This window comes from Protomyctophum bolini, assembly GCF_963924005.1.
Source record: "Protomyctophum bolini genome assembly, chromosome: 5".
NCBI lineage: Eukaryota > Metazoa > Chordata > Actinopteri > Myctophiformes > Myctophidae > Protomyctophum > Protomyctophum bolini.
In genome coordinates, this window is record NC_137866.1 from 29,696,231 (window position 1) to 29,840,409 (window position 144,179).

The following is a 144,179-nucleotide window of genomic DNA, read 5'->3' on the forward strand; positions in this document are numbered from 1 at the left end:
CATGGTGGCGTTGACCAATCAAGAGATAACGTCCATGTTACAACCGTGACGCGTTACATCCAAGGCGGCTCTCCCCTACCAGGTATAACCGTTTATTCTTAAATTACACAATTCGACTCAAGCTCAGAAGTGACTCATCGAGACGCAAACGGTCGTCACTCCTCCGATATGTTACATTTATCTCCGTCCTTTTGTACAGTCGTATAAATATAGATCGTATTCAATAAACAAAAAAGAATAATTGTGTGAGGTATCTTTCTGTACGTCGTGTGATCATGTTGTTTTAAGGGAACTTTGGTCTCGTTTTTTTTACACAAAACATCGATCAACACCGAGAGTCTTTAACCCCCCCCCCCCCCCCCCCCCCCCATAGCAGATCTACGCGCTGTGACACGTTGTGGGCTTGTAGATCGGCTATTTTCAGCAAGTGTCATTACGAACGGCATCAAGGCCTGCCAAAATACATTTTAGTCGACTAAATAATTTACTCGACTAAAATCTTATGATATTTAGTAGAGTAAAATTAGACTAACACTAAAACATTCTAGGTGACTGAAATGTGACTAAACTAAGTGAAAACTATTCAAGAGGCTATGACTAAAACTAAAATCTGCTGCCAAAAACAACACTGACCAAAGATACAGTCTACCATTCATTGTCAATGGAAGCCAGCGACACGATGATGCATGATGATGATGCATGATGATGATGATACATCCGAATGTTTGTATAGAGTAGTTGCTGCAAAAGCTACAAAAAGTTGAGCTGGATTCAACTTCAGCCACAAAGATACACATCTGCTGTGCAGCTTTGAATCTTTTGCTTGAGGCAGTGTGAACGCAGCATGGCGGACTAAGTGTTCATACATACTGTGAGTTCCTCTCTCTTAAGCCCCATTCACACCAATGACTGGAACCAGTGGCGTGCACAGATGGACACGAGGGGGTGCTAGAGCACCTGCCCTTTGCACTCTGGACAGCAATTTGCCATTTTGAGAAAGAAAAATAATTTATATTATATTTTGTACAGTGTACACTGTACAGTATGTGGACCATGCGGTGACATTGATCAATTCTTGATAAAAAAAAAGCTTCTAAATTAGTTCTAATATATTATTTATGCCCCAAAATCTATAAATCTCACACTATTAAGGCAACCGGCCGGTTCCACACGCTGCACAAGGTGCCCCCTTTTTTTCCAATGCCCCACAACCACTGGAAACTAAAGGCTTATTCATAGCATATATTTCGGTGACCAACTAACTACAACATGACGTCACTGAGCTGCAGTGAAGAGCAAACCACCGCCCTTCCCTTTTTTTACTCACCACCGCTCAACGTTATTTCAGCTCCGGTGGTCACCTCACCACCGGAGCGGTGGTCACCTCACCACCGAAAATCCAGACTATGAATGAGCCTTAAATAAAAAACAAATGGACAGCTTTCCACACCCATCCAGGCACAGAGCAGCGACCGACCGCCTTCCCTTCCCACAGTCACTAAAGTCATCAACAACAATAGCCCATAACTGGACGACGGTGACTGACACCGTTTGCATAGCACTTCTGGAAACCTCATATATTCAGATTCAAAGATAGCAAAAAAATAGCAGATCTACAAGCTCCCAACTCTTGTATATCACAATGCTTGTATATTGGTTTTGAATACTTCGTGATGCAGTGATCAAGTGGGGCATTAATTTACAACAACAAAAAACACTAAAAGACTATGGAGATTTGTGGTTTCTGCCTTGACAGCGACAATATTGTAGATGCTTCATCTTGAAATCATCTTCTCGCCCTATTGTTGTAGGTATGTGGGTAACGGAACAAGACCTGTGCTGTGTGTGCATTTGTGCGTTCGTTTGTGTCACACTCACGAGAGAGAGAGAGAGCGAGAGAGAGAGAGAGAATATACCACCGTTTGTCCAACGATACAACATGTGGCATTCATTCTTTGGTGTGACTGTGTCTCGGAGTAGCTCTCGTACATAAACATGATGATCATTCTGCCCAAAAGTCGATACGTAGGTCTTCTTTCCCCTCTTCGTTATCGTTTGGTCGTTTACATCTGTGCGCGCAAGAGTTCCAAGGCAGACATTGGTTGAACTTTCGACAGCTTCTGCGGCGTGTTGCTTGCGAGTCGACCGAGCCCCCCCCCCCCCACACCCCGGTTGTGCTGCACAATAATCAAACAAAGACACCTATATGTGATGTCATTTGAGCAAGAATGGTGCAGCACTAGTTGGCTGTCCAATTAATTTTACTCTTTACTCTTGTGTTTTTGCTACAAGAGATACTTTAAGAGAGGTTTTTAAATCGAGCGCTTTGATGTTGTCTGTTTAAAGCCACAGTAGTTATGGCTCCAGGTGACACATTGTAAACGTATAACGTTCAGCAACTACAGACTATAAAGACAATACATATTTTCAATCGTGTGATAATCGTGATCATCTCAATTCTTGTGGAGGAAAATCGAGATTCACATTTGAGCAAGAAGAATGGTCGTGCAGCACTACTCACTAGAGTAATTGGCGTGGTCGACCGGTCAGATGGTGTCTTGGCGTGGTCGACCGGTCAGATGGTGTCTTGGCGTGGTCGACCGGTCAGATGGCGTCTTGGTGTGGTCGACCGGTCAGATGGCGTCTTGGCGTGATCGACCGGTCAGATGGTGTCTTGGCGTGGTCGACCGGTCAGATGGCGTCTTGGCGTGATCGACCGGTCAGATGGCGTCTTGGCGTGATCGACCGGTCAGATGGCGTCTTGGCGTGATCGACCGGTCAGATGGCGTGGACGTTGTTGTGGGTCTTGCGTGTCTTGGCGGAGTCGATGTCGACGCGGCGTGCCTCGGCGAAGGCCAGGAAGGTGCAGAGACCCAGCAGGTTGACCACGGTGATGAGGGCGAACACCGACGCCCAGGAGCCCGTGGTCTCGATCAGGTAGCCCGAGAAGTACACCATGAGGACCCCTAAACACACGAGAGGGAACAACAAAGACAGCGCATATGCAAATAAGTGAAAACACGGCCTGCCGCCGCCTCCCACAAGACCTAGTAGTGATCTTTTCTCTCCCTTATTCATATTCATCCGATGACGACCTCTGCTACGACTCCATGATGCAACATGTACGGCTCACGGGACACACAGCGTGACTGACAGGAGACGCTATACAGCCAGTGGCGTTTCCAGGAATTACATTTTGGGGCAGGCAAGATGTGTTAATTGTCGTCGTCCCCCCACGCACAATCGGTAGCACTAAAGGTTTTCAAAGAGATACCTGCCAGACGAGTAGGATACAAAGGCTGAAAGGCTGCATTTGCATTCGAATGGGTGATTGAGGGTCACGCTTGTTCTCATGGCTTGTTTTGGTCCTCAGTGTATGGATTTTGGCCCAGGCAGAAATGGATTTGGTCAGGCGGACGCCTGTCCTCGCCTTATTGTAGATACGCACGCCTCTGGCTACAAGCTCACGGAGCAAGGACTTTCTTTGGTGCTATATCCCCTTTGCACTGAAGTGTTTGACTGTACTCTGTTGTACTCTGTCCAATAAGCTAACTGTCAATCAATCAATGATGAATGAATGATTTCACTCCGCGGATCACGAAAAGGGGCCAAAAAAACAAACCACGCTTTCAGAACTTGAGCTGCCTGGTGGTGAAACATTGATCACAGATGTTTTGGTTCTTCTTCACAATACTCACCCGAGAACGCCCCGCAGGTATTCATGACGCCTGCGGGAGGAGGAGGGAGGAAAGCACAGGACAGGACATTTCAGTTTGTTGTGCTTGATGAAGGCTGGAACATTCTAAACCAGGGGTGGGCAACTTTGACGATGGATATTTCCATAAACACTCCAGAGGGGCCACATTGCATATAATGTTGTAGCAAAAATAGCCGATCTAATAGCTCAAAACGCGCCGATTGCAGATCGGCTATTTTTACTATATTTGAATTGAAATCCGGAATTATTTTGTAGCAATTTTTTTAATTTAATTTCAAATGCATTTACCAGTAGTTATACTTATGTTACGTTTATGAACTTACAGTAAATATAAATACATTGGACATAAAAAAATTCAATAACATTTGAATACAAATCATTAAGCTACTAATATAGACTGAAGTAATTCAAGCGGGTCATGTCATATATATACATATATGTCAGTATATTCTGATATTAACCTAAGGGCCACATTAAGTGAAGGTGGGGGCTGCATGTGGCCCCCGGGCCGCCAGTTGCCCATGTGTGATTTTTCAAAATCTTTTCATACCAAGGCCCATTATTTTTTGGGCATCTGCACCACGGACCACCATTTGATGAAATTTAGCCTCTCAGACCCAAAACTAAAGAATATGTTGTTTGTTGTTGGATAAGATTTTGTCCACAATTCCATGCTGCATTGATGTGGTGGTACCATTATGAGAGAACTGACAGGTTTAAAATAACAATTCTTCTACATTCTCTAATTATTGTGTAGACTTCTTGTAAATTAAGTAATGCAGATGTTTAACAATAATGTAACTGTTGAGAGCGTAACATGAACCAAATGGACCGGTAATGGTCCATTTGGTTTCATTTCACACTCAAGTGTTATACGGGTCCATTTGGTTACCAACTCTCCATCATCCACCTGGAACTCCTCAAGGACCACTGGTTGAAAACCACTGAGCTAAACTAAGAGAAACTTTAAATCTAATTGTTCTGTGAGGAGCTTAATAATATAATCTAGTGTAGTAAGAAACAAAATCAAGATACAAAAAAAAAATCTAAATTTCTTTCTATTTTGTGAGCATCCTTTTTTTTTAAGAACAATATGTTTATAGTTTTTAAGCTAAATTGACGAGACAGACATTTACACAATCTTTATATTATACACAGAAAGATAATAACCAGACAGACCAGAGACCTAACAGAAAATAAATGTTTAAACATACCAAACAGCGCTCCAGCGCAGGAGGGAGCCAAGTCCTGGACATTCACAGACACCCCACTGTCAAAGAGACACACAGCAGTTAGTTTGAATTTTATATCATTTACACAACGCTCACAACGCTCACAACGCGTCGCGCTGTGGCGCGTTGTGAGCTTGTAGAACGGCTATTTTCAGCAAGTGTAAAAACAGTCATTACGACGGCGTCAAGGCCCGCCAAAATGCATTTTAGTCGACGAAATCAACTGTAGATTTAGTAGACTAAAATCCTATGATATTTAGTCGACTAAAACTAGACTAACACTAAGACATTCCAGGTGACTAAAATGTGACTAAAACTAAATGAAAACTATTCAAGAGACTGATGACTAAAACTAAAATAAAAAATTGCTGCCAAAAACAACACTGGTTTGTACATCTTAGGGCCATGGCATGTGGTCTATACTTTAAATCACAACTTAAAACATTTGTATATTCACAAGCCTTTGAATCCCGACATGATCTTCCTTTCAGATTACTTTGTTCTATTTGCCTGAATTTTACTGTATTGTATTGTATTGTATTGTATTGTACCTTGTTTTTAAATGTGCTATATAATCACTAGCATGTCTGAGAGGTCATTTTGACTGTTTTTCTTATAGTATATTATCTTTGCCCATGAAGCTTTCAGAATGTTCCCCTTCCATGACCATCATCAGCCATTACCATTCTATCATCTCAGACATTTTCTGAAACATTTTGTAAATGTGAATTTAAGCACATGCCACTTCTCATTTTACTTCAGTCATGCTAGTGTTAAAATAACATACCTGTGGCTGAAGGTGGTGAAGCCCATGGTGGCCGAAACGAAGGCCACAGCCCAGGGGAACGTGTGTGTCCCACACAGGAGGAGAGTGAAGATACTGGACACTCCCATGGAGAAGAACTGATGGATGGACACACATCATCATGATCATTTTACCACCGCTGTCCAGATCATGGATTTCACAATACCCCAAATTTCACTTTCACTATACATCTGGTGTCATTTTAAGGTCTACCCTTCTCTCTCTCTCCCTCTTTCCTGTCCATCTTCACATGAAACTATCAATGAAGGCAAAATCCAACATACCTGCATCAACTTCCTCACAGAGGCTGTGTCAAATCCTGGTGGGATATATGAGAGAGAGAGAGAGAGAGAGAGAGAGAGAGAGAGAATGAATACCGCAAGTTACATTAAGCAAGAACAAAAAGCATGGCAATACATCACATACAGTACATAAATTAAAAAGTAGTTATCGTGAAACATGCGTAAGCTAAGGACATAACAGTGGAATTTCTATACAATGATACACTATATATAATATACGATACCATATACATATACTATAACGTGCTATAACTACATAAAAAGCAATTCTAGTGCTGTCTACGTAATAAGAATAGAACAGCAATCTTTCTACTTAACCAATGCAGGGGTTTACTAATGTCTCAACAGCAGAGGGTGCTGTTGCTTTTCCTTTTCAGCAGTGAGCTTACTGGAACATCTATTTTCAGCTGATGTTCCTCCCAGAATAGACGCGGGGTTCACAATGTTAAAAAAGTTTCCTTTCCTTATACCTTGGCTGGTGGTCGGACATAGAGGATGTAGACATCAGTGTTGTTTTTGGCAGCACATTTAGAATGTTTCCGTGTTAGTCTAGTTTTAGTCGACTAAATCTACAGTTGATTTAGTCGACTAAATTGTATTTCGGTGGGCCTTGATGCCGTCGTAATGACTGATTTTACACTTGCTGCAAATAGCCGATCTACAAGCTCTGCGACGCGTTGTGAGCTTGTAGATCGTCTATTTTCAGCATGAAACCAAGTGTAAAATGACTTACACTAGATCTCTTGTCCACTAGTCCCTTCCTATCATTTTAGTCTAGTTTTTATTTGTCGACGAAATTGTCAGTATATTTAGTCTTAGTTTTAGTCATCATAGCTTAAGTTTTCATTTAAGTTTCATTTAAGTTTCCATCCAGTTTGTCAGTGGGACATTTTTCGTCTTAGTTTTAGTCAACGAGATCAACACTGGTGGACACTGGACGTTACCTTGGCTGATGAGGTGGTCGGACAGACAGCCACTGAACAGAGAGGATGGGATGGCCACCAGCCAGGGAATGACGTTGAACACCCAGCCCTGGAGGAGGAGGAGGAGAGAACATTGTCAGGCTCGCCGTCAGATCTACAAGCTCAAAACGTGTCACATCGGGACGCATTTTGAAGTTGTAGATCGGCTATATTTTTTGCCGTGAACGTCTTGACGTCTTCTGGTCCTTTGCCCCTCATCTATAGACGTTAGTTTTTTTTAAATATTTATTGATTACGTTTCCTAACCCTGTTCTGCATCACTCCGGTTGCCGTTCGACGGAAATAAACAGGAAAAAAAGGTTAGAAGTTTAAATATGGAGGAATTTGGCAAAAGAAAGTGTGACTGATACTCTTTTTTGACCCGACTTTGGGAACCACTGCCCTAGGGGACGACAGTGGAGTGAAGTTACCTTGGCGTCGGGGAAAGTGTCCTTGAAGAAGGTTGGCAGCCACGACAGCAGTGTGAAGAACGTGCTCGCTGTGCACAGGTGTGTAATGATCACTGCACTGGACGAGAGAGAGAGAGAGAGAGCGAGAGCATGTATACCTCACACTTTTATTTCTACATAAAAATGACATCACTACTATGCATTATGCTGCGTTCACACATGGCAGATGCAAAAGATGCAAAGCTGCACCGTGCAGCTTTGCATCTGTATTTGTATTTGTAGCTGTTGTCTACAAGAGACAGATTTGCTTCGTACCGGAGTTAATAGCACAGAAAGAGGGTATGCGCATGCATAAAGTGAATGGCAAAACGAGTGGCAAAGTGAGTTTAATAATGTTTACGGTCATTTAATGCAATCAGATAGGACCAGAAAGTAGTTTTTTGCCACTCAGTGGGCATTGATGCATAACTTCCAGGTATGATGATGATGTCACTCGCATACTCTATTGACAAAAGTTCCAGAGCTTAAATGGACATCGAATATGAAATAAAAGCTTAAACATAGCTGTGAGTTATAAGAACAGAGCCAGCTGTGTTCAAATGGTTTGACATTTCTCTGGGGGTTTTAAACTTGGTTTTAAACTTGGGTTTTAAACTTGTCCTATAAGCTGTATACGTTAACAGTTTTTCAATGCCTAGCAAGCTGTGAGCTTGTAGATTGGCTATTTTCAGCAAGTGTAAAAACAGTCATTATGACGGCATCAAGGCCCGCCAAAACACATTTTAGTCGACTAAATCACCTGTAGATTTAGTCGACTAAAATCTCATGACATTTAGTCGACTAAAACTAGACTAACACTAAAACATTCCAGGTGACTAAGATGTGACTAAAAACTGAGTGAAAACTATTCAAAGGGGCATGACTAAAACTAAAATATAAATGTGCTGCCAAAAACAACTGTCTGTTTACCCTGCTGTTTGTTGACTAGACTAGAGAGTTAATACTTACTCTCACACTTGAGTCACCCTGGGCGAGAGTGTGTGACTGTGAAGCACAGCCATAGAGTGACAAGCTGGAGTTGGAAATTGTTGAGTTGGAGTGTTAAGGATGACCTGAACGTCGAACTAACCGTTACGTAATTCTCCTTTCTTTATAAGGCTACACCCAGCCAGAATCACCTTGTCGGAAAATAAACTTGCAAAGGTAACTCAATTCTAAATCTACCTCCTTAACTTCACGACTTGGTTCAAATCCTTAATTAGTCAAAACAGACCAGACTTCCCTGTCAGACTCCCAGCTTCAATCTACTCTGGTGTGAAGTATGAATGGAGGCTGAAGGTAAAGGGTGACCTATGAAACCACAGAGAGGAGCGTGATCCAAACAGGCCAGATAATTGCACACCACGTCGTCACACGCAACGACCATACGCTTCTATAAATAACCCCCCTAACGCCATAGGGAGCGTCTGAGAGGAGATTAATGAAGTCATTCTGAGACACAACACAGGCCTGCTGTTCAAAAAGTGTCTGATGCAAATTAATAGCTGCTTCTATTTATAGACGGAAGGAAGGCGCATCATTTACCTCCAGCAGCCAGGGAGGCAGAGATCAGATTTTCAACTTGTCTCTCAGTCAGTCAGTCAGTCAGTCAGTCAGCCAGCCAGTCAGTCAGTCAGCCAGCCAGCCAGCAAGTCAATCAGTCAGTCTGCCAGCCAGTCAGCCAGCCAGCCTACCTGCCTGCCTGCCAGCCAGCCAGCCAGCCAGCCAGCCATCCATCCAGCAGCCTCGGAAACCCAGACATTTCAGTCCACTTCAATTCAGCATACAGTAGCGCAAACGTCGCTCACTCTCTGCTGATTTCTGATCGTCTGCACCTTTGTTAAATTGATGCACACACGCACCCGTACACACACACTCCTCTTTCTCGTCGCTCTAATTAATTAGTCTCAAGTCACGCAGCTGTGTGTATTTTCTCCCAGCGGATCCTGCCGGGAGCTGCCTACGCCATGAAAAAGCATAGGTGAGTTCCAGTCTAGTCAATCAGTGGCCGTGCGTGTTTGGGTTTTTCAAACAGGTTATATTGGGTTCTAAACAGACTGTATTGGTTTCAAACAGGTATTATTGGGTTCTAAACAGGCTGCATTGGGTTTTCAAACTCACTACACAGCAGGCTGCTTGAAGAGGCGCAGCCAGTGTCTCTTGGACAGCTTGGACTGAGGCCCGCTGCTCCCCAGAGACTCCAGGGTAATGATGGGCCCTGGAAGAAGCAGAGAAAGACCCAAATAAGAGAGATTATAACGGGTCGCAATCTCAATCTCAATTCTAGCCGTGGACGGTTCAAACCAGCACCACTCCACACCTAATCAAAACAAAAAAAATCAGCTGCTCTGTTTTCCCAAACTCGGTGGCTAGGCTAGCTAGTTTCTTGGGACATTTGTGGTCGTAGTGACTATATCATTAAAAAAATATGTTTTTTCAGCGATTTTCTTAGTTTTTTCTTAACTGTTGTATAATTGGTACTCGAGGGTGTGGTTTAACGTGATTATTGCCACTTCAAACCACACCCTCTCGTGTAATATTGCTGAATTAGACGAACTACATATATTCAGATGGGGGTCGGCGGCCAAATACAGATAATTCTGGGGCTCCATTATTATAATTATTGAGCACCACTGACACAGAAACATAGGTTTTGTTTTTTTTTAGAAAACTTTCAGGATTTAGAAGACATTTTGTAGAATCTAGTGTCAGGTCTAAAATGTGTGTAATTACCTTCCCCTTTGAGCAGATACTTCCACATACAGTGAGCCCACAGCACCGACAGAACTCCAGACACGTAGAACACACTCTCCCAGCCGTACAGGTCCAACATGAGAGAGCCAGCCCCGCCGATCACTAGTGTTCTGAGGAGGGAGGGAGGGAGGGAGGGGGAGAGGGAGAGGGAGAGGGAGAGGGAGAGAGAGAGAGAGAGAAAACACGAGGTTTAAAACCCATTGTATTTGGCAGCCGACCCCCCATCTGAGAATATGTAGTTCCAGTACAGGTGACAACTCACCCCAGGTAGGATCCACTGCCCACGGTGCTCATGAGGAAGCCTCTCTCGCTCTCCACCACCTTCTGAGAGCACAGACTGGCCAGGGACGGGTAGTGGACTCCTATAGACCAGAAGAGACACAGAGTTAGAACAGGGACGGGTGGTGGACTCCTATAGACCAGACCAGACCATAGACTGTAAAAAATATGGACAAAGCGTTCCGCGGGTCTAACGTGAACGTAAAATGAAGCCCGTCTCTATGTGTCAGTCCTTGCCATGGAGGCAGCCATCTTTCTATATCCGGGCCCAGGCCCAGCTGGCCCATTGCCTGGCCCAGACAACGAGGCGGGACTTCCCCCCTTCTTCTTCGTTGGTTTTTATTTTGACTCGAGTGGGTGGGGGATCCCGTTCATAGACTGTAACGGTAGCCACGCCCCTCAGAACATGCGCGACTTTATGGTCATTTTTTTTATACATGGGACCATAATTTTCCAAAAAGAATATTATGACATTAGAAATGAGACTTTAAACTAGTGACTGGAAGCAAAAAGTATTCATGACCATGTTTATTAAGGTAATACAGTCTAGGTGAAGTTGGGCCCAAATACATGGACTTCTATGGGGCTATGGGTTTTTCTGGGTCCAGTGATAGCGCCACAACAGGCCATTATATGAACTTTCATTTCCTTAGTGGCTTCACAAAATATCTGTCTGACTGCCCCCCTGGACCAGACACAGAGTTAGTACAGGGATGGGTAGTGGACTCCTATAGACCAGACCAGACACAGAGTTAGTACAGGGACGGGTAGTGGACTCCTAGACCAGACCAGACACAGAGTTAGTACAGGGACGGGTAGTGGACTCCTATAGACCAGACCAGACACAGAGTTAGTACAGGGACGGGTAGTGGACTCCTATAGACCAGAAGAGACACAGAGTTAGTACAGGGACGGGTATAGTGCAGTGGTTAGTGGTTACCACACTTTTTCATGTCAAGGACCCCCAATTGTTTTAGCAAAAGGCCTATGCACACCTCAGAAGGCTAGTGACAGGTGCGTAGGGCAATAGAAAATACATTAAAAAGGGTATCTTTGAAAAACAAAGAAGAGGTCCCGCACACTGTCAAAAACGTTCTCTTAAAAAGAGCACGAAAACAGCATGGTTGTTTTTCACCACCTGTGCGCAACCTAACACAAACACACACGCACATATGAACTGTATATATGATGATTTTGGGTGTGCCAGTAGTCTGCCTTTCTATATCTAATGGTCTCACCTTGCAGCAGACCCATGAGGAACCGTTCTATGTCTAATGGTCTCACCTTGCAGCAGGCCCATGAGGAACCTTTCTATGTCTAATGGTCTCACCTTGCAGCAGGCCCATGAGGAACCGTTCTATGTCTAATGGTCTCACCTTGCAGCAGGCCCATGAGGAACCTTTATATGTCTAATGGTCTCACCTTGCAGCAGGCCCATGAGGAACCGGGACAGCGTCATGGAGAAGATGGGCTGGGAGCAGAAGTGTGCTAGGACGGGGGTGAAGGCCGTCATCGCCCCCCAGGCCGCGGCGGACAGCAGGAGCACCTTCTCCCCTCCCACCCTGGATGATTGAGGACGACAGCAACAGTTAATGTTGACGGCAACTTAGTTTTCACCCGCTTCAAATGTCATCAACCGATAAGATACAGATAAAGATTGTATTGTCCATTAAATTGACATAAAATGGGCCCAGACGGTTGAGCTAACCGTCTGGGCACCGAGGCTGCCAAACCAGCCAGACGGCGTGCCGCGGATTCGACTCCCGAGCCTGACAGCCTCTGCCGCGTGTCACTCCCCATCTCTCTCCCCCTTTCCTGTCCGACTACTGTTCCCCATCAATAAAGGCATAAAAACCCCCAAAACAAAACTTAAAAAATAAAAATAAATTACATAAAATGGAAATTTGTCTTTGGCACACCGGCAGTCAAAAAGATAAAACATTACATAAAATACACAGATGCATTCAAATACTATAAAAAATACATTCACATAAACACAGCAAAGGTGATCATGAACAGTGGGGGTTAGATAAACTATTTAAACATCTTATTTAAAATGTCCACAGCCTTCTTTTTAGCTAATTTTGCCCTAAGCCTCCTGCCCGATGACGAGTCAAATTCAGTGCGAAGAGGGTGGGTAAAATCATTGTAAATCTGAATTGCTTTAATCACCAGGAGGTTACTTATCAAGACGACGCAATCGACCTACCTGCACCGCTGGCTGCCATTAGGAAACGACCTACTACATGTATACTGGAGCCTGCCGGCTGCCATTAGGAAACGACCTACTGCATGTATACTGGAGCCTGCCGGCTGCCATTAGGAAACGACCTACTACATGTATACTGGAGCCTGCCGGCTGCCATTAGGAAACGACCTACTACATGTATACTGGAGCCTGCCGGCTGCCATTAGGAAACGACCTACTGCATGTATACTGGAGCCTGCCGGCTGCCATTAGGAAACGACCTACTGCATGTATACTGGAGCCTACCGGCTGCCATTAGGAAACGACCTACTACATGAATACTGGAGCCTGCCGGCTGCCATTAGGAAACGACCTACTACATGAATACTGGAGCCTGCCGGCTGCCATTAGGAAACGACCTACTACATGAATACTGGAGCCTGCCGGCTGCCATTAGGAAACGACCTACTACATGAATACTGGAGCCTGCCGGCTGCCATTAGGAAACGACCTACTACATGAATACTGGAGCCTGCCGGCTGCCATTAGGAAACGACCTACTACATGAATACTGGAGCCTGCCGGCTGCCATTAGGAAACGACCTACTACATGTATACTGGAGCCTGCCGGCTGCCATTAGGAAACGACCTACTGCATGTATACTGGAGCCTGCCGGCTGCCATTAGGAAACGACCTACTACATGAATACTGGAGCCTGCCGGCTGCCATTAGGAAACGACCTACTGCATGTATACTGGAGCCTGCCGGCTGCCATTAGGAAACGACCTACTGCATGTATACTGGAGCCTGCCGGCTGCCATTAGGAAACGACCTACTGCATGTATACTGGAGCCTGCCGGCTGCCATTAGGAAACGACCTACTACATGAATACTGGAGCCTGCCGGCTGCCATTAGGAAACGACCTACTACATGAATACTGGAGCCTGCCGGCTGCCATTAGGAAACGACCTACTACATGAATACTGGAGCCTACCGGCTGCCATTAGGAAACGACCTACTACATGAATACTGGAGCCTGCCGGCTGCCATTAGGAAACGACCTACTGCATGTATACTGGAGCCTACCGGCTGCCATTAGGAAACGACCTACTACATGTATACTGGAGCCTGCCGGCTGCCATTAGGAAATGCAGAAGTGAAACTGTTGCCACCGAAGATAAAACATCAGGAAACTGACTTACGTGGCCGGTTAAGACTGATATGAGGTTAGGGGACTTACGTGGCCGGTTAAGACTCATATGAGGTTAGGGGACTTACGTGGCCGGTTAAGACTGAGGGGGGGACTTACGTATTTGTAATACAATAAATCATTGTCTTCGTGTAAGTTCCCGTTGTGAACCAACCAGTGGACAAGGGGCCTCTGTGGGAAAGGGGTTGTATTGAGGGTGATTCAGAATTGACGGTGTTCCCCATAGATCTATACTTGGCCCCCCATCTCTTTCCCCTCCATTCCAAAGCTCACAGTACATCCTGTTGTTGTTGAGCTGGTAGTATTATGGTCTGCTTTCTGACAAATGTTGGCCTCACAAACATGGGCAACTGGCGCCCATCCCTGCCTTAGATGCCCGCAATAGCCAGTTAGAGTTCACGTTGTCAAAATGAGACATGCTTTGTATTTTTTCCCTTGAAATGTCCATTCAGACCAAAGTACTGAATATTCAACCTGTTCTGTTGTATGTTATTATTGTCATGCATGTTTCTACACCATACTGTCCAGTGGCCATGCAGTGTTGATTTTGTCGACTAAAACTAAAATGTTCGTCTACTACCTTTTTCCACTGACGAAAACTAAATGGAAACTACATGAAAACTAAGCTATGATGACTAAAAGTAAGACTAAATATACTGACAATTTCATCCTCAAATAAAAACTAGACTAACATCTTAGTGAGGGACTAGTGGACAAGAGATCCAGTTATAAGTCATTTTTAACACGTGGTTGAAAATAGTCACAACGCGTAGCGAGCTTCATGTACATCTGCTATAGTTTAGTTGAATAAATCACCTGTAGATTTAGTCAACTAAAAGCTTATGACATTTAGTAGACTACAACTAAACATTCCAGGTGACTAAAATGAGACTAAAACTAAGTGAAAACTATTCACGAGACTATGACTAAAACTAAATCGAAATGTGCTGCCAAAAACAACACTGGTTGTGAGCTTGTATAGCTGCTGTTTTGGCCCAATGTTTGCCTATTATGACATGCCAAAGAGGAATAGGGACACTAGATGAGACTAAATGACACATTCTAAATTCATATTTAGTACTCTGTTTGCAAAAAAAAATCTATTTAAAAGGCTGTGATGACGCTGATGACAATGGATCACCCATGGGACATCTGGACAACATGCTAACATAACAAACACATCCAGCCCTCCTTAGATTAGGATATCTTATTACTTGTATTGTACTTTCTTATTTACATTAGATTAGGATATCTTATTACTTTGCATGTAAAATAGAACTGAACAAACAAAGCTGAGTGGTGACACACAAGGTATAGCACTCTTACCAAGCCATTAACAAGCAGGCAGCATTGTGCAAGCACGATCAATGACCATGTCAAACAAACCAGAAGATTGCTGACTACAAAACAATACTACAACTTGACGTAGCGATATCATCCGCTCCCGACCGGTTCATGAACCCGAAATGGACTGGTGCCCAGGCTAATAATTATGGAACCAAATGGACCATTACATGTCTGTAACTCTGAGTGTACAAATGGAACCAAATGGACCCTTACTTGCCTGCAACTCTAAGAGTGTACAAATGGAACCAAATGAACCCTTACATGTATGTAACTGAGAGTGTACAAATGGAACCAAATGGACCCTTACATGTCTTGTCTGTAACTCTTATATTCTACAAATGTCTTTCTAAATCACGACAGTTTTCAGAAAAACCTTATGTTTCTATATCATTGGTGCTCAAACTATTGCATGTCAAGGACCCCCAAAATTATATGTAATTGGCCGTGACCCCATTTGAAAATATGATGTTCCAGGGACCTCCCAGAAGGAAAGATTTTAGTTAAAAACTTTTGCTGGGGAAAGAACATATATTCAAAGATTTGCGCCACATTTTCACGATTTAAAAAAAATAGCTAAAGCGTAAAAAGAATGGTCAAAGTGGTTAAAAGCTATAAGGTGACACTGAGGCGACCTCATGTCTAAAAGGGGTTAATACATAGATCACTGTCTTGACGCTGAGCCTTTAACGTGGTATTCTTGAGACTGTTGTGTTGGTTTTTTTAGCACACGATGCATTTTTCCCCTGCCTTGTAACTTAAAGGAGAATTCCATGCTAGAAGGCTTTCTTACGTTTATTTGTAGTTGTAACGTCCCCACCAAAGAGGTCCAGGTGTTATTTTGTGCAAAAGTGCTTTATTGGCTATTTCCCCTATTATAAGCCCTCAATGGGGGTTGGGTTTTTTGTGCTAATTTGCTTATTTCCATCTAAATAAGTAGTAAAGTGTTCCACTTGGGATACTATTTACATTATGAAGAGAGTATATATATACATTGATTTTTGAGCGATGGAAATAAGCGAATTAGCACCCCAATGCCCCATTCAATTCAATGCAAATCAATGCAATTCACTGAGGGCTTATGGTAGGGGAAATAGACAATAATGCGCTTTTGCACAAAATAACAACTGGACCTCTTTGGTGGGGACGTAACCAACTACAAATACAGGTAAGAAACCCTTCTAGTATGAAATTCTCCTTTAACTTACTTGTAATTTGGTATTGTTGACCATACAGTTATGAACCTTGATTCGTACAGATGCTGGTAGCCTAGCTATGGAATGGGGGTGTGGTGTCTTTAAGAGCTGATGAATCCACAGGGAGCAGCATGGGTGGATTGATACTGCACTGTGGTTGGTTGATTAGACAGCCAGGGGGTGGAGTCTGTAGACTATATTAGGGGGCCAGCAGCTCAGTTCAGTGCTCAGTTCCACTGCTGTAGAGAAAGGCTGTGACACTTTTTTAAACCTCTGATGTTACGTTGTTGTTTGAGTTGCTTTAGTCGCCAAATGTTTACAATTTATGTTATCACAGGCCTGGATGTCTGAAGGTTGTCTAAGGACCGAAAGCTTGATATTCCAAAAAAAGGAAAATAAAAATATACGATTTTTGCATAGTTTTGAGTGTGCGGAGCCTGCCTTTATACTCCTTTGTGACTCCAGCACCTCACCCAAGCTCACCTTTTTCACTTCATCCAGGCCTGATTTAAATTAAAACGTGTTTTTTCTTTTTCTTCCTGCAACAAGCCTGCCCCCCTGGTCCATTTCCTGACATTTTTAAAGGGTGTTTGGCTGACACTGAAGCCGATCCAGAAATCCCCACTTGGTAACAATGATGATGGAGCCGATTCTGGTTCATCCCTGTTGGTTCCGGTTTCCTCCAGTTCCAGGCTGGAAGTGGAAGGTTATTTCCCCCCATAAGAAAGGCAAGATGCCACAAGGCGGAGTCCACAGTGCAGTTCACCGGTGGACATCTTGCAACAGAAGCAGTCAACTTTTCTGGTACGTTCTATCATGGTAGCTGGTGATTAATCTGCTCAAACAAGTATATACTCCTAACCCATTTAGACCTGAGGATGATCCTAGTTCTCTGAAATACCAATGTTTCTATGTCAGTGGTGCTTAAACTATTCCATGTCAAGGACCCCGAACAATATGTAATTGGCCGCCGACCCCCATCTGAAAATATGTAGTTCCAGGGAACCTCCCAGAAGCAAAGATTTGAGTTCAAAACGTTCACTCTGAAATAATATATATTCAAAGATTTGCACTACTTGCATAATGCATCAAACACCAAAAGGGTTTCCAGTCCAGAATGGGTTAAAACACCAAAAGGGGTTCCCTTAAAGAACTCCATGTAAGTTGTGTGAAGTCCATTTTGTTTGTCCCTTACCTGTCAGCAACGTAGCCCCCCAGGACCTGGTGAAGCAGTGTTTGTCCCTTACCTGTCAGCAACGTAGCCCCCCAGGACCTGGTGAAGCAGTGTTTGTCTCTTACCTGTCAGTGACGTAGCCCCCCAGGACCTGGTGAAGCAGTGTTTGTCCCTTACCTGTCAGTGACGTAGCCCCCCAGGACCTGGTGAAGCAGTGTTTGTCCCTTACCTGTCAGTGACGTAGCCCCCCAGGACCTGGTGAAGCAGTGTTTGTCCCTTACCTGTCAGTGACGTAGCCCCCCAGGACCTGGTGAAACAGTGTTTGTCCCTTACCTGTCAGTGACGTAGCCCCCCAGGACCTGGTGAAGTAGTGTTTGTCCCTTACCTGTCAGCGACGTAGCCCCCCAGGACCTGGTGAAGTAGTGTTTGTCCCTTACCTGTCAGCGAAGTAGCCCCCAGGACCTGGTGAAGCAGTGTTTGTCTCTTACCTGTCAGCGACGTAGCCCCCCAGGACCTGGTGAAGCAGTGTTTGTCCCTTACCTGTCAGCGACGTAGCCCCCCAGGACCTGTGTAAAGCAGTAGCCCCAGAAGAAGCTGCCCAGCACCATGCCTTGCTCCCTCTTGGTCCAGTTGAACTGCTGTGCCATGCTGACGGCGCAGATGGGCATGGCCACGCGGGCACAGTACAGCAGACAGGTGCCCAGCAGCAGCACGGCCGTCCAGATCCGAGCCACGGGTCTACAGCACACCACAGTCACGTTAAATTGATCATTAATGTTATTACAAGTAAGATGAACACAGCTTGTAAATTGCAATAACAACAATTAGAATAAATTACATACTTTTTTTCTTTCTTTCTGCAGCACACCTAGCCGCAATTTGCAACTCTAGATTTGTTTTTATAATGGATGAATCTAGAGTTGCAATACCCACCATTGACTCCCCACTCATCCAATTTGCTTTTGCGATCTGCTTGTATTAAACCAACGTTAAACACAACATTGCAGCTCTAGGCCAAGCTTGAATTATCCTCTTTCAATCTGCCGAGCTTTTATTTCCTCAAAAAAACACTGTAGACATATGTTATGAGCTACTTTCTGTCAAGAAATTCTCTGCAAGTGTGTGTTGTGTGTGCGTGTGTGCGTGTGTGTGTGTGTGTGTGTGTGTGTGTGTGTGTGTGTGTGTGTGTGTGTGTGTGTGTGTGATCAACTGATCATGGTGAACCTGAACTTTTTCCTTGGCATTCATATGACACTTTGATGTATTTCTCTCATTACTAACCAGTAAAGACATGCCAGCTAAATTGAGTTGAGACATTCCGCATTGATCAGTTTAAGACTCCAAACGTTCAGGCGCCAGGCGATGTAACCGCTGGGAAATGGTGCTACTTTCACTACTTCTACTTAAACGTAAACGTTGCAATAACGCTATGTGAAAATGCTCTGTTACAAGTATCATGTATTCAGGCAAACACCATTTTAAAGGACCAAAGTAAAGTACATTTAAAGTTTAATTTGGAACTATAGCCCATAGGCGCACACACTTTGCGGCAACTCTCCTACTCTACACTCTGGTTAGGATTTGAGGTAGGCACTAGGCTCTGAGATGTAGTGTAGTAGAATCATAAAGCATTGAAATGGCCATATATACTCAAGCAAAGTGAAACCTCAGAATTATGCTAGGCTATATATACTTGAATAAAAGCTTGAGTAATAGGCCAGTGTTTCCAAAATGTTTTCATGTCAAGGACAAATTGACACTAATTAGCCCGCAGGCCCCCATTTTGAAGAGATAATGCCAGGGACCCCCATAAGAGATGATTCTCAACCATTTTAATTTCAACGACCCCATGCAGTTTGACATGCATTAGTCTACGGACCCCCATTTAATGGCATTTCTATCTCTGCGACCCTCAATTTATATTGTGAAATCAATGTTAATTTAACTCTGCGTGTACAAATGGAACCGAATGGACCCGTTAGGGTCTGTTTGGTTCCATGTTTACACTCAGAGTTACAGACCCATAAGGGTCCATTTGGATTAGACTATAGAGATATACAGCTATGCATTCCACCGCAACAGTTCAATTTCAGATCACCAAAGTTACGGAATATGCTGTATTTCACCAACTGTTTTAACATTAAGCCAAGTTTGATCGATTGATTGACATTTTTATTTCACAGTATGTAGAATGGATATGTTTCTTTTCCCTTTGTACCTCCTTACATGATTTATTTTTATAATAGTTTATTTCTAATTTGTACGTCTCTGTATATGTTCTGATGAATTGAAAAGGGTGGACCCTGTTGTAAACAAGTATTACACCATAAAGCATCGTCCAAAGGTAACAGTTTTTGTGTTGAGCTGTGCTTGAAATGTACCTACCGTATATAGGTATACATTCTGCATACTGTTAATAAATACTTAAATCAATCAATACAGCAGGGTCCTCCATTTTCAATTAATCAGAACATTTAAAAGACATGAAAATATGCACACTTCTATGGAAAAAAAACAGGAAATCATCAAAAGAAGGTTAAAGACAAAAATGGGGAAGTATGGGAAGGGAAAGGGTGTGGGGGACTCTCTAAAGTTGAAACAAAGTATCAGCAATAACACTTCCTGTACAGTAGGCTATGTCTGTCATGATGACGTTACAATAGTCAATGTTTACACCATAGGGTTTAAACACATAATTACTGTGAAGTGTAAATAGATGACGTGTTTGGGATAGCTATAGCTATATCGGCTAAAATAAATATTTGACAGAGAGAGAGCGCGATCGAGAGAGAGTCAGCCAGTCTTCAATTAAAAGTAAACTAGCCTTAAACACTATAACTGAAGTAAAATGAGACACAAGTAGCGTGTGCTTAAATTCATATTTAGAAAGATGTCAAAAATGCCTGGGGTGAGAATGGTGATGGATGATGCGGTCATGGAAGGGGAACATTCTGAAAGCTTCATGGGCAAAGATAATCAACTTCGAAATCTTAAAAAAAAACTGTCAAAATGACCTCCTATAGTAACAACATTATGGACTAGCTATAACATAAAACAAAGATGTTTAATAATGCCAACCTGGGCCAGGTGGTGTTCTGCTCGGTCCACTTCTTGTTCGGACATCCAGAAGGGGGTCCGGGGACCTTGCTCTTATTGATCTTATTGTCCGGGGGTCCGTGGAGGTTCTCATTGTGACAGACCAGGTCGGGACTATAGGAGTTCTTTCCATGTTTTTGAAGAATTGCCATTCAACGTCGTTGAGGTTTTTAAGCAGTCGTACTTTCACCCCCACCTTTCTCTCCTATAGTCCTATAGATATAATAAGGCTTTTTATATAAACCTAGAGTTGTTATTCACAACAGTCTCTGTGGCTGATCGGATGTCTTCGGTCGATGAAAAATAAAGTGAACCAGCGCCGTGTCGTTTCGAAACACAAACCCCCTGTTTCTTAACGTTGCTCAGACCGCAGCGAAAACACGGCAGCAAACACAACATCTTCTGTTTTCGGATGATGCTGATCTTGGATCCATTAAACCGTTAAAAAAACCCGTTGGGGGTGAAATAAACGTAAACGGAGGGGGGGGAAGGAAAGGGGAACCGATCCGAAACGACGCTAATATCGTCCAGATCAGAGCAGACTAGTGGCTCAGAGAGAGGGCTGTGTGTGTGTTTTCCTGATGCTCTCAGAGGAGGAGTAATCCACGTGTCAGTTCTCCTCTCAGACAGACACCATGCATGCAGTTCTTCTGACCAGCGATAGAGGACGCTTCAGGACCAGGACACACTCGCAGTCTCACACACAGACAAGATCGTCAGGAAGTCAACACAAAACTATAGTAGTGACTTATTTTTTTTATGAAGTCATCATCAATGGCTTTAAAATACTACTACTAATAATGACTTAATAAACCGCAGTTATCTTTATCAGAAGAACGCCGGAAACCCAGGCGTTTTTTTATTGAATGTAGGCAGTAGCCGCCAGGCACATGATCATTATGATGATGACTGTGCAATCTGTATCTTGTATTATTATTCCTTATTCTTATTATGGGTGTGCAGGATAGATAGGATGCAGTGACTCTGTCTTCCCTATATCGGATTACACAACACTGTCTGTCAGACAGAGAGAGAGAGAGAGAGATAACATATCATCATTGCTTCACTGACTGTATAAGTAGTAGCTCTCTCTCTCTCTCTCTCTCTCTCTCTCTCTCTCTCTGTCTCTCTCTCTCCCCTCCTGCTCTTGGCTTAATTGGCATATCAGGCACGTGCACACATAGACATCAAAGGGGGCTACAGCCCCTGCCCTTTTACCCATCTGAATGCAGCATTTACCATGGTGGAAGAAATGCAATAATGCCACTCCTTCCAGCTTTTTTTCTGAAGACTCCTGAACTTGAGCACAGCATTTTGCATTGAACACTTTTTCTAAATCCATGTCGTTACACTGCATCTACTCCAGTAGATAAAGAGTGCATGGTTGCGCCCCATGGTGTGCAGCGACGCGTTGAGAGCTTGTAGATCAGCTATGTTCGCTATTTTTGTCCAAAAGTGCCCTCTTACGGGATTTTGCCCTTCCCCGGCCCCAGGGCCAGGCTGCCTGACACGGTGGTGGTCCCCTGGACCCCTGCTGTACTGCTAAGGTGTTGCTGCTGCTGCTGTTTGTTTGTCCTTTTGTCAAAACTCCTGGCTGAGGTCAATTGCACCCAAAAAACCCTTATCCCAAACCCAATGTTGAAATCAATTTTGTCCCTGACTTTACTGTCCCCGCTGATACAAATCCACCTGTAAATGTCCCCTGATTATTTCTCTGTCTAGCCAAATTACTTCAGAAAGTATGCTACCATATATTTTTGATAGGAAATCTGGCCTACACAAGAATAAGTCACTGTTTTACTTGCACACTTGGAACGATGCAAGTTGGAAATGCATGCCCCACCCAGTTATTATGTCTGTGTCCCTTTATGCCCATATATGGAGTTCTTTGTCAGCCATTCCCAAATATGGAGTCTATGCAGATGTCAGAACATCATTGTGATGTCAGAACATTCATTCCCATATATGGATTATTTGTCAGGCATGCCCAAATATGGAGCCTATGCAGATGTCATAATTGTGAATGTGATGTCAGAACAGGCCTCCTAGCTGTTGGGCTTGGGCTAAATTCGGCCATAGCCACTTGCCCAAATGTAGTGACCTCATCGCATGTGTGGACTGCTATGGCCGTTTTTAGCTGAAGGAGTGTTTTTCGTGCAAAAACATGCTTGCAATTGATTCGGAATCATGAATAACCGCTAGTTTGACATGCTACTTAAAAAGCATAATTTGAATTTGAAATTGTTGCCTTTATATAGGTTTTCAATGGTACCCCGGCCCAACTTTCAACCCCTGAATTTACCATGATCCATAATTTAATTAACTTTTAATGTTATTTGGATCATATAAAAAACCTTGAACGATTACTATTTATATTTATTTTGTGTCAAATCTTAGATGTAATGGCCTGCCCTATAGTCTGCTTGCAACCACACCAATAAATACCACAGACAAAAATATGATTTGCCAGTTTTTGAAAATCATTTTTATTGCAAAATAATCAGTAAAGCACATCAAATCTTTCCCCAAAAAGAGCTACTTATTCCATTACACGTAAATAAAACCATCTGTATTGTAACTGTCCTCGTCCCATAGCCTGTAAATAAACCATCTGTATAGTGCCCTCCATCGTCCCATAGCCGGTGTGGTGTCTGTATTCACATCTTGTTTCACCATATTATTATTAACAGTATGAATCGTTCACAACGTAAACTGAAATGCTGAACGTTTCTTCATAAAAATGTAGATTTTTATGGCAGTGCACATTGAGACGGACAAAACGAAAACAAAGCCGGACAGCAAAGCTCTATTGACGATATGCACACGGCTGCCATCTTGTCAGCAAGGTGCTAACTAGGTGCAACTTCCCAGACAGCCCATTCATCTAATAAGAAAAGTCCTATTTAATTCTATTAAATGACGTCAAACTCACCAACATTGCAGCTGTCCGGAAAAGCTTGAATTATCGTCTTACTATCTGCACTGTTTGTTTCATTAAAGTGTCAAGAGTTTGGAAGCACTTGTTATCAGTAAAGCAACCTCCTGCATTATGTGCAAATTTTAAACGGGTGGTACACATGGGCTGTTGAGTGATAGTCAACGAGCACTTCCAAACTCCAGCACTTAGAAAAATAATCATCTGCAAGGAATTTCTTGACGGGGAGTAGCTCATAACATGTCTACAGTGGATTTGTATTAAACAAACACATTGCAGATAAGAGGATAATTCAAGCTTTCTCTACAGCTGCAATGTTGGTGAGTTTGACGTTATGTAATACAATTAGATAGGACTAGGCATGTAACGATATATCGTATATTGATATTATATCCCGACGATATGTATCGATTTATTCAAAATGAATATCTATTTTCAAAAAAGGGGGGCTAGTGTGTGATATGAAATGTGAGCTGTAATCATATTCACGTGCCTTTGGAGAGAAATGAGACAGACTCCATGCAGTCACTTTCAGTATTAGAGGCCTGCAGAGGGGAGCTGTATGTGTCTGTGACACAGGTGATGGTCGTTATTGATGCTCATTAATACATCAAGGAAGGCAATTATGTTTCTGCACTGTCAAATAGGTCTACATCTATCCTAAGATGCCATCAAAGAAAATAAATGTTAACTCGAGCTAGGTTTAAACTTGAAAGCATGTTTACAGTTGTTACACAGAAATTAAGTAATTTTACATGAAAAGTAATGCTACTTTTGCAATGTAGTTAAATACAAATTGTGAAAAAAGCATGGGGGGGGGAAGATAAATCATTAAAAAATATATATATATCGTGAAAAATCGCAGCGTGAACCTCATATCGTGACACGTATCGTGAGTTGAGTGTATCGTTACATGCCTAGATAGGACTGTTCTGGTTGGATGAATGGGCTGTCTATGGGAAGTTGCACCTAGCTGGCAGGATGGCAGCGGTGTGCATACCATCAATAAGTGTACACCAGTGGTTCTCAACCAGTGGTCCTTGAGGGGGTTCCAGGTGGTCCCTATGCAGTGAAACGATGGAGAGTTGGAAACCAAATGGACCCTTATAGATATTTAACTCTTGAGAGAGCGTAACATTCATTTTACACTCTCAAGAGTTGCATTATTGTTAAACATCTGCATTACTTAATTTAGTCTACACAATTAAGAATGTAGAAGAAATTTTATTTTTGATCAACGTTGTGCCTGTTATCTCTCCTATCGGTACCAACATCAATGCAGCATGAAATTGAGGACAAAATCTCATCCGACGACAACAAAATATTCTAAGATCTTGGGCTAAATGTCATCCAATGGTGGTCCGTAGCTCAAATGTCGAATAAATAGACCTCGATAAGAAAAGGGTTGAACGCCACTGGTGTACAAGGTAAAACTCCTCGGCGTTCGGTCGTTAGTGTACAGATATACTCTAGAGCGTGTACAAATACCAGTCATTTGTACAGATATACTCTCGAGCGTGTACAAATACCAGTAATTTGTACAGATATACTAGTCTCGAGTGTGTACAGATACCAGTAATTTGTGCACGCTGTCGAGCGAAGCGGTTTTAACACTCCGGGGGTTTTACGGCGCACGCAAGCTACATAAAAGTGAGAGCCTAATTTAGGCCTTATTCACAGCTTCCCATGTCTACTTTCCCTGCCAAGTGGACAAGAAAAAATGTATAGTGTGACTGAAATATGCAAAAGAGTAACATTTTCTTTTTTAATCCTAATATAAGCCCAGCCCCAAACCACACCAAAGGGTCGGTTCGGGCCAAAACGGTTTATACGGTCAACTACACCAATGCAACAACTCATTGAGTTGTAATAAGTTGCATTGGTGTAGTTGACCTTAAAAACCGTTTTGTCCCGACCCGACCCTTTGGTGTGGTTTGGGCTTTAAAAGGTGGTGTACAGTATCATTTGTTTTGTTTTTTAAAACGTTGTTTGTTAAAAGGTTAAGGGCTCCATTTTCGTCCCCGCTAAACCCCTTATCCCTAAACTTCTTTGCCATTTTTGTACCATTTTGAAAAACATTTTTGAATAGTTCAATAGCCAATCTACATTGACACGTTGTGAGCTTGTAAACTGGCCATTTTAACTGTTAAATTATTTTTTTGCAAAATAGTAAAAAAGGCAAAGAAGTTTAGGGATAAGGGGTTTAGCGGTGACAAAAATAGAGCTCTATATACTGATAGTAATCACTGCCGTTTGTTCAGTAACAGTGGTCTCCATCTCTTTACAACCACAAATATATGATCAACTCGTGTTCCACTTCTGACCGCTCATTCATCATGTTTCATTACATCCGATTTCAAATCTGTATTATGAAAATGCATTTTTTGTTTACTGAAGAGCTGGGGAGAGTCCTACTGCGTTTAGTACCGAACAAACAAACTCAAAAGCGATGATTACTAAGGGAATATAGAATTAGTATTTAACACTTATTTAACAAAATTATACCAACAATACATCACCTTTAAACGTTAAACTGTATCGTAATAAACATAAAACAAATGTCTCACTCAAAAATGTATAATAATAATCCCAATGTTTTGTATATGGTTGTCTTTGTTTCAGGGCCGGAGTTTGAACATATTTTGAAGGGTGGGTGAACAATCCGTTTTGCACATTCTCTACGTTATCAAAGAAAAAAGCAACCCTTACCAAAAAAAGAAAAGGTTGTAAATAATGTTATGAGTCTGTGTAGATAAATGAAGAAGTGTGTCCCATGCCTGCTCTGTGCAGTGGTTCTCAAAGTGGGGTTCGGGAGGGGCGTTCCATGGGGGTCCCCCAGCTAAATGAGTTAATAGAGCATCACAATCATCACTTAGTTTATGCATTTACACCGTTGGCTGTTCCAAAAAAACAGCAGATCTACAAGCTCACAGAGCGTCACTTGGTGCCGCGCTGCAAGCTTGTACATCTGCTACTTTGGGGGAAAATGTTGATTGGGGGGGGGGGGCTGGCTGGCACACAACCTTTTCAGAGGGGGGGGGTCCCACGGCCAATATCAATTAGGGTGGTCCTTGACGTCGTGGAGAAAAGTTTTGAGAACCAATGCCGTGGCAGCAGATATCGTAGCCCCACTCCTTGTCTGTTCACTTGGGGTCCTCGATGGTCCCTTTGCTGAGGTCGGTCATTTTGGGGTACTTGACCTTCTTCTGGTCCAGCTCGTTCTGCGCCCACAGCAGCAGCTTCAGCAGCTTGGCCAGCTTGGGGGTGGACTCCCTGTTCTCGTAGTCCAGCACCGACTGGTTCACCTCACTCCACACCTGAGGAGGACCACACAGGCCAAAATACATTTAGACCTGAGGACCATTACAAAAATGTGGCCAAATTTGACTGAGGGACTACCATTGGATTATTTTTTTATTTCCTTTTTTTTTCATGTCATGTGAAAGCATGGAATTATAGCTTCAAATTGACATATTGGTTGTTCAGTTTGACCCACCAGTTTTGGAGACATGGCTTATAGAGTAATTAATGTCTTGCAGAAAACAGCGAGTTGAGAAAACAGGCTTGAAAGGTTCACTTCTGTGGTCTCTTACATTAGACCTAGCTACATGTTTAAGCATTTATTTCATATTTACAGATTTCAGCTCTGACATTTATTTCAGACATGTTCCTGTTAGTATGTGAAGAGTCTGCCTGTGATATTAACTCATTTTGGATTTAAATAAATCAGTTTCTCTCCTCTCTTGAACAGTTGGAGTCTTGCCGCCATGACTGTCTCTGTATCAAAAAGAGTCGCATATCACAATCCGTCGTTCTATGGTGTCCGGCTCCTTCCAGAGGACATTAACCAATTTAGACCTGAGGACGATTCTTAAAAAATGTCTTCTAAATCCTTTTCTGAAAAATCCATGTTTCTATGTCAGTGGTACTCAACCTTTCATGTCAAGGGCCCCCAGAATTATCTGTATTTGGCCGCAGACCCCGATCTGACAATATGTTGTTCCAGGGACCTCCCAGAAGCAAAGATTTGAGTTAAAAATGTTCGCTCTGAAAGAATATATAATCAAAGATTTGCGACACATTTTCACAAATTTTAAAAAATAGCAGACCAACAAATTCATAGCGCGGCACTCGGTGCCACGCTATGAGCTTGTAGATCTGCTATTTTTCAACAGCTAAAGCATAACAATGCTTAAAACACCAAAAGGGGTTCCCGCCCCAAAATGTGTTAAACAAACCTTCTGTCTCTGCATCATGTTGAGCAGGTCTCCGAACGGTGAGTCCTCGGGGTTGTCGAAGGCCAGCAGCGCCAGCGTCCTCTCCATCTCCGTCAGACACTCGCGGCTCTCTTCACCCTGCTCCGCCAGCTGCGACTGGGCGAACTCCAGCGCCGCCTCCGTCTCACGAAGGCGAATCAGCTCGATCAGGTGCTGTTGCTGTTGGACCGTGGTGGGAATGAACGTTGAGGGTATTTGTACCTAGGCCAGGGCATTAAGCAACTAGTCGACTATTCAACTAGTCGACCTTGTTGGTACTTTTTGACTATTTTGACTAGTTGATAAAAATAACTAGTCAACTAGTAAAAATTAGTGAATGTCCTACTTTACTCCAGTAATTCCAAATTCCATTACTTTTACTTCACTACGTCTCGGATCAAAATATTGCACTTTCACTCACATTGAAAATGTTAGTTACTTTGTAGATTTAGATGATTATTACAAAACATACAGCAACCACTTCAGCTCTATATACTGTAGATTTCGGGCCATTTAAAAATAGCCGATCTACAGCCCGGACAGCTGGTGTAGCTGTCTGGGCACCTGATAGGCTGGCAATCCTGCCTGACAGAGTGTTTATGAATAAAATAAATACCTTTGTTTTTGCCTTTATTGATAGGGTACAGTAATTAGACAGGAAAGGGGGAGAGAGATGGGGGGGAAGACATGCTGCAAAGGTCGACGGGCTCAGGGCTCAAACCCGCGACACGCAGCCAGGCTGGATTACCGGCCTAGGTGCCTGGCCAGCTCAGCCACGGCCCAGGCCAATAAATACTTTTTTTTTTGCTGGGAGAGAGAAGGCCTCCTGCCGTGAGTTACCTGCAGGTGGAAGTAGAGATAGCGGTTGGTGTCCAGCAGCTCGGGGTGCAGGCTGTTGATGAGGGCGATGGCCTCCTGGATCTGACCCTTCAGGATCATCTCTCGGATCTTTATCCTCTCGTCCAGGGAGTCCAGGTCCACGCTGGGCTCGATGCCCGACTCCATGCAGAACTTCTCCGCTGCTTCCTTGAAGCCCTCTGTTTTTTTTTTTATAAAATGAAATTAAAGCCGTCGTTAAGCCATTTCGACCTTGAGGACGATTCTACAAAATGTCTTCTGAATCTTGACAGTTTTCAAACTATTCTCAAACTATTTCATGTCAAAGACCCCCAAAAATATATCCAATATATCTGAAAATATGTTGTTCCAGGGACCCCCCAGAAGCAAAGATTTGAGTTAAAAACATTTGCACTGACATTTGTGGCACAAACATGTGTGCCTTAATTTCACAACTGGACTAGTATGATATTAAATAAACTTTACATTCATCTACATTTAATTTGTGTACTCATCTAGTTGTGAAAACAGGAAAAGAGTATATACTGTAGGCTATTTCTTGGCTAATTGAATATTTTATTAACAGGCTTTGGGCCAAGCCCCTATAGGGCAATATAGGCTTGTTTCTGGTCCTCTGTATAATATCAAAGTCGGTCAGAATCGGTATCGGCAGATATGACCGTGCAAATAATCTGAGATTTATTGAGTCCTACTACTTCAACGACGTACAGTACTGAGTACAGTATTGCATCCCAGGAGGACCCCCGGAGCGTGAGACGATTGCGTCCTTTCCTCAATTTAGTGATAAGGACGCAGGATGCAGGCTCTTTGCGTCACTGCATCAGGAGACCACAATGGAAACAAATCCCAGGACTTTTGTGCGTTATCCTTTTCACATAAAAGTCGTGCTGTGCCGTTTAAATTTAAGAAAACAATCATTCAGTCAATCAATCACTGCACCTGTCACCAAGTAGTTCATGATGAGCCGGTTCATGTCCGCTCTCTGGATGTGGACATTGTTCAGCTTGTCCATCCACTCCTCCCTGGTTATGTCCTCCGGCTTGTCCGCATAACTCATTCTGGAGGTGTCCTGTGGACAGACAGACAGACAGACATAACTCATTCTGGAGGTGTCCTGTGGACAGACAGACAGACATAACTCATTCTGGAGGTGTCCTGTGGACAGACAGACAGACATAACTCATTCTGGAGGTGTCCTGTGGACAGACAGACAGACATAACTCATCCTGGAGGTGTCCTGTGGACAGACATAACTCATTCTGGAGGTGTCCTGTGGACACTGGACAGACAGACATAACTCATTCTGGAGGTGTCCTGTGGACATACAAACATAACTCATTCTGGAGGTGCCCTGTGGACGGACAGACAGATAATACTCATTCTGGAGGTGTCCTAGTGCAGTGGTTCTTAAACTTTTTTCATGTCAAGGACCCCCAAATTGACACTAATTAGCCCGCAGATCTTCCTTTGAAAACATATGCCAAGGACCCCCCATAAGAGAAGATCGTTACGGCTCTAGCAGTGATTCTCAACCCGTTTAATTTCAAGGACCCCCAGGTTTGGCATGCATTAGTCATTTAATGGCATTTCTATCTCTGGGACCCCCAATTTATATTGTAAAAATCAATGTTAATTTAACAGTGTACAAATGTACAAACTATCATTTAGCTGGGGACCCTGTGTATAAAGATAATTCAAGGATTCTGTTGTTGTTGGTGCGTTTAATGTAATTTAATACAATCAGATCTGACTTTATTTGGATCATTGGGCTGGGCTGGTGTTGCAACTCTAGATTCAACCCATTATAAAAACATCTAGTGTAGTAGTGTTGCAAATTGTGGCTAGTGTACAACATGCGTGTGTAATCGGACAGATAATGCTACACGTTACTGATGACAAATGGAACATGTAATATTTCAGTTGACAGTGTGTGAGGGCAGATGTGTTATTAATCATAATATATCAGCGGCTCATGGTGAATTCTGAGCAACTGATCGATGTAAAGAATATTTGCCTGGGGAATCTGGATGCTTGGTACTTTGGAGAGATCACTTGACTAGCAAGTATATGCTGCGTTTTGATGACTTCATGTTGGTACTTTGGAGAGATCACTTGACTAGCAAGTATATGCTGCGTTTTGATGACTTCATGTTGGTACTTTGGAGAGATCACTTGACTAGCAAGTATATGCTGCGTTTTGATGACTTCATGTTGGTACTTTGGAGAGATCACTTGACTAGCAAGTATATGCTGCGTTTTGATGACTTCATATTGGTACTTTTCAGAGATCACTTGACTAGCAAGTATATGCTGCGTTTTGATGACTTCATATTGGTACTTTGGAGAGATCACTTGACTAGCAAGTATATGCTGCGTCAAAAGCACATGTCGTCAAAGCACAATCTAGTGTTGCAAATTGCGGCTAGTGTAAAACATGCGTTTGTAATCGGAGTCGGACAGATAATTCTACATGTTACTGATGACAAACATGTAATATTTCAGTTGACGGTGTGTGAGGGCAGATGTGTTATTAATCATATTAATTATAATTAATAATATATAGTGTGATGAATGATGAGACCTTTTATCTGCTTGACCCAGTAGTACAGTACACATACACATTGATACGGTCAGTGACCAGCATCGACTACTTTATCAGACAGGCAGACTGTCTGTCTCGGTGTACAACACGATTATACGAGATGCACGGCCTGTTCCTAATCCTATCCATTCTGTTCTTGTCTCATATCTTATGAACACGACACTGCCCAATACACTGTGTGTGTGTGTGTGTGTGTGTGTGTGTGTGTGTGTGTGTGTGTGTGTGTGTGTGTGTGTGTGTGTGTGTGTGTGTGTGTGAACTTGTGTGACAGTGACACAGACGCCTGGGTGTCTGGATGTCATCTAGTTGAAACATCACTCGTCATTATCGCCCTTAGTTTTGTCACCCGAAATCACAACATATTATACTCTCCAAAGACCCTTATTCACTTGAAATTGGGTTTAAATATGGCAAAAAATAGATTATCTACAAGCTTACAGTATGTGTTGCAATTATGTGACACATTGTGAGCTTGTAGATCTGCTACTTTAGACAATTTCAGAGCGCACAGAACAGGACATGCACAAACAAACACCTACACTACAGAACGCAAGCGCTCAAAGACTGCAAACCAAGCATGTCTAACTGATTTAAAAAAGGCATTTACTTACTTCTATACTGATAACAAATGTATAACAATGCAGTGACATAACAACACACCCAGAACAGAAACTCAACTATTTAGAAGACAATGACAAGACGAGGACCCTGATACAAAGATGATTGGACTGTGACTGGACGACCCAATAAAGCATTACACTTGTTTACAAGAGGGTCCACGTTGTTCAAATCATCAAAACATTTAGAGACGAACAAAAGCCAAAAAAAAAACAGAACAGGAATTCATCATAAAGGAGGTAAAAAAGGGAAAGGAAACATATACAGTGAGAAGGGGAAAGGGGTGGGTGGGTTAGTTTACTCATCAGAAACGCAGCGTTTTGGTTGACACACACACACACACACACACACACACACACACACACACACACACAGTGTTATTAATTATTATAACATGATGATGATGATGGGTCATTTCAACAACACACACACACACACACACACACACACACAAACCGGAACTTCAGTGCTGCTGCTGTTGTGTGTGTGTGTGTGTGTGTGTGTGTGTGGCCTTCAGATAAAAACACAACAGTGCAGCCTGCTCTTTCCTGACCAAAACAAAGACTGCTAACATTACCTTCCACCTCTCCTATTAGACGCTATTTACATTAAACACACACACTCTTGGACGTTTAGTGAACACATATTAACGTCTGTTAACGTGTGTGTTTGTTAAATAGTTTAATTACGGTTACCTGATATTTAAATGTCTTCTTTTCTGTTGCTCCTCAACAGTTAGCTGGTTAGCTAAAGCTAGCACTGAGAGAGAACACACACATACAGGGAGATCTCGCGTTATCTCGGACAACATGGCCGAGCGAGATTTCGTTTTTTGTGGCTCCTTCCGAGTCGATTGGTCGAAAACCCCGGCGTGAAAACCCCGGCACGACCCGGTGTCTTGCGTCACCATGGTTTCTATTGGCTGTGGCCCCAGTGTTCACATCCGGTCTAGGGCCCGCCTACTGACTGATTTCCAGTCTGTTTCCAGTTTATAACGTAGCTTTCATTTAATGTATGGTTTTACATGATTATATTCATTTTACCCTTTACATATTCCATAAAAGAAAAGGAGGAGTTGGAAGACAAATCTCACCTGCCACACAAAACGCAAAACTAAAAACAAAACAAAGATGAGAGAAGGAAAGAAAAATGAAATGTATCCCTCTAATAATTCATATTTCATAGATATGTGGTTTTGACTATACATGACATTTCCCACACTTTATACAGGTTTATATTTAATCACACATTAATTAAGCCTTCATAGACATGAGCTATTCTGGTTTTGCTCTGTGTGTGTGTGGTGTGTGTGTGTGTGTGTGTGTGTGTGTGTGCGTGTGTGTGTGTGTGTGTGTGTGTGTGTGTGTGTGCTCGTGCTCTCTGTGTGTGCACAGTTCACACACACACACACACACACACACACACACACACACACACACAAGTTGAACATTATTAGCTCAACTTACTTCAACTTCTTACTTCTGGTTCTTCATCAGATTCAGAGAGGCAGGCCAGCCAGGCCAACATGGCATTCCTCCTCTGCCTTCTCCACCTCATCCTGGCTCTCTCTTCAAGGATCTTCTGCCTCAGTGTGGCAGCCTCCTAGCTGTTCGGCCTCTAAATACAGCATGGCCACGGCAGCCACCACAACACGACGTTTATGCGGCTCCATGTTTGTTCGTCCACAGGTTGGTCCAAATTAATTAATAACCAGTAAGACGCGCAAACGCGGGAAGCGAACGCAGCTCGTACATATTTGGTTTTTTTTAAGATTTATTTTTAAGTTTATTTTTAAGTTATTTTTAAGCCATAACCAAGGAGTCCCCAAAGCAGCTATACGTCCAAATATGGAGTGTGTTGCATTAATCACAAACAAATCACTCAGCTCCATATATGGGCACAAAGGGGGGACACACGGACACACGCACAGACATGATCTGCTAGGTCTCATAGTAAGTGCTCACTGGATTCGCAATAATCAGTGAATCATCATCATGACTGTTCATGTATGTTTGTTTACACATGATGCAGCACTTGGGAAGAACTGACTTCTTGGTTGATCTGTTTGTTGTTCAACGGTCTTTTGTCGTCCTCGTGTGGGCAAAACGAGTAAATACAAGATGCCCACAATAATAATGTGTTATTAACTGCTTTTTAGATTGCTTATACGTTTGTCTTGGTTTTTATGTGTAAATGTAAACCGTATATATTTTTACTATATTAATGGCAACTTGGAAAGTATTTCCTACAACTTTAAGTCCAAAAACCTGAACTAACCCTTTTAATCATGTATTTGTTATAATATTAATCGAAATCTACAAAGTAACTAAAAAGTGTTCAAATAAATGTAGTGGAATAAAAGTACAATATTTAGATCTGAGTGAGATGCAGTGGAGTTGAATTAAAAGCAGTATAGAAATTGTAAATACTCAAGTAAAGTATACAAATACCTCAAAATGGTATACTTTCCACCCCTGGCATGGCAGTACTCAGTGGGTTAAAGCCAGGTGCTGTCCTGCAGTGTTGTTTTTGGCAGCACATTTCTATTTGAGTTTTAGTCTTTGGAATGAAACTTACATTTGTTTTACTCTTATTTTAGTCACCTGAAATGTTTTGAGTCTAGTTTTAGTCGACTAAATATACGATTTTAGTTGACTAAATCTGCAGTTCATTTAGTCGACTGAAATGTATTTTGGTGGGCCTTGATGCCGTCATAATGACAGATTTTACACTTGCTGAAAATAGCAGATCTACAAGCTCACAACGCATCCCAGCGTGAAAGTCCTTTCCTAACATTTTAGTTTAGTTTTTATTTGTTGACAAAATTGTCAATATATTTAGTCTTATAGTTTTAGTCATGGCTTAGTTTAACTTTTCATTTAGTTTTCATCAGTGAAAAATGGTAGTTAATTAAATAAATAAAAATTGTCATAGTATTAGTCGACGAAATCAACACAGCTGCTGTCCTGAATGCATAGGCGATTTTAAGGGGGGTTCCCAGGGGGCAAGTGCCCCCCTGGTGGCCAAAGAAAAAAGTTATTGTCAATTGTAACTTCATACTCATTTATACGCATTTATATTTTTCATTCCATTCATGCTTTGTAATGAACAGTTTTGCAACATTACATGATTGACATTGACATGACTCCACATGCTGATTGGCTATAGTGTGCTCCAAAATGACTAAATAAATCATAGTGTCTAGAAAAATACGTACTTGTCTTCCATATTTAGTTGTTTTATATTCTATAACTTAGCCATTGAGTTCTCACAGATGTATACCCAGATATTGTAGGCTAAAATCGCCTATATGCCTGAATGCCATGGCCCCGTGACATGACGTGACCACACACACACACAGACATTTATAGCAGGCCAGGTATATAAATAGACATGTTTGGGAGCTGGAGAGCTACACGTTGGATCTCTAGTATACCGTTTGGAGGAACTCTGAAGGCACACGTACCGTACGGCTAGCCCACTGACTGACCCCAAGAAGGTAAACACTAAACACCCAAAATTAAGTCCAAATTAAAAAGCCTGTACAGAGAAAATAGAGGTGAACCGTGTTGTGTTGTGCACGAATAACTCGTTCTTCTATTCAGAGCGGCAGAAATATGTGAGAACTTTGTTTTGTATACTTTTGATAAATGAATGGTTAGTAGTGGGCTGTTGTTGTGAATTTCACTATACTCATGTACACTTTGTACAACACACACCAACACATCCCATTTAGGACTAAGACCAAATTCTACATGAATGTCTTCTAAATCATGACAGTTTTCAGAAAAACCTCATCAGTGGTTCTCAAAGTTGTTTTCACGTCAAAGACCCCAAAAACTATTATGTATTTGGCCGCCGACCCCCATCTGAAAATATATTGTTCCAGTGACCCACAGAAGCAAAGATTTTAGTTAAAAAAGCTTTAGCTGCACTTTGCAGTCAAGTATAACATAATGCACACCATCCTGAATGGGTTTAAAAGGTGCAGCAAGTAATATTTGTTTGCTAATAAGTGTAAAATAGCTCTATATTCTGTTTGCGTAGTAGAGCATTGGACCCTTATAAACCAAATGGACCCTTGCAAGTCCATTTGGTTTCAATTTACACTCTCAAGAGTTACATTTTTGTTAAACATCTGCATTGTTTTAAAAAAAAGTCTTCACATTTAGAGAATGTAAAATTATTGTTATTTCGATCTACGTTTTGCCTCTTAACTCTCCTAATGGCACCAACCAATCTGAGAGCCTATAAGGGCTATCTTGCCTTACCCCTTATCCCTAAACTTATTTGCCATTTCTTCACTATTTTGAAAAAGAAAAAAAAAACAATTCAAAATATTTCAAATAGCCGATCTACAATTGATTGGTAATTGTAACTATTCAAAAATGTCGATCTACATCAACACGTTGTGAGCTTGTAGATCGGCTATTTGAACTATTCAAAAATGTTTTGGTTTTTTTTCAAAAAAGGGGGGTTTAGCACTGACGGAAATAACAAATGGGGCCCTAAATCTCGTCAAATGGTGGAAAATGGCAAATAAATAATGGGCCTTAATATGAAAAATGTTGATAATCACTGAATTGAATGTGATGGAACAAAGATGTGAGCAGGCGAAAGAGGTACTGTGACACTAGAAGCTGGTGTGTGTGTGTGTGTGTGTGTGTGTGTGTGTGTGTGTGTGTGTGTGTGTGTGTGTGTGTGTGTGTGTGTGTGTGTGTGTGTGTGTGTGTGTGTGTGTGTGTGTGTGTGCGTGTGCGTGTGCGTGTGTGTGTGCGTGTGCGTGTGTGCGTGTGCCCGTGCCCCAGACCTCCAGATGAACACAGAAACGGGGGAGAATGTATTTTCTCAGTCGGAGGACTCAGAGGACGAGGATGAAGCCACACAGTACATCATCGAGCAGAGTCTCATTCAGTATCGCAAACTCAAAGGTTTGAACCCCAGGTGAACTTCCTCTTTAATGATGAAACAAACTCAGAGGTTTTCATTGTTGTTTTTGGCAGAAAAGTTCTATTTTAACTTCATTTAGTTTTAGTCATATTTTAGTTACCCGGAATGTTAGTCTAGTTTTAGTTGACTAAATGTCATAAAATTTTAGTCGACTAAATCTGCAGTTGATTTAGTCGACTGAAATGTGTTTTGGCGGGCCTTGATGCCGTCATAATGGCTCATTTTACACTTGTTGAAAATAGCCGATCTACAAGCTCTGCGACGCGTTGTGAGCTTGTAGATCGTCTATTTTCAGCATGCAACCAAGTGTAAAATGACTTGTACTGGATCTCTTGTCCACTAGTCCCTTCCTATCATTTTTAGTCTAGTTTTTTATCTGTTGACGAAATTGTCAATACATTTAGTTTTAGTTTTAGTCATCATAGGTAGCTTAGTTTTCATTTAGTTTCCGTTTAGTTTTCGTCAGTGAAAAAAGGTAGTCGACGAACATTTTTCGTCTTGGTTTTAGTCGACAAAAACAACACTGGAGGTTTGAACGCCAGGTGAACTTCTGCTTCTGACTAAGCTTGAGCTTGTAGATCTGCTATTAAAAAGAAATACCGGTAAACATTTCAAACTCCCCCCCATATGTATAATGTTTTATTTACAGTAAATAAATTATTGATTATCTTTTATAATGGATTAAATCGATGAGTTCAGTGGTTCTCAACTAGTGGTGCTTAAATGAGAGAGAGTTTGTATCCAAATTCGTATAGATCTTGAACTCTTGCAAGCGTAAAATGATTAATTTTACACTCTCAAGAGTTACATTATTATATCTGCATTACGTTTGCCTGTTATCTCTCCTAATGGTACCAACATCAATACAGTATGGAACAAAATGGACAAAATCTTATCCAATGACACCAAAATATTCTTTAGTTCCGGGTCTGAGGGGCTAAAACTCATCGAATGGTGGTCCGTGTCTCAAATGCTCAATAAACAATGGACCTTGATGTGAAAATAGTTAAAAACCACTGAATTAAATTGATTAGTCCAATGTACTCTTTCACGCCTAATGCTCAATGCTACGTTTTTATTTATTACACTTTTTTTGAGGGGCGCCAGCCCCTGCTATATTTTGCTATTAGTGTAGATTTCCGTCCTACACAAACCTAAATTCCCATTGACAAGATTTTGCATCATATGTTATGTCATGATGATGTACGATGACAAGAGCGCCCCTCACTTCACATGGGTGTGATTTTCTTCCTTCTCCACAGCGATCTCTTGGTCAGTGAAGATCCCGATGAGATTTTCACCTCCATTAAAGAAGGTGAGTGGAAGGCATTATTTTCACCTCCATTAAAGAAGGTGAGTGGAAGGCATTATTTTCACCTCCATTAAAGAAGGTGAGTGGAAGACATTGTTTTCACCTCCATTAAGGAAGGTGAGTGGAAGACATTATTTTCACCTCCATTAAGGAAGGTGAGTGGAAGACATTCTCTGTCCGTTTTCCCAGTTCAATAAAAACAGTTTAATCTGTCTTTCTGGGAATTATCACACGACTCTCCTCTCCTATCCTCGCATCATCATCCCCACCAGTGGTCGACAGGAACAGGAATGTACTCGAGTATGTTGTTAACTTAAGCCATTTAGACCGCTAACCCCTACATAACTACACCTTTCAATTTGGGAACCCCTATGCAAAGTTTCTGGTCAGAAGGTTTTAGAATCGGCCTCAGGTCTAGATGCCTTCAAACGAGAGTTCTGTGAGTGCTGGTGTTTTCTCTTTTAGAGATTTTTCTGTCATGTTACTTACCCGACTGCACAACCGGTACAACTTCTCAGAGAGTTTGAGACTATTTGATTTGAAGCTGTGCGGGTCAAAGGCAAGTACTCCTGTTACCTCAAGTACTGTATATGGTCTTGCATTGCCAGGCTGTTTTCTCTCGCAGTGTTCAACTGCTTCCGTCAAACAGTCTGGAGCAACGGAAGCTCTGATCATGAGTCAAAACGCTTCCGTCATACAGTCTGGAGAAACGGAAGCTCTGATCATGAGTCAAAACGCTTCCGTCATACAGCCTGGAGAAACAGAAGCTCTGATCATGAGTCAAAACGCTTCCGTCATACAGACTGGAGCAACGGAAGCTCTGATCATGAGTAAAATATAAATTCTTCCATCATACAGCCTGGAGCAACGGAAGCTCTGATCATGAGTAAAATATAAATGCTTCCATCATACAGCCTGGAGCAACGGAAGCTCTGATCATGAGTAAAATATAAATTCTTCCATCATACAGTCTGGAGCAACGGAAGCTCTGATCATGAGTAAAATATAAATTCTTCCATCATACAGTCTGGAGCAACGGAAGCTCTGATCATGAGTAAAATATAAATTCTTCCATCATACAGCCTGGAGCAACGGAAGCTCTGATCATGAGTAAAATATAAATGCTTCCATCATACAGCCTGGAGCAACGGAAGCTCTGATCATGAGTAAAATATAAATGCTTCCATCATACAGCCTGGAGCAACGGAAGCTCTGATCATGAGTAAAATATAAATGCTTCCATCATACAGCCTGGAGCAACGGAAGCTCTGATCATGAGTAAAATATAAATTCTTCCATCATACAGCCTGGAGCAACGGAAGCTCTGATCATGAGTAAAATATAAATGCTTCCATCATACAGCCTGGAGCAACGGAAGCTCTGATCATGAGTAAAATATAAATGCTTCCATCATACAGCCTGGAGCAACGGAAGCTCTGATCATGAGTAAAATATAAATGCTTCCATCATACAGTCTGGAGCAACGGAAGCTCTGATCATGAGTATAAAGCGGAAGTGGAGCCTCCTCCCCACTTCCGTTTCGTCTTTACAATCACGGAAATCTAACCTATATAAATAGAAATCATCTAAGCATATAATGTGGGGAAAAAAGCTCTAAAGATATTTTTAAATATATTTTTAGATTACTCAGATTTCAGGAGGTGTAGTTCCAGACTCTATATAACATTCAGGAGGTGTAGTTCCAGACCTCAAGTACAACTTTGTACTTGAGCAACTTTTACCAACAGTAAAGTAGTTGTGTAATATTTGACTGGGAGTGTGACTCTAGTGTAATGTGCCCGCTGCTGCCCCCTATAGGTGACGAGGATGCTCTGAACAGACTGCTGGTGCATCCCGAGACTCTGTCCAGGGTGGACGAGAGAGGCTGGATCCCACTGCACGAGGCTGCAGTCCAGAAGCACAGGAACATCTTGGAGGTTATCTTCTCAGGTATTAAGATCTCTGTACAGCATGGGTTGTTTTTGTCGACTTAAACTAAGACGAAAATTGTCCGTCGACCATTTTCCACTGACGAAAACTAAATGGAAACTAAGCTATGCTGACTAAAACTAAGACTAAATATATTGACAATTTCGTTGACGAATATAAACTAGACTAAAATGTTAGGAAGGGACTAGTGGAGAAGAGATCCAGTATAAGTCATTTTACACTTGGTTGCATGCTGAAAATAGCTGTTCTACAAGCTCACAGCGTTGTGAGCTTGTAGATCGGCTATTTTCAGCAAGTGTAAGTCATTAAGACGGCATCAAGGCCCGCCAAAATACATTGTAGATTTAGTTGACTAAAACTATATAGACTAACACTAAAACATTCCAGGTGACTAAAATGTGACTAAAACTAATTTTAAACTATTCAAGAGACTATGACTAAAACTAAAATTGTCTCCTCCTTAGACATAGAAACATGGGTTTGTCAGGATTTAGAAGGCATTTGTAGAATCGTCCTCAGGTCTAAATGGGTTAATGTGTCTCTACTCTCTACTAGCGTCCACGGTGGGTGCAGTGCAGTGTCGCAGCCTGAAGGGGGAGACACCACTCTTCCTGGCGGTGCTCCACGGCCTCAGACACAACGCTACGTTCCTGCTGCAGAACGGAGCCGACCCAGACCTCCACAACGACGAGCACGACTCCCCCCTAGTGGCAGGTTGGTGAACAGCAGGACTCCCCCCTAGTGGCAGGTTGGTGAACAGCAGGACTCCCCCCTAGTGGCAGGTTGTTGAACAGCAGGACTCCCCCCCTAGTGGCAGGTTGGTGAACAGCAGGACTCCCCCCTAGTGGCAGGTTGGTGAACAGCAGGACTCCCCCCCCCTTGTGGCAGGTTGGTGAACAGCAGGACTCCCCCCCCCCCCCCCCCCCCCCCCCCTTGTGGCAGGTTGGTGAGCAGCAGGACTCCCCCCTAGTGGCAGGTTGGTGAACAGCAGGACTCCCCCCTAGTGGCAGGTTGGTGAACAGCAGGACCCCCCCCCCTAGTGGCAGGTTGGTGAACAGCAGGACTCCTCCCCTAGTGGCAGGTTGGTGAACAGCAGGACTCCCCCCTAGTGGCAGGTTGGTGAACAGCAGGACTCCTCCCCTAGTGGCAGGTTGGTGAACAGCAGGACTCCCCCCTAGTGGCAGGTTTGTGAACAGCAGGACTCCTCCCCTAGTGGCAGGTTGTTGAACAGCAGGACTCCCCCCTAGTGGCAGGTTGTTGAACAGCAGGACTCCTCCCCTAGTGGCAGGTTGTTGACTTACACAGAATGCTATGTTTGCATTTCAATACATATTATGGAAAAAATATGTCATTCATGTGTGTGGGTGCTCTCTCTCTCTCTCTCTCTCTCTCCCCAGCCATCCTAAATGACCAGTATGACCTGGCCACTCTGCTGCTGCGCTACCGTGCAGCAGTGGACCAGAGGGGACCCCTGGAGCGTACTGCCCTGCATGAGGCAGCGTTCCTGGGCCTGGACAACTTCGTCTACCTGCTCCTGGAGGCCGGCGCCGACCCCGACGCCCGGGACTCCCGCAGGAAGACGCCGCTGGCACTGGCGGCGCAGAACGGACATCTGAATGTGGTGGAGACCCTGTTACAGAAAGGTTCTGTCTGTCTGTCTGTCTGTCTGTCTGTCTGTCTGTCTGAGGGGTTGGCCTCTCCTTCTGCACCATACTCCTTGCTGTTCGCGCATGAGTGTTGTTGTTCACTTCCATGTTTACGGCTCAGAAAGAATGCCTCGTATCTGCTTATCTAGGGAGCTCTCCGTGGTTTTGACCAGATGGATATACTAAGCTCTTCATTTCTGACTTCAACATGCCTCTCGTTCAAAATATGAACGCGAGGGATTATCCAGCCACTTTATCCTAATAGCGAGGTAAGAAAGCAACATTATGTCTCCCGGTTTTTGTACGGAACGGAAGAGTAAAGGCTGCCATATCTACGCGGCACCCCGAGCTGCTATTTTGAAAGAAATCCCAGTGCTGATTGTGTTAAGGACTGGAACCTTATAACATTTAACCATTGTTTTAAACTTTAACCGTTGAAAAACATTAATTTTTTAAATTGTGAAATTGTGTGCAAATCTTTGAATATATATTCTTCCACTGCAAACGTTTTTAACTCAAATATTTGCATCTGGAACAACATATTGTCAGATGGGGGTCGGCGGGCGAATACAGATAATGCTGTGGGTCCTTGACATGAACTAGTTTGAGAACCACTGACATAGAAACATGAGGTTTTTCATAAAAGTGTCAGGATTTAGAAGACATTTTGTAGAATCTGGTGTCAGTCCCTAAATGGATAATATATATCTCTGCTGTCTGGAAGAAACCACATAACTCCAAAATGTTCATTTTTCAGAAAAAGAAAAAAATAGACCATACAGCTCAAGTGCTTTTCAATACTTTTCATTGTTTAGTTTTTTTGGAGTTTTTTTGGAGTTAGCTGGTTTGGCAGATAGTTTGAGGATCCAATGGAGTTAGGATGTTTTTACCAAAGCACTTTTTTAATACTTCCCATTGGTTCAATATATATATTTTTTTAACCAACACACATTTAGACTCGTGGACACTTCGACACAACTCTGGGGGAGCCCACAGGGATCGAACTGCATGCGGACTGGTTTAACACTGGGGTGTAGGGGTGCACGATTATGAAATTATGACCGATATCTGATCTCCAATTATTTGCAGGTTCATATCTGCCGATACCTATTCTGACCGATTCCGGTATCACAGGTCCTGGGCCTGGTGAGAGCAGGAGTGGACCTGGTGAGACGGACAGGAGTCAACCCACAGAGCCTAGTCCTTATGGGGCCCGGACAGGAGTCAACCCACAGAGCCTAGTCCTTATGGGGCCCGGACAGGAGTCAACCCACAGAGCCTAGTCCTTATGGGGCCCGGACAGGAGTCAACCCACAGAGCCTAGTCCTTCCACGCGCCAGAATCTGGTTTTCCCAGTCCTGGTAGAGTAGTTCCGGAGCAACGGATTGTGTGGCCCTTGTTTTTTCCCTAATGGGACTGATTGAGGGTAGCTACTGGGACGTAAGTCGGGACTTGATCACCCTGGCTGGGTCACTTGAGTGAGGGGTATGATGTTCGAGAGACATGAAACCCCGATGACCTGGGATACATCTCGATAGAGTGCATTTCTAGTTCTATATTGCCGTTCCCTGTGTAGGAGCCAGCGTATCGTGTGTGTATTTATTATCGTTCCCTGTGTAGGAGCCAGCATATCGTGTGTTTATTTATTATCGTTCCCTGTGTAGGAGCCAGCGTATCGTGTGTGTATGTATTATCGTTCCCTGTGTAGGAGCCAGCGTATCGTGTGTGTATTTATTATCGTTCCCTGTGTAGGAGCCAGCATATCGTGTGTTTATTTATTATCGTTCCCTGTGTAGGAGCCAGCGTATCGTGTGTGTATTTATTATCGTTCCCTGTGTAGGAGCCAGCGTATCGTGTGTTTATGTATTATCGTTCCCTGTGTAGGAGCCAGCGTATCGTGTGTGTATTTATTATCGTTCCCTGTGTAGGAGCCAGCGTATCGTGTGTGTATTTATTATCGTTCCCTGTGTAGGAGCCAGCGTATCGTGTGTGTATTTATTATCGTTCCCTGTGTAGGAGCCAGCGTATCGTGTGTGTATTTATTATCGTTCCCTGTGTAGGAGCCAGCGTATCGTGTGTGTATTTATTATCGTTCCCTGTGTAGGAGCCAGCGTATCGTGTGTGTATTTATTATCGTTCCCTGTGTAGGAGCCAGCGTATCGTGTGTGTATTTATTATCGTTCCCTGTGTAGGAGCCAGCGTATCGTGTGTGTATTTATTATCGTTCCCTGTGTAGGAGCCAGCGTATCGTGTGTGTATTTATTATCGTTCCCTGTGTAGGAGCCAGCGTATCGTGTGTGTATTTATTATCGTTCCCTGTGTAGGAGCCAGCGTATCGTGTGTGTATTTATTATCGTTCCCTGTGTAGGAGCCAGCGTATCGTGTGTGTATTTATTATCGTTCCCTGTGTAGGAGCCAGCGTATCGTGTGTGTATTTATTATCGTTCCCTGTGTAGGAGCCAGCGTATCGTGTGTGTATTTATTATCGTTCCCTGTGTAGGAGCCAGCGTATCGTGCCAGTCGGAGGAGGAGGAGCACAGCGGCAGCGTCCTGTTCGAGGCCGCTCTGTCAGGAAACCCGGACATCATTGCCGCTCTCCTGGAGCACGGGGCCGACGCCAACACTGCCATCTACGGCGGGCACCTGCCCATCCACCGCCTGGCGTACCACGGGCACATACTGTGAGCAATGAATGTAATAAATGTATGAGTAAAAAGTACAATATTTGCCTCTGAGATGTAATGGAGTAGAAGTATAAAGTATAAACAATATTGGTACAGTGTACATTGAAATTGTACATATACGTACAGTACTTGAGTATACATGAGTACAGTACTTGAGAGTAAATGTAATGTAATACCCAGAGCCCTGGAGCATGTGATCCCAGTGTAACTGCAGTGTACTCACTACTCCCCAGAGCCCTGGAGCATGTGATCCCAGTGTAACTGTAGTGTACTCACTACTCCCCAGAGCCCTGGAGCATGTGATCCCAGTGTAACTGTAGTGTACTCACTACTCCCCAGAGCCCTGGAGCATGTTATCCCAGTGTAACTGCAGTGTACTCACTACTCCCCAGAGCCCTGGAGCATGTTATCCCAGTGTAACTGCAGTGTACTCACTACTCCCCAGAGCCCTGGAGCATGTTATCCCAGTGTAACTGCAGTGTACTCACTACTCCCCAGAGCCCTGGAGCATGTGATCCCAGTGAGAGTAATTTACAATTTACAATTTAGGCATTTAGCAGACGCTCTTAATCCAGAGCGACTTACATTAAACAAGAACAAAAAAGCATGGGAATACATCACATAAAAACATTTATCATGAAACATGCGTAAGCTAAGAAAGTAACAGTGGAATATCTATATAATGAAACTATACATATAAACTATACATCTATACTACTATGCTATATGTACTATGACGTGCTATGACTACATACAATGCACTTATGCTGTCTACATAACATGCTATAGGGCCATGATGGAGTCTGAAAAGGTGGGTTTTCAGAGTAAATGCAGTGTACTCACTACTCCCCAGAGCCCTGGAGCATTTGATCCCAGTGACACAGGCGGAGGCGGTGAAGCAGAGCGGGATGAGCCCGCTGCACTCGGCCGCGGCCGGAGGCCACGCCCACTGCCTGGAGCTCCTCCTCCAGGCCGGGTACGACCCCAACTTCATGCTCCACCCCCGGATACGACGCAACTACGACGACGATCGCAGGTCAGTGGTTGCCATGGAGACGATGACGGTACTATGACGTCTTTAATGTCTGTTCCCACGAACCAAGTGACGGAACGGACAGGCAGACCGGCAGATACAGAGATCTCCATGTGGGACACAGACAGATAGTTAAAACGGGTGCTATTATTAGGTTCCCAAGTTGCATCGTTCTCAAGTAGGCTAATGGCCGATGGGCACGTACAGGTCTAGTATTCTATCTAAATGAGATGCATGGTGAAGTCAGAACATCGGCGTTATGATCAATCTGCACGGAGGCAGCGTAGTTTCAGAGTAAATAAGGTTTGTCGGCCCGTAAACCAGGAAGTGAATGGCTGCGCACGCAGCAAATCGGGTCCGGGACGGGCTGAGCAAGGCATTGCCAAAGCAATGGGCGCTATAAAAAAAAACAATTCTGCAGGAGCGTTTTATATCGAATCGATAAACAAACCTTAAGACGTGTCCACAGTCAAGTCCCAGGCACCCCACGGTTTTATTAGATAGAACGTGTATGTACGTCCTAGGCATCATAAGTGTTAAAATAGCCGATCTACAAGCTCATAGTGTACCTCACAGCTGTACTGGGACACATGCACTGACTCACAGTTGCTTTCCACCACTCCAGGTCTGCTCTCTACTTCGCCGTGTCCAACAATGACATGCAGTGTACGCGCCTGCTGTTGAAGGCTGGAGCCATGGTGAACCAGGACCCCATTAACTGTCTACAGGTAAGAACTAGGACCCCGTTAACTGTCTACAGGTAAGAACCAGGACCCCATTAACTGTCTGCAGGTAGGTCGATTGGTCGGTCAGTCAAAGTACACCCCCTGGACATGACACTGAGGCCCCTTTTCCACCAACTGGTTCCTTTTCCACCTAAATAACTTTGGTTCTAGAACTTTGGTTCCATTCTTTATTTTGTATGATGGTTTATTTTTGAGGTGGTCACCAGACTATACCTGGTTGTCACATAGTCTATTCCTATGAGTCACTATAACTAAAAATACATTGCATGGATGCACCTGGGACGTATCCTCAGTGATGTATCCTGAGGTCAACGGGGTTTCGGGTCTTCCAACATCATACCCCTCACTTAGGCGACTGGAGCGTGCCATCTTGAACTGTGCACACACCCACGCCCGTTCTATCTGTTGCTTTCAATCGCCTTTATCTCCATTTCCTGCTTCCAGGTGGCACTTTTGGTCAAGTTTATTCCACGGCAGATTGCCGATACTGTGATGGTCACGGTTAGTCGTTCTCATCGTCCAGCGAGAGATCAACATCCGATCGAGACAACAGACACACACTATTGTGTCAACATAACATCCGGTCACGGCATTTTCGCCCTCCAAAATAAGGGCTGAACGGGGGAAAATCCTGGCAATATATATGGTCTGGGGTTTTCTGGCTCAAACAAGTGCCCTGATTTGCCTGTGAATCCCATATATGACATAACAACTTGCCAGCAGATGTCACTGTTGAGGCCTGTTTGCCTGTTTTCATTGCAGCTGAAAGGGGTTCAGAACACACAGAGAAAACCCCAGACCACAGAAAATCCACTGAATGTTAAAAGTTAAGGTTGTGTGGGTGTAATTGAGGTCATGAATCCTAAAAGAAAAACGAAAAATGGTGCAACCACTCCAAGGAACAGCAATGTCCGTGTTCACCTATGTGTTGGTTCACCTATGTGAAGTTAATGAGCACCAGTATGAGGAATACCAGTAGGGGCGCTGTTGTGCCAGAAACAGAGAGAGAGACAGTGCTGCACTGTTGCCTGCTAATGAGAGAGAGAGAGAGAGAAAGAGAGAGAGAGAGAGAGAGAGAGAGAGAGAGAGAGAGAGGGGGGAGTTGCACCACTCAGTTCACACAGGTGTGATTTTTAACATTCAGTGGCTCTTCTGTGGTCTGGAGTTTTGCTGGCAAATCCCATTGACATACAGTATATCGTTGCTGTCGGGAGGAAACCTCATAACTCCATTTTTGAGGTTTTATATTTTTGGGCATAAATTAGTGCTACCTTTTATGTGTTGTTTCGAAAATATTGAACCAATGGAAAGTAGTAAAAAGTGCTTTGGACAAAACCTCTTAACTCCATTGGACCCTCTGCTAAAGCAACTAACTCCACCACGTGTCTCCCTCTCATGTAAGTAATTGACAATATATAAAGTTACAACACCAACTTTGATGAGGTATTGCTTTGTTTTAAAAAATATAAGGTTTTCTTAATTTCCTGAAAATGTTACATTTTGGAGTTACAGTATGAGGTTTCCTCCCGACAGCAGAGATATGGGATTTGCAGGCTGTGACATCACAAACAGCAGGAAAATCTGAGCACTTGTTTGAGCCAGAAAACCCCAGACCACAGAAAATATATACTGAATGTTAAAAGTTTGTTGCGTGTATGAGATCAGAAAACCTAAACAAAATAAGAAAACGTAATTAATCGTGGCGGGTCAATTAGGGTTGTTATTACAAGCTCACAAGGAGTCAGACAGACTATGCACCCACTGCACACTAAACGAAGTGGAAACCGAGCTACACTTCCTAACCATCTGTCCATTGTACCAAGACATCAGAGACACATACTTCCCACAGATTACAACCACACACAGAGATTTTGAAAACATGACCAATGACAAAAAACTCCCATATCTGCTGGGCGAAGTACAACAATGTGCAAACACAGCAGCAAGATTTGTGAGTTGCTGTGATAGGAGAAGGATATCAAATGGAACACAACCACCCTAAAGACTAATCATTGTGTATATTCCTGCACTATACCTGCATCGAGTGATCTTGGTACACAGAAGTTGATCTATTGAAGATTCTGACCTTCAAAGTACATCATTTTTGTTCTGATTGTATTGTTGTATTGTTCTTTCTGCTTTGGCAATGTAAACGTATGTTTTCTCATGCCAATAAAGCCCTTTGAATTGAATTGAATTGAATTGAATTGCTTGTCATTGGTCTAGGTGGCTCTGCGGCAGGGCAACTATGAGCTGGTCAACACCCTGCTTAAGTCCGGCGCCAACGTCAACTACTACTCTCGCGTGAACACCACACACTTCCCGTCGGCGCTGCAGTACGCTCTGAGAGACGAGGTGATGCTCCGGATCATCCTGAACAACGGCTTCGACGCGAGACGCTGCTTCGACTGTCCCTACGGAGACGGAGCCCACCGCCACCACGGGACTTTGACCGCCACCGCCGGCGTCATCACAGACATGGTGGTGAGTTGGTATAGGGTCGCGACTCAAAATCACACCCGGGTTGAGATGCAGTGTTGTTTTTGTCAGGAAATTTAGATTTTTAGTTTAGTCTTAGTCACATTTTAGTCATCTGAAACTTTAGTGTGTTAATGTTAAGTCGTACCTCTGGTAGGGTTTATCAATTGTCTGGGGCCATTGTCACTTTTTAGTCGACTGAAATGTGTAAAAAGTGTAAAATGATTTGTGTCTTACTTATACTGGATCTCTTGTCCACTAGTCCCTTGCAAACATTTTAGTCTAGTTTTTGTTTGTTGACGAAATTGTCAATATATTTAGTCTTACTTTTAGTCATCATAGCTTAGCTTTCATGTACTTTCCATTTAGTTTTCGTCAGTGAAAAAGGATAGTTGATGAACATTTTTCGTCATAGTTTTAGTCGACGAAATCAACACTGGTTGTGGTTATAACCACGCCCCACTTCTATTCTGTGTAGCCTGGGTTCCAGCCTGAATCGCTGCGTTCCACGGATCTGAAAATGTCACTGCGCTACTCAGTCATTGTGCCTCTCTCACTCTGAATGGGGCACAATGTTTCAGCCGTGACATTACATTTTTGCTTTAATCCATGTCTCTGTTTCCCTGTTAGTTCTGTGAGGTCAAAGATGCAAAAATCACAGGCTATTTGTCACTGTCTGTTGCTCACATAAAGCGTGCGTCCGTAGTGACGTTATTGTCACTGCAGCTACAGTAGTAGCTTTGGCTTTGCGTCTGGAAATTGCATCAGCTTCAATTTGCAGATTTGTAACTTTTGCAGCAGACACACACGTCGGATGCATCTTCACATCGCTGGCTTCCATTGACAATGAATGGTAGACTGTATCTTTGTATCCTCATGTTGCTGGCTTTCATTGACATTGAATGGTAGACTGTATCTTTGTACGTTCATGTTGCAGGCTTCCATTGACATTGAATGGTAGGCTGTATCTTTGTATCTCCATGTGGCTGGCTTCCATTGACATTGAATGGTAGACTGTATCTTTGTACGTTTAGTGTCGCAGGCTTCCATTGACAATGAATGGTGGACTGTATCTTTGCATCTGTTTCCCTGTGTAGTTCTGTGAGGTGATCACGGTGTCCTGGCTCAAGCACCTGTCTGCTCAGGTGGTTCGCATCATGCTGGACTACACTGACCACGTCACCTTCTGCTCCAAGCTGCAGGATGCTCTGCAGGAGCAGAAACAGTGGGAGGACATCTGTCACATCCAGAGTGAGTGAGTGTGAGAGAGAGAGAGAGAGAGAGAGAGAGAGAGAGAGAGAGAGAGAGAGAGAGAGAGAGAGAGAGAGAGAGAGACATTTGTCACATCCAGAGTGAGTGAGTGTGTGAGAGAGAGAGAGAGAGAGAGACATTTGTCACATCCAGAGTGAGTGAGTGAGAGAGAGAGAGAGAGAGAGAGAGAGAGAGAGAGAGAGACATTTGTCACATCCAGACTACTTCCAGAGTGAGTGAGAGAGTTACATCTGTCACATCCTGAGTGAGTGAGTGAGTGAGAGAGAGAGAGAGAGAGAGAGAGAGAGAGAGAGACATTTGTCACATCCAGAGTGAGAGAGAGACATCTGTCACATATAGAGTGAGAGAGAGACATCTGTCACATCCAGAGTGAGTGAGCGAGAGACATCTGAGAGAGAGAGAGAGAGACATTCAGAGTGAGAGAGAACATCAGTCACATCCAGAGAGAGAGAGAGAGAGAGAGAGAGAGAGCTGTCACATCCAGAGAGAGAGAGAGAGAGAGAGCTGTCACATTCAGAGTGAGAGAGGGAGAAAGACCTGTCACATTCAGAGTGAGAGAGAGAGAAAGACCTGTCACATTCAGAGTGAGAGAGAGACATATGTCACATTCAGAGTGTGAGAGAGAGAGAGAGAGAGAGAGAGAGATTTGTTTCACATATCATTTAATGTGGATGGATAGTCATTATTACTCTTAGTTTTTAAGTGGTGCAAACCACTTCAACATCCAGCTTACAGCTCCGTGTACCGTGGTTGGTACGTACGTACGTACGTACGTACAATGAGCATGAGTGGTGTGCGCATGCGTGCGCGTGCGCGTGCACACCCGCACCCGTGTGTGTAGTGCCATGCATGTGCGCGTGCACCACTGGTGCCTGTGAGGCTGCGCACGCAGCACAGAAACAGCAACATGTTGTTGCTAGCGTCAATGCTAGCGAGCTAAAATACAGCCATCCTTGCTCTAGAAAGCACCAATATTTCCATCTAGACCACCGGATTATCAGCAAAGACCTCCGAAAATCGCGCTAATTGACCAAACCACGGAGAGCTCCGTAGATTAGAATTTATTCAGCTTTTAGTCTGCCTGTATAATGGGAGGTGGACGGCAGCGCGTCCATAATAAAGCTAATCTAACGGAGCAGAGAGAGAGAGAGAGAGAGAGAGAGAGAGAGAGAGAGAGAGAGAGAGAGAGAGAGAGAGAGAGAGAGAGAGAGAGAGAGAGAGAGAGAGGGGGGAATTGCACCACTTGATTCACACAGGTGTGATTTTTGTTTTATGTTGGGCTTACTGTTTGTATTCTTTTTTTGCATCTCTCTTTGTTTATTCAGTTGTTGCTAGTCATGGCTCTCAGTTCCCACCTGATGTTGTATGGGAGTTCAGACTGATCCAGACCGTACTGAATAACTGCTAGCTTACATAAGGTCTTCAGGCTAGGACTCAAGTCTAGGACATACAGGTCATCAGCTGTTTCTGTTCCTCCAAAGAGGAAGACATGATCTCCCACCATGCAACAGCACATGCTAGCCGTCGGACATGGTCCTTTCCCCTTGTGCTCAACCTTCTTCCAGGAGAAGCTCTCTGGGTTGAATTTCCACACATCATTGAGGTTTCCTTTGCCTAAACCACCAAATATGTACAGCTCTCCATTGTAGGTAAAGGCGGAATGAAAGCAGCGACCTTCTGGTAGCAGATGTGTAGAAGGCGTGCTCAGCCAATGGTTGGTCTCTGTGTCAAACACTCTGATGGTGGTGTTGTACTGACCCATCTCACAGCCCCCAAATACAAACATCTTTGTCCCGATGATGGTAGCAGAGTGATGTGATGCAGCAGGTCGTGGAGTTCCTCTGGTGTTGATTAAAGACCAGACCATCGTGTTGGTGGCCAACTTGTAGGTGTCATTAGTCCATCCATTCAGCTGGGTGTGTCCTCCATGTATAAACATGACCTTCCCCAAGACACAGGCTGAGTGGGAGCTCTTTGCATCTGGAACATTCCCAGAAACCTGTGGTTTGAACCATGTGTGGGCGTCCACATCAAATGCATAAAGCACGCTGTAGAACTCATATGTATTATGGATACATATACATACCCCTCCCCAGAAGTAGATGACATCTTCAACCAGCACAGCTGTGTGGCGGTAGCACGAGGATGGAACCTTGAGGTGAGGTTCTCCTCTTCCAGCGGTCACTGGGGTCAACTTCCTCCAGAGTAAAGTCAGTGTGTTGAAGACCTGCACACCAATCTGATCCTCGTTCTCATCACTCTTCTCTCCAAAGTAGTACAGCTCGTGTCTCACCGCTACAGAAGCATGACTACCTTCCTTTGGTGATCCGTTCTGATGCAACGTCCAGGAAAACATGTTTTAACAAACAACAGTTAATGGTGAGTTGAAGTAAACCTGTTGGTTTCCTGCTCTGTAGAAGAATAAAGAGCTAAAGAGCCAAAGAAAAGCAGATCCAAATAAGTACGCATCTAGATTTTAGAGCTGTCTTGAAGATAACAGTCTTGAGGAGATTACGTGATGAAGAGTTGAGTCTTGCTTTGGATACAGGATGTGTTTGGAGATGATTTACATCTGTTCTTTGGGAGCGTTGATTTAACGTGACTCTCTCTGAGGCTGTAGTGCTTTTTATAATGATGGACACAAGTGATGACGTCATCCTGTTGAGCTATATATCCATATGCCCTCCCTGTCTGCCGTGCCCAAATATGGGCTAAATGGTGCATTTATATAGCGCCTTTATCCAAGGCACTTTACATATGTTGTGCATTACATTCACGCAGACATTCACACCGATGACAGAGGAAACCATGTAAGGCACCAACCTGCACATCAGGAGCAATTAGGGGTTCAGAGTCTTTCTCAAGGACACTTTGACACTAACTCTGGCTGAGCCCGGGGTATGAACTGGGAACCTCATGGTTCCCATTCGGCCACTCTACCCCTGAGCCGCCCTCAGAGGTCAGAGTCACCTCGGGTCACCTGATGATGACCCCAGGGACAGTCGGTCGGTGAGGGTGGTTGTCCAGGAACACATTGTAGTGCTGTTCGCTAACATACGAGTCACGGTGACAGCGGTTGTCCAGGAACACATTGTAGTGCTGTTCGCTAACATACGAGTCACGGTGACGGCGGTTGTCCAGGAACACATTGTAGCGCTGTTCGCTATTGTATAGTGCTTTACAAACACAACACAAAGGGCATGCTTTGTCTATCATTTCAGTTCGTTATTATTATTTTTTTCAAAATGCAGTTTCAGTTGGTTATCGTTTTATTTATTTTTATTGTAGTTTTAATCTAGTTCAGTTAACGCAAATGTGTTTTAAATTTTAGTTTTCGTTATTTCATTAGTTTTAGTTCAAATAACCTTGGACTCGACGCTCACGATCTTGCCTTTCTTTCAGGAAACACACGCAGCCTGAAGCACCTGTGTCGCCTGCAGATCCGACAGCACCTGAACCGGCTGCGGCTGAGAGCACCCATGTTCATCAACTACCTCCCTCTGCCCCCCACATTGAAAGATTACCTACGATACAGAGAGTACGATTTATACAGCCGGGGGATAGTCAGCCCATAGCAACTACCTCCCTCTGCCCCCCAGCCTGTAGCAAAGATTACCTATGATTAGGGTTGAACCCGATCGGATCGGGAGATTGGAAAACGGTTCCGATCACATGATTTCAAAAGATTGGAGTCAGGGACAAAAGATCTGATTTTTTATTGTCTAATGTAAATCTCAAAGTTGATGTCAAAACAGTTGTGTTTATGCTAGTTGTTTTCCTTCTGGTCCCAGTCAGAGATCATCAAACAAAGACTAGTCACACTCAGAGGCGTGAAAGACACCTATGATGAAAACAAAGGAAACAAAGGATTCCATGTTTTCATAGAAATCATAAAATCGTGACTTAGACTGTTATTCGTCTCAACTGCTCAATTGAAAGGCAACACAACAGACTACACTAGAGTGACATACATTAGGATATTTGCTATTGTGATATGGCATAAGTGTTATATAAAAATATAAAGATTGGATCGGGAAAGATCGGTATCGCTATGTCTCAAAATCGGAATCGGATCAGGACCAAAACAATGTGAACAGGACCTACGATACATCCCTTCCTACAATACAAAGAATCCGATTTATACAGCTGGGGGATATCTACGATATCTACAGCAGAGGTAGCCTGGAACAGACCTCTATGCTTTATATGTCATAGGCAGCTCCTGGCAGGATCCGCCGGCATAAACGCGCACGCGTGCGTCAATTGAATAAGGCTGCATACCATCAGTAATTAGCAGATAGAAAGAGACCGATCGGAAATCAGGGCCGATCACGCCATTTTCAAATGATCAGAATCGGATGGGGAGCCAAAGAAATCGTGATCGGGATGCAATTACAACAAAAAAACTTTATCTGGAAGCGCTTTAAACAGGCACGTGTGCCGTGTATAAACCTTCACATGGTTTACATTGTTTAGAAATCCATGTCATCTCCACAAGCTAAAGAGAGCTGGGTTGCACCCCGAAAATAGCTGATCTACAAGCTCTGTGTAACGACATGGATTTCTAAACAAATTTGTTCAACGCAAAATACTGTGTTCAAGTTCAGGAGACTTCGGGGGAAAAAAAGCAATTCTTCTGAATGCTGCCTCCCGGCATGGCATGGAAAGGAGAGCTCACAGCGCGATGAGTTGTGAGCTTGTAGTTCTGCTATTTTCGCAATTTTTTTTCCAAAGGTGTCCTATTAAGGGGTTTCAGCCCCTGCCCCTAGCTCTAACACTCTCTGCACGTCCCTGGACTAGACGCACAGCTAGGGTGACCAGATCCAAACTGTTCATTTGAGGGACAGAAGTATTGCTTGTCTGGGACAAGTGGGACGGGACGGGGGTTAGCCACTTTTCACTTAAAGGACCACTTCACCACTTTTCAACCTATCTTCATATACTAGGTCCTCACTAATAATCATGAAAAAATTGTGTAATTTTTTTCTACTTGGTCTGTGTCTCATAGGAGGGCTGTGGGCAGTTCAGAAACCGTCTTCCAGTGACATCATCGATGGGGAATAATAAGCTAATAGAAACTGCAGGCTTTCTAGTCCTGAAAAGTTGCAATGCGAAAATGGAAGCCATCACAATAATGAAAATCCAAACATTTTTGTAAAACAATCTTGTTTAAAAAAATGATCTGCCTAATGATGATGTCACTGGAAGACGGTTTCTAAACTGCCCACAGCCCTCCTATGAGACACAGACTGAAGAAATCGTGCCATTTTATCATGATTATTAGTGAGGACCTATTATATGAAGATAGGTTGAAAAGTGGTGAAGTGGTCCTTTAAATGTCTTGATGTTGTATTGAACTGATATAGGCCTATAATTTTGTTATTAATTAAACCCCTCTGGCGTCTCACATTTTGTTTTAACCCATTCTGGGCGGGAACCCATATTGGTATCTTACCCCCTCAGGCCGGGAACCCATATTTGGGTTCTGTACAGTATTCAAAAATGTAATTTTTTTGATGCTGCTATATAAATATTTGAAGTTTTTCAGAAACCTTAGTTCAGGATTTAGAGGCGTTTTTAGAATCGGCCTTAGGCCTAAATGGGTTCAAATGCATGGTCAACTTTGTACTTGGAGCCTAAAGGGATTATTTCTCATGTTATTTCTAACACGCTTCAAAACACGACTTGCAGGAAGACATAATTTGAGAAAGTTAGCTAACTATTTCGGGGACTAACTATATATAATGTGGGACAGGGTCTCAATTTGAATACTGATGCCTGCCAGTCACAATGTGGGACAGCCAGGGTCTCAATTTGAATACTGATGTCTGCCAGTCACAATGTGGAACAGGGTCTCAATTTGAACACTGCTGATGCCCGTCAGTCACAATGCAGGACAGGGTCTCAATTTGAATACTGACGCCTGCCAGTCACAATGTGGGACAGGGTCTCAATTTGAATACTGACGCCTGCCAGTCACAATGTGGGACAGGGTCTCAATTTGAATACTGATGTCTGCCAGTCACAATGTCAGACAGGGTCTCAATTTGAATACTGACGCCTGCCAGTCACAATGTGGGACAGGGTCTCAATTTGAATACTGACGCCTGCCAGTCACAATGTCAGACAGGGTCTCAATTTCAATACTGATGTCTGCCATTTGTGGGACGCCTAAAACGTCTTGGAAATGAGGGACTGTCCCTGTCACCCTGCACACAGCCTTTGCGCAAAATTCATTTTCAGTTCAAGGAAGAGCAATTTGGAACAATCTATATCCACTAACATAAGAGAGTGTCCTCCTTTTTATATATTTTAACGTCCAACTATAAAGGGATGTGATGAAAACAAACCCCCAAACAATGAGCAGACAATATTATTGGAACTGGAATTGGATAAAAAACTAAGAATAAAAATAATGGTAATATCCCAACCTGTTTTTGGATACTCTTCACTTTCGACTCTGCTGCATTTCTATAGGAAGGGAAAAGGTACATTATGATTTATGAACTAACCACTGTGATATTTGTGGAACTTTCAGGATTGATTATTTTTGAAAATGTGTACATTTTAATACAGCAATGCATTCATGTAATTAAAAAAAAGTCTTTGTTTTCTAAAATGTGAAAAAGAATAAATGTTTGCTGTGGAAAACAATGGAAAGTTTACATGAATTGAACATGCATGCACGGTACATCATTACTAAACCTAAATTGTCCCTTTGTCTTGTTTCTGCTCAAAATGGCTGGCAATCCACAGGCTTAATGAATTGATTGATTGATTGATTGATTGATTGATTGACTACTTTCGCCCCCTCAGACTTGGTCTTGACTTGGACTTGCTTTATTTAGGTGGACTCGACTACAACACTATAATATCACACAATGTGCTGGAAGACAGTATATACAAATATTTTAAAATACATTGAATGAGGTAGATCACATTGTATTCTGGCGACGGCCAGATTCCCGGAAACGCTTGCCCCAGCCGCATTCTGCCACGTGGGTGGAGCTTCATTTCCATCCACCAGCTGTCTAAAAACCTGGAAATGACGCAAAAGACAGCTTCCTTTGGCTGCGCATGGAAGTTCAAGTGTGCCCAGGCTGCCTGTCAGCCTCTTGTGTTAGCGGACACGGGGAGCACTGACCTTTGCAACCACTATTATTGGCAAGTAGACTATTTCCTACAGTTTTGCTTTGCCACTTTTCAACTTCATATAATTGGTCCTCAGACTCCTCACTAATGTCCATGGTAAAATAACACACATTTTGTGTCTCATAGGAGGACAGTGCAGTTCAGAAACCCATTCACCTCATCAATGGTTTTTTTTTCTTTTGGCTTTTTCCTTTATTTTATATTTTTTATGGAGGGACAGACAGTAGGCTGACAGGAAATGGGGAGAAAGATGCGTGACATGCAGTAAAGGCCAGAGGTACACTGCCAGACTGGATTACCAGCCAAGGTGCCTGGACCGCTGAGCCACGGCCCAGGCCGACCTCATCGATTTGTTTAACCAGTATTTATATTTATATTTTAATTATCATGAGAATGATGGCTTCCATTTTCGCAATGCAACATTTGGAGTTGTACCACTACCAATACCATTTTCTTCAGTCCGAGTATTTAATATTTAGTACTCGCTGATACCGAGTATCAATATGAGTAGGCCTACTTTTTTACTTATTATAACCCCTTTTTCTCCAATTTAATTGTCTTGCCTACACTTGATTGTAGATCGGCTGTTTTTGGCGACTTGCCCGGGTGTTACAATGGTGCCGTGACCACCTGTGGGTGGAGGTCAAAAGGGGGGTTTGGTGTTAATTGGCCCTGGTTTGGGCCTTAGATGTTTTATTGTGCAAAATTGATCAGCATTATTATCAGGATCAGTGAATCAATCAATCATGATGATGTGTGATTGATCATTGATTTATTTTCTGGCCGTGGTGGGAGAAGATCTCAGATTTGTTTTTAAGTACCACAATTTAGAAATGTAGCAGAAGTGGCTGACAAACTCAGTTTGATTGCCTAAAAGCCTAACTTCTCCCCCAAATCAGAGGGAATTCCCTGTGGCTTAGTGGTTAAGATGTTGGTTTTCCACTCGGGAGGCCCAGGTTCAAATCCTGGGTTTGCATATAGTGGGGCTTGTGAAAAACCTGTGTGAGGTCAAAAGGGAGGTGAGTGTGTCACAAACTCCTCAAGGCCTGAAAGTCCAATATCTCCCCCGAGTCACAGGGAATGATACTCTGACCCGAGTACCAAAACACTAGGCTCTGAAGAAAAACAATTGTGCTAGGGACCCAAATACCATGATTTTTGGAAGATCCACAAGCTCACGAGTCACATCGTGTTGCGTTGTGAGCTTGTAGATCTGCTATTTTCATTTACTATTCAGCTGATGAATAGTAAATACAATACAATCCAATATAAATATGAAAATTGCTCATTAAGTGTGGAGTGACTTATTTTGGGCTTGTTTTCACTTTTCATAGACCTGGTCGCTTATTTCTGTCGCAAAGCTCTGGCAACACCAGTCCCACACCACCACCACCAGGCTAATCGAATACAGGTCAAGTGGACACCTTGGCAGTGGGGCACCTCAGTGTAAAACAGCAAATTTCTTTTGAATATTTTTCATTCAGTTGTAGTCACATTTCAGTCACCTGGCATGTTTTAGTGTTAGTCTAGTTTTAGTCGACTAAATATCATAAGTCGACTAAAATGTATTTTGGCGGGCCTTGATGCCGTCGTAATGATTTTACACTTGCTGAAAATAGCCGATCTACAAGCTCACGACCCGTTAACTTGTAAGCTTGTAGATTGGCTATTTTAAGTGTAAAATGTCTTATACCGGTATACTGGATCTCTTGTCCACTAGTGCCTTGTTTAGTCTAGTTTTTAATATTTGTTGACGAAATTGTCAATATATTTTGTCCTAGTTTTAGTCACCATAGCTTCGTTTTCCTTTAGTTTCCATTTAGTTTTCGTCAGTGAAAAAAGGCAGTCGACGGACATTTTTTGTCATAGTATTAGTCGACGAAATCAATACTGGTGTAAAATAAAAAAATTACACAAAATGGTTTTAACTTTTAAGTGTATGTATGAATGAATGGATGGATGGATGGATGGATGGATGAATGAATGAATGAATGAATGAATGAATGAATGAATGAATGAATGAATGAATGAATGAATGAACGAACGAATGGATGGATGGATGGATGGATGGATGGATGAATCCCCACCCACCCCTTTTCTCCCCTCACTGTATATGTTTCTTTTCCCTTTTTGCCTACTTTATGATGAATTCCTGTTCTGTTCCTTGGCTATATGTACGTCTCTAAATGTTTTGATGAATTGAACAAGGTGGACCCTCTTCTAAACAAGTGTAATGCTTTATGGTGTCGTCCACTCACAGTTAACAGTCTTTGCATTGAGTTGTGCATTGAAATGTACTGTGATTCTGCAAAATGTTAATACATATTTCAATCAATCAATCAATCAATCAATCAATCAATCAATCAATCAATCAATCAATCAATCAATCAGGATGCCCAGATCTGTCCAAGATATTGGTACCCAGTGCCCACTAACTTGACCTGGCTGTTACAATACCCAATAACCACCACTAGGTGTCGCTGATTTCCCTCCTTGTCTGTAAACAGAGAGTGACGGCAGCGTTTTGCAGTGGTGGTGGTGGAAGAAGAAAAAAAAAAACTGTCCGTCCGGGCTGTCTCTACGTCATTATTCACAATGGCGGAGGTTGGGTGAGGAGCTCGAGCTCTATTAGCAGCAACAGTACAGTGTGTGTGGAGCACAGCACAGCTAGCCTAGCAGCGGCACCTCAATAATAATAAGACTCTTTAGACAGGAGCAAAGAAACAACAATATTATAAATAAAGCCCCGAAGGGTGGTGGTAGGGTGGTCGTGTGTTCTTCTCCCCCGAAACATGGCCCTGAATCCCGGCGGCGGCGAGGGGAAGAAGAGCCACCGGGAGCCAGTGGAGGAGGAGGAGGAGGAGTGTGGTGGTACCGAGGCGGCGGACAGCAGCAGGGCCGCGTCGGCCAGCAGCAACAGCAACCAAAATGGCGACCAGCAGCAGGCTAGCGGTGGTGGAGGAGGAGGATGCGGGGAAGACACGTTAATGTCCGAGCAAGGAGGAGACCCTGACCGGCGGAGGAAGGAGGGCCAGGGCCCGGGCCAGCGGGAGCAGGGCCTCCACCAGGCGGCGGAGAGAGAGTCAGTCCCCCCGCCGGGCCGGAGCTCCATGAGCCCGGCGACGGCGGGCAGTGGCCACGGCCACGGCAGGCCGCCGGGAGAGGAGCTCCCTCTGCCGCGGAGAAGCTCGTTCCAGATCCCCAGGAAGACTAAAGGGGGGAAAGGTGTGCTTGTTGTCGTGGGGCGTTAATATATGTGGATTTTGCTTGTTGTTGTTGTTTTTTAGACTTTAGATTAAGATGTATTTTTGTTGATCGATTTTGACGTGGAGAATGTCAATGTCCCCAAATCGATCAAATAAATATACACCCCAAGACAGTCATGTTAATCTGAGGCTAGTTGTTGCTGCCACCACACTTTGGGTTTAGCTTATTTTGAGAGACACATAAACACACACACAGCCTTTCATTTTAGCCTTGGATAAAGATGCATTTTTGATCGATTTTGACATTTTAAAATGTAAAAAACGTATCAAATATACACCTGGGAGAGTCTTAAATCGAAGGCTATAGCTGTTGTACTTTTGGCTTTTACGGCTTTCTTTGAAGACAGACCTGCCTTTCATAATGCTGCATGTAGCCAAGTTAGCTCCCACCTTTTTCCCCTTCTTTTTTTCTCTTCCATAGCTAGTCAGCCCCTGTTGCTGTGTATGTGTGCGCGCGTGTGTGTAAGTGTGTGTGTTTTATAATATACACACACACACACACACACACACACACACACACACACACACACACACACACACACACACACGTACGTTTACTTAATATTAGCATGAATACTAGGTTGGTAACATAATCCTTTTGACACACGCACTCTTCTTAGCTAGCGTGCCTGCCTGGCTTGGCTGTTGTCTTTAGCCCTGGCTGGCCTGGACAACACATGGATGGATTGAAGGAACGTGCACTGGGGTGTTCTGCAGCACATAGTTGCCTGCTGTACAGTGTACACGGAGACCCCCAGACAGCCATGGAAGCTTGCATGTACAGCCCTCCCTGCCACTTTTGGAAGTGCCAAGAGAGAGAGAGAGAGGGACAGAGGCATGTGACGTGAAGGAAGGCCAGGTCTGGCTAGTGCCTATAGCCCCCTTTCGTGACCATTATATTTTCTGTATTTGGGACGTTCACTCTCAGAGTTAAAGGAGAATTCCATGCTAGAAGGCTTTCTTACCTTTTATTTGTAGTTATGTCCCCACCAAAGAGGTCCAGGTGTTATTTTGTGCAAAAGTACATTATTGGCTATTTCCCCTAATATAAGCCCTCAGTGGTGGTTGGGTTTTTGTGCTAATTTGCTTATTTAAGTGTGCCGCTTGGGATACTATTTACATTATGAAGAGCGGATATATATATATTTTTTTTTTTGAGCGATGGAAATAAGCGAATTAGCACAACACCCCAATGCCCCATTCAATTCAATGCAATGCATTGAAATGGCCAATAATGCGCTTTTGCACACAACAACACCTGGACCTCTTTGGTGGGGACGTAACAACTACAAAGAAAGGTAAGAAAGCCTTCTAGCATGGAATGGGTCCTTGAAAAATAAAACATTTGAGAACCACTAGTAGGCCTACTAGTTGGACTCCTAAATGTGCCATATTACATAGTGTCGTCGTATCAAAATCAGTGTCATACATATTCCCAAGAAAAACTGGAGACTTGACATTCAGTAATTGTGTCTTATGATCAAAATAAGATCATCATAATGCTTATGGCGTAAAGTTTTATATACCACCACCACAAGCTTCTCGTACACAGTAAAAGATCGTAACATTTGTAACCTTTTTTTAAGGTTACAAATGTATACAATGATGCTTTTTACTGTGTGACACAATTTACTGTGTAACACAATTCATTATGTTGTACACGCTCGGACAGTTACAGAACTGTTATGGTCATTCAGGGCTAGCTCTTTGTGCGTTTTTGGTAATATTATTATCCGGTCGTTTTGTATGTCCGTGGCAAAAAATAAATATATCGATATATTTTGACAAAACCACAAGCCAGCACGACGATGACCCCATAGTAACTCAATACATTGTTTTTTTCTGCTCATAAATAGCAGATCTACAAGCTCACACCGCAGGTTGTGAGCTTGATGTACCGGTATGCACATTGGTTATTTCCGTATAGCTGAAATGTGAAATGAGGCTGTTGCTCATTTCGCTGGGGACCCCATAACACAGTGCTGGGGACCCCAAAGTGACCCCACAGTGGTGTGGATGGTCTACACAAAGTACCACTACCATTTGAGTGAACCCCTGCACCCCTCTCCAAAACATTGACTGTTGCCACTGTCCGTCCGCACCCCATGCAGATGTTTTTTAAGGATATTTAGTGTGGAAACGGTTGCCTATAGGTAAGCACACTATTGTTATTGCACTACTCCGGCGCTTAAATCATTGAAAACGTTAAAATTGTTTAAAAAAAACTTTTAAACCGTGCAATAACTATTCTTTTGAATTACTGTTTATATTTATTTTTACTTTGTGGGGCTTTGTGATACAAAATGTCACCTCAATTTGTATGCCAAATATTTAAATAGCTATGAATATGACTGTTCGCCCAGATAAACAGTGCTCTTATTTTATATTCCATAGAACAGAAGACGGCGCGCTCTGGCTACGTTCAGCTGTTTAGACATATCTGCTGTTGTGTGCTTAGACGGTTGTGTCCCCCTCCCAAACGAGCACTTGCACAGTCAGGCAACCTGAAAGTTTTATTTACCTGCCAGGTGGGCAAGCCTTAATGTTTTATTTACCTGCCAGGGGCAGGTGGGCAACCCTTAGTGTTTTATTTACCTGTCAGGGGCAGGTGGGCAACCCTTAGTGTTTTATTTAGCTGCCAGGGGGCAGGTGGGCAACCCTTAGTGTTTTATTTAGCTGCCAGGGGCAGGTGGGGAACCCTTAGTGTCTTATTTATCTGCCAGGGGGCAGGTGGGCCTGAATGGAGATGGTCAAACACACTCTCAATTCTGCAGGATAGATGGATAGATAAATAATGTATTAATCCCGAAGGTGTTTCGTCAAACAGCTTCAGTGCAATACATGCATACAGAATAAAAAGCACGATGAACATATATACAAAAATACGTGTTCATCATGCTCTTTTTATTGCATATTTTTTTCTAGTTGTCTTCTGTGCTCATATGTCCCTGCCTGGTACAAAACTACTTTTTTGTCCCTCTCGCAGTAACTAGTAACTAGTCCAAAGTTAAAGATCTGAGTGTCCAGTCTTTTGCAGTTACCGGCCGAGCCGCCCGCCTGCACCGACGCACCGTACCGACATGGCACTTATTTTATTTGGAGACAGTGAGTGGACTCCACTCCACTGGGATGAGCAGCAGCAGCAGCAGCAGCAGTAGTGGTTGTAATCTCTAAAGTTGTTTGGCGTCTGTTTATATGCAAAGATAGGCAGGCAGATGTTTATTAGCTGGGTCTGTGTTGAGCCCAACCCCGCGTCATGTGAACTTTATACCGGCTGATTGAGTGAGTGTGGCGATCCGACGTGTAGTAACTTTAACCCATTTTGGGGCGGGAATTTTTGAAAAATCGTGAAAATGTGACGCAAATCTTTGAATATATATACTTTCAGAGTGAACGTTTTTAACTCAAATCTTTGCTTCTGGGGGGGGCTCCCTGGAACAACATATTTTCAGATGGGGGGGTCGGTGGCCAAATACAGATAATTCTGGGAGTTCTTGACATGAAAACGGTTGAGTACCACTGACATAGAAACATAGGTTTTTCAGGAAACTTTTAGGATTTAGAAGACATTTTTTAAGAATCGTCCTCAGGGCTAAACATAATCATTTGGAGGATTCAAATACTATACAACCTGGCCTTGTGTGACTTCACCTCATCGATGACCAGTCCTAGAGAGCGCTGCACCATTATGACCCAGGGGTCATCTATTATGTCTGTGTGTGCACAGGCAAATATCACAGTTCATGGAGAAGACTAGGCCTTTTTTACACACCATTATATTGTTCTTAATTTGTTCAGAACCAATTACTGAATGTCAGTCTCTAAGCTTTCTTCAGAATATGTATACAGACATGTTTTATTTGCAAGGACCCCCCTTAACTCTGATAGTGTATTTGTTTCCATTTGTACATTCAGAGTTACAGACCTGTAAGGGTCCATTTGGTTCCATTCTCGGAGTTGTATGTATGTCAGCGCAAAAACATAATTTTGACAAAAACAAGTCCACTACAAGCCAGCATGGCGATATGACCTCTGATTTAGTGATAATCCAGTGATGATGATTTTATGTGGACAAAGATGATTTATAATCTTAATAGTTGTCTTTGGTCAAAATAATTATGTGCAGAAAAAGGGCTTCAGTCTTTGATTTCTATTGTGACTGAGATAGCTTGTCCATGTTAGTACTAACCCTCGATGTAATGGGCAAGGTGCAAGGCTAACCAAATAAGAATTTGAATTCATTACTACTTTGTTTCACATTCACATCATTATGAAACATGGATAACATCATGATTTAGTCGTCAAGGTAGGAGGAGTAACGTCACTCCATATCCGTTTGGGTTGAAATGAGGTTTTCTATATTTAGCTCATCTGTCTGTAGGCAGCAGCGACATTAGTGTCGATTTGTGACCGCAAATTACATTTTTTGTCAGTCTTTTGAACACATTCTCATTTAGTGTTAAACTGGGACACGTGACATCATGGACACTGCTAAAATCTAAAATGATTATATTACACACACAAAGACCCCAGGAAAGTTCTAAATCTTCTAAACGTCATTAACACATATATTATTTTGGCTAAAAGGGTGAAGTGTCCCTTTTAGGTCACATTTTAGTTAACGGAAATGTTTCAGTGTTAGTCTAGTTTTAGAACGATTTTAGTCTACTAAATGTACAGTTGATTTACTCGACTAAAATGTATTCTGGCTGGCCTTGATGGCGTCGTCATGAAGCGTTATATATGTTCGACTGAGAAAACTTCACATACTTATGTATTGATGTTTTGAGTCCAGAGTCCAGACCACCAAATAATATCTATTTCCCTCCCCCCCCCTCGTATAATATTGCAGAGCACACAGTACATACATCTCTTTCTTGGGGCTACTTTTCCAAAAAAAAGGTTTATGAAAGAAATTATTATGAAATTCAGATATTCATAGGTTCAGAGGTTCATCGATGTAGTAATTCTATCGTCCCATGACTTGACGGACACCGTCACACCACTGTCCGTGTTTTTTATTTTATTATTTATTATCCCATTCAGGGAGGGAACCCCTTTTGGTGTTTTAAGCATTATGTTATACTTTAGCTGTTGAAAAATAGCAGAGCTTGTAGGTCTGCAGTGAAAATATGGCACAAATCTTTGAATATATATTATCACAGTGAACGTTTTTAACTCATATCTTTGCTTCTGTGGGGGGGTCCCCTGGAACAACAAATTTTCAGATGGGGTTGCGTGGCCAAATACAGATAATTTTGGGGGCCCTTGACATGAAAAAGGTTGAGCACCACTGACATAGAAACAGGTTTTTCAGTCAGGATTTAGAAGCAGTTTTTCTTTTTTTAGAATCGGCCTCGGGTCTAAATGGGTTAAGGGAATTGACATCCTTCTGTTGATCTCATGTCTATTGCTAGCCTAGTGGAAACACAAAGGATAATGTTCTCAAGTCTAGTGGTGCAACTATCGATTCTAAATCCTTCTAAATCCTGACAGTTTTCTCAAATACCTATGTTTTTATATCAGTGGTGATCAATGTGGGAACCCCCATATAGAAGATAGCTGGTCTACTAGCCTACAACGCGTCACAAAGCATAATTGAGTGATATACATTTGTAAAACATAAAATACCCCCCTTCCCTCCATAGCTTTGTGTAGGTTAAATATTTAAAGCATTTCAAGCGGGGTTTGACACGACATTCTCAGGCCCAAAGGCTATGCCCACTTCATAAAGATCAGGTCAAATTGCGTTCTGTAGAACTATTAGTGTTGAATCCAATGGATAACTGCGGAGGAGTGGCGACAGGACAGCCACTTTAAAAAGCCGCTGTAAAAAAGGTAGCATTGCTCTTCATAGCCTATAGTAGTGAAGAAAGATGGAATGCACCGACTTGCCCGTCGGGCAACCGTCCTGAAAGCAAACTCCACTCTCCCTCGCCACAGACTAACTCTGATAGTGTACAGATGGAACCATGGTTCTTATCACTTGTATGCTCTCAGAATTATGGGGGGGCCTTGAAATTCTAACTTTTGCGAACCAGTGTTATATGCTAATCCTCTCTCTGTCTCTCTATCTCTCTCTCCCTCCAGCTACAGGTATGTATGACTTCCTCCCCCCAGACAGCCGAGGCTTTGAGGACCTGAAGCAGATCCTGTCTCGGTTCTACTTGGACCAGTCGTCGCGGGGGACCTTCACCTACTGCAAAGCCAGACTCATCCACAACGAGCTGCTGGAGAAAGAGGTAGATATATTCTACACTACAGTATGTCCACATTTTGATTTTAGTCTTAGTCGTGGTCTTTTGAGTGGCAAGTTTCATTTAGTTTTGGTCACATTTTAGTCACCTCAAATGTCCTACTGTTTTGTCCAGTTTTAGTCGACTAAGTGTCATAAGATTTTAGTCGACTGAATCTACAGTTGATTTAGTCGACTAAAATGTGTTTTGACAGGCCTTGATGTCGTCGTAATGGCAGATTTTACCCTTTGGTTGCATGCTGAAAATTGCGACGCATTATTTTCAGCATGCAACTTAGCATAAAACTGAACCCCTTGTCCACTAGTCCCTTCCTAACATTTTAGTCTAGTTTTCATTTGTTGAATTGTCAGTATATTTAGTCTCGGTTTTAGTCATCACTAGCGCGGCACTCTGTGCTGCGCTACGAGCTTGTAGATCTGCTATCTGAACGTTTTTAACTAAAATCTTTGCTTCTGGGGGGGTCCCTGGAACAACATTTTGAGATTGGGGTTCGCGGCCAAATACATATAAGTCTAGGGGTCCTAGACATGAAATTGTTTGAGAACCACTGACATAGAAACATAGGGTTTTTCAGAAAACTGTCAGGATTTAAAAGGCATTTGTAGAATCTGATCTCCGGTCCAAATGGGTTAAAAGCGGATACAGTCCTCCTCAGCTTTCATGGCTGTGTAATTAGTGACATTGTAGATTGTGGTCCTAAACGGACATCGGGGCTATAAGTGAAAAGTGTCCTGATATGGAGCGTTGGTCATTGCGTTGCGACGTAGCCTGAACCAATCAAATGACCAATAAACAGCAGCTTGTGTAGATCTCAACCAATGAAAGTGTTTTGGGGTCGAGACACCTCGCTCAAATTTCATCGTTGGAATAACGTCTTAATACTTGTGTGTGTGTGTGTGTGTGTGAGGTACAGACAGACCACCAACTGACGGCCATGTTTTTTTCCTGTCTGTCCTCTTTCATGTTTCCAGCAATTAAATAAGGTTAGGAAGCGATGGTGGACTCCATGTTGCTCCCTGGAAAGAAAGAAACATGCGCAATGGGCTATATGCAGCCAACACTTGGCGTTCAGCTTCCTTGGTCTCAATTGCGCATGTTTCTTTCCTTCCAGGGAGCAACATGGAGTCCACCATACGGTCTTCGCTTCCTAACCTTTAATCGCTAATTAACCTTGGTTTCCAGTTCATAGAGAAGACTTGACGGCCATGTTTTTTTCTGTCTGTCCTCTTTCATATTTCCAGTTCATAGAGAAGCGCAGAGCCATGAAGCAGGAGGGACGGACCGAGGCGGAGCTGGCCGAGTCTTACTGCTTCCTGTTCCCCGACAAAGCCAGGGTAGGTCTGTCTTACTGCTTCCTGTTCCCCGACAAAGCCAGGGTAGGTCTGTCTTACTGCTTCCTGTTCCCCGACAAAGCCAGGGTAGGTCTGTCTTGGCCCAGGAAATAGTTCCCAATGCATTTTTCCCATAGACATATCAAAACGCATTTATTTAAAGACCTTATAAACCTTACAAAGCCAACTGTTGTCGTGACAAATCATGACAACAAACACAATATTTTGGACCAAACAAATAATTACAAAGAAGAAAAACAACAAGAAAGGTGTTGTAACCTGCCGTTTTCTTCTTCTTTCTAATTATTTGTTCAGCCCGAAAAATTGTGTTGTCATGATTTGTCACGACAAGAGTTGGCTTGGTCCGCTGCGTAAACGTCTTTAAATACTTTCTGAAAAGTCTATGAGGAAAATGAACGGGGATTTCTTTTCCGGGTCTCTCGAGGGGGCGGGTCTGGGACGCTCTATAACCCAACCTCACAGGAAGCCACAGGTTAGTTGTTACCTGCCGCGCCTGTCGGGAGCCACAGGTTAGTTGTAACCTGCCACTGGTTAGAGGGAGAGGGAGAGGGAGAGGGAGAGGGAGAGGGAGAGGGAGAGGGAGAGGGAGAGGGAGAGAGAGAGGGAGGGAGAGAGAGAGAGAGAGAGAGAGAGAGAGAGAGAGGGAGAGAGAGAGAGAGAGAGAGAGAGAGAGAGAGAGAGAGAGAGAGAGAGAGGGAGAGAGGGAGAGAGGGAGAGAGGGAGAGAGAGGGAGAGAGGGAGGGAGAGAGAGAGAGAGAGAGAGAGAGAGAGAGAGAGAGAGAGAGAGAGAGAGAGAGAGAGAGAGAGAGAGAGAGAGAGAGACTTGGTTCAATTTAACAAAGGTGCAGACGATCAGAAATCAGCAGAGAGAGCGACGTTTGCGCTACTCTATGCCGAATTGAAGTGGACTTCTTTTTGTCCCTGGAAATAAAAACGTCTGGGTTTCCGAGGCTAGTTGTAACCTGCTACGGGTTAGTTGTAACCTTCTACAGGTTAGTTGTAACCTTCTACGGGTTAGTTGTAACCTTCTGCGGGTTAGTTGTAACCTTCTACGGGTTAGTTGTAACCGTTAGCTGTAACCTGCTACGGGTTAGTTGTAACCTTCTACGGGTTAGTTGTAACCTGCTACGGGTTAGTTGTATCCTTCTACGGGTTAGTTGTAACCTGCTACAGGTTAGTTGTAACCTGCGACATGCACTATGGCAGTGCATGTCGGGAGCAACGGTGTTGTGGGACTAATGCCTGTCAGACTGATAGGATGTCTAACCAAAGTATGCCTTCACACACCGGAGAACCGTGACTGAAGGATGCGGCTCTCAAAGTGGTACATTTATATAGCGCTTTTATCCAAGGCTCTTTACAAGGATTATGCATTACATTCACACACCTTTACATAGATTGTGCATTACATTCACACAGACACACACACACACACACACACACACACACACACACACACACACACACACACACACACACACACACACACACACACATATGCATACACCTTTACATAGATTGTGCATTACATTCTCACACGCACGCACATACATTCATACACCTTTACATATATTGTACATTACATTACACACACACATTCACAAACCGATGACGGAGGAAACCATACAAGGCACCAACCTGCACATCGGGAGTCTTTGTCCTCGAGCAGAGTCTTGCTCAAGGACACTTCGACACTAACTCTGGGGGAGCCCACAGGGATGGAACTGTGAGCCACTGCCCCCCAGTGGTCAGTGGTTCTCAAAGTTTTTTTTTTTTTTAATTCATGGACCGCCACAACTCTGAAGAGTCTACACACGGATGCATTGGTACTCGAGTATCAAAACTTGCAGATCGACGAGCTCAAACTAAAATACGAGTCGCTTCACGCTGTGTTTGGAGCTTCTAGACCTTGACCTTTGACCGTCTGTCTCCCTGACGACAGTGATATGCTTTTCATGTGATTGTGAACAGCACTGCTCTGTGTTCTTCTCGTCTGTCTGTCTGTCTGTCTGTCTGTCTGTCTGTCTGTCTGTCTGTCTGTCTGTCTGTCTGCAGCTCCAGTGGATCTGTGAGAAGGGTCTCAGTGTGGGACACTCGAGGAACAACATCTTAGGAAACCCCGCATCGGGTGAGTCTGTCAGTCCTTGATTGATTTGATTAGATTTTGCACAGTATGAAAACAATGCAATAGAAAGCACACAATATAAAAGGGAAAGTGCTAGGAGGAGGCATATACTACTATATAAATAATAATAAAAATCTATAACATCATTGGAATGCAGTTTGATCATCTAAGCCATGATTAGAGAAGAGATTATAATTAAAATACAAATCATTTAAGTGATCTGGTCAATCAGAACATCCTTCAATTTGCTCTTATACAAGTTCAGAGAAGAAAGTTGTAAACCAGTCGAGTATTTGTATTTAATAATGTGCGTCTGTATTTAATGGAAAACTGACCACAACTAGTATGATAAGGGGGGGGGGGGACCTCAGATGTGTAGCCTGTCTAGTGTTGTATTTGTGTATTTGACGATTTGTTTGAAAGTAATTACTAAAAAGGTTTGGGAAATGGAGTTGGGGGGGGGGGGGGGGATGCATGCACACTCGCAGCTCTCGCATCTGTTGTTTGCTACACAAGTATTGTTCATGTTTCTGTTATTTCTATGCTAAAGCTCAGTCTCTGAAGGTCTGAGTGTCTTTTTAGAGGGAATTTGCTTTAAAATGTTTCAGTAGCATTTTTGTTAGTGCAAAGTTTGCAGTGTAAAGTTTGCCTCAAGACACTTTACACATAGAGCGGCCATCTGCCTTGACCATGTCAGAGAGAGAGAGAGAGAGAGAGAGAGACACACAACAATAGCAACAACAACCTAGAATGATAACAATAATGGCACGTAGTATAATAAGTAAGCCTGGCCGAGCCATGCCGGCCGAGCTACACCAGGCTTTTAGCGCGTGTTTATGCGCACACGCGAGCCCAGCATACGCACTCTTAAAATAGGACTGGACCTATAAATGTGTGTGTGCGTAAACGCGGGCTGAAAAACCTGGTGTAGCTCGGCCGTCAAGCCCAGACGGCAAAATGGCAAAATAGATCTGCTATTTTTGAAACTGTACGGATTTTTCGACATGTATTGTTCGACATGGAGACGGTTGACAATTATGCAAATGATTAATTGTGATTATCTCAAATAGTTGCGATTAGGCGAAGATGTAATGTGTGTGACATGCCTATTCTTAGCGCTGTCACATCTATTGAACTTATGCACACCGTGGCCATCTTGCCAGCAAGGTGCTAAGTAGGTGCAATTTCCAGCCCATTCATCCAAACAGAAAAGTCCTATCTGATTGTATTAAATGATGTCAAACTCGGCAACATTGCAGCTGTGAGAAAAGCCTGAATTGTCCTCTTTCTAGCTGCAAAGTTTGTTTCATAACAATCCACCGTAGACATATGTGACCAAAGTTGACATTGGGTTTCTTTTAATTTTAGTATGAAAGCGGGGGAATCATAGCTTCAAATGGACATATTGGTTGTTCAGTATGACCCTCCAAAACAGCGAGTTGAGAAAACAGGCTTGAAAGGTTTACTCGTAGCAACATGTTTAAGCATTTATTTCATGTTTACATGTCGATTTCAGCTCTGACACTTATTTCAGACATGCTCTAGTATGTGCTATTAACTCATTTTGGAAGAAGAAAAAAGTTTTTCTCCCCTGGTGAAAAGCTGGAATTTGCGCCATGGCAGGCTCTCAGTCAAATCTGGTCACATATGGTGTGAGCTACGGTACTTCATGTCAAGCAATTCCTTGCAGGTGATGGAGTTTGGAAGCACTCGTTTTTAACCCATTTTGGGCGGGAACCCCATTTGGTGTTTTAAACATTATGTTATAATTTAGCTATTTTTGAAAAATCGTGAAAAAAATCTTTGACTATATAGGCTATTCTTTCAGAATACTTTATTTGATTTGATTTCAACGTCAGGTCTAACTGGGTTAATAAAGCAACGTCCTGCTGTCTCCTGCATTATATGCACATTCAAAACGGGTGGCATGCAGGACTGTTGAGTGGTATCCAACGAGCACTCCCAAACTGACACTGACACGCAGAATGTCTTGACAGGAAGTAGCTCATAACATTGTCTGCGGTGGATTTTTATGAAACAAAAACATTACAGATTGAAAGAGGATCATTCTAGCTTTCCGTACAGCTGCAATGTTGGTGAGTTTGACGTTGTTTAATACAATCAGATAGGACTTTTCTGTTTGGATGAACGGGCTGCCAATGGGAAATTGCACCTAGTAGTACCTTGCTGGCAAGATGGCAGCCGTGTGAATAAGGTCAATGATACCTAATAATTCCCCAGTGGTTCTCAACCAGTGGTCCTTGAGGGGGTTCCAGGTGATCCACAGCTACTGTAAATGATTGGGAGTTCGTAACCAAATCGACCCTTATTAGATCTTGAGAGCGTAACATGAGACACATTTTATGCTCTCAAGAGTTAAATTATTGTTAAACATCTGCATTACTTAATTTACAAGTCTACACAATTAGAGAATGTAGGAGAATTGTTATTGCGATCGCTGGCCTGTTATCTCTCCTAATGGTACCAACATCAATACAGCATGGATGGAATTGTGGACAAACTCTTATCCAAAGACAACAAAATGTTCTTTAGTTTTGGGGTGGGTCTGAGAGGAATGTCATCAAATGGTGCTCTGTGGCTCACATGCAGAATAAATAATGGACCTTGATATGAAAAACCACTGTTCTATTGGTATTCTGTCCTCTGGAGTGGCAGGCCTCTGTGCACTTGGACCTGATAAGGTTACAGTGAAGGATACCTAATACTCAACTCCAGCAGCAACAGCTGAGAATGGCCTATACAAACCGCCCTCGTCCTGTGCGCTCTCGTGTGATTGGCCTTGTATCTAGGGCTGTCACTAGGGAGGTTAATAGTTAATCCATTAATCACCGTTAAGAGATGAATCAATTAAACAGTTAAAGGACCACTTCACCACTTTTCAACCTATCTTCATATACTAGGTCCTCACTAATAATCATGATAAAATGGCACCATTTTAAAAAAAAAAATCCTACTCAGTCTGCGTCTCATAGGAGGGCTGTGGGCAGTTCAGAAACCCAGAAACCTTTTTTTTTTTTTTATTATCGTGAGAACGATGGCTTCCATTTTCGCACTGCAACTTTTCAGGACTAGAAAGCCTGCCGTATCTATTAGCTTGAATTCCCCATCGATGTCACTGGTAGACCGGTTTCTGAACTGCCCACAGCCGTCCTGTGAGACACAGACCGAGTAGGAAACAATGGTGGTGTTTTATTATGATTATTAGTAGGGACCAATTATATGAAGAGATGTTGAAAAGTGGTGAAGTGGTTTAATAATTAAGCGTAACTAATAGAAACGTATGCAGTTCTATCATTGGGTGGTTTCTGTGAATGTAATGCTGTCTGCGTGCGTGTGGCTGAGGAACGCACATACAGTACCAAAGTCCTGTATATCAGCAAAATGTAGATTTTTATGTTAGACATTGAGGTAAATTACGATTATCTGTCTGATTTCCAGTCTGGGCAGTGGGCACGCATCCACTGCATCCACTGATTTCAATGGCCTGTATCTCCAAATCGGCTCAATGAATGTCGTTTCCGGTGAAAAGGTTTTTCAACGGTCAACAGCAGGCGCTGATATACTCGCGGTCTGGTTTTTTGTGCACCGAGCGAGAGAACAACAACCGGTCAAGACACCACACACAGCATTATGACATCGTAACATCCGGTTACGGATATTTGGCTCTTCAAAATAAGGGTTGAAAGGGGGAAAAACCTTGGCAATGCGCGATAAATACATTTATTAATCCTGGCGGCAGTGGGTTAAATATACAAAGAAATCAATGACACATTTAATAATTAAAGAAAAATCTCTAGAAATGCACTCTGCCGTGCTTTGCACACAAGTAGGCCATTAATGGCCCCATGAATGGCCTACTTGTGTGCAAGCAGAGCACGCCATGAGATGCGCTCATGGCGCAATGCTATTAACCAATGTCCACTACAATTGCTGTTCTAAATGTTTTATACCCTTTAAATACAACTTTGTAACGTACATTAGTTACGTCACCAAGAATGGTGGCACCCTATTGGCCGGCTGGAGGACACCAACATACATACCCAGCCGATTAATACCATACCAATTTTGAAACGTACGTGGTCCTTCATTGGCCGGCGGAATGTTCCGACATACTGTACATACCCAGCCAATCACCAAATGCACGTAGTTACGTCATCAACAATAGTTGTCCCTTATTGGCCGGTGGACAACACCAACATACCTACATACATACCCATTGGCTGGTGGAGGACACCAACATACATACTCATTGGCCGGTGGACAACACAGACATACATACCCAGCCGATCGCGGTACTTGTGCGCTCTGCTTGCGCAAGTAAAAATGTACAAAATAGCGGAAGTAGTCGAAACCACATTACTTCTGGTGTTCTTCATCTATCCATCCATCTTCAACCGCTTATCCGTAGTCGGGTCGCGGGGCTGACAACTCCACCAGAGTGTTCCAGACTTCCCTCTCCAGAGCAACATTAGTGACTTCCTCCTGGGGGATTCCAGAGGCGTTCTACAATCCCATCTGATCCTTGGTCCTCCATCTGAACCATTATGGCCGAACCCACCTAATCTGGCTCCTTTCCAAGCGATAAGAAGCAGCGACTCTACTCCTCTCCCTATCTCTAAGATGCCAGCCACCCGCCTGAGAAAACCAATTTCGGATGCTTGTATCTTGTACCTTATTCTTTCGGTCATGACCCACACTTGAAGTATAGTGACATAAATGTCTTAACACAGACTCCTTCTCTGTCTTCCTAGGGACATAAATGTCTTAACGCAGACTCCTTTCTGTCTTCCTAGGTGTGTATCTCTCCAGAAACTCAGATCTGCTGCAAATCAATCCCTTCGAAGCGGGTTCCTACGGCGACATGATCATATTTAAGGTTATGAGGGTAAGGAACGCCAACGTTCACTCAGGATAAATAAGTACATAATTTCACTAGTTCACAACATGCATGTCAATGCTCAGTGGTGGAAGAAGTACTCAAATGTTTTACTTAAGTAAAAAGTATCAATACTGCAATCTAGAAATGCTCGGTTAGCAAAGTAAAATGGCAAAGTAAAATGCCAGAATTCGTAGTTCACTTGAGTAAAAGTACAAAAGTATTGACATACAAATGTACTTTAAGTACCAAAAGTAAAAATACTCATTATGCCCCATTTCGAGTTTTCAAAATCTTTTGAAAATGGCCGATCTACAAGCTCACAATGCGTTGCATCGTGATGCATTGTGAAGCTTGTAGGTCGGCTATTTTCAAATGGCTGAAATGGATATGAACTGTTTTGCAATAATCATCAAAATCTACATCTACCCAATACCCAAGTATTCAAATAATAGCATTTGGATCCGAGATGAAGTTAAAAAACATTGAAATTGGAAATACCTCACAATTGTGCTTATGTACAGTACTTAAGTAAAATACTTAGTTAGTTTCCACCACTGTTAATACCTGACATAACAGCTGATGTCAAAGCGCTGATTGGTTGTCGTCCCCCCTCCCCCCCAGGGCCGAGTAAAGTATATATTCGACAGCATGCCCAAGAATGCGGTGGAGCCCACGCAGAAGTTCGACTGTCACATGTCCAAAAACGCCAACAGGGTTTCGTCTTTGCTGTCCTACAGAGCGTTCGAGCTCACACAGGTGAGACAATGGCTTCCGTCTTGATTCTAGCTTGAAATTGGATCTACCGCAGTCGTTTTCAACCTTTTTTTCACGTCAAGGCACCATTATTTATTTGGTATTTGAGCCACACGGACCACCATTTGAGGAGACTTGGCCTCACCAGACCCAATACTTTGAATATTTTGTAGTCATTGCATTATGATTTTGTCCACAATTCCATTGCTGTATTGATGTTGGTACCATTAGGAGAGATAACAGGCGCAAACGATCACACTTAACAATTATTCAGCCTGGGCCGTGGCTCAGCGGTCCAGGCACTTTGGCTGGTAGTCCAGTCTGGCAGTGTGCCGCGGGTTCGACTCCCGATCTCGACGGCCTTTACTGCATGTCACCCACCCCATCTCTCTCCCCCATTTCCTGTCATCTATAAAAAATATAAAATAAAGACGAAAAACAAACAAACAAAAAGATATATATTTATTTATTATTCTTCTACATTCTATAATTGTGTAGACTTTGAGAGCGTAAAATGAAACCAAATGGACCTTTTGGTTTCATCACAAGAATCATAAAACACAAGGATCACTAATAATCCATTCGTATCTCTTGACAGTGTACAGTGTTCAATTACACTCTAGAACAGTGTGACGGTTGAGCAGTATTCTTTATTATCATACACGTTTTTCTTTTTGTTCTTTTCTTCCAGCAATACTTTTTCGAGTTTGCGTTTGAGGAGATCAAGGCGCGGCCCCGCCACGTGTGTCCGTACGCCGTGCTCTCCTTCACGTACAAAGGCAAGGACGCTGCGTCGCTGGCTCCCTTGACTCCACACAGGTACGCTTGGTTTTAAGGCCTGACGTCGAAAAGAAATAAAGAAAAAGTCTTCTAAATCATGGCAGTTTTCTGAAATACCCTATGTTTCTATATCAGTGGTGCTCAATATTTTATGTCAAGGACCCCAAAAATGACCATAATTGACCACCGAGCCCCATCTGAAAATATGTTGTTGCAGGGACTCCCCCAGAAGCAAAGATTTGAGTTAAAAACGTTATATATAAATTATAAAATAATATATATTCAAAGATTTGCGCAACATTTTCACGATAAAAATAAATAAATAGCAGATCTACAAGCTCGCAGATCTGCTATTGTAGATCTGTAGATCTGCTATTTATAAATAGCTAAAGCATAACTAATACTGTCCAGAATGGGTTATTAACCCATTTTGGGCGGGAACCCCTTTTGGTATTAGCATTTTGGTATGCTTTAGCTTTTGAAAAATAGCAGATCTATAAGCTCATAGCGCGCCACCGCGCTATGAACGACTGACATAGAAACATAGCTTTTTCAGAAAACTGTCAGGGTGTAGAAGACATTTTTTGAATCTGATCTCGGGTCAAAATGGGATAATATGCAGGCAACCAGCATGTATTTCAGACACAAAAGAAAAATGAAACCCTACGATTTGTTTTCCTCAAAGTTTACTACAGAAGGGCAAAAACATGGCAGGCTTTCCTGAGAGAGTTTCAGCAGTCCCATAGACGTTCGTTGTAAAGAGAATGTTACTCGTATAATAAACAATCTTCAAGCCAAAACCAACGTAACAGTTGATTTGGGATTTCTTTTTTGAGATAGTTGCACGCACACCAACAACAAATGTTACAAACGACACAAATTGGCCAAGTCAAGTTTCTTTTTTATAGCACATTTAATAACTACAGCAGATGACCCGAAGTGCTTCCCAAGAGACAATAGTTACGTATAGTCGCAACGCAATAATAAAAGCCTCTAACGTAATCATAAAATGTTAACAAAACGCAAACAATGTCTTTGTTGACTGGCTGAATATAACATTGTTTCCTTCCATCAACAGGTTCAACATCCCTCCTCAATCAACCAGAGGTACGTACCTATCAACCTACTGTACATGTTTAATTTATTCAATCAACCAGAGGTACGTACCTATCAACCTACTGTACATGTTTAATTTATTCAATCAACCAGAGGTACGTACCTATCAACCTACTGTACATGTTTAATTTATTCAATCAACCAGAGGTACATATTTATCAACCTACTAACTGCACGTGCTTAAAAGCATCCCTGGCTATTATACTTGCCCTCTACAGCTAAAATACAAAAATAAAAACACCTTCAATATTGTATATTTTTCATAAATAGAGATTCTTTCACTCAATAGGAGCTGCTCCTGTCGCAAGTTGATGATATTATGTCCATATGGTCTAGCCCTATGGAATGTATGGAATGCATATGCTAATAAAAAAATCACACCTGTGTGAACCAAGTGGCGCAACTCCCCTCTCTAAAAGCTGAATAACTCATAATCTACGGAGCTCTCCATGGTTTGGTCCATTAGCGCGATTTTCGGAGGTTTTTGCTGATAATCCGGTGGTCTAGATGGAAACATTGGCGCTTTCTAGAGCAAGGATGGCTATATTTTAGGTCGCTAGCATTGACGCTAATTATGTAGCAACAACGTCCACACACGGGTGCGTGCGCACACCAGTGGTGCACGCGCACATGCACGGCACTACACACACGGGTGCGGGTGCACACCAGTGGTACACGCGCACGCATGCGCACACCACTCGTGCTCAAAGACACACACACGTACACAGGTACACATGTACACAGGTACACGGACAAAGCTGGTTGTAGAAGTGGTTGCACCACTTAAAAACAACTTTATGTTTCCTAAGGATAATATGAGCATCAAAGCAATATTTTAAATACTTTGTATTAGCATGTGCATTCCATATATTCCATAGGGCTGGAGCCTGGACCACACATAGACATATGACATCATCAACTTGCGACAGGATTAAATAGATTCTCTATTTATGAAAGAAATAAAATATTTAAAGTGTTTTTAATTTTTAATTTTAGTTATAGAGGGCAAATAAAATATATTTGTCATATTAGCCAGGGTTCCTTTTAAAACCCATTTAGACATGAGCTCGATTCTACAAATGCCTTCTAAATCATGACCCCCCCCATGTTTCATGTTTCGTTCTCAAACATTTTCATGTCAAGGACCCCCAAAATTAAAAGTAATTGGCCGCCGACCCCCATCTGAAAATATGTTGTTCCAGTTCGCTCTGAAAGAATATATATTCAAAGATTTGTGCCACATTTCACGATTTAAAAAAAATAGCAGACCTACCACCGAGTGCAGCGCTACGAGCTTGTAGATCTGCTATTTTTCAATAGCTAAAGCATCATCTCAGCAGTATCTGCCGATACCTATTTTTCCTGATCCAATTTATATTTTTATAGTACACTTGTGATGCTAATCAAAAGCACAGACAATATCCAGTCTAATATCATGATATGGTTATTTATATTGATACTAGGAATGTCCCTGACGATCCGATTTCGATCACGTCAACCCTAACTACTAGGGGTGTAACGATACATTTGAACAGTGATGCACTACATATCACGCGTTGGTCTGACATGTGTTGGTCCTACATGTGTTGGTCCTACATGTGTTGGTCTGACATGTGTTGGTCCTACATGTGTTGGTCTGACATGTGTTGGTCCTACATGTGTTGGTCTGACATGTGTTGTTCTGACATGTGTTGGTCCGACATGTGTTGGTCTGACATGTGTTGGTCTGACATGTGTTGGTTCTACATGTGTTGGTCTGACATGTGTTGGTCTGACATGTGTTGGTCCTACATGTGTTGGTCCTACATGTGTTGGTCCTACATGTGTTGGTCTGACATGTGTTGGTCCTACATGTGTTGGTCCGACATGTGTTGGTCCTACATGTGTTGGTCCTACATGTGTTGGTCCGACATGTGTTGGTCCGACATGTGTTGGTCCGACATGTGTTGGTCCGACATGTGTTGGTCCGACATGTGTTGGTCCGACATGTGTTGGTCCGACATGTGTTGGTCCGACATGTGTTGGTCCGACATGTGTTGGTCCTACATGTGTTGGTCCGACATGTGTTGGTCTGACATGTGTTGGTCTGACATGTGTTGGTCCTACATGTGTTGGTCCTACATGTGTTGGTCCTACATGTGTTGGTCTGACATGTGTTGGTCTGACATGTGTTGGTCTGACATGTGTTGGTCTGACATGTGTTGGTCCTACATGTGTTGGTCCGACATGTGTTGGTCTGACATGTGTTGGTCTGACATGTGTTGGTTCTACATGTGTTGGTCCTACATGTGTTGGTCCTACATGTGTTGGTCTGACATGTGTTGATCTGACATGTGTTGGTCCTACATGTGTTGGTCTGACATGTGTTGGTCCTACATGTGTTGGTCCGACATGTGTTGGTCCGACATGTGTTGGTCCGACATGTGTTGGTCCGACATGTGTTGGTCCGACATGTGTTGGTCCGACATGTGTTGGTCCGACATGTGTTGGTCCGACATGTGTTGGTCTGACATGTGTTGGTCCGACATGTGTTGGTCCTACATGTGTTGGTCCGACATGTGTTGGTCCGACATGTGTTGGTCCTACATGTGTTGGTCCGACATGTGTTGGTCCGACATGTGTTGGTCTGACATGTGTTGGTCCTACATGTGTTGGTCCTACATGTGTTGGTCCGACATGTGTTGGTCCGACATGTGTTGGTCCGACATGTGTTGGTCCTACATGTGTTGGTCCGACATGTGTTGGTCCGACATGTGTTGGTCCTACATGTGTTGGTCCGACATGTGTTGGTCCGACATGTGTTGGTCCGACATGTGTTGGTCCGACATGTGTTGGTCCGACATGTGTTGGTCCTACATGTGTTGGTCTGACATGTGTTGCATCGTGCTTGCGGTTAGGATTAGGTTGGGGTTTTGGGTTAGTCTAATGACAGTAGGATCAATAGTATGTCGGAACTAAAGCCTGTAGCTTTTTGTCATACGTCACCTGTCATACATGTGACCTGTGATACGTGTAACCTGTGATAATAAGTGACCTGTCACACATGACCTGTCATACATGTGACATCATACGTGACCTGTCATACGTGTAACCTGTCATAAGTGACGTGTGATTCCGCTGTCCTCCAGGGAAGTGCTGCTACACGGTGTGGAGCGGTCCCCTGATGAACAAAGGCCAGGAGATGTTCCATGTGTGCGTCCGCTCCTCCACCCGTCCTTATCTGCCTTTCAAACTGTAAGTAAACTTTACTCCACCCACCCCTATACCTACCTTTTTTTTTTTAGCTTATTCCACCTATAGATCCTTATTTAGCAGAATGGCTCACAACCTCAAAGTCTAACATCTTCCCCAAGTCAGAGGGAACTCCCTTTGTCTTAGTGGTTAAGATGTTGACTTTCCACACGGGAGGCCCGGTTATGAATCCTGGATGTTACACTTACACACGGAGGCCTTGTTTTCATGTGATTCATTTTCCAGTGTTTTGTGACAATAAACGAGGTTGATTGTCATTTATTTTACCACCAATAAAAGCATGATGAACCTGTATGAATGAGGTATCGACATGAATAATTTGATGTGAAACCTTTCAGGCCCGAGAGGCTGGACCTAAGTCGGGGCATGCAGCTGGACCAGGCCAAGAGGAAGATTCCTGCTGTGCTGTTCAGCTGGGATACGTACAGCATCACACGGGAAGGTACGGTACCTCGTTCACATTTAAAACATAATGTTCAGCTTCACACAGGAAGGTGAACGCGGGACTCGGCGGGAGTAGGGACAGACAATCCAATTTCGACACACTGTGACTCGCCAGTCAATCCCATAGTATAGCTGCAGCGGCCAGTGGAACAAGCTTGTTCACTGTCTTGAAGGAACTGCATTAGCTGAGTGTACGAACAAACTTTTGTCTCCCATTACTGGATAAATACATAGATGAATGAATGTAGAACTCATTACTGGATTAATAAATAGATGAATGTAGAGCCGTTGTATAATTAAAGCAATGACACACCAGAGACTGCATGGTGTACTGTAAATGAGCACAGCTGTGATTAAATGTTAATCGATGCTTAAATCACAACGATGCTGTTAAACAACAGCAGAACTCTTGTCTCAGAGGATATTGCTCACATAAAGACATCAGTGGCGGGAACATTATAATTTATAAAATAAAATGAACCAGTGTTTTCCAACGTAAAACTCGAGTCTCTTCCTTACGTGATTGAAATATGAGTCAAAGAAGACCCCCAGGACAGATTGGCACAACGCTAAAACCCTTTGGTGTGGTTAGGTCTTTAGTGATAAATGATAGTTTTGAATCAAAAGGACCCTTACGGGTCTGTAACTCTGAGTGTACTAATGTAACCAAATGTACCCGTTAGGGTACACACTCAGAAATAAATTAACATTGATTTTACAATATATATGTGGGGGGGGGGGGGGTCCCAGATATAGAAATGCCATTAAATAGGGGTCTGTAGACTAATGCATGTCAAACTAAGGATCCTTGAAATTAAACGGGTTGAGAATCACTGCTAGAAGCGTAACAATCTTCTCTTATGGGGGTCCCTGGCATATCTTTTCAAATGGGGGTCCGCGGGCTGATTAGTGTCAATTTGGGGGTCCTTGACATGAAAGCTTTTGGGGAAAAGGTTTTCATGTCACACTATACTGTGCGTCACACTACTGACGCACAGTATAGTCACTAAACACATGCATAAGGCTTCATGAGAGGTCTGCCAGAACCCTGCATGTCCACAAAGCTTAACCTTTTTAAACTTTAAATTCTCTCTCACAGTGATGAAGTGTGTGATGTTCTGCAGCCTGTTTGAGGTGGTGGATGGGAAGGGAAAGCTTAACCTTTTTAAACGTTCTCTCTCACAGTGATGAAGTGTGGGATGTTCTGCAGCCTGTTTGAGGTGGTGGACGGGAAGGGAAAGCTTAACCTTTTTAAACGTTCTCTCTCACAGTGATGAAGTGTGGGATGTTCTGCAGCCTGTTTGAGGTGGTGGACGGGAAGGGAAAGCTTAACCTTTTTAAACGTTCTCTCTCACAGTGATGAAGTGTGGGATGTTCTGCAGCCTGTTTGAGGTGGTGGACGGGAAGGGAAAGCTTAACCTTTTTAAACGTTCTCTCTCACAGTGATGAAGTGTGGGATGTTCTGCAGCCTGTTTGAGGTGGTGGACGGGAAGGGAAAGCCCACCAACGGCAGCTTGGCAGGACTGGTGCACAAACTGGAGAGAGACAGGATGGTGAGATATACCAATCACACATTCATCAAACTACCCAGAACACATCGGCCACTGGCCTAACCCTAACGGCCATTTATAATCGTGTTTGGCCTGTCGTATTGGCCGATCAATACCGATGTTTGGCCGATCAATAGGTGCTTTATTTCTCTACTAACAGAGTAGTGCTGCACGGTTCTTGCTCAAATGTGAATCTCCACAAGAATTGATTCTCACACGATTCTCATTTTTTCCATGAAGATATTCAGTGTCTTTAGTCGTGTAGTTGCTGAACATTACTACATTCAAAACGTGTCACCTGGTGCTGTTATAGAATAACATATATAGGGGTGTATATTCTATTAACCCTTTAATTGACCCTCTGACTGAGGGTATTCATGTTGACCCTGTACTGTGTGTTATTGCTCACTCTGAACCAGTACAGTGTTCTAGCACCACCGAATGTTCTGATTACTCCACTGAATGTTTTCCCAGAGGAAAGCTGGTATTGGTTTGTTGTTCCTGTATTTCTGTATATTCCTCTGAAGTGTTTTACTATGTGAAATCATCCGTACATCCAGCCAGGTCACTCTGAACTCTTCTGGCAGAACTCAATTGTTCTGGGACGTTCGGTGCTGTGGGATATGACTTATGTGTTTTGCGGGAAGAACTTGGAGAGTGCCACGGAACTTTCGTGTAGACCGAGGGCTGACTCTGGTGCGATCCACATGCTATAAAAGCTGAGGTAACACCATGATGAGGCAGCTAATATGCCACACTAAACCCCGAGGAACAAGTCCAACTCTGCTCCTGTACGGTTCATCGGCTGCTTGCACAGCTAGCCTTTTTCGACTCTTGTACTTTTCTTTTTGGATCCATCGTAGTACTTGAACTAGAACTCATTCTCTTGTAATATCTCTTTTACTTTTTGACTTATCCTTTTTTTGTATTATCATGTGTTGTCTTCCCATTCAGGTGCTGGTACAGCCCTTATTCAATGTGTTGTCTTCCCATTCAGGTGCTGGTACAGCCCTTATTCAATGTGTTGTCTTCCCATCCAGGTGCTGGTACAGCCCTTATTCAATGTGTTGTCTTAATGTCTTCCCATTCAGGTGCTGGTACAGCCCTTATTCAATGTGTTGTCTTTATGTCTTCCCATTAAGGTGCTGGTACAGCCCTTATTCAATGTGTTGTCTTCCCATTCAGGTGCTGGTACAGCCCTTATTCAATGTGTTGTCTTCCCATTCAGGTGTTGGTACAGCCCTTATTCAATGTGTTGTCTTAATGTCTTCCCATTCAGGTGCTGGTACAGCCCTTATTCAATGTGTTGTCTTAATGTCTTCCCATTCAGGTGCTGGTACAGTCCTTATTCAATGTGTTGTCTTTATGTCTTCCCATTAAGGTGCTGGTACAGCCCTTATTCAATGTGTTGTCTTCCCATTCAGGTGCTGGTACAGCCCTTATTCAATGTGTTGTCTTCCCATTCAGGTGCTGGTACAGCCCTTATTCAATGTGTTGTCTTAATGTCTTCCCATTCAGGTGCTGGTACAGCCCTTATTCAATGTGTTGTCTTCCCATTCAGGTGCTGGTACAGCCCTTATTCAATGTGTTGTCTTAATGTCTTCCCATTCAGGTGCTGGTACAGCCCTTATTCAATGTGTTGTCTTAATGTCTTCCCATTCAGGTGCTGGTACAGCCCTTATTCAATGTGTTGTCTTCCCATCCAGGTGCTGGTACAGCCCTTATTCAATGTGTTGTCTTAATGTCTTCCCATTCAGGTGCTGGTACAGCCCTTATTCAATGTGTTGTCTTAATGTCTTCCCATTCAGGTGCTGGTACAGCCCTTATTCAATGTGTTGTCTTAATGTCTTCCCATTCAGGTGCTGGTACAGCCCTTATTCAATGTGTTGTCTTAAAGGGATTGTGACATTAAAAAAAAGGTTTTGGAATTGTTCTTATTTTTTTTAGGTTTTCTAATCTCAATTGCACCCAAAAAACATGAACTTTTAACATTCAGTAGATTTTCTGTGATCTGGGGTTTTCTGGCTCAAACAGGCCTCTGATTTGCCGGCAGTTTGTGATGTAAGATCCTGCAAATCCCATATATGTCAATGGGATTTGCCAGCAGATGTCACTGTTTTCACTGTTTTGCCTGTTTTCATTGTAGCTCAAAAGGCTTCCAAACCCCAAAGTAAACTTCAGACCACAGAAAATCCACTGAATGTTCAAAGTTCAGGTTTTTTAGGTGTAATTGAGGTCATAAAACCTAAAAGAAAAAAGAAAAACAAAAATAAATGAAAATGAATGTCATAAAACCTTTAATGTCTTCCCATTCAGGTGCTGGTACAGCCCTTATTCAATGTGTTGTCTTCCCATCCAGGTGCTGGTACAGCCCTTATTCAATGTGTTGTCTTAATGTCTTCCCATCCAGGTGCTGGTACAGCCCTTATTCAATGTGTTGTCTTAATGTCTTCCCATCCAGGTGCTGGTACAGCCCTTATTCGACAAAGGCTTTCTCTTCCTCCTCACTTCGACACAGATGGTCAATCCCAACGGTGCGTTAAAAACTTTTTTTGTTGCTTATGCTTTCTATTAAATAGTTAAATAAAATGTGTGAATGATCTTACCTGTGAACGTCTGTCAAGCCCCCCTGACTGAGAGAAGTCTTCTCTGTGTGTGCGTTTGATTTGACTCCCAGAGCGGTGGGGGCGGGTGGAGAAGAGTCTGCAGGCGCTGTTCATCTTTCAGGAGGCCAGGACGGTCGCCAAGTATCGTGAGTATTATTCTATATCGATATCCACAAAGTATAGAACTATGCACAATAGAGCTGGGATCGGGCCGACTTCATACACCCGAACCGAGCCCGACACAGACAGCTTTGTGTCCGAACCGAAACGAGCCCGACACAGACAGCTTTGTGTCCGAACCGAAACGAGCCCGACACAGACAGCTTTGTGTCCGAACCGAAACGAGCCCGACATTAATTATTAATATGCGCCCAGCCCGTGCCCGATACCCGACACTTTTTTCCCCCTTAATTTTTCTTTGAGGAAGGCACTTTAATATACACTGACAGCATACTGCTTGCCTGGCTGTTACCTTTAGACATATTATGCCACACTATATGTCTTGTAAATTACCATGAAAGGGGTCAGTTTTATATCTATAGCCTAACGTTGCGCAGTCAGATGCATACACACAGTCATTATTACACACACACACACAGACACACACACACACACACACACACACACACACACACACACACACACACACACACACACTCCTGCAGTCTTACCAGCATTGATGATTGATTTGACATCGGCAACTCTGCATTGGCAATATTGAATCCACACAGCTTGTTCGTGCAAAGTTGCAAACTGCTATTCAATCAAACAATCCGCGCTGTATGTATGGGCTGTCAAGGCCAGAAAGCAGTTTTTGCCACTCTGTAGGCTTTACCACATAACTTCCGGGTATGAGGATGATGTCATACAGACATGCAAAAGGCTCCAGGCTTGTCAAACTTTCTGCTGCCATAACAAATAGTCCCACCAGAGGGCAGCAGTGTTACATCAACGCAGTGTTCATCTCTTCAAGTGGTCATACCTTTTGCTCTGAGCAGGGCAATATTAATCCATTAAATTGTGTCATGCTTTAGCTTTTGCAAAATAGCAGATCTACAAGCTCATAGCGCGGCACTCAGAGCTTGTAGGTCTGCTATTTTTATTAAAAATTACATGATTTTTGGGGGTCCTTGACATGAAAATGTATGAGAACCACTGATATAGAAACATGAGGTTTTTCAGAAAACTGTCAGGATTTAGAAGACATTTGTAGAATCGTCCTCGGGCCTACATGGGTTAAGGACTAGGTTTACTGGACGCAGAACATACAAGTATTATGTGTACCGGTAGTGGTTTTTTGAGTGGTGTAACCACTCCAAGGAACAGCAATGTCCGTGCCACCTATGTATGTATGTGACTAGGAGTACCAGTAGGGGCAAAAGTGGCGCTGTTGTGCCAGAAACAGAGAGAGAGAGATAGTGCTGCACTATCAACCCTTTTCATATCAAGGTCCATTATTTATTGACCATTGGCCACATTTAGCCTCTCGGAGCCAAAATGGAAGAATATTTTGTCCTCCCTTTCCCTGCAGCCACCTCGTCCTAAATGTCCACTGTCCTCTCTGTCTCCACAGCCCTGTCCTAAATGTCCACTGTCCTCTCTGTCTCCACAGCCCTGTCCTAAATGTCCACTGTCCTCTCTGTCTCCACAGCCCTGTCCTAAATGTCCACTGTCCTCTCTGTCTCCACAGCCCTGTCCTAAATGTCCACTGTCCTCTCTGTCTCCACAGCCCTGTCCTAAATGTCCACTGTCCTCTCTGTCTCCACAGCCCCGTCCTAAATGTCCACTGTCCTCTCTGTCTCCCCCACACACACAGCCCCCAGAGGGTTCGACCCGGTGGAGCCCCTGTACTAAATGTCCTCTCTGTCTCCCCCCACAGCCCCCAGAGGGTTCGACCCGGTGGAGCCGCTGTACTAAATGTCCTCTCTCCCCCACACAGCCCCCAGAGGGTTCGACCCGGTGGAGCCCCTGTACTAAATGTCCTCTCTGTCTCCCCCACACAGCCCCCAGAGGGTTCGACCCGGTGGAGCCCCTGTACTAAATGTCCTCTCTCCCCCACACAGCCCCCAGAGGGTTCGACCCGGTGGAGCCCCTGTACTAAATGTCCTCTCTGTCTCCCCCACACAGCCCCCAGAGGGTTCGACCCGGTGGAGCCCCTGTACTAAATGTCCTCTCTCCCCCACACAGCCCCCAGAGGGTTCGACCCGGTGGAGCCCCTGTACTAAATGTCCTCTCTCCCCCACACAGCCCCCAGAGGGTTCGACCCAGTGGAGCCCCTGTACTAAATGTCCTCTCTCCTCCACACAGCCCCCAGAGGGTTCGACCCGGTGGAGCCCCTGTACTAAATGTCCTCTCTCCCCCACACAGCCCCCAGAGGGTTCGACCCGGTGGAGCCCCTGTACTAAATGTCCTCTCTCTCTCCCCCACACAGCCCCCAGAGGGTTCGACCCGGTGGAGCCCCTACTTCCTCCGGACCTGCAGCCCCCCGCCCTGCAGCCCCACGTGGAGCCCTTCCTCCCGGCGCTGCACTACGCTCTGTTCAAGCTGCGCACCAACCCGGCCAAGGACCTGAGCTCCGGCGTGGAGAATCGCGCCCACGAGTACCTGCTGCGCCTGGAGGGGGGCACGGTGCGCCCCTTCACCGTGCCCGTCTACAACCAGAACCTGGACGAACGGGGCAACAACTACCCCGCGCCCAGGTAAGGCACGGGACGACACGGGGATGTCGGGGGTTTTCAACTTGGGGACGATAATGGTTAAAGGAGAATTCCATGCTAGAAGGCTTTCTTACCTTTTATTTGTAGTTGTTGCGTCCCCACCAAAGAGGTCCAGGTGTTATTTTGTGCAAAAGCGCATTATTGGCTATTTCCCCTACCATAAGCCCACAATGAATTGAATTGAATTGCATTGAATTGAATGGGGCATTTGGGTGTTGTGCTAATTCACTTATTTCCGTCGCTCTATTTTTTATTTTTTTGTATATCCTCTCTCCATAATGTAAATAGTATCCCAAGCGGCACACTTTACTACTTATTTACCCCCCATTGAGGGCTTATGGTAGGGGAAATAGCCAATAATGCACTTTTGCACAAAATAACACCTGGACCTCTGTGGTGGGGACGTAACAACTACAAATAAAGGTCCGGAAGTCGATTGATCGCCTTTAGGCCTGACATCGAACATTTTAAAATGTCTTCTAAATCTAAATCATGACAGTTTTCTGAAATACCTACTGTTTCTGTATCAGTGGTGCTCAATATTTCATGTCAAGGACCCCAAAAATTATAATATGTAATTGGCCGCCGACCCTCCCATCTGAAAATTTGAGTTAAAAATCACACCTGTGTGAACTGAGTGGTGCAAAAATAGCAGATCTACAAGCTCCTAGCGTGGCACTCGGTGCCACACTATGAGCTTGTAGCTATTGTAGCTATTTTTCAATAACTAAAGTATAAAATCATGCTTAAAACACCAAAAGGCATTTCCGTCCAGAATTGGTTAATACATTAATCAATTAAACAGTTCATAATTAATCGAAAATTGTGCGGTTCTATCGTGGGGTGATTTACTGTGAATGTAAAGCTGTGGAATGCACATACAGAGATGCCATTGCCTGGCCCTGTATCGTCAATGGAGGGACGCACATACAGAGATGCCATTATTATTAAAAAAATAAGCACAATTATTGCATCACAGAGATTTGAATTTATCGTGAAATTAGTCGTACGCTAGGACGCTTTTGTTGAGCAGCAAATTTCAATATTGTTTGTAAAGAGCAATTTTTTCACGCTACACAAATTAATTCCCCAAAAAATAGCAGATTTACAAGCTCACAAAACACGTTGCGTTGCAACACATTGTGAGCTTGTAGATCTGCTATTTTCGCCGAATGTTCCCCTGAGAATAGGGATGCTGGCCGGCATTTTAAGTTTTAAGCTTGTGTTGATTGTCGCGATATCATCGTTAATCACAATCATTTGTGCCACAATAATCGTGACATGTATGTGATTTCGATATCCCCCCCCTCCCCCAACAGGGCCAAGCACAACATCGAGGGCCAGCTGCGCACGTACGTGCACAACCCCAGCCACTACATGTTCGCGCTGGCCAAGGTCCGGAGCATGATCGACAAGATCCATAACACGGCGCCCATGTCCATACCCGTGCACGTGCCCAGCAGCATGAACATGGTGCAGTCGTCCGGAGCCGTGGGGCCCCCCCTGCCCCCCGCCCCCGCCGGCCCCCCAGAGTACAGCCCCGTGTCGGACTGGGGCGGTTCGGACATGGGCTCCTCGGACCGGGCTGCCGCCGCGGTGACGACGGAGAGGCCGGCCGCCGAACGGCTTCTACTGGCGTCGGAGAGGCTGCTCCTCCCGGATGGGGCCGGGGGAGGAAGTGGAAGCAGCAGCAGCAGACGGAGCAGGTCGGCCAGGTTATGATTGCTTTGGATCTTTTACTTTTATTTATACAGTAAACATGCATAGCAGAGCTACCAACCTGCACACATTTTGTGTACCAACCACGCAATTCTAGGCGTATAGACACCTAGAATTGCGTGGTTGGTACACAAAATGTGTGCAGGTTGGTAGCTCTGGGCCATAGTTCCATTATATAGATATTCTACTATTATGTTCTTAGCTTGCGTATGATTTGATGATAACTACTTTTTATGTATGTGATGCATTGCCATGCTTTTTGTTCTTGCTTGATTGTGTTAACTGTGATAACCTTCCAGGTCGAGGCTGTCCCATTCCAATGCTAACTGTGATAACCTTCCAGGTCGAGGCTGTCCCATTCCAATGTTAACTGTGATAACCTTCCAGGTCGAGGCTGTCCCATTCCAATGTTAACTGTGATAACCTTCCAGGTCGAGGCTGTCCCATTCCAATGCTAACTGTGATAACCTTCCAGGTCGAGGCTGTCCCATTCCAATGTTAACTGTGATAACCTTCCAGGTCGAGGCTGTCCCATTCCAATGTTAACTGTGATAACCTTCCAGGTCGAGGCTGTCCCATTCCAATGCTAACTGTGATAACCTTCCAGGTCGGGGCTGTCCCATTCCAATGCTAACTGTGATAACCTTCCAGGTCGGGGCTGTCCCATTCCAATGTTAACTGTGATAACCTTCCAGGTCGGGGCTGTCCCATTCCAATGCTAACTGTGATAACCTTCCAGGTCGGGGCTGTCCCATTCCAATGTTAACTGTGATAACCTTCCAGGTCGGGGCTGTCCCATTCCAATGCTAACTGTGATAACCTTCCAGGTCGGGGCTGTCCCATTCCAATGCTAACTGTGATAACCTTCCAGGTTGGGGCTGTCCCATTCCAATGCTAACTGTGATAACCTTCCAGGTTGGGGCTGTCCCATTCCAATGCTAACTGTGATAACCTTCCAGGTTGGGGCTGTCCCATTCCAATGCTAACTGTGATAACCTTCCAGGCCGGGGCTGTCCCATTCCAATGCTAACTGTGATAACCTTCCTTCCAGGTCGGGGCTGTCCCATTCCAACGGCTCGCAGGCTGAATCGTACGCGGCGATGACGCAGGGACAGAAAGACAAGGAGAAGTACGACAAGGACAAGATGAAGGAGCTGCTGAAGCTCATCCACCAGCACAAGAAGAACATCACGCCTGAAACGGGACAGGACCAGAGGAGGCCCGGCGGTGGCGAGGACGCCTGGGACCCTCACAGCTTGTTGTTGTCGGAACAGGAGCGCAGGCCCGGCGAGGACCCCTGGGACCCTCACAGCCTGAAGAGGAAGATGGAGGCCGACGGGGAGTGGGGCGGACGCAGCGGCAAACACCCCCGCCTCGACCCCATGAGCAACGGAGAGCCCAGCAGAGGTGAGCACAGGTCTTAGTGTGGTTTTTGTCCACTACAACTGAGGCGAAGAATGTTTTTTCACTGACAAAAACAAAATGGAAAGTAAATGTATTGACAATTTCGTCAATAGATAGAAACTAGACTAAAATGTTAGGAAGGAAATAGTGGTCAAGAGATCCAGTATAAGTAATTTTACACTTGGTTGCATGCTGAAAATAGCAGATCTACAAGCAAAGCGCTGTGAGCTTGTAGATCGGCTAGTTTCAACAAGTGTAAAATGAGCCATTACGACGGCATCAAGGCCCGCCTAAATACATTTTAGTCGACTAAATGAACTTTGGTCGACTTAAACTAGACTAACACTAAAACATTCCAGGTACTAAAAAATATGACTAAAGTTTCATTCCAAAGACTATGACTAAAACTAAAATGCCAAAAACAACACTGACAGGCCCTCCCGTACATGTCCGCATCGCCATTCATCTATCAACCCATTTTATTTTCCCACCCCTAGACCCTCGGGCACAAACTATGACAATTGTTTGAATCAATCGCACAACAATCAACAATTAAGTCCAAACTCCAAACCACACCAACGATTCGCTGTGCAACTCCTTGCAACCAATCGGTTTGCGAGTAGACGGAGACGCACGCACGTAGTGCCGCCCCACCGTATATGCGAACTATGCGAGACTGAGTCCCCTTTTAGTGGGAACTGGCCAAGAGTCAGAAATAAAATCACACTTCAATGCTACATTGTACAAAATTACAGAACAGCAAATAATACATCTATGATACACCTCAAAGTACCTATGAAATATACAACAAATAACCAAAGTGCTTATCTTTTAGTGGTGGGGCAAATACACAATGTGCAAAACATAAACGGACTATATATGGAATATATATCTGCACCTACTGTGATATAAATGATATTGAGAATGAGTTCCATTTTCTTTTCTATTGCCCGTTGTATCATGAGCTACGTCAAAAGTTATTTAACAGATGTAAAAATATAGATCTGATGTGTTTAAGTGATGCAGAGCGACTGAGATGGATTTTCGAACAAAAGATATTTGCATTTGCAGAATATATAGAGAAAGCTTGGGACATACGGACAAAGAAAGTGATGTATTTTATTTTATGATAATGCTTATTTCTGTTTTTGTTTTGATCAAATACTTTGTGTAACTTCAGTGTGGGAAGTGAACGGGATATTGTTTATTTATGTTGTTGGTGTCTTATAATCCCGTACGAAAGACAAGAAAATAAAAATTCATTCATATAGGCATGAACAAAGGATAGTACATATCCAAACGTGTGCAAGTGTTGGACAGGACTGTACATCTAAGATGATCCTTTTGAAACTTCTCAAGGGAACTTTCAAAGCCAATTTTAGTCTGGACTGTAGGTCGTTCCACGACAAGGGCCAAAGAAGGCCAGACATTTTTTACCCCCTCGGATTTGAATGTTGGTATTTGAATACTACCGTATAGCCAAGTATTTGATCTGAGGTTTAGACTAGAGATGTCCCGATACTATATCTGTATCGGAAAAGTATCGGTATCGGCAGTGGCGGAACAACATTGGGCCGGGCCGGGGGGTGAGACAGCACGACCGGGCCTCACCGAACCTGACTCCCAACTGCACCCCCCCCCCCCCGAACGGAAGAAAAAATAATTACGTTAACAGTTGCTGCTGAGCTGATCACAGTCACAGATAGAGGGAAAGTGTTATATTTGGTTGATCGTGTCTGTGTCTGTGACATTGCGCAGCAATGCACACACGATAGAGAGAGAGAGAGAGAGAGAGAGAGAGAGACGTAGAGAGAGAGAGAGAGAGACGTAGAGAGAGAGACGAGAGAGGTGCTGCGTGTTAAAAAATAAATAGGCTACTACTCATCTTTGTGTTCTGTTTCACCTTATTGCTGAGTGATCGCACACAGGGAAAAGCAACAAGAAGGGGTTTAGAATCGAAACAGTCCGTTGTGGAGAAAAGGAAGTCCACACATTACATATGCACTCCTAAATTCTCACAGAGTGATTAGCCTACTAATGAGTGACAGGTGCTGCCACTTTTGTAGCCCTGGACCGCTTATACAGCGAGTCTCTCTCTGACGCCCTGTGACGACCGAAACAAAGCCTTTTACCTTGGTAAAAGTCTATTATCGTAGCTGGGAAGCGTCTCAGGTCCCCAGCTTCTCTATAAAATGCACTATTTTAATCATTAAATAAAATTAATCCAACCAGATCGGCGCAGGCAAAACCCGAAAATGCCATAATAGAAGAAATGACTGCCCGGTAAAATGCAGGGTACATTGCGTTATTTAGATGGCACAAAGTGTATTTTAGAGAAGCTGGGGACCTGAGACGCTTCCCAGATACGAAAATAGACTTTTAACAAGGTCTAGCAGGCTTTGTGTTGGTGAGTAGTTACGTGGTTTTGTTTATTTGCTGGGATTTGAAAACCCGCGCACGGGAGTGAGAATATCACCAGAGGGCTGCGGAAGGGACTTCCACAGGGCGTCAGAGAGAGACTTGCACTTTTGGAGCGTGGCTGGGATGTCTGTTGGAGAGAGTGTGAGACAGACTCCACGGTGCTTGTACAGTCCAGCGCATTTTGCTAAAGTGTAGGCTATTATAGGCTATATAAACTCTGTATCTGGTTAATTGCGGGATTCGTGGGGGCCCGCTGGTTTTATCAGTCGTGAGTGACTGTGTAAAAAAAATCGTCAATCGATCATCTGACAGCCCGGGCCCCCCGGAGGTCCGGGCCGGGGTGTGACCACCCCCCTCACCCCCCCGGTAGCTCCGCCGCTGGGTATCGGCCCTTTTTGGTCATATCGGTATCGGCAAATATCCCAGTCTAACCACCAATTCGACACAAGGGTAATGGGTCGACACTATGGCAGGTGGGGCACGTGGAGTTTGCTTTCGAATTGAGCCCAAACTGCAAGTGCACATTTGAGTCTGCTATAAACACGAGATAAAATAAGTTAAAAACATTTTTTATTATTATTATAAATATTCTCTGGTATCGGACGGTATTCAGTATCTGTATCGGCTAACACAGAAATTGTTGTATTGGGATCGGATCGGGAACGAAAAAAAAATAATAATCGGGACATCATTAGTTTAGACCAAAAGGTTTTGTCTTTACATGTTTGGTGTGTTTTTCTCTCTCGCCCCGGCAGTCCCTCCGACGGACGAATCGTCTGCGATGGACGCGATGGACGGCGGCGCCAACTTCAACCTGGCGGCGGTGCTGAAGGGCATGGACATGTACGACACGGACCTGAGGGCCGCCGCGGGGGGCGGGGCCAACAACGACAACTCCTCGGTCAACGAGACGCAGCGGCTGCTCAAGATCCTGCTGGCCACGCTCAACAAGGCCATGACGCACAGCGGCATCGAGCCTCCCAGCCTGGACCTGGAGCTGCCCGGGTCGTCCTCCTCGAGGTCCGTCCCCGACGCCGACCTCAGGAAACCTCGGGAGGAGCTGCTTCCTGCCGCCACCGCGTCCACCGCCAACTACGCAGCGGTGAGTAAGGGAAATAATTGCGATTAGGAGATTATGTAATAGTTGTGACGGGCCTAATTGTGAGGCTGTGGAACGAAACCTTTTATCTGAATATTTTATCAAAAGGTTATTTATTTATTTTAAGGCTGTGGTCACCAACCTTTTTTTGTATTTGTTATTACTTTTAGCTGTTTTGCTACGCCAATAATTCCTCCTCACTCTATTCAAACAAGCTTTATTTACCGGCATGAGAAAACCTTTACATTGCCAAAGAAAGTGTCAAAAAATATAATAAAAACGGTTAAAGATGGAGTGCCGTGATTTTTTTCCACCCTAAAACATGATCATCAGGTCTTATTGTTATATAAGGAGGTATGATCTTTTCAAAAAAGTGTACAGTATTTGTTAAAATGCTGTTTTTATGTGGACACGCCCACCAGTTCATTAAGTATGCCTGGTTTGCCTGCTGGGTGGTGATGGGTGGTGATCCACCTGAACTGAACCCACAGCTGTTGTTTTATGATAAAATAGGATGGGTTAGGGGAGGGGCTGATAGTGTGATGTCACTATAGAGCGCCGCAGTCCCTCCCCCTTTCAGAAAAACGAGTGGCCCAAGGACTGTCTAAAGAGGACAAGAAGCGAAGACCGTAAGGGCGCCGCCATGTTGATCACATGGTGCTCCATGGAAGGAAAGGAACATGCGCAGTTGCAGACCAAGGCTGCATAAAGCCCATTGCGCATGTTTCTTTCCTTCCATGGAGCACCATGTGATCAACATGTCGGCGCCCTTACGGTCTTCGCTTCTTGTCCTCTTTAGACAGTCCTTGGAGTGGCCCAGGAAATGAAAACCCCATGCATTCTCCCATCGGCACTTCTAATATAATTTATTTAAAGACGGTTACGCCGTGGACAAAGCCAACTCGGATCGTGACAAATCATGACAATGAACACAATGTTTTGGGCCGATCAAATAATTTATAAGACGAAAAACAAAACAAATAGTGTTGTCTCCTGACTTTCTTTTCTTCTTTCTAATGATTCATTAGAAATTAATTTCATTTCCTGGTCCACTCGTTTTTCTGAAAGGGGGAGGGACTGCGGCGCTCTATATTACTGTTTATTTCATTGGCCCGTTTGACTGTCAAGGTTTCAGCCTCCAGGAAGAAATACACCATTACACATAAAAACCACTCCAGGGTGTCTAATGAAGTACCGTCACCTCATAGACACATGGAAAACTGGAAAAATTGTGGCACTCCATCTTTAAAAATTGAGAACGTAGGCACAGCATTGTGTAAACAATGCAAACAAATAGCAGCAGTCTTTTGCAGTCACTTTGGGGCAAAATGGCAGGGTTTGTTTTGTAAAAAGCCTCTTCAAATAGTATACAAAAAAAGCCTCAGATTTAAAACGTGTTTTAATGTCCAAATACTTTTAATGTCCAAATACTAATATCAATTTGGGAAGGTCCTGACGTGAATTGAAAACGTTGTGAAAAGCATTTGTGTGTTCCCATCACCCAGGAGGACATGGACTGTAGCCCGGCTAGTCCCTTCAGCCCAGGATCCCCAGTGGAACCATCCCATACCTCGGACACCCCGTCCTGGGTCATCCCCGTCCCTATGCACCAAGGTACTGCAGTGAAAAACCAACAAAATAATGCACACTCCATATTATCCCATACTGGGCGTGGACCCCTTTTGGTGTTTTAAACATTATGTTATACTTTAGCTATTGAAAAATAGCAGATCTACAAGCTCATAGCGTGCCACCAAGTGGCGCGCTACGAGCTTGTAGGTCTGCTATTTTTGAAAAGTTGTGAAAATGTGGCGCAAATCTGTTTATTTTATTTTGTGTGTTGTGTGGGCACTGTGCACATAATGTGTTAATCATCATTCTGTAAAACTCATGTTAGTGGTGCTCAAACCTTTTCATGTCAAAGACCTCCAAAAATATATATGTAATTGTCCACCGACCTCCATCTGAAAATATGTTGTTCTAGCCCCCCCCCCCCCCCCCCCCCCCCCTTCGCTCTGAAAGCATTATGTATTCAAAGATTTGCGCCACATTTTTGCGCTATGAGCTCTGCTATTGTTCAATCGCTAAAGTATAACATAATGCTTAAAACACCAAAAGGGTTTCCCGCCCAGAATGGATTAAGTGTATGTATACTCATCCAGAGGTTGTCCCCCTCCATCCAGACGCGGTCCAGCCGGCGGCGCCTACGGAGCCCGTAGCCACTGTGGACGTCCTGGCTTCGCCCAAACCCGTCACCTCGGAGGTGAAGAAGGTGCCTCCCCCCGTGGCCGACGTGAAGACGGAGGTACTGTTTCTTGTACCGTAATGTTCCTCTCCTCTTCAGGACGGAGATTTATTGATAGTATCAAAAACCTACTTTAGCTACACCCTGGAATAGTGCCTGGTGCATCGCTAAATGTGCTCCGCTGCTATAAATCGCTGGGCGCTCTGATTGTATGGATTAAATGACCCCGGGCATTCGGGGTGTTAACCTGCAACATATTTATTTTATTTGTATCCCCTTTGAATTATATAAGTTATTTGCATTCATTCATAGTAGTATTCCATATGTGTTTTACTATTGATTGAAACCATTATTTATTCTCGAAACATTGAGGTTTACCTCAAGGTTTACCTCCTCTGCGTATGGGGGGTCTCGTAACAGAGGTTGTTCTCAAACTATTTCACCAAATGGACACGACGTGCGGGTCCATTTGGTTTCCCTTCCGGGTTAAACGTTAAACTCAACAACATTGCAGCTGAAAGCTTGGAATCCCTCTTTCTATATCTGCAAAGTATTTGTTTGAAGAAATTCCGTGCAGATGACTATTTGCGTCAGCTTTTTGGAAGCGCTCAATTTTTATTAACCTTTATATTTATTCAGAGAAGACCATCGAGAGTATGTCACAAAGTACCAAACAAAACAATGTGAAAATGATGCATGCATGTGCATACTCTTTTATTGTAGGTGAAGAAGGCGTGTCCTGTAGCTGAAGTAATGAAGGCAGCTCCAGAGGTGAAGAAGTCTCAGGCCACTGCGTCACCGGCGGAGGTGAAGAAGCCTGCGTCCCCGCCCCCACCCAGGTAAGGAGGATATGTGGACCAGTGTTGTTTTTGGTAGCAAATTTAGATTTTAGTTTTAGTCTCTTGAATAGTTTTCATTTAGTTTTAGTCACATTTTAGTCACCTGGAATGTCTTAGTGTTGGTCTAGTTTTAGTCGACTAAATATCATGAGATTTTAGTTGATTAAATCTACTGTTGATTTAGTCGACTAAAATGTATTTTGGCAGGCCTTGATGCCGTCGTAATGACTTTTACACTTGCTGAAAATAGCTACAAGCTCTACAAGAACCCCCCAACATCCCTATTCCTGGGGGTGAACGTTAGGCAAAAATAGCGAATATATAAGCTTACTAGATCTGCTATTTTTAGCGAATCGATTTTTCTTTTTTTGTAGAGTGAAATAGGAGCAAATCTTTACAGGTCCGTTTTTATCACCTATAGAGAGTGTATGACGGAGGATATCCACAATACGATTATTGTGTATTGGGTGCGGCTGTGGCTCAGGAGGTAGAGAAGGTTGTCCACTGATCCATGTCAAAGTGTCCTTGGGCAAGTGAGGAAGTGTGGGAAGTTAGGACGCTGGCGTCGACTGTTTGCCGATTCACCTCCCATGTATGAATGAATGAACTAGGGCTTTCACTTCTAGTGATTTTTACTACGGTTGTTGACTAGTTGCCTAGTTTACTAGTCGACTAGTTGTTCAATTACCTATTACAGTATGTCTAGCTGATCTTGAGGCCTACAAAAAAGGTTTTTTTTTCTTATCAACTAGTCAACTAGTAGATCGACTAGTTACTAGTCGACTAGTCGCATAGTCGACTAGTTCCTTAAAGCCCTAGAATGAACCATTGTAAAGCGCACTGCTGAGCACTTGGAAAAGTGCTATATAAAATATGTCATAAAAAACACAATTTATGAGTAATCCCCACCCTCCCTCCCCTCCAGGATCCTCAGCATGGTGGAGGAGCCCCCGCAGAGGCCCTCCATCAGCCTGGACACCATCCTCAACCAGGAGGTGTACAGCCTGACGTCGGACATCCGCAGCCTCATGCACACCCAGCGCGTCTACTACACCTCCCAGCTGCCCCAGCGGCTGCCGCCGCAGCGCCACGCCTGGCTCCCCAACCGCACCTTCTCGGGCTTCGTGGCGCCCTACGTGACGCCGGCGGCCGGCATGGTGGCCACGCACGTCCTGGCGCTGTCCGAGAGGATGGGGCCGCTGCTCCCCCCGCCGCCTCCCAAGCTCCTGCCGCCTCCTACGCCTGTCGCTGCTGATCCTAAGGTAGGTGTTTATTCACACTGGCTTTTAGTTGATTTATACATTACCAGTAAGACGCCCTGAGAGCGAGAAGGTGTGAGCTCTCACACCTCACGCAGGTGGATGCCTGTCACCCAGTCGCCTGTGTGACAGCAGACTGCTGGGAGAGCGCTGGCGCTTTGGCATGGGCCATATGGAATGAACAACATATTTTTAGATGGGGCTCTGCGGCCAAATCATCAACATCATCATCATACTATAATTCACTCAATGTCTGTCTGTCTGAAACACTGTCGTAGCTCCTCACTGCCTGCACCAATCGCTCCGACTTTATACACACCTATCCCATTAAAACACCACAGACAGAATTTTCATAGTCATCATTCAGCTGGAATCGACTTCCAAAGTTAGTGGGAGGGGCCTGTTTCACACAAAATGACACAAATCACAAACAGAATGTCCAATCCACCCCAAACTTTAGTCACATGTTGAGGGTGGTTTAATCAATGGAGAGCCCAAAGCAATTCCATTTTCATCCATAGGGGGTGCCACAAATGCGGAATTCAAAAAAGTTTATTGCAAAAAACATGCTTTTTGGGGGATAAATCAGCTATGTTTGCAATAGCGTAGCCTACGTTCGCTAGAGCGAGACAGGATAATTCCCTCCCAATCAGTGATGATTTTTCATCGCATTACCCTCACTGTACATAATTTGGTGTTCATATAATCAGAACAGGTAAGGTCTAGTATATATAATTCTGGGGGTCCTTGTAAAAAGGTTTAAAAAAAAAAGGTTTTTCAGAAAACTGTTATTATTTAGAAGATGGTAGGTCTAAATAAATCTTTAATCCGAGATTGCGGGCAGTATAGAACTGTTTATATTGAAAGATCACCCGTCCGAGTGCAACTGGAAATGGAGGGCTACTGCTTCCGGGGAAAAAACACTTTAAATTTGTAATCGTGTCACAGCCCTAGTTTTATGCTTTAAGTGCTTTGTGCGTTCATTTCATGTCATGAACGGTGCTATAATAAATAAAGTTGTATTATTATTATTATGATTTAGGTCACGTCCCCACCTGCCCACGCGCAGACGGGCTCCGACCTCACATCGCCAAACCCACCCCCCGTCGCAACAACGACGACCACGCCCAAGACCAAATCGGAACCCTCGCAGTCGAAAAGTGTCCGGCGGCCCGGTGGCACCGCCAGAGACCACCACCGCGGCGGCGGCTCCTCCTCCTCCAAAGCCAAAACGGAGAGCGCCTTGACGGAGGCCACGGCGGCCGGCGTGTCCTCCGAGATGTACTCCCCGTCCCGCGTCACCCCCGGGTCCCCCGAGCAGCAGCAGCAGGCGGTAGGTGGCGGAGTGGAGTGATGAGAAGAGGCCTTTTCCCATTTAGACCTGAGGACGATTGTACAAAATGTCTTCTAAATCCTGACAGTTTTCTGAAAAACCTTATGTTTCTGTGTCAGTGGTTCTCAAACTATTTCATGTCAAGGACCCCCAGAATTATATTTAATTGGCCGCGGTCCATAATCTCTAATTATGTTGTTCCAGGGACCCCCCCCCCCCCAGAAGCAAAGATTTGAGTTAAAAATGTTCGCTCTGAAAGAAAATATATTCCAAATTTGCGACACATTTTCAAAAATAGCAGACCTACAAGCGAGTGTCGCACTACGAGCTTGTAGATCTTCTATTTTTCAATAGCTAAAGTATAACATAATACTTAGAACACCAAAAGGGGTTCCCGTCCAAAATGGATTAATGTTGTTTTGGCTGAAAGTGAAACTACTCAGGCTCTGCAGAGGCCCAACGAGGCCTACTAGCGATGCGATCAGTGTTTTGATCAGCGGGAGCTTGAATTAATGTTTTATTAGGCTCCTATCATGCCTATTTCATCTCATTATGAGCCATAATGTCAATAATGACGGCGTGCGCAGTTGTGCACGGAGATTTTTCAAAATTCAACAAAAAGAATAATAATAATGCTCAATTAACACTAATTTATCAAGTCTTGTTATCTAGGCATGGCTACCTGTGCAAAGGTAGATTAATCTCGTTATCTCGGGCGTGGCATCCAAGCAGTTTAGTTAACTTGAAAAATAACCATTATAAAAAACATGATATATCGTGATATGGTGTATTACACAACAGGTCGTTTCGAGGAAGCAATCTGATTGGTTGAAACAGCCTTCTAGCCGTGCTTCAAACTAGCATCATGGAACGGCTAATAAAGACAAAGGAATTCAGCTGCTCTGTTCACCCAGAGCGCAGCAGACTCGGTGCCTAGGCTAGCTAGTTTCTTTGGACATTTGTGGTCGTAGTGGCTACATCTGTCATTAATTGTGAAAAACAATCCAGTGATATTATATTGTTCCATTCCCCTCCCCTCCCCCAGCAGATAGCCCTGCCCCCCAGCGGCTCCGCCCTGCTGGCCAACAGCCTGATTGGCCAGCTGAAGCCGGAGGTGTTCAGCAGCCTGATGGAGGTCTTCAAGGACGTCACCAAGAACACGGTCAAGTTCTACATCCACTCTGAGCAGGAGGGGAACGGCTCCAAGTCCATCTGCACCGAGATCCAGGTACTGATGCAGTGGCCATTTTGACAAGCAACAGTTTAGATTTTTAGGTTTTAGTCTCTTGAATAGTTGCTGAAAATAGCCGATCTACAGATCGGCTATTTTCAGCATGCGACCTAGTGTAAAATGACTTTTCTAAAACGGGTAGTCCCAATACTTCATTCTGATTGGCTGGTTACCGTCACGTGACCGGTGTAAATTTCACCGATAACCCACTCCTTCAATCACTTTGTATCAAACTGCAGCCTTGTAGCTGAACTGGGGAAGGGGAGCGCTTGATTGCTTTACAAACACATGCCATGCAGGCGTCTAAGCACCGCCCGGCTCATATGACTGTGAATGTGTGGCTCCAGGCAGCCCCGTAAATACATCAAGCGCTATTCTCCGTCACACTACTACTTGCGGAGCAAAACAAGGAAGTGTTGTGGCTCTGGCTCGCTCGCTCTGGTGGCCCAAAGCGTAGATACTTTTGTGAATTTAATAGTTTTATTAGGTTAATATTGCTATACGTTTGTAACCGTTTTAGAAAAGCAATAAGCCACTCGAGGCCCCAGCTTACCGGGTAGAAGACCCTCCGCTGCGCGTCAGGTCTGCCTACGCCCCCAGCCAGTGTAAAATACCCGGTAACCTGAGACCACTCGTGGCTTATTGCTTAATTACTGGATCTCTTGTCCACTTCCTAACATTTTAGTGTCGATTTTATTTGTTGACGAAATTATCAGTATATTTATTCATAGTTTTTAGTCATCATAGCTTAGTTTTTCCTTTAGAGTGGAAAAAGGTAGTCGACGAACATTTATCGTCTTAGTTTTAGTCGACGAAAACACCAGGTACGGTAATCCTGATCCAAATGACTGAACATCTTTTAAAAAGCCTCCTTGTAATATTTGGTTGAATGTGTGTGTAATGAATATAAAAAAAGGTGTGACATTTCAAAATTGTAATGTGTACTGTACAGTATAATATTCTATTATCTATACAGTACTAAAAAGCCCTCATTGGACACGCTGGAGCGCTGTGTTCTTTATCGCCTGTGATCACGGCACGTTGTGTTATTATTTCACTATCTGCAGTTCCTCTATTAGAGAGTGTAAGAGTGTGTGCAAATCTCCTGCTGCCGCGGCCTCCGTTTTATTGCGATGGGGACAGTCCTGCACAGCTGTCACAGATTATAAATTGTTCTGCAGTAAAAAAAGTGAACAAGGGCAGTGTGTTGGAGCGCCCTTCGCGTTTCACTGTATATCTGCTTCCCCACTGCGGAACCCGTCCGATGTCTCAGTATGAGAGAGAAACATTTATTAACACCCCGAACGCCCGGGGGTTTAGGACCATTAAATCAGAGTTCCCAACGATTTGCAGCTACAGAGCGCATTTCAAGGTGCACCAGGCGCCATCCCGGGTGTAGCTGAAGTAGCTAGATGAAGCCAAAACACCCCGAGGCGATCGACAACAACGAGAGGTATGATTTAAAGGCTCATTCATAGTCTGGGTTTTCGGTGGTGAGGTCACTGAGTGACGTCACTGAGCCGCGGTGAAGAGCAAACCACCGCCACCGCCCCCGCCCCAGCCCTTCTCTCTGTTTTTACTCCCCACCGCTCAACGTTATTTCAGCTCCGGTGGTCACCTCACCACCAGAGCGGTGGTCACCTCACCACCGAAAATCCAGACTATGAATGAGCCTTAATTCCAACGCGACTAGCAACGGGACTGTGATGGGCCGCCGAAAACATAATCTTTGGTTAGAATTGGACGGATTAATTTAGATCAAGAGTTATTCACGTTTTAAGATATTCAATCTCATCCGCTAAAATGGAGGGGCACCACTTTGGATGACGTCCCAACCAGAAATGACATTGAATGTTGCCCAACAGGCGCTCTGTTATATCATTTATGTTCCGCCCTGTGATTAATCTCCGTCCTGAGCGCTGAGCATAACTATAGGACGGAGACCTCCGTTTATAACGCTCAGGGTGTTAACTAACCACTTTGAACATGGCAGCCTTGTTCTGGTGCATGTCGTTATAAGTGGAAAATGTAAAACGGTTTTGAAACGTTCGCGGAAATGGCAACATCTAACCAGCTCAGTGCCACGCACTGTGAGCTTGTGTTAACGACCGAGATTTGAACCCAGGTTTAAGAGGGAATCAAAACCCTAAATAGCTCGCTAGGCCCATCGTGGGTCTCTCTCTCTCTCTCTCTCTCTCTCTCTCTCTCTCTCTCAGGAGTACCTCCAGTCTCTAGAGAACAGGTGTAATGGTTGTGGGTGTCTCTCTCTCTCTCTCTCTCTCTCTCTCAGGAGTACCTCCAGTCTCTAGGGAACAGGTGTAATGGTTGTGGGTGTCTCTCTCTCTCTCTCTCTCTCTCAGGAGTACCTCCAGTCTCTAGGGAACAGGTGTAATGGTTGTGGGTGTCTCTCTCTCTCTCTCTCTCAGGAGTACCTCCAGTCTCTAGGGAACAGGTGTAATGGTTGTGGGTGTCTCTCTCTCTCTCTCTCTCTCTCTCAGGAGTACCTCCAGTCTCTAGGGAACAGGTGTAATGGTTGTGGGTGTCTCTCTCTCTCTCTCTCTCTCTCTCAGGAGTACCTCCAGTCTCTAGGGAACAGGTGTAATGGTTGTGGGTGTCTCTCTCTCTCTCTCTCTCAGGAGTACCTCCAGTCTCTAGGGAACAGGGAGTGTGTCCCCCAGGCCTTCCTGGAGAACAGTAGCCAGATGGACAAGCTGCTCATCATCATCCAGAACACGGACATCGCAGCACACGTCCACAAGGTGAGGAGAATTAGTCCTGGGGAACGCACAGTGGTGGAAAAAGTACTCCATTTTAGAACTACTTCGTTATAAGTAAAAGTACGGAATGGAAAATGTACTTAAAGTACTCATTGTACAGAATGTGCCATTTCACAAGTTCAAAATGTGCACAAAATCTATTGAAAATGGCAGATCTACAAGCTCACAATGCATATATATATATATATATATATATATATATATATATATATATATAATTATTTCCACACTCACTCCAGAGGGCCACAGTGCATATTACTGTCATAGCAAAAAATAGCCGATCTACAAGCTCAAGATTGTAGATCAGCTATTTTTGCTATATTTGAATTGAAAACCTGAATAATGTCTTTGCTATTTTTTAATTGGAATCCTGAAAAGTAACTTTTTTTTATTGCATTTAGTTACAGTTATGTTAACTTAACTTTATGAACTAAATACAAATACAGTACATTGGACATAAAAAAGACCTAACATTTTAATACTAGTAATTAAATCAATAATATATCAATGTGCGGGCCGCATTAACCCATTTTGGGCGGGAACCCCTTTTGGTGTTTTAAGCATTATGTTAGCTATTGAAAAATAGCAGATCTATGAACTTGTAGGTCTGTATTTTAGAAAATGTGCCTCAAATCTTACAGAGTGAACACAACTCAAATCTTTGCTTCTGGTGAGGTCCTCTGACAAGTTTCTTCAAGTACTTCCTGGAATAGTTTGTTTGGTACATTCATATTTTATTCCAACTCGTAGCGACTGGTGAGACTTAACGACAAACAGCAGGGACCAAATCAAAGTGACACGTTTTTTTTCATCCAGTCTAGCCCACCCCTAGATCGGATCACACGGCAATGTAGGAACACGGTGACGCGAGGTTAAATGTGACCAGATTTGACTGAGAGCCTGCCATCGTGCAAACCTCCTGCTTTTCACCAGAGGAAAAAATATTTTATCCAAAATGAGTTGATAGCACAGACTCTTCACATACTAGAGCATGTCTGAAATAAGTGTCAGAGCTGAAATCGACATGTACATATGAAATATATGCTTAAACATGTAGCTATAGGTGTAATGTTAGAGACCACAGAAGTGAACCTTTCAAGGCTGTTTTCTCAACTCGCTGTTTCTCTGCAAGACATTAATCTATAAGCCATATCGCCAAAACTGGTGGGTCAAAATGAACAACCTATATGTCAATTTGAAGCTATGATTCCCTGCTTTCACTTGACATGAAAAACAAACTAAAAAAATCCAATGGCAGTCCCTCAGTCACAAATTATACAGTTTATAGAGTGCTTTTCTAGATACTGGAAGTTGCTTTACAGAGAACGGAAACAAACGACGCCATTATCTGATGACCTATAAAGTAATGGTTAATTGGATTCATTGAGACATAATGCTTGTTGTTCTTCTGTCAGATCCCAGCCCTGGTGTCTCTAAAGGGTTTTATAATACTAATAATATTAATGCTTGTTGTTCTTCCGTCAGATCCCAGCCCTGGTGTCTCTGAAGAAGCTGTCGTCGGTGAGTTTCGCCGGCGTGGACTCTCTGGACGACGTGAAGAACCACACGTACAACGAGCTGTTTGTGTCGGGAGGATTCATCGTGTCCGACGAGTTCGTTCTCAACCCGGACCTCATCTCACAGGGTGAGTCCCCCAATAGTCAAAGTCAAAAGTCGTACGATTTGTCACACACACGTTACCGCAGTGAAATGTGTTCTCCGCATTTGGTTAAAGTTACCTTTGAACAGCCACTGCACCGACCGCTGAGTTGCTTAACTTGCTTGTCATGAAAAGCCACTTTAAAATGGTGTAATCACTTGTTGTAGTCTTGAAAAATATTCCAAAGTGGCGATCACAACAACAGTGGACGAGGGAGGCGCACGCTGCCCGGCAGCTTCCCCATTGTAAACAATAGGGACTCAATTTCGCATCTCATATCCCATTCTGTCCGGTGGATTGCCCATATGACTTCAAACTAGGGCTGCAACTAACGATTAATTTCATAATCGGTTCATCGGCCGATTATTTAAACGATGAATCGATTAATCGGATTATGGCACCTTTTTGCAATTACTTAAAAAAATTAGCTTCAGGTTATTTTAGGCATGTTGTAACTAACAATAAAGATAATAAAAATGAATACTCCTTCAAAATTAATATGTTACCCCCTTTTTTATCCAATTTGATTTCATTGCCATTCCTATGATACTAATCTGTAATGTTGACCGTGTATAGCTGACTGTCTTTCTTTCCATTTCTATCTCTGGGACCCCAATTTTTATATTTTAATTTCTATTGTAAAATCAATTTTGAGTCCATTTGGTTCCATTTTTGTACTCTGTTACAGACCCACTTGGTTTAATTCCTAACTATCTATAATGTGGCTGCAGAACTCCCACTATGAGAACCACTGTCCTACACAGTCTGTGTGGACACGCACGCACACAAACACACACACACACACACACACACACACACACACACACACACACACACACACACACACACACACACAGTACACACAGTGTGCACACAAGTTACAAGACAAGTAGCATGCTAGCTGAAACCGTTCTTATTTAGCAGCCATATTGGCATGTTCTCTAGGGTCTATAGGCTCTAGTATCACATATTGCCAAAGTTAAACAGCACTGGATGCTTTTGCCCTGTGCCCACTTCAATGCGCTGCTGTGATTACACAGGTGGAACAAATTTGAGGAGCTAACGATCGTTAGCAAGCTACCGGCCGGTACACTGCTCGTCGTAGCCAGCCTGCAAGCTCACAGATTCAGACATTGGGGAGCATTTTTTCTCATAAGACAAACAAATATGGACAGTGGCCGTGCTCACAAATGCCATGTTTTGGGACCTGTTTGGGGCATTTGATGAGTTTGCAGATCAGCTGTTTTGAGCATCGCAGCCACTTGGCTGACGCTCTCCCTCTCTGTGTGTGTGTGTGTGTGTGTGTGTGGGGGGGAGACTGAAGTTGTGAGAGAGAGGGGTAGAATAGATGCGGAGCGCTCTGGTCACGTTCAAGACAATCTTGTGTTGTGTTTATATGACCCGTTGCATATTGTTCGTTCAGCCTAGTGCCGTTACTGAACGGTAAAAAGAAAGCAGCTTTATGTTACATTTTAATGTTGGAAAACACCCGCGATAATAATCGCCAAGATAATTCGTTGGCAACAAATTCAATTATCGATTTTTATCGATTTAATCGATTCGTTGTTGCAGCCTTACTTCAAACTGATTAAAAACGTGAATTAAACAATGAAAACGTAACTCGGGCAACTCGCGAACCGCGGGGGAAGTGTTCTACAATGAATTAACTCGAGTAACTGTGGTTCTGTAGTCAAAGTGTTAACGGAGCATGTGTTTGGTTATGTTTTTCAGAACGGTTACAGGCTCTGCTGAGCTTCCTGGAGCAGCAGAGCACTCCAGAACACCCCTGGCAGTGGAAGGTCCACTGCAAGTCCCAGAAGAAGCTCAAAGAGCTGGCTAGGTATTTATTTTATTTATTTATTTTTATGGGCAGAGGCCCAGAGTTGCTCAGATTGTGGTGGTAATGAGGAGTTACCCTTTTAACATTTTCATGTCAAGGGACTCCCAAGTTAATATATTTGGCTGTGGAGTGTGGACCACAATCTGAAAATATTGTGCCACAATATTTTATAGGTTACATTTCCTAAAATTACCAAAATGAGCAGAAAATGTCAACGTTTTGTAATTCCCTCGTCCTGTCACGTACACGCAGGTTGAACTCCAACGCCATGGGTCTTCTGAACCTGCTGACTGTCTACCAGAAGAAGCACCTGGTGGAGTTTCTGCCTTACCACGAGTGTGACACGGCGTCCCGCCAGGCGCCCGACCTGGACTGTCTGGTCAAGCTCCAAGCACAGCACACGCAGCAACGACACCTCATCTTCCTCACAGGTAGGTCTGTCTGATCACAGCACACACAGCAACAACACCTCATCTTCCTCACAGGTAGGTCTGTCTGATCACAGCACACACAGCAACAACACCTCATCTTCCTCACAGGTAGGTCTGTCTGATCACAGCACACACAGCAACAACACCTCATCTTCCTCACAGGTAGGTCTGTCTGATCACAGCACACACATCAACAACACCTCATCTTCCTCACAGGTAGGTCTGTCTGATCACAGCACACACATCAACAACACCTCATCTTCCTCACAGGTAGGTCTGTCTGATCACAGCACACACAGCAACAACACCTCATCTTCCTCACAGGTAGGTCTGTCTGATCACAGCACACACATCAACAACACCTCATCTTCCTCACAGGTAGGTCTGTCTGATCACAGCACACACATCAACAACACCTCATCTTCCTCAAGGGGTAGGTCTAGTCTCACGTTGCCAGACTGTTGCCTCTCGCAATGTTAAAATGCTTCCGTCATACAGTCTGAAGCAACGGAAGCTCTGATCACGAGTAAAATATAAATGCTTTTGTCATACAGTCTGAAGCAACGGAAGCTCGGATCATGAGGAAAATATAAATGCTTCCATCATACAGTCTGAAGCAACGGAAGCTCTGATCATGAGCAAGTGACACAGCGGAAGTGGAGCCTCCTCTCCACTTCCGTTTTTTAGTCGCGCAAATGTATCCTAATATAAATAGAAATCATTAAGCATATGTAGCTTGCAGCTTAGCAGAAATGGAAATCAAATGTAAAAATATTTTGTAGGTGTAGTTCCAGACTCTGTATAGCATTCGGAGATTGTGGAATAATTGTCTGGCTACGCGAGACTTAAGGTAGGTCTGATCAAGCTCCAAGCACAGCACACCCAGCAATGCCACCCCATCTTCCTCACAGGTTGCACCATCACCAGTGTTTAAAAGTAAGCTTTTTTGGCACTCGTCGATTAAAACCCCCCAATCTGACGCAAGATTAGGCTTCGATCGCAGAGGTTTGCTTGCTGTGCATGAAAGGCCCTGTGAGATGATCTGGCCCAGACAGAAAGTCTGTCTGTCTGTATCGATAGATGGATATCAATATAATTAATTGCATTTTTATAGCGCTTTTCCAAGTGCTCAAAGCGCTTTACAATGTTTCATTCATTCATACATTGGGAGCTATAAGCTACCTTTATTCCGTGGGTAAATTCAGGTGTCATACATATTGGTAGCTATATTAATATCTACAATCTCGTAGATCAGCTAGTATTTGACGTGATCAAACTAGCAATAGTCTACACGTTTAGAAGCATCTTCCAGAAACACGAATGGTGTCAGAAATGTCTTTAAAGTTAAAACTTAACGCCTTAAATCTGTGATTTCTGTCTTGACATTTATTTTTTGCGTATCTGCTGATACAGATTTTTCCCGATCCGATATTTATATTTTTATAGCACACTTGCCATATCACAATAGTACAATATCCAAAGAAGGATTCTACAAATGTCTTCTAAATCCTGACAGTTTTCTGAAAAACCCTATGTTTCTTTGTCAGTGGTTCTCAACCTATTTAATTTCAAGAACCCCAGAATTATCTGTAACTGGCCGCAGACCCCCATCTGAAAATGTGTAGTTCCAGGGACCCCCAGAAGCAAAGATTTGAGTTAAAAACGTTTGCTCTCAAAGAACATAATATTATTCAAAGATTTGCGCCACATTTTCAAGATTTGTTTCAAAAAATAGCAGACCTACAAGCTCATAGCTTGTAGATCTGCCGTTTTTCAATAAGCTAGAGTATAACATAATGCTTAAAACACCAAAAATGGGTTCCCACCCAAAATGGGTTAATTATTCCATGTTGTGCTCATCTTTTCTCTTCCTCCTTGGCTTTGCGTCCGTCCGTCTGTCAGAGAGGCCATTCGAGATGTTCCTCCAGTACTCCAGGAACGGCATCGTGATCGCCAGCATCGACGACATCATGACCAGCTTTCACAGTCTGATCGGCTCCATCGACCAGAACGACCTGCCCACGCCGCCCTCTACAGGTGGGTGATGGTAACTTAACTGAACGCCGAAGGGTTCTAATCGTTGTCTAATTCTCGTTGCCTTTGTTTTATTTTATAAGGCAGTGAAGTTTGGTAAAGCTAAACTCAACGCTTTACCAAACGCCAGGTGTGAGCGATATGGAAAAATATGATATTTCTTTCAAGCAGTATCACGAGACATATTTTTTCATGCCGTTTCCAGGGTTATTGTTCAAGTTACTTAACAGTACAACCACCTAAACGAAACAAAAGTATAAATTCATGTATATAACTGCAAATCATAGAATGCCACTTTCACTTTATCACGATATATACACAATATCTCTGAAAGGGCACACCGTGGAGACATTTTATGTATCACCATATCGCCCACCCCTTGTGAGAGGCATGCATTAACAGTTTAACTACGGAATAAATGAATCACAATGCCCTGTTGACTGCCTAGATCTCTGTCTGGATTAATGATGTATTACGTGTTTATCATGCCTGTTTCATCTCATTTTGAGCCATAATGTCCATAAAGACGCCGTGCGTGCGCACACGGGGGGATTTTGGCCGATATGACGTGGACACTAGCGGTGGTTAGCTAAAAATGCTAAAGAAATGCATTTATTTTTTTAAACGCTGGACAAAGGTAGGTTAATCTTGTTTTCTCGGGCGTGGCATCTAAACTGTTGATGTATGATTTTTGTATTTTCTCTTACACCGACTTGTATCCCTGTCACTTTTAAAAAGTCACACTCACGGCTAAGGCCCTTGTAGTGATTTTCGGCCTCGCGAGAGACCTGGCGTACCCCTGGTCGTGGGTACAATGGGAACACTTCACCCCCTACCCTGAAAATCCGGGAAGGTGGACTGCTAGGATATCTCACAATCATCGTGGGCACCCTGCTATTCCATCGGACAGAGCAACACCCAGACACATCGGGAGCATTGGAAGTTCATTCCAAAATGCAGAGAATCGGCCCGCCACCTCAGTGTTCTCCCTATGACACTGACGTCGACTGTCAAACCCCCTGCATTCTGCAACTCACACCTCACGTGGTGTGAGCTCACAGCGCAAAGGGAGGGAGCAGTTCAGGGACTGTTAGACTATCGGGTGATAGGGCTTACGTGGCGAGGTTGTCAAAGCGTAAACGAATTGTGTGGGGACACCGGGCCACTTAATGCCTGTCTGACTGTGATTACGCGCTTCCTCTACGAAGGGGACCCCCAGTGGGAACCCTGGGAGGAAGTGCCCAATTGTTCTATGACCCAGGTCAACAAGACAAAGTACATGGAGTTGGGGAACAGTCGGACATTTGTATCCGTGGTAACTCCTGAATTTGCCCGAATGGTGCCCACCGTTCCTAAGTGGCCCATCAGTGAGGTACAGAGCTGCATGCTTTCTTCACACCTCATGGCAGTAGAGGCCTCCCAAGAGCCCTCGCAAAGGAAATGCCGTGCGTGTTACCACTGACCACTGCACCAATTGAGTCACCTGGCACCGTACAATTAGCTCGCAAATGGATAGCCGCCCGGATCCGTGAATGGTTTCTTTGGGTCCTGAGATTGACCCCGTTCTCCCTGGCATGTTGCGGGTGTCCCTGGGCAAGATGGCCACGGACATGATTCCCCCAACCAAGGTGAGGGGGGGGAGGTTCCGGGTTGTACCCCAAAACCTCCTATGGATATCCTGGTAAACAGTACAGCACCAACACTTATTGTTATGCTAAAGATGCTTTTCCTTCAGACCCATGTGGACGATGCCATTATTCGGCCACCGCTAGGAGAATCACTCACGTCGACAACCGGATGTGGGTGACACGGAGACCACTGCCTCTTAAGTTTGGCCATGACATGGACAAACCTTGCGTATCCCACACCCCCCAACCAGGGGCGTGGGCTAACATGCACTGCTACGATGCTCCAGTGGCCGCCACCCCTTTAGACGATAAGCCGTGGCGCGCCGTTCAATGGTGCACCGCCATGGAATACTTTGATCCGTGCTACCCTTTGACATAGGGGGCGCCACTGGTCATGCTTTAACTGTCCTCGTGACTCGCCCTCCAGTGCGATCGGTGAGCGCCAGGCCACGACGACATAAGTGTGCTGAAGTGTGGAACGGCCGTTAACTGTAATGAGCCGTTTTACATCGAGGGCCATCCTGAACTGCTTTCTGCCCTCTGCATACCTCTGAAACCGTTGGAGCTATGGGAGTGCTTGCTTCTGCAACAGTGAGGAGCGGCAAGAACTTTGATTATCATTCTCCCCGCGAAGGGCCCTTCTCCCTTCTCGCAGGGAAGGATGGACCGTTCACTCTTGAGGGCGGTCTGGCCTGTAACTCATGGCTGGAATCTCTTCTGAGGGAAACTGCTAGCAGAATCGAAGCCCGCGGCCACAATGGAACACTAGCGACTTCAAAGCTGTGTTGGTGTTCAATTTTGCCATAGCTGCCAGAGACCTTGGTGAGCCACCGAGATTTACAAACGGCAATCCACCTGGTATTATGCTACGGATATGCTGTAAGTCCTACAAGGGGCTCCCCTGGAGAGTGGTCGCACACGCGAGAGGGCAGCAGGGAGACCGGTTACGCAATCCGCTCTAACAACACTCTATAGCCCATGGGTCAGCTTGCGGACATTGATTTGACAGTTTGCCTGATGATGCCGTGACACAGGTACTGACCTATCACATGTACTGACCTATCAGGTACTGACCTATCCGTCTTCCTAGATGAGGGCGCCGTCCAGAATGAGCCAGCGGCGGGCACCCGGGAGTGGCCTCCACCTTCCGGGGACTCGGCAGGAAACGCTCCCCAGCCTCCTCCTCCCGGTTGCCAGACCGAGACAAAGCCCATCGTGGAGTCCTCCTGGATCCCCTGGCAGAAAGGCTGTGTCTCTGGAGCCAAGGACCAGAAGGATATGCAGCACGCGGTTGCCGTAATGGGCCCCTGCAGCGAGCCCGGAGCCATGCGGTACAAGCAAGGGGGTGAATGCAGGAAGACGGATGGAGAGACGGGGGCCAGAGGAGGAGGGGTTGTTAGTGGCAGGCAACAGCACCGGTCGCCAACCCCAGCTGCCCGCAAAAAGAAGAAGCGGAACCGCCGGGCTGCCGCCCCTCATCGTTTGACCAGGTCAGGTACCCAGTGGAACCCCCGGGTGCAACCGCAGCCATCTCATCACCGGTCCTACGAGATATACGAGAGATACGCCTCATATGGGCGCCATGTTTCTGGTGGGTACCCTGGCGTGGAGATGTACTATCATGCTGCTGAAGAATACCCTCCTGTCCCTCGGCCAGCCCAGCGTGGCGTGGAGATGTACTATCATGCTGCTGAAGAATACCCTCCTGTCCCTCGGCCAGCCCAGCGTGGCGTGGAGATGTACTACCGTGCAGCTGAATCATACCCTCCTCCACTCCTCTCCCTCCAAACCCAGCCGGCCTACTATGGCCACCATCGGCCAGCGTGCGGTCCGTCATCCCAGCCCGCTCCACGAGGCCACCAGTAAACGGAGATGTGTTCTGATGATGACCACAGTGTGACACAATGTAAACGTGTTAATGGCACCGAATGCAATCTTCGTCTTTATGCTACCGTGTTACTCTTTGTGCAACATGTTATAGCTCGACTGTGCAGTCTCACATGTGTGTAGCTGCTATAAGCAATATGTCAACATTTGAATGACGCTTTTTTGTTATTTTTTTTTGTTATGGTAAACGGTGCATTTATGTAGCATAAAGGCGCTTTGCATAGATTGTGCATTACATTCACCAAATTCACGCACCAATGGCGGAGGAAACCATGCAAGGCACCAACCTGCACATCGGGAGCAATTAGGGCTTCAGTGTCTTGCTCAAGGACACTTCTACGCCAACTCTGGGGGAGCCCACAGGGATCGAACTGGGAACCTCACATTCCCATCCAGCTGTTCTACCGGCCACTCTACGCCCACTGCCGCCCCCAATGTTGTTTTGGGTAAGTAAGCACTAGTAAAGGTAAGTAAAGCACTAGGTTTACTTTAAAATAACAGCCCTATCAATCTCCGGAAAGGAGAGGGGCAGGGACAGACCCGCGACCAGTGCCGGCCTATGGGTTTCAACACTGACCGTACATCACTGCCTCTCTAGAGCCACTGGTACGGTCTATGGGTTTCAACGCTGACCGTACATCACTGCCTCTCTAGAGCCACTGGTATGGTCTATGGGTTTCAACGCTGACCATACATCACTGCCTCTCTAGAGCCACTGGTACGGTCTATGGGTTTCAACGCTGACCGTACATCACTGCCTCTCTAGAGCCACTGGTACAGTCTATGGGTTTCAACACTGACCGTACATCACTGCCTCTCTAGAGCCACTGGTACAGTCTATGGGTTTCAACTCTGACCGTACATCACTACCTCTCTAGAGCCACTGGTACAGTCTATGGGTTTCAACGCTGACCGTACATCACTGCCTCTCTAGAGCCACTGGTACAGTCTATGGGTTTCAACGCTGACCGTACATCACTGCCTCTCTAGAGCCACTGGTACAGTCTATGGGTTTCAACGCTGACCGTACATCACTGCCTCTCTAGAGCCACTGGTACGGGCTGCTCCCAGAGAAACACATCCTTCACATCCTGGGGCTCCGTAGAAGTGTGTCCTGGGCGAGCGGTTCTACCGAGGAAGGGCTTTGTGTTCTCTATACCACTCCATTACGGAGCTATGTGCGTCTATCCCTGGCTGCCTGGCTGTGTCCGTCTGAGCACGGAAATAGTGTCACTGTTGCGCAGCCTAACACACACACACACACACACACACACACATTAACTGTATATATGGTTTTCGGGTGTGACAGTACCGTAGAGGGACCCCCACTCTGTCATTTCTCAACCGTTTCGGATGTTGGGCGGCTCACTGCAATCAGCCCGGCCCCCTGGGTGCATTCCTGGGGCTCTGGATGTTGCCCCAAAATGATATGCAGACCCTAGGGGTGTTTTCATTTCAAGAATCGAAGTATATCAAAATGAAAACGGCAACATTGACTATGTATCGTATCATTTGCAATGCAAATGATCGATTGTAATAATCTACTACATTTCTGTGCAGTTATTTAGCAATTTTTAGAAGAAAAATAAAAAGAGGGGTTTAATATTAGTTTAAAATAATGTCAATGTAATTTAAATAGTTACTGTATCGAAAATCATTGAATCGTATGGTATCGGATCGCCATAATGAACCAATATCGTCCATGTATCATATCATCAACCATGTATCATATCATCAACCATGTATCATATCATCAACCATGTATCATATCGACAACCATGTATCATATCATCAACCATGTATCATATCATCAACCATGTATCATATCATCAACCATTTATCATATCATCAACCATGTATCATATCATCAACCATGTATCATATCATCAACCATGTATCATATCATCAACCATGTATCATATCATCAACCATGTATCATATCATCAACCATGTATCATATCATCAACCATGTATCATATCATCAACCATGTATCATATCATCAACCATGTATCATATCATCAACCATGTATCATATCATCAACCATGTATCATATCATCAACCATGTATCATATCATCAACCATGTATCATATCATCAACCATGTATCATATCGACAACCATGTATCATATCATCAACCATGTATCATATCGACAACCATGTATCGTGATACGTATCGTATCGCTGTTAAAATGTATCGTCACACCCCTAGCTGACCCCCATTTGAAAATATGTTTCAGATGGGGATAATGTTTCAGATTCCCATAAGCAGCATTTTTCAACAGATAACATTTTAAATCATGGTTAAAAGTGGTTAAAAGGCTACGAGGCGACACCCGAGAAACAGATGCGTCCTCATGTCTAAATGGGTTCAACTTTTCAACAGTTTGACAGCCCTATAGTGTAAATGCTAAACGGCGTGATAATAATAACCTTGCCTCTCTCTCTCTCCCTCTCCCTCAGCAGTGAACGACGAGTGTGTGGAGGCCGAGGACATGTCCCTGGACTCTGACGACGGTGCCGAACCCACCCCCCACCCCGCCGCTGCGGTGGCGCCTGTTCCCCCCGAGCCCCCCTCCTCCTCCTCCTCCTCCGAGCAGCAGCACCAGGTATAGTAGGACTGTGTGATATGATATGGTGCAGTGTTGTTTTTGGCAGCATATTTTGATTTTAGTTTTAGTCATAGTCTCTTGAATAGTTTGCATTTAGTTTTTAGTCACATTTTATAGTCACCTGGAATGTTTTAGTTTTAGTCTAGTTTTAGTCGACTAAATGTCATGCGATTTTAAAATGTATTTTGGCAGGCCTTGATGCCGTCGTAATGGCTGATTTTACACACATTTTAAATGAAAATCTACAAACTCGCACTGCGACGCGTTGTGAGCTTTTAGATCTGCTATTTTCAGCATGCAACCAAGTGTAAAATGACTTATAGTGGATCTCTTGTCCACTAGTCCCTTCCTAACATTTTAGTCTAATTGTTATCTTTTGACGAAATTGTCAATACATTTAGCCTTACGGCCAAGCTACACCGGGCATGTGTGCATTTGACGTAAGCGCACTTTTAAAACAGTGATGTGACAATATTCGTGCTGTACAATTAATCGAAAAATATTTTAGCTAGATTCAGAACACCTATGCAATCTCATTTTGTGAAGAATCGTGAAAAATAGTGTGCAGCTGATTCTGATTAATTCTAGTTACTCTTGTGTTTTTGCTACAAGAGTCAAACACTTTGATGTCTGTTTAAAGCCACAGTAGTTATGGTTCCAGGTGACACATTTTGAATGTTGAATCGTGATTCTTGTGGAGGAAAATCGAGATTTGAGCAAGAATCGTACAGCACTAGTGACAATAACTATGATTCTGATAAATATCGTATTGTGATAAAAATGTCTCCACACGGTATGCCTTTTCAGAGATATCGTATATGATTTGCAGTTCTATACCTTAATTTATACTTTTGTAGTATAAAGTATTTTGGTCTAAATGTTCTGCTACTTTTAGGTTTTGTTGTAGGTGGTTGTACCGGTATGTAACTTGAACAGTCAAATAAGCCCTGAAAAAACCACATGAAAAACTATCGTGATAATATCATGTATCGTAGTTGTAAAGTTGTTGTAAAGTTTGTTTCCGACAGGAAAAAAATTAAGTACTTTGAAGTCGTTTGGTGCTATCTTATGGTGATATTACATAATATTTTTTCCATATCTCCCCACACCTCTAGAAGCAGGGACCCCCCTCCGCTGTGGCGCCGCCCCCCTTCGCCCCGCCGACTGAGAAACAACCCCCTCTTCAGCCCCCGCCTCCCGAAAACGAGGAGTTCCGCCCGCCGCTCCCAGGGGGGGACACCGCGGCGACGACGCAGCAGCAGAGCAGCAGCACCCCGGGGAGCACCCCTCTAAACCCCAGCCTGTCGGTCGCCCTCAGCACGGCTCTCTCCCAGTTCAACCTTCAGTTGGCCGGGACGTCCGAGGTGGGGGTGGTGGGGGGGGGAATGTCTCCGGGGGGCTTTGCCGTCAACCCCCACCAGAGCTTCCTGTGTCCCACCGCCTCGTGGGGGGCCAGCTACCTTGCGGCTGCGGCGGCGGGCGTCGGCGCTTACACCTCCGCCGTCGCCTCTGCCGTCGCCTCCCCCGTGGCCTACCCTGCGTCGCCCCCGCAGCCCCCCCCTCCTCCAGTCCCGGCGACGACCGTCCCCCAGGAGTACCCCCCCAGACCCCCGGTGCCCCCTCCTCTCCCAGCGGCGACCATCGGCCCCCAACAACCAACGGCCCCCCCTACGACGACGCTCCAAACACCGGCGCCCTCGCTCCTAACCTCGGCCCCGTCGCTTCTCACGGCGGTTCCCAGCCTCCTGACCGGAGGGGTGGGACCCCTGGGGTCCAACCACCTGGCCGGAGTGGGACCCCTGGGGTCCAACCACCTGGCCGGAGTGGGACCCCTGGGGTCCAACCTGGCCTCGCTGCCCATGGAGGTCAAGCCTCCGCCCCCGCCCCACCTCATGATGCTGGGCCACGTGTACGGCTCGGACCCCCCTCCCTCGACCCCGCCCCACGGGGCCTCTCCGGGCGGGCTTACCTCCTCCTCCGCCTATGGAGCGGACATGAGTGGCCTGCATCACAACAGCAGCCCGGGAGGGGGAGACAACAACAACAGGACAGGGGCTTCTGAAGCTTCCACAATGCCTGGTGGTGCACTGGCCCATAGTGGGCTGCTCCAGGCCGGGTTAGGGGAGTGGTCGTCCCACCAAGCGTCCCCTGGCAGCCAGGGAGCCAGGACTCCCGCAGACTGTTCGGACAGCCTGGGAGGATCATGTGTGGGTATCCCCACAGCGGGCCCCAGGGGCCCAGGAGGAGGAGGGACGCTCCTCCTCAGACCTCAGCTGCACCACCCCAGCCCACATCCACTCCACACGGGCGGGCCTTACGGCTGCATGGGTGCTCTTCCCGGACAGATGGACCCCCACCACCACCACAGGGGGGCCCTCATGGGTGGTCCCGGTTCGTCGTTAGGGGGCGGCTACCGGGGGAGAGGGGTCGTCCCGCCAGCACTGCAGTGGCCCCGGCCAGGACTAGGGGAAGGCGGTGGTGGCCCCTGCAACCCCTGGGGCTATCCCATGGGCAGGGGACGCGGACAGGATTACTACACATACTCTCACAATTACTCCCCCTGAAGTGAACACATTACACACACAGACAATCATGGTGACCTGAAAACAACAAAAAGGGGGAACACGCCATACTCCAGAGACTTATTATTATTAGAGCTGGCTGAATGTATATAAGTACTTGTCATAAAATAAAACACAACTTGATTGAAAAAATAATAATAATAATAGGAAAAAATGGAGAAAAAAAAAACAAAAGCAAAGAAGGATCCTGTTTTTTCTACATTAATAAATAAGAACGTGGATGCAGGCAGTGCCGAGTGTCCTCCTGGTCTGTCACGTTATTATTCTCGTCTGCTCTTTCCATGTGAGCCGTTTTAGAATCCCTGTCTCCAAACCACTATATTTATATTTGCCAAGAAACGCAACGATGGCCTTTTCCAAAAAAAAAGCTTCTATGGATGGAATTTGTCATGATGTAATTTTCTGTTTTGTCCCCGATTACTTTTTTTTTCTTTTTTTTTCAGAGAAAAAACAATAAGGTTTGTGAACAAGGGGAGGGGACGAAGGCTGATATTTTTTTAAGGAATGACACTTTTGCTGTTGGTTTTCTTTTTTTTCCTTTTTTTTTTTTTTTTTTTACATCCTTGGTTCAGAGAAGTCTAATCTGTAAAATAAAACATGTTTCAGACCTTTGTGTGTGCGATGGACATGGTTTTGATGACGGTGTCAAATGAACCATTAAAATGATAAACAACACCCGTCTTCATGTCTCTCTCTCACTCGGACTCAGAGCCCAGTTTCTGTCAGATTTTAGGTGAAACTGTGTCACAACCATATAAATGTCGGAGAAAGAGACGAACGACAGTGATATGAGTCAGGAGAAGTATGATGTCAAAAGGGATGGAGCTCGTTACCCGACAAAATCCAATAAGCTTATTGAGTACCCAACCCGTTATCAATATGCTTTGGGCTTATCAAGCCACATGTTATCGAGCATAGTGGCCCATGACATGTTTACACAATCAACACAAGAGGCGATCAAGATATAAATCTAATCATCCACGCTGGCACAAACCTATCGCTCTAAAAGTGTATTGATACCTGCCAACCAGCTCTGTCCAGGTAAACAAAATTGTGTTTTTAACAGGTTCCGTCCACACGTCATAAGCAATCCAACCGACGGGTTGCAATGACGTGTGTACTAGTCCTAGCGCATCTTCAATGATATCAAACGAGAGAAGAATATTCAGATTTTATATTTTTTTTAGTTGGACTTCACTTTTCGTTCATGCTCGGTCCGGTCTGTTTAGCGCTGCAGAAAGAATGCCTCGTCTCTCCTAATCCTGGGCGCTCTCCGTGGTTTTGATCTGATAAATATACTAAGCTCATTTCTGAATTCTCACCTGCCTCTCGTTCAAAAATATGAATGCGAGGGATCATCAACGTCTTTTATCGGATTATTAGCGAGGTAAGCAAGCAAAAAAATAAAAGCTGCCATGTCTTCCCGGCACCCCAGAGCTCCTAAATGATTAATGGGGCTGTGTGTGTTAAAGTGACAGTAGTTCACATATTAACCAGTTAAACAGTTTATTATTTTATTGGTAAAAGGGTCAATTGCCTTCCTTCTGTTAGAAAAGTAGGCTACTCTATTTGAAGGTCCTATAGTAAAAGACACTGGTTCACAAAATAATAGAAATCTGAAAATGCAATCACAATTAACAAGCTCCATCCCTAAGTCTGAGTCACAACCATATACATGTCAGAGAAAGAGAGAAGTCTGATTAAGTTATAGGAGCAGGGGTCATCAACATGTCGGTAAACGTGCGCTTGCCGTAGGGCTTTCACTTCTAGTGATTTTTACTAGTTGCCTAGTAACCTAGTTTACTAGTTGACTAGTTGTTTAACTAGGCCTACCTACCTGTCATTTTTTTTTTAAATATTTGTACATTTAAAAACGTGTACATTGGTGACTAATGTCTATCTACCAAGTAGATATCTAAGTAGAAATCTATCTAGATCAGTGGTTTCCAAAGTGGGGTCCGGGGACCCCCTGGGGTACTTGAGGGAGTTCCAGGGGGGACCCAGCTAAATTATAATTTGGAACCAAATGCACCCTTATGGGTCTGTAACTCTGTTACAGACCCATTTGTACACAGACCCTGTGTACAAATGGACCCTAACGGGTCCATTTGGTTCTATTTGTACGCTCTCATAGTTAAATTAGATTGATTTTTACAATATCAATTCGGGGTCCCAGAGATAGAAATGCTATGAATTGGGGGTCCGTAGACTAATGCATGTCAAACTGGGGGTCCTTGAAATTAAACGGGTTGAGGATCACTGCTAGAGCCATAAAATCTTCTCTTATGGGAGTCCCTGGCATGTCTTTACAAATAGGGGGCTAATAAATATACATTTTGGGGTCCTTGACATGAAAAAGTTTGGGGAACCACTGATCTAGATGTCTATCTACCAGGTAGATATAGACATGGTAGATTCTACCTTGATTATTCTATTTAAAATAAATACAGTATAATAACTACAAATGCAAATTCTAACAAAAAAAATCACCCGTGTGAAGTGGTGCAACTATTTGCAACAGCAGTATTGATGTCAAGGCATATCTGATGTAGCTGCAGCGTAGAAAACGAACGTTAGAGGCCGCTGTTTCCTGTGGGATACTGAGTGTCTCAGTGTGATAACATCAGTCTGGACCTAGCCTCGGTACGAGGCTTTCATTTTTGTTGGTGCAGTCTGGACCAAACACTGGAAGATATTAGCTTGACAGTTGACACAGTGACACTTGACAGGTTATTTTTTTAATTCGTCTTTTTTTATGTAAGGTAAGCTTGTTTAATACGAGAAGAAAGTTATCCTCAATCACGCGCCCACGCAGGTGTTGCCAATAACGCACGTTTGGCACTTCCTGAATGTTTTGCTGCCCCACTCACTGCGTCGTTGACTCAAACATTTCCACGTCTCTTGAATTCTTTCTGCATGTTTGTTTATCATTGACATAAACACCTAATGCTGCTGTAGTGAAGTGTCCAGATAGTGTCCGATATAAGTGGTGAAATAAATCCTAAAACATTCTACAACTTGAGCTCATGCAGCCATGGGGAGAAGTCAGGAGAAAAGCACCCCAGAGAGACAGACAAGAGGACGAGGTATAGGCTTGAATGTGTAATGATACTGGACTGTTTTCAACCTTTTTAATGTCACTCACTGCTGCCCATTATTTATTTGGCATTTTGAGCCACCATTTGATGAGATTTAGCCTTGACTGTCTCAGACCCAAAACAAAAGAATATTTGGGGTTGGAAATGATGTTGCCTACAATTCCATAATGTAAGTCGCTCTGGATTAAGAGCGTCTGCTAAATGCCTAAATTGTAAATTGTAAATTGTATTGATGTTGGTACCATTATAAGGACCACTGTTTGAAAACCTCTGGTCTAGCGTAACGTCTCAGACAGAGAACGGATGTATAGTTGACTTTAACACACTTGGACATTAGCCTCCTAGCTATTACTTATCCGTATAAATGTTTAAAGTATAAATATTATATGGATATGTTTTATTAATGTGTTCATATGTGTATACTGTATTGGCCTGGTGAGACTGTTTGGGTACAGTACAGTACTCGGATGTGTGGAAGGTCCTTGAGGGGGTCCCGGGGGTCCCCAGCCTAAATTATGAATGGTTAATCTACACTATACATGTACCCCAACCCCTTTTCCCCCTCACTGTATGTTTCTTTTCCCTTTTTACCTCCTTTTATGATGAATTCCTGTTCTGTTCTTTAGCTATATAAGTGTATGTACGTCTCTAAACGTTTTGATGAATTGAACAAGGTGGACCCTCTTGTAAACAAGTGTAATGCTTTATTCGGTCGTCCACTCACAGTTAACAGTCTTTGTATTTAGTTGTGCTTTATATGTACTGTGATTCTGCAAACTGTTAATACATATTTCAATCAATCAATCAAAGTTACCACCACCAGCACAGCTAGAGTGTAGGCTTTAGGCTACCAAAGAATGACTGCTATTAGAAGTTCACTGTTATCATCTATTCTAGACTAAAGTAAAGGAATTCTGAAACAAATGACAGGCCACATAATGAGACGATGGGGTCCAATAGCCGCAAATTGCAACTCTAGATTTATTTTGAGTGGTCCAACCACTCCCTTACGGAGCTGTGTGTGGCTGGCTGGGTGGGTGGGTGGGTGGGTGCGTCTGAGCACAAAAACAGCATGGCTGTTTTTCACCACCTGTGCGCAACCATAACACACACACACACACACACACACACACACACACACACACACACACACACCTGGGGCGTCGTTTGTTTGTTTTCAGTTGTACTGTTTCTTTCCTTTATCCATCCTGGAGTGTTTCCTTTCCTTTATCCATCCTGGCGTGTTTCCTGTATGAAACAAAATGAGTCACACAACAAGATGTCAGCCAGATGACGTCTCACATTGTCATAGTGCCCCCTAAACAAACAAAGTCCATAGCATAGACTATTCGACTTGGCACACAATTTACAATTTACATCTGACGTACTGTAGGACAGTGGAGGAACGGAGAGGGGAAGAAGAAACTAAAGGCCCTCCCTCCATCATCACACCTGACCTGGAGTAACCTACACCTGGAAGGCCATCACACCTGACCTGGGTTAGCCTGCTGAAGACATGGTGGTCCTCCACAGACATGACTATGTGTATGTCAGCCGGCATAAAGGTAAGGGGTGTGTGTGTGTGTGTGTGTGTGTGTGTGTGTGTGTTGATGAGGACAGTAGGAAGGTGACATTTAGGAAGTGCCATGTACATTTGACCACAAAACTGCTTCTGTTCATAAGTTTGGAATCCTCTGTAATGTCCACAAATCAGTTGTGAGAGGCCTGCGTGAATGCATGCATGCGTGCGTGTGCACACAACAGGCCCTAGAGTTTTAATAGGCCTAACTTTTTTTTTAAATTAACCTTGAATACATATTCTAAATAAGGTGTCATGTTAGAATGAGATGGGGCTTTTCTCGACAGTGGACCGTGACGGCCGGACCCGATATGCGTGTCATCATAATTGTGTCTGAGAGTGGCCTGGCTGGCTACGAGGCTGCTGCTCATTTCCCCTGATGACTGTTTTGACAGTTCAATAATAGCCTTGTTTGCCAGTGAGGTGCCGACGTAACCCCTAGAGAAGTGAATGCAATTCCACATCGGTTATTTCACAATATAAAAATAAATATATGTATATATATATGTATATATATATATATATATATATATATTTTTTTTTTTTTCACATTCGCGGTAATTAGATTCTTGAGTCAAAATCCTTTTGTTCAGTTTGCCCCTTCTTGGATCCCGGCCCAAACACTAGATTATAGTGTAGAAAACTAAATGACCCGAGAAGAGTTGGTGCTGTGCTTTAATCGAAGCGGAGGACAGAAGACCAGTCGATCTGCCGACCGACGCGGCGGTCGGGTCTTTTGGATTGGTTTTAGTTGGCAGAAAGGGCACCGATGATGCTAGTTGTGTTTTTGGTTTCCGATCATGATATGTGAGAGAGTTTGACTGATTTGGCCTATATTGGACAACGATTTTCTGTTTTTACACACCATTAAACACTGATTTACTATGTCACTATATAATGTATGCACATTGGCAGTCCAACTATTTGTATTACAATAGATTAAATCCACGGCGGACATTACGTCATTCATTGCGTCCATATCATTAGTTTCAGATTAAAAAAGGCCTCCGAATGGCATCATGACATATATGCAGCGCACCGCTAATCCTAATTTAGAAATGCTGTTAACATGAAAAAAAGGCTGATCTCCAAAGTCAACCGTTACGTAAGCAGCTGGACACACAACTAAGGTGCTTTAAGTAACGACATCAGACCCCTCTGAAGTGAGTGGTGCTGTGCTGTGCTGTGCTGTGCTGTGCTGTGCTGGGGACAGACCCAGGGACGCAGCCACACACATAGCTGCCTATAGGAGTGGTTGCACCTAGCCTGCAGTATGTAGCCAGTAGCCTACAGTATGTACTTTTACTTTAGCCTACTTTAGTATTTCCAATTGTCAGTACTTTTACTTCTACTGAATCTATACTCCACTACATCTCAGAGGCAAATATTGTACTTTTTTACTCCACTGCAATTATTTGAAAACTTTAGTTAATAGTTACTTTGTAGATTTGAATGATTATTACAAAACGCACACTAACCACTTCAGCCCTATTGTTGTGAGCTTGTAGATCTGTTATTTTCAAAACATTTGAATATAATTTTTTGCACAATGATACATGAAATGGGACATTCTGCAAATGAGTTTTTACTTTTTGAAATTAACACTTGACCACCAATGTTCATGATAAAATCTCATAGGAGGGCTGTGGGCAGTTTAGAAACCCACCAGTGACATCATCGATAGGGAATCCAAGCTAATAGAAACATGCATACTTTCTATTCCTTAAATAGTTGCAATGTGATAATGGAAGTCATCATTCTCACGAAAAAAAAAATGTAAAAGAAAAAAGAAATATATATATATATATTTTAGGATTTTTTTCTTGTGTGGGATGTCTGTATTCCTCTCTAAATCAATGGTAAAAAAGGACAAATCGACATTAAAAAGGCCACATTTTCATGACACTAAAGTCTCACTCTTGGCCTTTTCCTGAAACTTGGCAGTCCTGCATAAAATGACTTGTCTTTTAGTTCTATTGGATCGCACCTGGAATGGCTTAGTGTTAGTCTAGGTTTATTTGACCAAGTATCATACGATTTTAGTGGACTAAATCTACAGTTGATTTAGTCTACTAAAATGTGTTTTGGCAGGCCTCGATGCCGTCGTAATGACTGATTTTACACTTGCTGAAAATAGCAGATCTACACGCTTGCAGATCGGCTATTTACAAAGCATGCAACCAAGTTTAAAATGACTTCTACTGGATCCACTTATGTCCACTAGTCTTCTTCCCTCCCACTAATCTCTTTTAGTTTAGTTTTTATTTGTTGACGAAATTGTCATTAAATTTAGTCTTTGTTTTAGTCATCATAGCTTTGTTTTTATTTAGTTTCCGTCAGTGAAAGAAAACGATATTTAAAGGACCTATAACATAAAATTCAACTTTTTCAATTTCTTTAGGGTTTTTGGGTCTCCCATAATTATGTGTTTTCTATCCCCACAAATAACCAATTTTGAACAATCAGGCTTTCATATCATATAGGTGTTTTAATGGAAATTGCTCTCAGGAACAGCTCAACTGATTTTGGCCTCATCGTGATGTCATCAATGTCACCCTACTTTGTATAATTCCTCCTCTTCTTCAGTCTTCAGTTCCAAATTTGCATTTATTTTCCACTTTGTTTACAATGTCCACCATTGTTGATTTTCCAAGCTGGCATGGAATGGAAACAAGCCTGGTTTTATCTATCATCAGAATTATAATGACTCAAATATTAAATAATCTGCATATCAGCAACCCCGCCATCTCAGGACATTGTGGTACTGCAGCTAAAACTGCTTTCAAAGTCCAGAAAGAAATGACAAGGACTGGTTATATCATATTTAGTGGTGATTGAGGCTCAAACCATTAGAAATAACTTTGAGGGACATAGACAATATGATATTAAATATTAAAAGCAGTTTTTGAGTATTTATGTTCCATTATTGCTATACTTTTACTCGTTAAAACGTGAGTTTGTCCAGTGGTGAGTTTGTCCACCACTGGTCGGTCCTGTGTTGTTTGGAGGCTGACTGCACTGCACTGCACTGCATTGCATTGCATTGCACTGCACTGCACTGCACTGCACTGCACTGCACTGCACTGCACTGCACTGCACTGCACTGCACTGCACTGCACTGCACTGCACTGGGGATGCACACCCAGATTAGACACACCAACGGACTGACATGCGGTCAAACAGTGTTGATTTAGTTGACTAAAACTATTACGAAAAATGTTCGTTGACTACCTTTTTTCATAAACTATAAGCTATGATGACTACATATACTGACAATTTCGTCAACAAATGAAAACTAGACGTTAGATGTAAAATCTAAATTTGCTGTCAAAAACAACACTGCGTGCGCTGCTCCCGTGCTTGCGGTTAGGTTTAGGTTGGGGTTTGGGGCATAGGTTGTCGGTCTAATGACAGTCGGACCAATAGTCATGTCTAAACTAAAGCCTGTACCGGCGTACACCCACCCCACCCATCCATCTGTCTTCCTGCTGTGTGTCACAATGGGTTGAAACAGCTTTAGAGAGATTAAACAAAAACAACGGCGTAGAAATCAGAGCACCTGATCGTTTTATCCTCACAGTAATCTCCTAATACCATCCTAGACCTCATCCCGTCCCTCAGTCCCTCAGTGCATTGTCTACTCCCCTACAGCTCTGCTGCCACTGGAACACAATGACTCATGCAGCATGTTAGCTGTTCCCTGCAGACCAGTCCTCCAGGGACGTGCACACATCAAAGCTTCGACAGCCCCTGCCCTTTTACCCGTCTGTAAAACAACCGCCCTTTCCAGACCACGAATAGCATTTACTATACATGGTGAAAGAAATGCAAATGCCACTCCTTTCCATGCCATGCCAGAAGGCAGCATTCAGGAGAATTGCTTTTGAAATCCAATGTCGGGTTTGGGATTGCGCCCCGGAAATTGCTGATCTTCAAGCTCTTAACGCGTCGCAGTGAGATGCGTTGTGACCTTGTAGATCTGCGATTTTTGCAATTTTTGTCCAAAAGTGCCCTCTTAACGGGAGTTTAGCCCCTGCCCCTCTCTAACACTCTCTGCACGTCCCTGCAGCCCTCTCGGTGGTCCTTAGGCGAGCCTCTCCATGTCATTGTCGCTTCCATGCAGTCACCCCGTTTCTCCATACAGTACATCTGGCATCAGCTCGTTGGTGCTTTGCGCTCCTGCGTCGTTCTTGAGTACATCCACACATTAATTAAAGTTAATGTGGGGGTATCCGGAGAACTCGGCAGTTTACCAACTCGCCGCGATTTTGTGCATTTTGGTTTTACTTCACCTTCATTTAAATTGAATTGAATTGAGAGAGAAAGAAAGGATGTTTAGAGTTAACACTAGATAAAGTAGGACTGCTAAAAGTTTAAACACCAAAGTACAGAAACAATGTAATTCATTAGTAAACAATATCCTGAAACAGTAGGCCTACTTATCATTGATATTCACATACTCACCTTCTTATCATCATCTAGCTGACCATTTAATTTCACAACATAATTTGATCACTTTTTAAATGAACTTTAACATCTGGGAGTTTGACATACTACACTGATGAAGACATTGATGAAGAATTTTCGCCGTGTCGACTTGGTAAACTGGCGAGTGCTCCGGTAACCAATGTGGGACATCCTCTTGATCGGTGCCCGTGTGTTGGTTCCCACAGCGCTAATGTTGCACTGGCAGCTCTTGGTGTCTTAATTTGGCAGTGTCCTGCTATAGTCTCATTCTCCTCGCTGCTATTGTCTGGCTCATCCTTGGCATTCCATCATACAGATTACTTTTGGTAACATATAGGCTACTCTTGCTGATGTTAAGTACTGCATTCTGGTGTAGCGCCCGTCTAGAGACTTCTGCTGGATTGGCTTCAAGGTCCAGCATTCACTGCCGTATAGGAGAACAGACTATACTGTTGCATTGAAGAAAGTTGCACATGGCTAATGGACGTAATACTTGAACTGAACTTGTAACTGTTTTCATGCGGCTTGCTTACTAGGGTTATATTTGCATGTCGAAAAATGTTCATACATTTTCAACCTTTTTCCCCCAAAAATAGCAGATCTACAATAACATCAAGCAATGTTGTAAGCTTGTAGATCAGCTGTTGTATTCATATCCTCCAATGTGCAATGCCAAAAATGCAATTAAATTGTTAATTATTTGTGTGGAAAATGAATCGTCAATTTAAATGTGTCATCGTGGCTAATTCGCTAATATGCTATTTCCATTCAGTGAAGAGTTTCCATGTAGGGAAAGGGAAGGCCATGTTGTTTAATTAATATTATGGCATTCTTGTTGTTTTTCGTGTCTTTGAAGCTTGTGTGATGCTTTAACCCGTTAAGGACTGGAACACATTTGTTTCACCTAAACATTATTTAACCACTATTTTAAACTTTAGCTGTTGAAAAAAAATGAAAAAAGTACAAATGTGTGAAAATCTTTGAATAAATGTGTTCTTTCACAGTTTTTAACGCATAGCTTTGCTTCTGGGGAGGTCCCTCAACATATTTTCAGATGGGTGTCGCCGGCCACATACATTGCTGGGGGTCCTTGACATGAACATAATTACACAAAAATAATTCAGAAAACTTTAGAAGACATTTTGTAGAATGTGGTCTCAGTCCTAAACGGGTTAAAGGCTGAGTATCCTTTCTTAGCTGCCAAGAAACCGAAGGGCACAAAAATAATCTATAAAAGATCAAGTCTTCTCAGCAAACCGGTGCAACTGAGCGGGATAAAAGAGCTGTTGGCCAAAGTTGAAAGCTTGGCCGAGATAAAAAAAACACCAGCCTGAAGTTAAGTCTGATAAGCCGGTCATCACACCCAGGGCTGGACAAAGCAGCAGCTTAGCGTGCTGCCTGGAAGGTTCAATTTAACCTGAGCTCGATTCTACAAAATGGCTTCTAAATCCTGACAGTTTCCTGAAAAAAACATGTTTCTATGTCAGTGGTGTTCAAACTTTTTCATGTCAAAGACCCCCAGAATTATCTTTATTTGGCTGTGGACCACTGGACCCCCATCTGAAAATATGTTGTCCCAGGGACCCCCCCCCCCACCAGAAGTGTAGTCATCAGGCAGGAACAATCGCACGGAACTTCCTTTTCCCTCAATCCGGAAGAATAACAATAAAAGCTCTCGTAGCTTGTAGCTTTTATTGAGAGAAATCGGTTTGAGGGAAAAAGAAGTTCCGGAAGATTGTTGACTACAAAACAATACTACAACATGACGTAGCGATATCATCCGCTCCCGACCGGTTCATGAACCCGAAATGGAATGGTGCCCAGGCTACTGTGGTGGTGGTCCACCCATGCCACGGGCCCATCCACAGCTTCTGCCCTGTTCCGCAGGTATCTGGGCAGCCCTGCCCACTTCTGTCCCTCGTGAGAGACTTTTCTGACTGGCAAGTAGAACAGGCTAGTTTGTCTCAGAAACTGGCTGAGAAGTAAGCAGAAGTAAGCTTAGAGGTATACTGAGGCCAATGTTGAACAATAATTGGCCTGTCGCTGTCCATCTGCACTGGTGCTGGATCAGTCTCTGTCGCTGTCCATCTGCGCTGGTGCTGGATCAGTCTCTGTCGCTGTCCATCTGCGCTGGTGCTGGATCAGTCTCTGTCGCTGTCCATCTGCGCTGGTGCTGGATCAGTCTCTGTCGCTGTCCATCTGCGCTGGTGCTGGATCAGTCTCTGTCGCTGTCCATCTGTGCTGGTGCTGAACCAGACTCTGTCTGTCGCTGTCCATCTGCGGTGGTGCTGAACCAGACTCTGTCTGTCGCTGTCCATCTGCGGTGGTGCTGAACCAGACTCTGTCTGTCGCTGTCCATCTGCGGTGGTGCTGAACCAGACTCATCTGTGGTGGTGCTGAAAGAAATACAGTATATATTATTTTGTTTTGTTCACAGTATTGAGTTTAATTTACTTTTTAAGTTTAACTTTTGGCAATACGCTGCCAACAAAAGCCTATTGACGTAGTTAAATGGAATTGTTGCATTTGTAGTGACTGTTTTGGTCCGAAGGTACTGTATTGCAGGAGATCGATGTAGGCTGAGGTATTTGCATAGATTATTTTCCACAGCTGGCACCCTTGGCATAAACCCTAGCACACTTGTTCTGGACATGTCATACGTACTTAAAGATTTTTTTAATTATTATAATTTGGGGAAAAAGGAATTTTCAATATAGGCATTTAGAGGAAATAGCTCTTAACTCCAGAGCGATTTACAACACAGAACAACACATAATACATCAAATACATTTAAATAGTACATCTAGGATCATATGTAAACCGAGAAATTAATGTTTCGGAAACACTGCTAGAGCTGTAAAAATCCTCCCTTATCGGGGGCACTGGCATATGTTTTCCAATGGGGGTCCGTTCGCACACACGCACATGCACAACACACACGCGCGCACACACACGCACGCACATGCACACACGCACAACGAATCCAACCGTGATGGACCAGGACTTAAGGGTGCAGGTCAGGTCAAGAGATTGATATCCAGTCTGCAGCCTTTGTTGTATTTGAGATCAGATCCCTCTTGGTTTCACAAGCTGTATATTTTAGACTTCCAGAAAGGATTACACAGATAGATAGACGAGGCAGATTGGTCTCTCTGGTGTCAGTGACCTAATGTTCTAGTATACTCCTCTCACTGAGAAATGTGACCTCACACAGTCTTTTACCCATTTAGGCCTGACGTCGACATTTAAAAAATGTCTTCTAAATCCTGACAGTTTTCTGAAATAACTATGTTTCTATGTCAGCGGTGCTCAATATTTCATGTCAAGGACCCCAAAAATATATGTAATTGTCATCATTCACCATATTATTTGCCTTCTTTAAACTTTTGATAGAACACTTTTGTTCTAGGGTGAATGTTGAATTCCGGATTTTTTTTACTTAGTATTTCAACATTCCAGTGGTGACTTACACCATGGTTCACTTTGTGTTTGTATATTTCCCCCAAATTGGTCATCAAAAAGATTGTGACTCAGTACAACATGTGCTTGCTTTTGACTCCTCTAGTATATCCTTGTTCCTTGTTTGCTCTTTCTTTGCTCGACTAAATACCATAAGATTTCAGTCATATTTGGCACAAATTGTTTGCTTGCTTGTTTGCAGTACATATTATGGGCTTGCTTTTGGTACCTCTACTAGACGTGTGCAGTCTATTTCCTAGATAAGCAGCACATTACATCTAATCGAGGCTGGGCATTGTTTGTGTCAGGTCTGTGAGAGATTATAGTAAAACGGAGCACCTCGGGATGTGTTCCTGTTTTCTGACAGATAAGATGTTTTAAAAAAAAAAAACTTCCTGAATGAATTCCCAGACTTGAGGGCAGAACAAATTTTTTTTTTTCCTCACTAGATATTATTCATTCGACTGCCGACTTTGCCAAGTTCACGTTACGTTCAAGCTACACAGAATATATGTGTAGCTTTGTATAGCTGAAGTTCAAACCGGCTCAACTTATTGTTTCTTTACTTTTGTAGCTGTTGTAGCTTTTGTAGCAAGACGTCAGATGTGTCTCCTTTGTATATTCATGTTGCTGGCTTCCATTGACAATGAATGGTAGACTGTATCTCTGTATCTTCATGTTGCTGGCTTCCATTGACAATGAATGGTAGACTGTATCTCTGTATCTTCATGTCGCTGGCTTCCATTGACAATGAATGGTAGACTGTATCTCTGTATCTTCATGTTGCTGGCTTCCATTGACAATGAATGGTAGACTGTATCTCTGTATCTTCATGTCGCTGGCTTCCATTGACAATGAATGGTAGACTGTATCTCTGTATCTTCATGTTGCTGGCTTCCATTGACAATGAATGGTAGACTGTATCTCTGTATCTTCATGTCGCTGGCTTCCATTGACAATGAATGGTAGACTGTATCTTTGTATCTTCATGTCGCTGGGCTTCCGCTGAAAAATGTCAGCCTGTATATTTGCAGATAGATAGATAGATCTTTATTTGTCATTGCAACGTGTACAACGAAATTAAAAGTGCCAACCAATCAGTGCATTATATCACAAAAACAACATACTGTACAAGCTAAAACAAAACACACATGACTTCTTGTTGCACAACCCCAGCAGCACTAATGCACAAACATGTAATTTCAGCTGTTATCGCACAACAAACCCTTCTTGTACTTATTGATAGCAGAGAAAACTAAAATGTGTCGCAGCAACAGATCAATCTTTAGCAGCATTGAGTGCAACTACCGCTGTGGGATAGAAGCTGTTACTGAATCTGTTGGTCTTGGACTTGATCACTCTGTACCGTCTGCCTGATGGCAACAGTTCAAACAGTGAGTGAGCGTGGTGGGAAGTGTCTTTCATAATGTTCAGAGTTTTTTTTATGACAGCGGTCTCTGTGTGGGGAGAGGGCAGCCAACGATCTTCTGTGCTGTATTTATGACCCCCTGGAGCTTTTTCCTCTGCGCCACTGTACAGCTGCCGTTGTGAACGCAGAATGAGTCCAGTGACTAATGGTCGTAGTGGATATAAATTCCCCACACCTTTTTTGCATTCATTGTGGGGTGAAAAAGTTAATCGTACATTTATTGCAGTTATTTCAAACTATAGCAACAATAACCAACCATCAAATATGTACATAGATGTTTATTGAGAAATTGGGCAGTATGACAGAACTGTCAGAACCTGCATGTCAAAAACACATTTCAGAGAATGAGGGTGCAGTCAACTGAAGATTGACCTTTGACACGTGCCTATCTCTATACAACAGTGGTTCTCAAACTGTGACCCCCCCACAGTGGTCCAGGGTGGTCCTAGAATGATTTCGAGTCCCAGGGACATTTTATGAGTCACACGTTAGCAGTCATATTTTGCCATGTTTACAAATTGCAGCATTTAACTCCCATTTAATTTTATATGGTTGCGAACGCAGTGAGCACTAACTATGAAATATCACATTTTATTTTACGTGTATTATTTTTACTGTACATGCCGAGTATTGTAGTGCATCCCGTGGGTGCAGAGGTTGTTGTTTTATTGCGTCCCTTAACTATATAAATGCAAAATGCACCCTATTTTAATCTCTGTAATGTGCAGCATATAGTTTTCTCACTCAGCATACAGTCCTAATTGCAGAGTGGACATGTTTGTTTTGTTTTAAACTACTAAAAATCTGAAAAATGCAGCCGTGTGCAGCCAGGGACCTTAACTGTATACAGGTGATCCCATTTAGGCCTGACGTCGACATAAATTTTAAATCATGACAGTTTTCTGTCATGATTTATTTTTACGATTACAAAAAAAATAGCAGACCTACAAGCTTGTAGCGTGCCACTCGGTGGCGCGCTATGAGCTTGTAGATCTGCTATTTTTCAATAGCTAAAGTATAACATAATGATTAGTTAAAACACCAAAAGGGGTTCCCGTACAGAATGGGTTAAAGACCTTTGTAATACCTCTAAAACGTAATAGTCAGCAATCAACAAACTACATTATTTAAAAAAAAATCAAACATTGGCCAAAATGTACAATATCACTTAAAGGACAATTTTATTCTACTCGCTCTGTGTCTCATAGGAGGGCTGTGAAATCCGTCCACCAGTGACATCATAGTTAGGCAGATTTTCTTTTTATACAAGATTGTTTTTAAATTTTTATTTAGATTTTTATTATACAGTTATTATAGAGTTTTAGTCTATAGTTTATATTTGTTGACGAAATAGTTTTAGTCATCGTAGTCATTTCATTCCATTTCCATTTAGTTTTCGTCAGTGAAAATAGGTATAGTCAACCCAGTATAGTTACTTGGCACATGCATTACGTCGGGGCATGGGAACTAGAGGGGGGGAACAAATATTTACTATTCTGTGCCTCTGGAATGGTGATGAGTCCAGGCTCTGGTGGCCGTTGCAACGCTCGGCTCGGCGAGTCGCTCGGCGGTGCCTCACGTGGTTCAAGGCCACCAGAGACGGCGCTTCTCCGTCATGGACACAAAACTTTACCTTTATCTGCAACAAAAAAAAGTTGTTTGGTGGACACAAAAATAATAGACGTAAGCGGGATTCGAACCCAGGAGGTATGGATTGAAAGTCTATTGCCGCTCACTGAACCAGTCTGTCTGCCGCTGTCCATCTGCGCTGCGGTGCTGCAAGTCTTTGTCTGTCGCTGTCCATGTGTGGTGGTGCTGAAATACGGTATATAGTTTTGTTCACAGTATTGAGTTCCCTGTAAGTTTTACTTTTGTCTAAGCTGCCAACAACAGCCTATTGACGTTGTTAAATAGAATTGTTGCAATGCAATGCATTTGTAGTGACTTTGTACTGGTCCGAAGGTACTGTATAGCAGGAGATATTTCTGACAGATGTAGCTGAGGGCTGATACCACCCAACACTGAGTGGCACTCCCTTTTCTGACTAATCAGTCCGCTCAGCTCATACGCTGTACACAACTGACCTCATTTATTAAACGGCAGCTTAACGCCTGATTTTTTGTGCTTGCACGCCATGTCTACAAGCTCATTATGTGACGCAAAACCTGCTATTTTCCTGGCGAGTATAAATCAGGCTTTATTTATAGTCCCATCAGTGAAGAGAGATGACGTTCGTATCCATTTACAGTCCATTTAGAACATCATGTACATTTTCTACCGCAGTTGAGTTCATGGATTTCACAACAGCACGCCCAGACTTCCCGGTCTTTCATTGCCATCCCAGTTCCTGCTCACTGATGCATGCGTCCCTAAAGATGACATCAGGGAACGGTTTTCTATACCTCTGGTCTGCTTTGAGGCAGGATTCCAGAGAAGAAGATATATTACCTCATGATCAGCTCTGGTCCCCAGGAAAACTAGTTCAAGTAGCATAAAAATATGTTCAGCCACGAATATATACAACACCATAAACCGTGTACATTTGAAAATAAACAATCTACACTTGGCTGTTTTAAAAATGAGTTTGGGGAAGGAAAATAAATACATAGTTTTAACAACACATCTTTTACGGGGGGGTCCTTGGCACAGCATCCTTTCTGAGGGTCTACAGTCAGATTATATTATATTTTGGGGGACCATTAACATATTGATTGCCAGGTATAAAATAATGAATTCTCCCGCCAAGTCTTTTTTATTTATTATTATACCATTTTGTCGACGCGTGTCCAGGATGTAAACAAAAGCTGTTTGGCGTGGCGGACGATAAATCTTTGTCTTACACCCGGAAAATAAATGTTGTAAACGCGATCATCTAGGAGAAAAGAAAATCCAAGATAAATGTGGAGGTGGCTGGATGGACTGAGTAAAAAAAATATCACACCCGTGTGAAGTGAGTGGCGCTCTTATCATCATACGCCGTCATCATGCATCATCTCATTCTGGCCAATCACAAACCCTCAAAGCTGGACATAGGAGGGGCCAGCCAGCCATGTGTCGTGCAGAGAGGGCACTTTTGGTCGACGGCCATCTTTCGTCATAGTATTAGTCGATGACAACACTGCGGGTGTGGGTCTCCCACTTCCACTGGGTTAGAACACACTACTACAGTGAACAACTAACAGGTTTTCATATCTCGACGATGGCGGCTGTGTAGGGAGTCATGGTCAGCGGGGACTCTCACTGGGTTAGAACACACTACTACAGTGAACAACTAACAGGTGTTCACATCTCGACGATGGCGGCCGTGAAGGGAATCACACTCAGCGGGGGGTGGGTGTGAAGGGAGTCATGGTCAGCGGGGGGTGGGTGTGAAGGGAGTCATGGTCAGCGGGGGGTGGGTGTGAAGGGAGTCATGGTCAGCGGGGGGTGGGTGTGAAGGGAGTCATGGTCAGCGGGGGGTGGGTCTCCCACTCCCACTGAGACGGCGACGGCATCGGGAGGTGGTCTGCGGCGATGGTCTTCACCAGGCGTCCGTTCTGTAGGCCTGTCACGGATACACACACATTTTGTCAGTTGAAAATGTATTGTCACACAGATGATTTTGATTAACGGTGTAAAGCTGCTATAAGCAATAATATGTCAACATTCTAATAACCTTTTTTTTGGTATTCAGACAGACAGCAATGAGTAAAATGAGTTAAACTATTGCGATTATCTCAAATAATTGCGATTATTAGGAGGATATTATGTAATTAATTGCGACATCATCAGGCGACCCCTACCGTTATGTATGTCAGCATCAATGAATGCCACGTGGTGTCGACCCAAACCCAAACCCTCGGGCGAGGAGGGAGATTTGACCCTGGTGGTGGAGACGGAGGAGGGGGCTGAGAACACCGAGTAGAGGGAGCTGGGTTCGTAGCCCATCATGGGAGGGGGTCTGACCCTGGTGGAGAACAAAGGTTATTATAGTTAAAGCCGAATACTTCACCCTTTTTGCAATATAAATTATATGTTGACACCCCGAACGCCCATGGTTATTTAATCCATTAAATCAAAGAGCCCGGCCATGAAACACAGACAGAACAGATCATATGTGTACGAGGCCAGAGCAGCATGCAGCCTGTCCTGCACTGCACGCAGGCAGTACAGTAGAGTGAACGGTGTGAGACTTGCTTGCTTGCCTTGCTACTGCTGGTTTCCCTCTGGTTTGCACACCAAACAAGCTACTAACCACCAGTTAACTTGCCAAGTTGCCATATGCTTAAATGTTTTATAAAATCAATCGGATTATCACAGCTGAAGAAGCGTCAGGTTTTCGTCATGTTGCACTGAGTCTCGTTAACCCAGCTGGCTGCGATGAATAAAACCTATAATTATTAATCAACGTCACCAAATGATCCATGGTGATATATAACTTAAAAACTACACTTAAAGCAACTTCACTTCAGAGGAAACTAAGGGAGGGAGCTGAAGCAGCTATTCGTGTTTACTCACCAGTCGTCCACCACCACCACCACTGTATGGAATCCATTCGAATGATTGGAAATGGAAGTTATGGAACATTAATAGCCTATTCTAACGTGAGTTACATACATCCTTTATTTTTCGATAAATCCGTTGATCTCCGTTCTCACTTTCACACTGAAACACGGCGCCGCCGCGCCGCCATTTAGTGCTGCTTTGTTTTTTTCTCTCTTTTTTTTCTGTCAGGCTTTTGTCGGGCTTCGGCTGTATTATGTTTATTACATTATAGTAATTTTTAGGGTCGGGCCGAGCCTCGGGCCATCGGTTTTGATATCAATCTCCATCCTAATCAATCGTCACACTGTACTAATTAATAGGACGGAGACCTCGGTCTGGGGCCCTTAAACTGTTAACAAGTCAACTAGTACCAACGAGGTCAACTAGTGGATTTACTAGTCGACTATTCAATTAGTCACTAGTTGAAAAGTCGACTAGTTGCTTAAAGCCCTAGAGTGGACCTGCAAAAAACGCTGCGAGGCAGCTCCTCGCGGTCCTTTTTGAACAGCCTATACAACAAAGCCTGCAACACTCACCTGGTGGAGAACTGTTGGGAGAACACGGGGCACAGGGAGTTGGGCTCGTAGCCCACCACCACGGTGGTGGGGAGGGGTTGTTTCCCCCCCCCTCCTCCTCCTCCCCCTGCCCCGGGGGGCTTGCAGCAGCGGCAGCGGCAGGGTGTGAGGTAGAGGTAGACCAGGATGAGCACCATGGTGACGGCGCAGCCCAGCAGCGTGGTGTAGCCCTCGCTGAACGGCTCGGCGGCCGGACGCGTCACCGTCACGTTCACCTTCATGAAAACCAGACACGGACCATGTCACACCCAGAGTGTATATAGGAGAAGAGCGACACGCTTTGATCTCGCCGCAAAGCGGGTGCCTATGGGCTATAGATCCAAACATTGCTCCTATGGCTGGAACTATCCCATTGAGATAGAATGAGCACTTCCGCATTCCATTGTTACAATGGGAGTCAACACTAGTGTCGCCACTCTCTTACTATAGGCTATTACTCTGGTCACACCTAACATTATATACTGGCCTCGGACACCGCATGCATTTTCTTTTCAAAAGAAAAGGAAAACCCTGGGCAAGAGCCATAGACACGCGTAAAGATCACATAAAGATCTATTGAGTGGCTCCCTCTTGTTGCCTAAAAGAGTTCTAGATTACTTTATTCCTCTCTTTGGGAATTTTGTCCTGTTTTTTGTCCAGCTGCCACATACTGTACTGCTTTACTGTAAATGTAGTAAACACAAGTAACTTCATGGAATAAATTGTGGCCTATACTTGCAGTGTTGCAATATTATTGTAGTTTTACTCCAATACATTTATTTGAAAACTATAGTTACTAGTTACTTTGCAGATTTAGATTATTATTGTAAAACACTAAACAACATCAGTCCTATATTGCAGGCTTCTAAATCCTAAAAGCTTTCTGAAAAACCTGTTTCTGTCAGTGGTTTTCAAAATATGATTCGCTGCGGATCTGAAAATATCACTGTGCTACTCAGTCTGAAGAGTCTACTATTCTCCACGGGACATAGATACACAGCTGGTCTGTTCTGACATCACAATGATGTTCTGATATCTGCACAGACTCCATAGTTGGGCATGGCTGACAAATAACTCCATACAAAATATGAGGCTGGGAAAAATACTTGCTTTTTTCGGACCCTGGTTTTGGAATGACCTACAGACCAGACTCAAACTGGCTTCTATGATTCCCCTAGTGAGCTTTAAAAGGATTGCCATGGGCACACTTCCCAAACACTGCTCCTGCTTTGACGTATAGCAAATGTTGGTTCTCTTGCTTTCTAGTTTACTAGCAAATTTTGTTGCTTAGTTTTTATTTATTAGTCTTTTTTGGTTGCGTTACTAGATTTACTTACTGTACTGTATTTAGGATCTTCTTCGGTAGTGGGTACTGTATTTAGGATCTTCTTCGGTAGTGGGTACTGTATTTATGATCTTCTTCGGTAGTGGATACTGTATTTATGAGTGATGCATGTTTGTCCTGTTATTGTTTTGTATTTATTGTTACTGGCAGAGCTGTGTCACTTATTTTGCCTCTTCTCTTGGCCAGTTCACACTTGTAAATGTCTCAATGTGGTTTTTATGGGTTAAATAAATAAAAATAAATAAAAAATAAAATCATAAAAGGGACACAAAATAACTGGGTGTATGGGGCATGCGTTTCGAGTTGCATCGTTCCAAGTAGGTCAGTGCACACCGGGCACTGCTCTAGTAAATAAAGTAACATTATCGTTACCTCGCGGGTGGCGTTCCTGGCCGAGTCCACCGTGGAGGAGGCCGTGCACACGTACAGCCCCGAGTCGTTGAGTGTGGCCGCCGGCACCTCCAGGGTGCCGTTGGCGAACAGGCTCATCGCGGCCGTGGCTTCGTGGTGGTCGTCGCTGCTGTCGTTGAGGCTTGCCGTGGTGACGTAGCCCTGGCCGGGCGTCTGCCACGCGTACCAGAGGTCGGAGGTCGCGCTGCCGCCCACGCTCAACGACGTCTGGCAGTCCAGCTGTACGCGCTCGCCCTCGAACACCCACAGGCTGCAGAGGAGAGGAGGAGGAGGGGGAGGAGGAGGAGGAGGAGGAGGAGGAGGAGGGCAGGGGAAGTTGTTTTAGTTAGCGGAAAGTAACGAAATAACTAACCAAAACTAAATTTGAAAAACATCTTTTTTAACGGATCTAAATAAAAACTACAATAAGTTTTAGTCATAGGCTGGGTTTACCAAACACATATGGTGTAAGATTTGTAGTGCTGCACATGCTCAGATGCCTTCTAGGCATCATACACAGAAGCCTGTGAACGTAGACATTCCGTGCAGATGTGCCACGCAATGGTAGGCCTGGTATGGTAGGCCTCAGGTCTACTATTCTGAAATTTTATTTAATAATATTTGGACTGCTGGACAGCTGACAGTAGGCTCTCTTTACTCTTAAAAAGTATACATAAATATAATAATTATATTTATTATATCATTATCTATGTATCATTTAGTCGACTAAAATGTATTTTGGCCTTGATGCCATCGCTGAAAATAGCCGATCTACATGCTCACAACACGTTGCAGCGTGATGCGTTGTGAGCTTGTAGATCGGCTATTTTCAGCATGCAACCAAGTGTAAAATGACTCATACTGCATCTCTTGTCCACTAGTCCCCTTCCTAGCATTTTAGTCTAGTTTTTTTGCTGTTGACGAAATTGTCAATACATTTAGTCTTAGTTTTAGTCATCGTAGCTTGTAGTTTTCATTTAGTTTTCATTTAGTTTTCGTCAGTGTAAAAAGGTAGTCTTCATTTTAGTCGACGAAAACAACACTGCTCCCGAACTATTGGTATAACCTTGAGACGGTGACGGGCAGCTCCCCGGCGGCGGCGGCGGTGATTCCTCCCGCGCTGCAGTTCCTGAAGAAGAAGCGCGGGTGCTGGAGGAAGCGTACGGCCGTGGTGTGCGCCTCCCCGTAGACGGTGCAGGTGTACTGGTCCCCAAAGTCCTGCAGAGACTGGAAACCCCGCGCCTCCCAGTGCCAGAACACGCTGTGCAATTTAAACACATTTACAACGTTTAGCAGAACGCTCTTAATCCAGAGCGATTTACAGTGTTGGGCAGTAGCTAGCTACAAGTAGCGAAGCTACATAGCTTACTACATTTATCAGTAGCTTGATGGTAGCTTCACTCCTTTTGAACCAAGTAGTGTTTTTTGTAGTGTAGCTATTTTTAGACCCAAGTAGTGACGTAGCTTTCAACAAAAGCTACAAAGTTACAAATTTACTGTTAAATAAAGTTTTGTGGGGGGAAAAAATCCCTGGAAAGAAATCCATGATTGGTTGGTTTAGATAAGAAGAGTCTGACACAAACAAACAGACCACCCGCATTCTCTAGTCTACTCTAAATCCCTGTCTCTCAGCTGGTGCGCAAATGGCTAGGCTGTGGCAATAATAATAATTTAAAAAAAGAACAAAAAAGAACTAAAATCGTTCATTTTTTGGAACCATGAACTTTAGTTCAAAATGTTGAATTATGAACTGAATTAGTTCCTTTAAAAAAAATTAACTGTCAACTGAACTATAGTTAATAAAAAAAAGAACTTTCCGGGTTCGATTCCCGCTGGGGACGCTGTGGGCACTGGCGGCGTGTTCCCTCCTCCGCGTCATCAGTGCCCATACCCGAGGTGGGGGTTGGCGATAGGGCCTTTCTGTGTGGAGTTTGCATGTTCTCCCCGTGTCCCCTAGGGTAGATACCCTCACAAAAACATGCCGTAATCCTGGTCTCTAAAACTACCTCCCCCTGGCCAGCCGGGGCGCCTGATGGAGGGGAAAGGAACTGGTCGGAATAACGTGTCCCTTCCGCACGCTACGTCCGGCCGGGGAAATTCCCCTCTGTCAGGTGAAAAGAAGCAACTTGGACTCCTCATGCATAGAAGGAGGCATGAGGTCAGTCCGCTGCCCCCCCAGGTTGGCAGAGGAAGTGTAGCGCCTAGGATTACATTAGATAATTGGCACTGGGTGAAAAAAAAGAAAACTGGGTTACAAAATCGTGGGATAAAAAAAAAAAAAAAAAAAAAAAAGAACTTTCCCAACACTGAACACATGAATCAGCCACACCGCAAGGTACATTAATACAAGTAAATGTGAAAAAGTTGACACCAAAAGCCAGACAGAGGGCTTGTTTGTTTTTTAATAAACAACCAAACTCAGCATTTTTGCCTGCCTATTAGGCTATTTGTTCGGTGGAAACGTGATCATGAAGTTGATAAAAAATATTTAAAAAAAAAAGTAGTGTCCATGTAGCTAGCTACTTTTGCCATGTAGCTTATAGTGTAGCTTGCTATAATTATCTGGGGATAGCTTTGTTGTAGTTGAGCTATATTTAATAGGGCTGTCAGAACGAATTTCATAATATGAAAGAAATTCGAATATTAAAAAAAATATATATATTCGAAAGCTAAAATTGCCATTCGAATGGAGCTTTTATCATTTATTAATTCTATTTAATATTTTTATTTTGTTTTATGTTATTTTATCCGCTCACTAAATGTATTGAGTAACGAATCTACCGCTGTGAAATCTCCCATCTGCACGCACGCACACACGGTCACACGCGCGCCTCGTCACCTCCTCCCTCCTCTGCACGCATGCACACACGCAGTCGCACAGCGCGCTGCAACTAAGAAGAATCACTCGCATGTTTTATTAGTACCGTCGAGTCTGTCGCATATTGTGGACAGTTTGAAAATGCGGGTCCTACGTGCATTAAACCATTAACGTTGGTCCGGCTGGTTTCATTTTGTCCTACGCGATTACGTGAATCAGCATGGCTGCGCCTGCAGTAGGCTATTACCAAAACAAACACATGGTAGGCTACTTTTGTGTTGCACATGGAAAGCAACTGAAAACGACCATGGATATATTAAAGACAGTTCCCCTGTGCTGCTGTGCACAGCGGAGATAATGCAAAACTCCAGGTACGAACCAAAACACTGACTGTCTGAAGCTGATCATCCACGACTATATCTCCAGACTAGTCCTGCAGTCCCGCAATGAAGGAAAGACAATCTCGCCTCTCACTATAGTCCACTACAATGCCATTCTAGCGTTAAAACCTACATTTATGTGTTATTCAACAATTACTTTAGCGCAAAATATAGGCATCTCTATATATCTTCATTGCTATTTACTAATGATGGCCTGTTCATCGTGACAGCATTCCGTTTAAAAAGAAAAAAGAAAAAGTCCATGATTCCTGACTAGCCTACTCACTACTCAGACTATACTGTATCAGAAGTATACAACGTTCACTGTAAAATGCATTTGCACTATAGACAGACAACAATCTTACCGTGCTGAGTGCACTGTGCTCAATAAAACAACAGTTTAAACGCTATTTTGTGCCGAAAACCATTATTACATGTTCTGAAAATACTGCTTTGTCGTTTGGAAGGGGGGGCCCTCTAGTGGACAGAACGTGCATCGTCAAAACCTTGTTATTCTGTGTATTATTATAGGCTAAATATGAGCTAAAATACAATGTAAATATTCGAATATATTCGAAAATTACAAATAATTAAGCAATGAAATTCGAATTGGATTATAGAGGTGAACTGACAGCCCTAATATTTAATAGAGAGTAACTGGTAGTGTAGCTTACTACATTTTCCAAGTAGCTTGCCCATCACTGGCGATTTACAGTAAGCAAGAACAACACATGCGGTAATACATTACATACATAGAAATAGTCATGTATAGGATCATAAGTAAACCCAGATCAATATGACTAGAAATGTAACGA

General features: G+C 43.8%; 5 protein-coding genes across 13 annotated transcripts in view; 2 read left to right on the forward strand and 3 right to left on the reverse strand.

Moving 5' to 3' along the window:
- Positions 1-2,219: 2,219 nt before the first annotated feature.
- slc17a9b (solute carrier family 17 member 9b) lies at positions 2,220-21,276 on the reverse strand. The gene is made up of 13 exons (XM_080763303.1): positions 20,694-21,276; positions 18,156-18,353; positions 11,924-12,063; positions 10,485-10,584; positions 10,202-10,332; positions 9,590-9,686; positions 7,451-7,547; positions 7,002-7,089; positions 6,040-6,074; positions 5,738-5,853; positions 4,933-4,988; positions 3,699-3,728; positions 2,220-2,966 (listed from the first exon to the last, which is right to left on the reverse strand). Exons 1-13 carry the CDS (start codon positions 20,861-20,863, stop codon positions 2,779-2,781), a joined length of 1,446 nt encoding a protein of 481 aa, XP_080619429.1. The 5' UTR covers positions 20,864-21,276; the 3' UTR covers positions 2,220-2,778.
- Positions 21,277-25,517: 4,241 nt separating this feature from the next.
- On the reverse strand, positions 25,518-33,537 carry LOC308316069 (glucose-induced degradation protein 8-B homolog; the record flags this gene model as incomplete). 2 transcript variants are annotated; one of them, XM_080764422.1, is made up of 5 exons in its annotated part: positions 25,518-26,963; positions 27,885-28,082; positions 28,743-28,939; positions 29,700-29,829; positions 33,460-33,537. In XM_080764422.1, 5 exons carry the CDS (start codon positions 33,535-33,537, stop codon positions 26,790-26,792), a joined length of 777 nt encoding a protein of 258 aa, XP_080620548.1. In that variant the 3' UTR covers positions 25,518-26,789. The 2 variants fall into 2 exon arrangements, with proteins under 2 accessions (XP_080620548.1, XP_080620549.1); XM_080764423.1 differs by lacking the exon at positions 33,460-33,537 and adding an exon at positions 32,676-32,803 and having other exon boundaries at positions 27,885-28,124.
- Positions 33,538-33,547: 10 nt separating this feature from the next.
- On the forward strand, positions 33,548-56,637 carry asb14b (ankyrin repeat and SOCS box containing 14b). 3 transcript variants are annotated; one of them, XM_080764416.1, is made up of 12 exons: positions 33,548-33,668; positions 36,789-36,924; positions 38,193-38,245; positions 40,061-40,192; positions 40,748-40,906; positions 41,590-41,835; positions 44,339-44,519; positions 45,376-45,558; positions 46,181-46,283; positions 48,528-48,785; positions 49,877-50,030; positions 53,454-56,637. In XM_080764416.1, exons 1-12 carry the CDS (start codon positions 33,641-33,643, stop codon positions 53,624-53,626), a joined length of 1,806 nt encoding a protein of 601 aa, XP_080620542.1. In that variant the 5' UTR covers positions 33,548-33,640; the 3' UTR covers positions 53,627-56,637. The 3 variants fall into 3 exon arrangements, with proteins under 3 accessions (XP_080620542.1, XP_080620544.1, XP_080620543.1); XM_080764417.1 differs by lacking the exon at positions 33,548-33,668 and adding an exon at positions 35,418-35,479; XM_080764418.1 differs by lacking the exon at positions 49,877-50,030 and having other exon boundaries at positions 53,454-53,606.
- Positions 56,638-59,806: 3,169 nt separating this feature from the next.
- tasorb (transcription activation suppressor b) lies at positions 59,807-119,990 on the forward strand. 6 transcript variants are annotated; one of them, XM_080763448.1, is made up of 30 exons: positions 59,807-60,428; positions 66,560-66,711; positions 67,968-68,060; positions 70,134-70,206; positions 75,018-75,109; positions 75,725-75,859; positions 76,548-76,675; positions 77,715-77,743; positions 80,881-80,986; positions 81,343-81,446; positions 82,892-83,001; positions 85,460-85,532; positions 85,676-85,750; positions 88,036-88,303; positions 89,641-90,036; positions 91,092-91,447; positions 94,621-94,967; positions 96,470-96,578; positions 97,148-97,269; positions 97,933-98,048; positions 98,974-99,310; positions 100,350-100,640; positions 101,686-101,868; positions 104,508-104,630; positions 106,134-106,293; positions 108,040-108,148; positions 108,401-108,579; positions 110,482-110,616; positions 116,591-116,736; positions 117,855-119,990. In XM_080763448.1, exons 1-30 carry the CDS (start codon positions 59,996-59,998, stop codon positions 119,301-119,303), a joined length of 6,429 nt encoding a protein of 2,142 aa, XP_080619574.1. In that variant the 5' UTR covers positions 59,807-59,995; the 3' UTR covers positions 119,304-119,990. The 6 variants fall into 6 exon arrangements, with proteins under 6 accessions (XP_080619574.1, XP_080619577.1, XP_080619576.1 ...); XM_080763451.1 differs by having other exon boundaries at positions 117,858-119,990; XM_080763450.1 differs by having other exon boundaries at positions 116,594-116,736.
- Positions 119,991-136,769: 16,779 nt separating this feature from the next.
- LOC308315046 (amphoterin-induced protein 3-like) overlaps positions 136,770-144,179 on the reverse strand; it is a gene marked incomplete at both ends in the record, with an annotated part of 9,980 nt that continues 2,570 nt past the window's right edge. Inside the window, 5 exons of the mRNA XM_080762869.1 lie at positions 136,770-136,897; positions 137,190-137,299; positions 138,414-138,667; positions 140,149-140,437; positions 141,233-141,427. Of these exons, the coding sequence (XP_080618995.1) occupies positions 136,770-136,897; positions 137,190-137,299; positions 138,414-138,667; positions 140,149-140,437; positions 141,233-141,427 (976 nt within the window). The remainder of the gene's footprint in view (positions 136,898-137,189; positions 137,300-138,413; positions 138,668-140,148; positions 140,438-141,232; positions 141,428-144,179) is intronic.

Coding starts and splice junctions, on each gene's coding strand:
- slc17a9b (XM_080763303.1), bottom strand. CDS start 20,863: ATGGCAATTCTTCAAAAACATGGAAAGAACTCCTATAGTCCCGACCTG. Junction 9,687..10,201: donor GTATCTGCTCAAAGGGGAAG/GTAATTACACAC, acceptor TGCTTCTTCCAG/GGCCCATCATTACCCTGGAG. Junction 5,854..6,039: donor CTGTGAGGAAGTTGATGCAG/GTATGTTGGATT, acceptor TCCATCCATCAG/TTCTTCTCCATGGGAGTGTC.
- asb14b (XM_080764416.1), top strand. CDS start 33,641: ATGCGGCTCCATGTTTGTTCGTCCACAG. Junction 33,669..36,788: donor CCATGTTTGTTCGTCCACAG/GTTGGTCCAAAT, acceptor CCCGTGCCCCAG/ACCTCCAGATGAACACAGAA. Junction 40,193..40,747: donor CTTGGAGGTTATCTTCTCAG/GTATTAAGATCT, acceptor ACTCTCTACTAG/CGTCCACGGTGGGTGCAGTG.
- tasorb (XM_080763448.1), top strand. CDS start 59,996: ATGGCCCTGAATCCCGGCGGCGGCGAGGGGAAGAAGAGCCACCGGGAG. Junction 60,429..66,559: donor GAAGACTAAAGGGGGGAAAG/GTGTGCTTGTTG, acceptor CTCTCCCTCCAG/CTACAGGTATGTATGACTTC. Junction 70,207..75,017: donor CTTAGGAAACCCCGCATCGG/GTGAGTCTGTCA, acceptor CTGTCTTCCTAG/GTGTGTATCTCTCCAGAAAC.